General features: G+C 39.2%; 1 protein-coding gene across 1 annotated transcript; it reads left to right on the forward strand.

Moving 5' to 3' along the window:
- The first annotated feature begins 40,301 nt into the window (after positions 1–40,301).
- Positions 40,302–119,194, forward strand: fgf11a (fibroblast growth factor 11a). Its single transcript, XM_017471146.3, has 5 exons — positions 40,302–41,891; positions 87,855–87,965; positions 95,562–95,665; positions 115,241–115,439; positions 116,319–119,194. The coding sequence occupies exons 1-5, from the start codon at positions 41,699–41,701 to the stop codon at positions 116,453–116,455; spliced, it is 744 nt and encodes a 247-aa protein (XP_017326635.1). The 5' UTR covers positions 40,302–41,698; the 3' UTR covers positions 116,456–119,194.
- The last annotated feature ends 2,702 nt before the right edge of the window (positions 119,195–121,896 follow it).

Below are 121,896 nucleotides of genomic sequence, written 5' to 3' on the forward strand. Positions count from 1 at the left end.
AATTTGCCTATCAGCATGTTTTGGGAGGTGGGAGGAAATCAGAGAACCTGAAGGAAACCCTGAACAAAGGGGGGGGTAAATATCAAAAGTAACAGTCAGTATCCCGCAGTGGTGGCTTGGTTACTGATAGGAAGGTCAGGGGTTCAAGCCCCAGCACTGCCAAGCTGTCACTGTTGGGCCCTTGACCAAGGCCCTTAACCCTCTCAATAAAGACTCATTATCATAATTATTATTATCATTATCTGGTGTGGCTTTAAGTACTACAGTGCATCTCATCCTCATGGACTGAACCAGATTTGTCAGTTTTTGCTGTGAGACATTACCTCACTTTTCCCTTTGGTATTTAAATTTTTTTACATACATCTTTTTTTTGTTGTTGAAAGAATAAGGTTGTGAGGACAGCCAGCAGAAATTAAGTTTCCTCCTCAGGGTTGCTGGATCTACACTATGTGATAGACGGTCAAGTTCCTCACCCTGTGAGAGCTTCTGAGTAGAGCTGCTGCTCCTCTGAATCTAGAGGAGCCAATTGAGGTGATTTTGGATGCCCCTTACAAGAATGCCCCTTGGTCAGCTACAGCTACAGCAGTATCAGGTACATTTCCCTGGAGGGAAACCCTGTGGCAAACCCAGGACCTGCTGGAGAGATTATATCTCTTGGGAATGCTGGAAGGAAAATGAATTAAATATCCCTGCATACAGTTATGAATGTCTTTGTTTTCCATTTATCTCTTTTCTGAAAAGCTTATAATGTTACATCGATTCCATTCATCAGTCACCAAAGGGCTCCTCTAATGATTTTCACTTGAGCTGATAAAGGGACGTCCCTAAAGATGGCAGAAATTCCAAGAGTAGCTGAGCTGACAAACAGTGGCTGCATGCCACAGCAGCTTGTAAACTGCATCAAGCAGCTTTTCCCACACATTTCATTTCCTGCCTCAAAGCACAAGAGTCCAGCTGTAGGCTGAATATGTTGAATATGAATGAAGTGTTGGTAGGCTCTGACCCACACCTTGGAATTGAAGTAATGTTGGCACACTAGAGTAAACCGTTTTATTCAGCTCTTTTGTCCACTTTCATTTGTGATTATGTTAAAGCCACTTGACTTTTTTATGTACCTGACTTGCTTGGTACTGAATATATAGAAATGAATGTGTGCAGTACTATTTATTAAAAAATCATTTAAGCTGTCTGATGATTTGTTATATTGGTATTTTAATTTGTGCTGTAAAATGTTTTTTGATACTCTAGCAGCCATTTGCAATTTATTATTATTATTATTATTATTATTATTATTATTATTATTATTTATAAAGACTATTCTAAGACAGCTTACTATTTATTAAACATTTACTTGTCATGGATTCTTAGTAAAAAAAAAAAAAGTTATATGATGCATTCATTAATTCATTCATTTTTCCATGTACCGTAAGTGCTTTATCCTATTAGGGTCAGGGTGGGTGCAAGTTGGGTGGGACTCCTGTCCATCGCTGAGCATTTATGGTTTAGGAGATATAATAATATGATTTAGTGGATTTTCACTAAGTCATAATTAACTGGGGTGATGCCCGCAAGTTTTCTTCACATAAATTCACAAAGCAGGGCTGGAATGTTACATTACTGGCGGCTGTGGCTCAAGTGGTAGAGCGGGTTGTCGACAAATTGTAGGGTTGGTGGTTCAGTTCCCGGCCCACATGACTCCATATGTTCTTGGGCAAGACACTGAACTCCAAGTTGCTCCTGAAGGCCAGCTAACATGTTGCATGGCAGCTACCATTGGTGTATGGGTGAATGAGAATCAGTGTAAAATGCTTTGTAGAACGGCTAAGGTTAAAAAAGCACTATATAAGTGCAGACCATTTACCATTATTCTCATCATTAACTTGCAATTGTTTCCACAATTATCCGTAGCTCTGCTATTGGCCTCACTATGACCTTGTTTATTTATGCCGTATTACAGAGTAGCCATTAGGACAGAGACTGGTATCGATTCCCTTGTTACAGAGGCAGCTTTGCTGTAGGATATACCAAAGGGTGCAGTAATGGGCTTGTTCGAAATATATGTATTGTACAAGAAAATATTACCCATCACTTTGTCCTTCAGCAGACCCTTTCCCCAGAACAAATTATAGTTAAGAGCACATAAGCAGCAAAAATAAATAAATAAATAAATACATACATACATACATACATACATACATACATACATACATACATAAATAAAATAAAACTTGCTTATACACTGCCAGTCAAAATTTTTTTAACTTGAACACCTGGAGTTTCTTATGTTTTATTACAGTTTAATTACTATTATTGCCACAGGCCAAACAACATGATACAGAAAACCAATTAAACCTGAATCTTTGTGGAAGTTATTAACTGGTCTCTCTCAGATGCTAATGGGGCTCTAAATGAAAGCTTTATTAAAGGCAGGCACACATGGAAGGTAAACTTGTTATGTATGTAGATAAAAGTCTCATAGACAGGGATAATTTTATCTAAAAAAAACAAAACAAAACAACTAATTGTGCTCATTGTAATTATAAAGATAATTTTTTGCTTTTTCTGATTAAATCAAATCTATATTATTCCAATATAATGTTATTTCTACCATTGTCCCATTCAATAACATTTTATAATTAACATTTTTAAATTCACTTATACCTATTAGTTGGTTAGATTAAATGTTTGCTCATTAAAATGGCTAAAATAGAAGGTGTTAAAAAACCTTTGACTGGCATTTGATTGTATTATGTATAGAATAATTTCTTTGATTAGACTATGATTTAAATATGTTTATTATGTAATCCATCAGGTCCAATGAGAAATTAAAATAATCAGAGTGATAAGAAATGTTTTAATCCATCAAAGGTCCAGTTAGGGCTGTGACGGTGGCCATGCCAATCTACCACCCCGGTGGTGGAGTGCCACCTGCGGTAGTGTCACATCACACGCCATGTTAATATTTCTACTTGAGTGGGCACTATGATAAGTACAAAGTACAGCATTTTGTATACCAGTGTAATAATAATAACAGTTGCTATATAATTTTTTTTATTTATAGCCTTTATTTATAGCAGGAGATTTTATGTTAATACACAAATTACGTAATCATAATCAAACACCTTATATGGTGTTGTCTGTTAGTTTGGAGCGGGTTTGTTGGAGCACAGCAAAATCCAGTCAGGTGAATTCTGCAGTTTCACTTCAGGTTCTTCGCTGCGATAGATCTTGTTGGTAAACGAAATGTTACATCGGCGATCTGGGAACATTTTGAATTCATGCCTAATGAATGAGCTGAACCAATAAATTCATATGAAGCCACATATCGGCTTTGTGGGGGAAAAAATAAGTGTTAAACAGGCAAACTCTAGCCTACAAATCTCAGGATCCATCTCCAGGCATGACACCCGGCTGTGTTTTTTATTTCATTTAATATTTAGATTTTTAAAATATATAAATAAAATTATTATATTATATAGTGATAACCCCCCCCTGCTCATTAACAACTGAGGTGGTAAAAAAAAAAAAAAAAACTGCCACCGTCACGGCCCTAGGATTAATAATGACTTTGAAACATATTTCAGTCACGAAGGGAGTGACTTTGAGAGTCTTTGTTGAGAGTCTTTGTTTTCGAGGGGTATAAAATAGTGTGTCAATATGGGGTCGGGGAGTCGCTTTGCAAACTGACTTGGCTCTTGTTACTATTGTAATAAAAGTCTCATTTGTCTTTGCCATCAAATACCTCGAGACTCAGAAGTTTTTATTTTTGCTGAAGATTCCACATTTGACAATACACACAGCTATGGCAGAATGCCCATATATTGTATAGATTGTATACTCAATGTTTATGTGTGTGTGTGTGTGTGTGTGTGTGTGTGTGTGTGTGTGTGTGTGTGTGTGTGTGTGTGTGTGTGTGTGTGTGCCACAGTACCTAAGTGAACTTTTCGTCTTCTATGATCCGCCACACCTACTTAGATCAAAAGGTGCAAGCTATTTGTTGGTACCTTGAACACTGAAGGCTACAGCAGGGAGAAGAACTTTCTCTTACAAAGCCCCACAGTTATAGAACAGCCTTGCCACACCGTCTCTGTGTTTAATTCTAGGCTGAAAACCTGTTTGTTTACTCAAGCTTACCATGAATAGACTTTCTCTCACGCAAAATACACAGTCTTATCCATCACGGGATACTAAGCCTACCTAATAATCTCTCCTTCTCTTTACCTCCCTCTCCCCCTCTCCTTCTGTTGAGCCACACATGATATTATGGAGATGCCAGTGATCCTGACCCTTTCTGATCTCTGGACCTGCCTGATCCATCCTGCTCTACCTCTGGATGGAGCTCTCATCAACTGGAGGCTACAGCCTGGAGATTGCTGAGGATGGTCCTGCTTGAAATACCATGGAAATAGTTGTGGACCTCAATTCCACATGGACATTCTCTCTGTGGTTGCTGGGACTACGGTTGCTGCTATGGCCTTGGGACTGCAATTACCACATGCAGTTTTGCACTCAGGTCTCCTTTAGTGAACAGTGGACTAGTTCAACAAATAGACTTCATGTTAAAAGGTTTCATCCTCATATCATCTTAAGGAGTTTTTCTTTGCCACCATTGACAACGGCTTGCTCAATAGGTATAAATTCACATGCTTAAAATCTGTATCCTGTGTTTATATGTTTCTGTAAAGCTGCTTTGAGACAATGTCCGTTGTTAAAAGCACTACACAAATAAAATTGAATTGAATTGTGTGTGTGTGTGTGTGTGTGTGTGTGTGTGTGTGTGTGTGTGTGTGTGTGGGATCTGAATTTGGCTTTATGCTGCTCTGCCAAATGTGCACTCGGTTCCAAAGCAGTCTAAGCAGGCTTTTATCGCAGAACTGCCTGCTAATAATCCATACATTTGGTGAAAAATGTCAGTTGTGCTGATTTTGATGTAAACCATGAGTAATGTAAAATACACAAATCATAGAATATAATCTTTTCATTATTTTCACCGATTGGATGTTTATTTTTCAAACTGAATCAGTTTATTCTTCGGATTATATTCCATCGGAATATGTGTCACTAAGATAGATGGGGCTGGAGCAGGATGGCAAAAGAGCACCACATGAAAACACTAAAAAGGATCTCTTATAGATGATTTTATTTCCCTCATTTTCAGCATGTCTCAGCTTTCTCTACCACAGTATTCCTCTAATAAAAGCAGTAGGCAGCTTCCTACTTAGTTCCTTTTTGGGAAGCATTTGATCTGAATCAAAGACCTTCACTGAGTTTTTTTCAGACTAGTCCTTGTCAGAGCAGCTTTACAGAAATGTAGATTTAGATCACTAATGAGCAAGCCAGAGGTGCCAGTGGCAAGTAAAGAGAACATAAGGAAGAAACTTTGAGAGGAACCAGATTCAAAAGGGAATCCTCTTCTGGATGACACCTAGGTGATAGTTGAATTATAAATCATTTTTTTATCAGTACCTAGCATAATGCACTCTACAGCAGGAGCAGACCTTTTTCCTACAAATCCCCTAGTTCTGGAACAGCCTTACAATTAGTGTTTGGGACTCAGACATGGTGTTTTTTCTGGAGCTTCAGGTTTTATCTGTAATTTGTCCTTTTATTATATATATATATATATATATATATATATATATATATATATATATATATATATATATATATATATATATATATTAGGCGCACGGTGGCTTAGTGATTAGCACATTCACCTCACACCTCCAGGGTCCGATTCCCGCCGGGGCCATGTGTGTGCGGAGTTTGCATGTTCTCCCTATGCTGCGGGGGTTTCCTCTGGGTGCTCCCCCAGTCCAAAGACATGCATGGTAGGCTGAGTGGTGTGTCTAAAGTGTCTGTAGTGTATGAATGGGTGTGTATGTGATTGTGCCCTGCGATGGACTGGCACCCTGTCCAGGGTGTACCCTGCCTTGTGCCCGATGCTTCCTGGGATAGGCTCCAGGTTCCCCCATGACCCTGAAAAGGAGTAAGCGGTTGAAGATGGATATAGATAGATAGATAGATAGATAGATAGATAGATAGATAGATAGATAGATAGATAGATAAAATATGCACATTTTTCATTGTGCATTTCATAAACTTAAAACAACCCAAAGATCCACCAGTTCGCTGTTTTGTTGTGCACAGGCTCTACCAACTCTGTCTCTCTCAGGTTCCCAGCATCTACAGAAAGGAAAACCACAAATGTTTCATTTTGCTGTGGCTTTTCTTCAAAAATTTGCGATGCAATTTGCAAAGTTTTTTTTTTTTGTAGGAAACTACTTGAATTGGCGAAATTGCATTTGCACAAAATTGGTTTGCATGGTGATGTTTGTTGGTAAATGAGACCTTTTAGCTGTACTCGTGTTCGAAGCACGTGACTCGAATTTACTCTGAAAGCACGTGACTCGGCTTAGACTGAATGTGCATTGTGATGATGTCACATGATGCGTCTTGGTCCAAATCTGCAGAAAATCTGTGATAATTTTGAAAAATTTCAAGCTCCTCTGAATATTGTGGAGTGTGCTTGATTTTTCTGCGATTGTAAAATCACAAAATTCTTGAGGGGTAAGAAAACACACATAAGTAGTTTGCTGGTGCAGGTGAGAAAAGTCATGATTTACCTGCAGGTCATGCAGGGAACGCCCCTGCTGCCACACAGGAATTTTGTTAAATTTCTTTTCTCTTAGGTAAAGGTGCAGAGCTGGGGTTTCATAGGCATAGAGGACTAGAGGAAACCATAGAACTCTGAGGAAACCCACATGGACATGAGAGCGAGCCAAACACAGACAATAACCTGAGAGTAAAGGATCCAAATGGGGAGCCTGGAATTTATAAATGAGTTTTGAATAAACAGCCTTTCCTATTTTTTTCACAGTGCACAGAAATATGTTGAAATTATTGTCCTTGGTAATCATATACACTACAGATGCAGGTAGGAAAAAAATATTGGAATAGTCTCTCTCTCTCTCTCTCTCTCTCTCTCTCTCTCTCTCTCTCTCTCTCTCTCTCTCTCTCTCACGATCTTTACATTTGCTCTGGGAGCAGGGGAGAGGATGAATAATTCTACAGTGCCTCTGTATTTATTATTGCACTTAGTTTAATAGGAGTGTGTTTTCGAGCCAGCACAGGCTTACTGTGTGGCTGCATATGCCAGGCAACCTGAGTTCAGAGATGATGGGATACCTCTTACCAGCACCCCCCAACCACCCACCCCAACATCTTTCCTTCAGTCTGCCTTTCTTCCCTTCATTTGCTGGCTCTAAGCAAGCGAGCATGATGCTGCCCCTCCCATTCTGTAGAAGAATTGATTCTAAGAATGGAAAGTCATTGAGAAGAAATGAAAATGCACCATGAACATGCATGCATACACCGACACCCTTACACACACATATACACTATTATATATGGATTTTAGATTCCAAAGCACATGCACACTTCCATGCAGACATTTAAACAAAACCATTGTTGGTGGAAAAACTTAACCTGTAATCGAGTGCCCAATTTCTGTGCAGTGTTAACATACAGTCATTACTGATGACTCTCCTCCACTGACATTGAACCAAAGACAGAGAGAGAGAGAGAGAGAGAGAGAGGGTGAAGAGAGTGGGGAAATGGAATGGAGCGGAGAAAGAGAGGTATGAATCAAGAAATAGTCTACGTGTTTAGCGGTAAACACACGTATGTACTAATCTGCATTCAGAGTAATCCTCTGCCACTGCATTTATTCTCCGAGTCATAAAAATGACAACCATGACTGCAGAGCGAGAAACACATTCACACCCATTTGGCTGGAATAGCTACAGCAGAATTGGAAAAACAATGATCATACAAATGAAAAGAAGAAATATCTGGGATGAGAGAGATGTCATTTTCATTTATAGCAGCAGTATGTACTGTAACATCTAGGGATTTGGACAATTTTCTGATAGAACTACGTTATTGGAAACAACTGTAATGGGCACTTAAATGCAGACACAAGTGTGTGAATTCAGCATGCATTTTATTGAGGTAAATCAATTACTGATTGTCATAATTTCAGGGCTCAAATCACAGGCAGACATCATCAAACAAAGATAATCCATATTTCAAAACATGGGAAAACAGGCGACAGTCAAAACCAGGAAATACTAGACACAGAACTATGAGACAAGGTACTATGAAAACAAGGACTAGAAACACAAGACAACAAAACTATAACAGGACAAGATATAAAGACCTGACAAAGACTTTACACAGAACGACTGGACACCATCAAGAAACATGCCAAAAACAGGACAGGGGCGGAGACAAGACTAGAATCATAACAAAAGCACTTGGTCAGACATGCACAGACAATGTAAATAGAGCAGACTATTTCATAGAACTATAATGCTTTTTGTATACTATATAAGCCAAAGATTTCTGAGCAGCTGATCATCACACCCATATTCCAAAATTGGAAGCACACAATTATATAGAATGTCTTTGTATGCTGTAGAATTACACTTTCCCTTTACTGGAAGAGGCACAAACCTGTTCCACATGACAATGCCCCTGTGCACAAAGTGAGCTCCATGAAGACATGATTCGCCAAGGCTGGAGTGGATGAACACAAGTGTCCTGCACAAAGTCCAGTCCTCAACTCCACTAAATTTAGTTGTAGCTTTTCTTAGTGGTTGGTCTCTTATCACTGCTTTTAGCCTGATTTAACAAGCTCATTTAACAATGTGATATGTTTGGTCTGGTGGTTGACTGTTGTCATGTGGAATAGTTTTTGTTTGCAACTATTTCTGTGTGTTTGTTGAAAGCCAATGTCCTCTCTATTTTTAAGACAGTTGTGTGCTAAGGCTTTGAAATGTATGATTTCCACACAGTAATTTGTTCTTTTTAAAATTTTTTATATTAGCATAAACCACAGTGTAGGACTGGTCCCAAAATTCATCATCTGCTGGTCTCTAATATCTAAGTGTTATGCAGTGAAGAGAGAGAGATAGAGAGAGAGAGCTATATATATATATATATAGAGAGAGAGAGAGAGAGAAAGAGAGAGAGAGCTGGAAAGCAACAAAGGAGAGAGTGCTGCTTTTGTCTTTTGCATACTAGGATGACTCATCTCACTCACCGCTGCACTGTGACTGAAGAGTTGGGGTGGGGGGTGTAGTACTAGGGGCATGAGGAAAGCAGTGTGTGTGTGTGTGTGTGTGTGTGTGTGTGTGTGTGTGGGTACTAGGGGCATGAGGAAAGCAGTGTTTGTGTTTGCGTGTGTGTGTGTGTGTGTGTGTGTGTGTGTGTGTGTGTGTGTGTGTATTACAGTTGCAACAAGATGGCTTTGACTTGCATTCACTAAATTAAACAAACTTGATAATTCATTTAATCAAATTAAGACCAATCAAATCATTTGAAGTATCGACTTGCTATTAAAACTTCCATAGACTTACCATACTGAGACAGGGTGTTCAGTCTTCTTAGCAGAGCATGCTAGTTTTTATGTTTCACTATAGCTAAGTAGACACATTCAAGTGAAAATAAAAAAAATCAATGCACAACTGAACATGAATTAGCACAACAGCACAATTTAGATGTATGAGCAGTGGAATATGAAACATGGTGGGGCATGTGCCTTAGAGAGTTCTGTAAGGTGAATTGAAAACATGCTAAAACAGGCATTAGTAACACAAATTGTTTCTTAAACTGCTTCAGTCTGGTAGCTAGCTTTACTGAGAGGCTCCTCATGAAATAGCTTTTTAGCTGGGATTTGATCTTGATTTTTTTCGTATGTTGACATATTTCCTTCTGAAACAGGAAATCAGAGAGACGTCATTTTGACGTGCTTGACTGATTACACAACAGCCAGTAGCATTTGAGATACACTATCCGTCTTGACAAATCTTAACAAATCTGAGAGTAGCTTATGAAGAACAGAAAAGAGATGAACAAGATCCTTTTACTTTCTCATACTGATGGCTAATGGAGAATCCCTGACTGTGCATAAACAGTCACTCAGGATTTTACAATTGCAGACATTAATCCAAAATCAAGGAAACTCTGCAATATTTGCAGGAACTTGCAATTTTCCAAAATTACCGCAGATTTGGGCCAAGATGCTTCATTTGATATTGTCACAATGCACATTCAGCCAAAGCCCTCTTCGATTCATGTGTGTCACACAGGAGTATAGCTAAAAGGTCTCATTTACCAACAAACATCATTGCAAAAGATTGTGCAATTGCAATTTCGACCAATTCGAGTAGTTTCTGAAAAAAAAGCCGAAAATACTCTGAAAGTTACATCGCACATTTTGAAAAAAGCTGCAGAAAAATCAAGCATATTTTGCTGCAACAATCACACACACACACACACACACACACACACACACACACACACACACACACTCCTGCAAAATCCTGTAGGGAATGTATAACTATGGAATCTCACTCAGACTGAGGAAGTAATTTATTTCATCATTGAAGATTTCCAAGTTGATAAAGACCTCTTCTGAGTATTAGTACCTATCCCATAACTGCAACCACATACAATTTACACGCTCTTCAATAGGAATAAACTCCACCCGTTTTGTCCCAAACAAAGAACAGTGAAAAGTACTCAGGAAGACACAGCCATAAACACACAGAGGAGACATGTTTTCTGCTAATAAGTTGCCACTGTAGAGCCTCCGGGGACGGGGCATATCTAGTTCTACAGAGCATTTAATTGGATGACAAAGTTTTGTCTAGATATGAATCATCAAATATTTTTGCTCTGTATTTTTTTTTTTTTTTCCATATAATAGTACCGTATTGGTGTCCATAACACAAAAGGGCAGGTACAAAAAGCTCTGAAACTACTCATTTGATTTCAGGTGCACTTTCAATTCATTTCAGGTGAATGAAAGCATTCTAGCTTGCTCTCTGGAACAGTAGGAAACCCGAAGTTGTTTAACACAGCCTTTTCATTTTCTTTTTGGATTTATCCACATGTTTTGTCGTTCATCATTCATCACTGAGGCCACAAAACTATTAGGATGCAAAGCAGTCACCTCATAAGACTGTAAGCATTGTTTTATATGAAAGTACTTAAATTAAAATCTCAGTTGGTCATTAGAAAATCTCATTTTATTGTTATTTTTGTTACCTCTGTGCTTCATTTATAATTTAAGCAAGCATTTCATCTGCCACGTTTATTGTTTGGCATGTGGAATTTGTTACTTATATAGCACGGATTAAGAATAGGTTTTTAATTTTACCCTCTTTATTTAGATTTGATGGGCTGATGTCCCACGGAAGAGTCTATTGTGTGATTTGTATTCTATTGCTGTTTTAATGATTGAATTAAATAGTGTGCCTTTCTTATAAAATACAGTACAGTGTATAGAATATTCAAAATATAGAATAATCAATTATTCAGGTTAGGATTCATCAGAATACTTAAAAAAAACAGAATAATTGATTGTTGCAGCTCTAGTGTGTGTGCATGCACATGCATCTGTGTTATACAGCAGAAGAGAGGCTTTGTAAGTTCTGCCTGTCACTCCTTATTCTGCTAAGCATACATCTCCCATTGCACTCAAGGTCTCGGTCTCTCTCTCTCGGTCTCTCTCTCTCTCGGTCTCTCTCTCTCTCTCTCTCTCTCTCTCTGTCTCTCTCTGTCTCTCTCTCTCTCTCTCTCTCGGTCTCTCTCTGGGAATTGGAAACAGTTACATTTTACATTCCAGAGAGCAGATTCAGACCTTCCAAATGTTCTCATAAACCTCAGAGTTGTAACATAAGAGACTTCCACACACTGGGGAACACACCATGCAACCAGTGGTGGATTCTCTCCCAGCTGTACTGGTAATCAATGAACAAACCAGTTCTGGAATCAAATAATCAATAAGATCTTCAAAACACAAGTGACCACAATTGACTTCTGAAGTGGCTGAGCACATGCTGGAAGATTGCTCTTACCTTGTAAACTATAACTGAGAAATCGACAGACACTAAAGAAGCTTGGGGTAAATCCCTCATGGACAGCTGAGGTGTAGATAAAGATCATCAGTACTATGTTGCATGAACATGGGGTTTCATATGCACTCACATAGTATGTTGTAAACCAGGCATTCCCAACTAGAGGTCGCAACCCCCGTGTGGGTGTCAGTTCATTTGGGGTCATGAAAGAAATGCACACTGCAAAAAATTACATCTTAGTAAGTGAAAATACCTTTAGAACAGTCAGATTTATCTAATATTATAAGAATACCATAAACCAAATATAAGATTATTAAATGTATTTCAAGCTTTAAAATGTCATTCTATTGGCTGAATTGTCTTGTTCTATTGGCAGGTAATTTAACTTTTTGCTAGAAAAAAAAATGCTTAAAATGAGCAAAATTTTCTGCCAATAGATCAAGACTATTCCAAGTTTGAAAAATATCTAAAAGTAGTAATCTTATAACAGGAAATGCTAGACACATTAGAACATGTTCAGGATATTTTCATTTTATAAGATGCCATTTTTTCCCCTAGTGCAATCTCGCTTGTTTGATAAATTATTTTACAAATTAATATTACTTTATCGCTTTACCTTTGAAGGCAGATTCATGCTATTTTAATCTTTTTTTTTTTGCTGCTCTGTAATCAGAGTTTTTTTTTTTTTTTTTTTTTTTTTTTTTTAAAACAAACAAACGAAAATATACTGAAACATTTACTGAATATGGATGTATAAGTGTAATGGTAAATAACAAGGAGAAACCAAAATGTTAAGGCTTGGGGTCGCAGGAAATTCAGAATTTGTGTTTGGGGTCATTTCCCATAAAGCTTTGCAACCCCTGTTGTAAATGATTTCATGATTTATACCGCAGCACTGTTGAATACTTTAATTCAGCTTCTTTCCAACAGGCAATGATTTTTCATCTTATTAACTTCGAGAGAGAGAGAGAGAGAGAGAGAGAGAGAGAGAGAGAGAGAGAGAGAGAGAGAGAGAGAGAGAGAGAGAGAGAGAAAAGAGACTGGTGAAGGAATGACTGTTTATAGCTGTTATAATGTAAGTGATTATAGGAATTTATTTGTTTTCCATACATTCCACAATATTACATATAACTACATGGATATAAAGTATGACGTTTCGACATTAAATCGTTTTTTTTTCAATTATTATTAAATGTGGTCAATTTGCTGTGTTGTTAGAGGGGGAAAAAAACACTTTAGGACAAAGTCGATTTTGGTAGAGTAACAGTAACTCCGCTTTGCATCAATATGAATCACACCATCCCTTACCGTATAGTTGTATTTATTCCTATCACTATTGAGATCCAACTTATTAGTAGAAAGATAGGTAAGTATAACTACTGATAGAGCCAACAAAACAGGAGAAATGGAGGGAAGTACTGCACTTTGTGGTTTATCCATGGTAAAGTGGTGATTTAAAAAAATCTTTATTTCTTTGGGATGTCTTGTCTAATTTAGTGCATTAGATTCAGGTTAGTCCAGAGGATCCATTTTTATGACCTTTACGGTGGAAGGTTTGGAGTAATGCCTAAGTTTTGTAGGTTACTTACAAGATACTTAACATGAGTCTGTTCACAAAAATATAAGCTATAAATTTAACATGAGTTGTGTTATCCACTGTCATTTTACACATCTTGTGTAAATTATATGATGGATGGAAAAGAAATGTGAAATAATCAGCTTTAGCAGGATTCTGCAAGTCCTTGACTTGATGTACTGCAAGAGAATCTCTGGAAATGTTCTACATTTAAGTAAGTAACAGTATACAGTATGTCTTAAACTGCTTCTCAAGAACTTGATGCTGATGATTGCAGTTCTCATTAGGCTGTTTAATGATGAATACTGGTGGTATATTGATGATGGTGTTAGACAGAAAGCATCTCTATCAGTCCTTGTACCCACCAATCCAACTTTCCATTATGACTCTGGGTCTCTAGATAGGGACTACTAACTCTGGACCACATTTAATCAGACCCTTGAGGAACACCAGTCTTCAAAATAAAAGCAAACATGCACACCCATGGTGGAGCTGCATCCAATCACCACAGACTAGACAGCATTCAGATCCTCAAGCCTCTTTGGCTGCCAACTCATCCAGGGGGAAACAAACGGGCTGCTTGCCAAACGAGAAGAGACAGCCTCTGTATGCACTGTAAAACAATAATACCTTGCACTAACATATTTTTCTCTCCTCCACTCCAGATTGCCCTATGCAAGTGTTCCCTTCAGCTTGGCACGAAGCCAACAACTGTCCCATTTTATTCTTGATGCATGAGGAGTTCTCTAATCACCAACATAGACACCACTACAGACAAATTTTCACCTTCAGTTTGCACATTCATGTAGATAAAATGCACTTTCTGATGTTCAAATACCTATTAAGGTATGTTTATTTTGTGATCACACTAGGTCCTTGGGCACTTGCAACATCACATACAAAATAATCTGTTGATTCCAGATCCTGACTTTTAATTAAGGTTTTTTTTTTTTGTTTTTTTTTTTTTTAAACGAGCACATAGTGATCAGCAATGATGCAGCTGCTGATCCAGACAAATCTCCTAGTTAATTGATGGTCTTGTGTGTTTGTGTCTGCAAAAAATACTTCCCAAACTCTAAATTGTCCTTCAGTTCACCGGTTCTTTAGTTACAACTATTTACTGTATGAAATACGATGTGTGTATGTTTTGTACAAGTCTCGGGAACTGTACTGGAGGAATGACCACTGGTCTACCAAAAGATACTCTCTCAGTTGGTGTTTTGATGATGGTGATTGAGAGAGCTCTCTAACACATTGCTCCAAAATCTGAGCAAGTTGAGATCTGGTCCTCATTGGACCATTCAGTAAACTCTCGATCCCTGTGGACAGTAGCATAGTCATCCTGGAAGAGACCACCCCATCCAATCAGGATATAAATGTTTCGTTATAGAATAAAGGTGATAATGAGGTAATGATATTGAGACTTTATTGATCACATATACGTTACAGCACAATGAAATTCTTTTCTTCCCAAGCATGTTAGGAAGTTGGGGTCAGAGAGCAGGGTCTGCCATGATACAGCAACCCTGGAGCAGAGAGGATTAAGGGCCTTGCAGAGAGGATTAAGGGCCTTGCCCAACAGTGGTAGATTGGCAGTGCTGGGGCCTGAACCCCCCGACCTTCCGATCAGTAACCCAGAGCCTTAACTGCCAAGCTACCACTGCCCCTGTTGAATGTTGTATTGATTTGCAGTGATCCTTCCCGCCAAAAAGGCAAGATGACCACACCGACATAATGATCGCACAAAGCATGACAGAGCCACTGGCTTTTCCTTTAATTTGTCAACCATCTGAGTAACTTCTCAACAACTAGAGCTTTCAATCACCTCAGCAAACCCACATAGACACATCCAGCATTTATCAACAATAATCACTATCCACCAATCTGTAATGTATTTATAATTATTATGGACGACAATTTAGATTTTTGCACTACCAACATGGTCAACATAGCAATGTTACACTTGTTTATACTTTCCCTTATGGAAAGACCAATTAACCATAACAGGTTTTTTTCTTTACTGTATCTTTTTTCTGTATTACTGATTGACTAAAATCACAATCATTTTGGTAAGACTTTCTCTCCTGTCAGTCTCATCTTACAACATTTACCAATTGTAATTTAAAGTTTGTGTTTAATATTTAAACTTTAAACTCGCAAGGGTTCAGATACTGCACTTAGACTTCCTTTATAAGTAAGTTTTAAGTACATAGCTTCTTTTCTTCCTACAGTTCTTGTGTGTGGTTATTATGCATATGCCACCAGTCCTTGAGATGAAAAACACTGGAGTATTCATTTAACTTAATCTCAGAATCACAGAGATGAGCTTAACAAAGGTTTGCTGCTATGGTGTGTTATCTGGGAAACATTAAAAAGCTATAATAAAAAAAAAAACCCTCACATTTGTTGGCAGATACTTCTACATCCTTGCAATCAAATTGTTATGACTATTCATATGAGTTGTGGCCAAAGGAGCAGCTGCATCAGCAAAGGTGGTTGTGTGTGTGTGTGTGTGTGTGTGTGTGTGCGCGCTTTATAGGTGCACACACAATGTGTATATGTCCGTATGTACACACACATATACACATTATGTGTGTGCACCTATAAAGCACCTACATTTACATTTCTTCCTTTCTCTGAGTAGTATAGAAAGCACTGGAATTTTGTGCATTTTTGTGCACAGGCATGGGTGTGTTTTCTGAAAAGGGAACTGGTATATGTGTAAATCAGGGACATGCTGTGCTAGTCTCCCTAGAGGTGCCTCTTTCTCAGCTGGGTTGCTTCTCTCTTGCAGCTCTGATAAAGACAAATGGGACATAAAAATTCCAATTAAAGTTTTGTGAGAGTGAGGGGCCCAAACACATTGGGAAATTCATTCACTAATTCATACTGCAACTCCTCCTGTCCTGTAGCAACTCTTCTTTCCCACACCCCACACTCTGTGCCCCATAACCCCTTAGTTCTTCAATTTCTCATTAGATATTTTTGTTAATCTCCGAGTACTGAGTGTACGCTCTCATATTCAGTTATCCTTCTGCTCTCTGTGTCTGGGCTTTAGATTCTGGATCAGACGCTTGTTTAATCCTGCTAGGTGCAGCAATGTCACAAAATGGAGTAACACACACACACACACACTCTGAAAGCTCTTGATGTGGCTCTCATCAGACGGTAGTTGATGTGTATTATGTAAGCCATGTGTGTTGTGGGGGTGGGTGTCAGCGAGCTTGCTGTGTCATCCCCATCTTGTTTAAAGCAAAGCCATATGCCAACTTGTCACTTACACACGTGCACACACACACACACGCACAGCATCCACTGCCAGACTGTATCCTCTTAATTCAATGCCAGTGTAGCCAGAGGGGAAAACTCTGCAGGGGTGCATGTTACACACCGGCTCTGCTAATACATATCCATGAAGGTCACACACTCTGAGATATGATGTAAATTCAGTCTCAATATTACTGCCAGTACTACAAGAAGGTAACACGATACATTAAGTGCCTTGGGGGGTAAACTTTTGAACAGGATGAGCGGTGTAAATTGTTATTATTTTGTTTAAATCTTTTTTATTTATTTATTTTTATTATTTTTATTTTTTTAGTACTGCCCTTCAGATGCTAAATAAGATAGTTTCATGTCTCCCAGAAGATAAAATACTAACAATTTACACCAATCATCCTGTTCAAAAGTTTACACCCCCTGGCTCTTAATGTATCGTGTTACCTTCTGGAACATCACTGAATGTTTGTACCTTTTGTAATAGTTGGGTACGAGTCCCTCAGTTGCCCTCAGTGTGAAAAGCTGGATCTCGACCTCATATAGACACTGTTGGAAAGGGGTCAAATATGCGGAAGATGCTGGAAAAGCAAATAATCTACAGGACCTGGAGGATTTTTCTGAAGAACGGTGGGCAGTTTAACTGCTCAGGACAAACGAGGGACTCATGAACAACTATCACAAAACAATAAAAACAGTCGTGGATCATCCAGGTAATGACACACAGTATTAACAATTAAGGATATGTAAACTTTTGAACAGGGTAATTTTATAAATTCGGCTATTATCTTGTCTTGGTGACTATACTTAAACATCTGTTATGTGAAATAGCTTATTCAGGACAGAACGAAATAAAAAACAACATGGGATTTTTATGATCTCTCTTATTTTGGTAACAGTATTAATCAAACCAAACAAAATTGTAGGGAATGAGATAAGAACTTTAAGAAATTTACACTGGTCAGATACCAGTATGCATTTCAAGTTCAGCTTTCAGTGTGGATGGGAAATATTTTGGAATAGAATGCAAACGCTTGTGTGGCCAAAACCTAAACAACTGTGTTTTCGAAATGATCCCTGTTAGTGTGAACTAGGCATTAGATTACAATTAGCTACCGTTATAATTTAAGACTCAAAACACAAACCATGTTGTTTGAAATGAGCATTTATAAAATTGGTGGTAATCATTAGGGTAATAATAGACTCTATTTTGAAATCCATCATTGTGTAGTTTTGAGAAACCTCAGCCTATGACTGATTTGATGCTTCACATGTCATTATTCAAGATTCAATGGACAAATAAATAAATCAACCAATAGGTTATGACAGCGATGGCAACAACCGGTCAGATTGAGCATAAGCACTCTTGACATTTTTCTGCTTATGCAAGATGGGTCAAACACAAATACACACACTAGAGTCATGGAGGACAGATGTTTTAAAATAAAGGCCTGACCCCGCTTCTTCCCCTTGACACTCTTTTCCATCATCTCTCCATCTCTCGCTTGTAGAGTTCAATGTGCTATGATGGGTGTTCAGGTAGCACATGCCCGAGACCTTTTAATGGCAGCAGCTGAAAGCCTCTCCTCGCTTTGATGACTTCTCTGACCTCCGCTGAAATAACTTCCCCAGCCACTTCAATATGGCATATCAGCCTGATAAGGCCATGGAGCAATCATAAATACAGTCTGCACAATTTATTTACACAGAAAGACTGCCGTTTTGACTAACTGTCTTCTCCCTGACCTCCACTCAGAAATCCAGGCAGAATAACATGAAAACCTACATTGCCGTCCGCCATCTTGATTTATTCAAACAACTGGGGGGGTACAGAGATCACAGCTGCATCCCAAAACAACTTTCTTATCTCTTCTTCTCATCTGACTGTAGGGAATGTTTCTTCTGCATATGATTATCCAACAATAAAGGACGTATCTTAAGGAAATTCACTTCCTCTACTCATTCCCATTAAAATTAGCACAGCACTGAGTGGAGCAGATTAGAAAAGATTTAAAAGGTCACAATGAGACTTTTAGCGCTTTTAATGTCATCACATTCTTTAGGATACAAGAGTGAGAAATTGATCCTAGTCCCATGCTGTTTGATACATCAGCCTCTTTGTATGCTTGTGTTTGATTTACTGCAGGGGAGAGGCAACTTAAAAAATACTGCATAGAAGAAACCATGACTCACAAGTAGACATGACTATTATATACATTTTATTACAGAACCCCAGGGCACAGGACCAACATAAAGAACCAGTCAACAGAGATAAAAATATATATATATATATATAAATAAATAAAAAACACCTCTTCAATCTGTTTAATATGTTATACAGTCTGGTCTCACGGCTATAGATTATGCACAAGCAGAGAAAAAAGGTTTTCACTTGTAGGCATAAAGCCATGAACATGGAAGCAAGCTTAACCATTTTAAACCTACATTAAAGGGAAAATCATTCCTGAATTATTAACACGTGATCTTCTGTTCCCTGGTGGACTAGTGGCTAGCATGCAGTGTGCTCACTGCTGCGGCCCGGGTTCAATTCCAGGTCAGGGATCCTACCCCAGCCACTAGAGGGAAGCACGAGCCAATGCACTCTCAGTGCCGGTCCCAAAGCTGGAAAATGGGGAGGGTTGCGTCAGGAAGAACATCCAGTGTAAAATATGTGCCAGAATTAAATATGGATGGGAGCAGCCGAAAGAGGAAACAAAAAAATAAACACACGATCTGTTGATTGTGGTGCTACTAGGATTTAACCCTCACTTCATCTCTATAGCACCCGAAGAAAGCAGTGCTTTAATGTTTTAGTCCTTAAGACAGACTTTTCACCTCATCTGTGCACTCTGCAGATCGGCTCCAAATAATACGTGTAGCTAAGTTGCAATTCAGGTCTGCGAGTCCAACGTTTGCCGTCTCCACTACTGCTACATTGGATTTCTCATTTACATATATATGACATAAAACATTGTGTATATAGTTTACCACTGTGTAACATCACCCTTTCTTTTAATAACACTTATTAAGAGTTTGGGAACTGAAGACACCATTTTGTCAAGTTTAGCAAGCGGAATTTTCCCCCATTCCTCCATTATGCATTTCTTCATGCTGCACAACTGCACAGGACCTTCGTTACCTTATTTTGCGCTTCATAATGCGCCACACATTCTCAATCATAGACAGGACAGGACTATAGGCAGGCCATGCGAGCACCCGCACTCTCTGCTTATGTAACCATGTGCTTGTAATCCTTGTTGTCCTGCTCTGGATGGCAGCATATGTTATTCCAAAATGTGTACATATCTATCTGCATTAATGATGCCCTCACAGATGTGCAAGTTACCCATGCCATGGGCACTGACACACCCTCATACCATGACAGACACTGGCTTTTGGACCTGATGCTGATAACAGCTTGGACGGTCCTTTTCCTCTTTGCTTCGGAGAACACGACGGCTGTTTTGTCCAAAAACTATTTGAAATGTTGACTCGTCGGACCACAAAACACGATTCCACTGTCCATCCCAGATAACACCGAGCCCAGAGAAGTAGGCGGCGCTTCTGGACAGTGTTGATGTATGGCTTCTGCTTTGCATAGTAAAGCCTTAACTTGTATCTGTGGATGCAGCGGCGAATGGTGTTGTCTGAAAGGTTTACCAAAGAATTCCCAAGCCCATGTCAGGATATCCATTACAGAATCATGACGGTTTTTAAGACAGTGACGTCTGAGCGATCGGAGATCATGCGCATTCAGAAGTGGTTTTCGGTCTTGTCCTTTATGCAACGAGATACCAATGGGTAAGACCAAGGAATATACCTGTGATGTTTGGCAAAAGGTTGTTCAAAATGAGAAGTGGCTATAAGAAAATAGCACAAGCATTGAAAATGCCCATTCCCACCATCAGGGCAATAATTAAGAAGTTCCAGTCAACTGGAAATGTTATGAATCAACCTGGAATTGGATGTGTGTCTATATTGTCTCAACGCACTGTGAAGAGGATGGCTCGGGTGGCCAAAAAATCTCCAAGGATCACAGCTGGAGAATTATAGAAGTTAGTCTTGAGGTCAGAAAATCTCCGAACTACAATCCAAAGTAACCAACATAACCATAAGTTGTTTGGAAGGTTTCAAGAAAAAAGCCTCCACTCTCATCCAAAAACAAACTCAAGTGTCTTCAGTTTAACAGACACTACTGGAACTTCAAATGGGATCGGGTTCTATGGTCAGATGAAACCAAAATAGAGCTTTTTGGCAATAAACACCAGGTGGAGGTGGTTTTGGCACACACAGAGAGGTAGCCATATGTAGCCAGAGTCCCTCATGCCCACGGTTAAATATGGTGGTGGATCTTTAATGTTTTGAGGATGTTTTTCTGCCAGAGGACCTGGACATTTTGTTAGGATACATGGCATCATGGACTCTATCAAATATCAAATGATACTAAATGAAAACCTGACTGCCTCTGCCAGAAAGACTAAAATGGGCCGTGGTTGGATCTTCCAGCAGGACAATGATCCAAAACATACATAAAAATCAACACAAAAATGGTTTACTGACCACAAAATCAAGATCCTGCCATGGCCATCCCAGTCCCATGACTTGAAACCCATAGAAAACATGTGGGGTGAACTGAAGAGGAGAGTCCACCAGCATGGACCTCGAAATTTGAAGGATCTGGAGAGATTCTGTATGGAGGAATGGTCTCAGATCCCTTGTCGTGTATTCCCCAACCTCATCAGGCATTATAGGAGAAGGCTCAGAGCTGTTATCTTGGCAAAAGGAGGTAGCACAAAATATTGACTAAAAGGGTGCCAATCATTGTGGCACACATATATATAACATATTTTTAACATATATTTAATATATTTAACAAGTTTTTTTTTTTTTTATAAACCTGTGTTATGTTTGCAATTGTTTGATATCCATTAGAGCATAGTATTTTTGTGAATTTTTTTTTAGAACAAAAGATCAAAAGGTTAAACAATGAAGACAAATTTTCACAGTCTTCTTTGCTCATATTTACCAAGGGTGCCAGTTTGAGTAGAGGGCACTGTATATATAGTCTTATATAAAATAAGACTTCTGAATAATACACTTTGATTTAACCAGAGTCACCAGATTCAAACACCAGACACCACAAAAACAACACACCAGACACCACAGAAGCTTTTTTTTTTTCTAACATAGACGCAGTAATTTGAAGACAGAAGCAGACAACCTACACAAACTGCTATTTTCTTGTTAGCACAACACATCTAGCTTGATAGGAAATTGTAGTATTGTAAGACATTTTGAGCTTTTTTTCACTACATAAAAGCACCATAGCAATAAATGATAGTACCTTCCTAAATTCTATTCAGAAGGATGCTGGTAGACTGATAACTAGTTGCCTTTGTTAGGATATATTTTTCCCCCCTCTTGCTACAGCCTACACTCCCTAAACACTGGAGACAGAACAAGCTGACATTTATTCTTCTTGCACTTGTTAAATACTGTCTGTTGGCTTTAAATATTTGCCCTGTCTGTCTGGCATATTTTCTGATCTACTGCTCCTAGGCCTACATCCTTTCAGAGCATTAAAGATAAACGTCTCAGCTCAGCTAGCTGTAAATTGGCTGAACTTTATCCCCCAGCTACAGACATGAGGCCAGACTACATTCTAACACTTGTTAAACTGGACCCAATGTCTTCTTCCAACCTGAACTGAGTCATTAGATGACCACATTTTTATTGTACTTTAGAACATTCCTTTGATGAATGGACATTGAGAGCAAGCTGGGTTCCTGTTTGTTTGCCCTCAAATTGTTTGATTCAGCTGGAAGAAGAGATGATGAGAGCTGGCTGTATCTATGAACAGCTTTGTTTGGAGTGAGCCTCTCCATCTTCATGTGTGAACCAGTGAAATATTGCACTATTCTAAAATCCCTGGCCTCTTTTGTCTGTTTTGTCTCTGCCTCACTCTTTTGGATCACAGGCAGCTAATCTCAATCTGTTTCACAGCGATAGGACAACAGTGCTATTGTTAATGTTCTGCCATCTGATTGGTTGGGCAGCTCTGTCCCAAAAACTCTCAGCTTCTCAACTTAAATGCTCATGTCAGAGGTTTTGACTCCAGTGATTTTTCCTGCTCTCAATCACTCTGCTCTCCTTTCTCGGATTTGATCCTTCCTGCTCGTGTTTTCTCTTCTCTTCCCATCACTTCCTCAATAGCTGTATTCAAATTTAGGTCTTCTTCTTCCTGCTTATTCAGTGACATCAGAGCACTTCCCATCCAACAGACTCATGTATTTACACCATTCTCTTGCTTATCACCCCTGTGAATTTACTCTCTAGTACTCATTTAAAGTAGTGATGAACTGACATAGCATGGCTCTACATTATACAGTTGGCACCAAGTTACTTCTGAGGATTGTTTCTTCCTGGCATGATCCCAAAGCTAAATAAACTAGATCTTTTTTTTGGCTAGCTGATGTTTAATAACAGATGTATAAAGGTCATCATATTCTCTCTGCTTGTGGCCAGTTATCCATAAACCCGACTCTGTCCACCCACTCTTCCTCTCAGCAGGCAGCCTGTATATTTTTGACATTCATCCGTCGACAACCACTCATCTGCCTGTACACCCTGCTTCTCTTTTTAATCATTGCCTGAAAAGCCTATTCTCACTAAGCTTGTGCCAAAATGAAGCTTTTATATAATGCTTTTAGACTCACTTTAATTAAAAAATAAAGGAATAAATCAAAATTTTACATGCTTCCTACGGAATAGCTAATGGCTGGGGTTCTCAAAAATGGAATATAGGAGATAGGATGAGCAGATGGGTTCAAAGGAGGACAGAAAATGTGTTTCTTCAGTCCATTTTCATTTCCTCTCCTGAATTTGGCTTTTTTAGTTTATTCACGTTGAACTGTTGGTGTATTGGTGAAGGGTGTATTGACCGTTGCAGAAACGTACAGTAGCATACAGCTAGGATTCAATGGCCAATCAGAGATGTATTGTTGCTACCTAGGAGTCAATGAGGATGTAGTTGGGTCATGTTGGAAGAAGAACAGAGGCGCCATCATAAATCTAATATTGGTAATTAGTATATCAGTGTTGAAGGGAAAAACTCACCAGTAATTTAATAAGAAGACTGACTTCAGCTTCTGCATAATTATTTGAAAATCTAACAATGATCCCTTGTTCTACTGACAACCAATTTGTCAAATTTAGTTAATGACATAAGAAACTTAAAGATTCAAATGAATCTTGTTTATCTTTTAAGATAATACTTTATTGGACCCAATGAGAAATTAGAAAAATTAAATATTTGTCTGCTACACTAAATCATTTACCTATGACATTACCCAATCCCTCCAGGATTTTGCTTTCATTAATGCAAAATCAAGGAAACTCTGCAATATTCGCAGGAGCTTGCAATGTTTAAAAATTACCGCAGATTTTCCACAGATTTGGGCCAGGACGTCATTACAATGTGCCATGTGACATTAACCAAAGCCCCCTTTCAATTCAAGTGCATCGATCATGAGTATAGGTAAAATATTTTATTTACCAACAAATATCACTGCAAAAGAAAAGTACAAAAATCTCTGCAAATTGCATCGCAAATTTTGAAAACAGCCACAGCAAAACCAAGCATTTTTGGCTGCAACAATTACAAAAAAACTCTGCAAAATCCTGTATGGAATCATTACTAGTAAATGGGGTCTCCCAAAACTTGCATATTTAAGTTAACTTATCTTGGTGCTCATGTGGACTGTACTTAAATAACTAAGTTCACTAAACTTGGTGTTCATATAGTGTACTTTTTCGTTTAGTTTACTGACCGAGCATTGAACTCTGTTCACACTAGTGAGAGCACTGCATGCTAGCCACTAGTCCACCAGTGAGTCGGTGTGCTTAAATACAGGGTTTCCTGAAAAGTCTCCATACGTAGGGGAAATGAACACATTTTAGCAAAATGTAACTATTTACAAAACGTTCTCTTTATGATTGCCATTTCTTTGTAAACACAAACAAAGTCATCTCTCCTACTCATGATGAACTCTTGAATTTCACTACACCAACACCACTAACAGACAAGACTAAGACCTTTTGCAATTATCTAACAATCAGTGCATTAGTACACTTGTTGCCAGGCAGAACTCCTTGCATGGCCAATCACATCAAAGAAAGACCAGAGTGAGCTATTGTAATAAATCATGATTTTAGGTTCATAACACATGAAAACTTAAGTTTATGTATTTTACAGGTAAAAGTATGGCCAAAAGTATGTGGACAATTGACCATCACACCCATAAGTGCTCATTTCAACACATCAAGTTTGTGTCCACTTTGCTGCAGTAACAGCCTCCACTTGTCTGGTCAGAGTTTCCACTAGATTATGGAATGTGATTATGAGGATCTACCCATTCACCCATAAGAGCATTAGTGAGGCCAGTGACTGATATTGGTTGAGGAGGCCTGGCACACAGTCAACATTCCAATTCATCCCAAACGTGTTTAGTGGGGTTGAGGTCAGGACCCTGTGCAGGCCACTCAAATTCTTTCACATCAATCTTGGCAAACCATATGTTTATGAAAAAAAAATAGCTGTACAGTATATGGCTATTTATCATTATTTATGCTTCCTATTACAGACCAGACTCCAGAAACGAGTTAGGCTTCAGGTGCAGAGGCACTATTATAAAATCTAGGCAAACTGACAAGGAAAGTACATTTGCATCTTAGAAGAAAAGTAGTGACATGAATGTTCACTGGGGTAGAAGATACTCTTTGGATGTGATTTACATTCAACAGGAAAATGACCTTTTCCTCACAGTACAGACAGAGTCCATCCTTCCTCTGTGTTTTTTTTCCTCCAAAATTTAGCATGATGTATGTCTATTTGCTTCACGTTCTGGCTTCAACACCAGGGCGATCAATGGCAAACTGTGCCAGGCTCATAAGGTGTATGATCATCTTTACAACCTAGCTCAGTCTGGATATCATCATTTAGTTCACAATGGAATGTGCAGTTTTCAGGGTAGGCTCATTCCAGCCATGATTTGCAGTGAGGGAAACTGAGCACATAATCAGAGGCAGGTAGTTTTCCATGTTTCAGCAATTGCACTGCTGTCACAGATTCGCATCAGCGCCTCTATGGTGTCAGAGATCTGCTTTAGTTGATGGGCCTCTACAAGATGACCCCATGAAGCTACTGATAATTGGAAATTCCCAGACTTCCTCTGGATCTACAGTAGAAGATGAAGTCTTCTGTAACAGACCAGACTCAGGAGGAGAGGTAAGATCCATGTGCAGAGGTACATAAGTGAAACAGAAATGGTTAGCAAAGGCTTTTCTACATTTCTGGAAATCGTGATCTCGTCTAGTAGGAGGGGTGAGGTCCTGGGTGGTGTTACACTCCCATTAACCTATTATACACATCAATGTTAGGGGAATCAACAGGCGTAGTTTAGGAAAATTGGTAACTAATGTAAACACTTAACAAACAGTCAAGCAACCATCTATAGATGGTCAACAACCTTACCTGACTGTCATCAACCATGCTAACAGTTCATTTTAAACATGTTTATGATTGTTGAATTTTAGTATATATTCTCTACATTGAAAAGATTATAGAGGGGAAATTCAGTGCACCTACTCAGTGAAAAGCAGCATCCAATCCACATCTTCTTTGGACAACATGTGAACACACTTACAATATGGAAACAGCTGTGGTTAATTAAAAAAAAAAAAATGTAAAGGACCCTCAGCTGTCTGTCCTATGCGTCCATTGGAAGGTGAGTATTTGTTCAATTGTGTCTCCCTCCAGTTAAATCCTTGCTCTTTTTTTCTTGTCAATCTCATCCTCTCTTTCATTCTGTTGTTCATAATAGTCCTCTCCTCTGAGTTATTCCTTCTCCTTTCCTTAGCTAGCTGGAATTCTCTACTCATTTTTTCCTTTTTCCCCCTCAGTGTGGCTAAAAACCCAACTGAACTTTGTTTAAATTCGGCATTCTCTGGTCATGTTATTGTTCTAAGTGACAACATGACAGATCTGCATTTTCCCAACATTGATACACTTTAATTGCAACAGCTGGAGTTTACATGAGCACACACACGCTCGCACACACATACACACACACACACACACACACACACACACACACACATACACACACAGCTGGAAGCAGGGATTGGAGGGCATTCTGTGATCCGTGTAGAGCTTCTGTAATCTGCTATAGGGCTGTTAAAAAAATGACCCTCATCTCCTCTCTGCCAAAGACCGGAGCTGAATTCAGCTGCGTTCTGATCGCTGACCTGTAACACTGCTGATGTCCCTCTTGGTAAAACTGGAATATCAGTTCTGCAGTAATATACCAACTTTTATCGTGGCACTCAACGTGCCATTTTCCGCCTGACTTCAGTCAGGACTGCCGTTTTTCTGCCACATCCTTGGTGCCTTATGTGTACTTTTACTTCTCAAGGGTAGATCTGGCTTGTACATTTCACTTTTGAGCTTACAGCGCCATACCACATTACCAGAGGTCCCTATCTCCAAATTACTAATGCATCTCCAGGACATCTGAACTCTCACATATAGCTCATTACTTCCTTATTTACCGACTGCTTGTATACCCCAGTTCTGTAGTAACTCATTGCCACATGGGCACCCGAAATATTGCACTTCCCAAAAACAAATTACACCAAGACTCACCCTTTCTTCAGTGGATATCTCACCTGGACACTGTAGACTTGTACCTAAAAACTGCTGCTTTAATCATTAAGACTGTGAAGCTCATATTGAACATACTTTCAACACACTTAGAACTGTTTGATTTTATAGTATACAATTGAAAAAATAATGCGTTATAATTCCACTGTCTGCTGTCACCAAGAAGAGGATGGATTCCCATTTGTGTTTACTCCTCACATCATCTCAGAGTTTTTCTTTGCCTTGCCTCTGGCGTGCTCACTGGGAATCTAAATCAGTTTCTGCAAAGCTACTTTGTAACCATGTCTATTGTCAAAAGCACTATTGTGACAGGTCTCCTACTCTTCCTGTGACAGCCGGCCAGTGGGTTTGGCTAGGAGGCTCATCAAGAGAAGGATGTCCACCTGTTCACCCCTCTATAAAAGCTTAGGCTGTGTTAGTGTGGATAGAGCTTTGTCCTGGGTTCTTTGTGTTTGAGTTTGGCTTTTGTTTGGTTTGTAGTGTAACTTGCTTTTGTTATTTGTTTTAAGTATTTCGTTTTCTATGTTTGATACGCTAACATCCTTGCACCAGACAGACATTACAGATGAGCGTGTTGTTTCCTCGTTTTATATATTGTTCTATTTATGTTAATAAATGTTCATTGTTACAACCGACTTCACTATGTCCTCCTTTAGTTTGTCATGGTTTTGATTTGAATTGAAGTCTATCCATCTGCTAGAGTGCATTTTTGAGCTGTCTTACCTGTATATGATGTTAGTTTGTTTAGTTCAAACTTCCCATTTTGTAATCTAGTATAGACCTCTTGCTCTTTTTTTTCCACACACTTTTTTGTATTGACTGGTTGCTTGTTTCCTGAACACAGAGTGTGATTTTCCCTGTTTTGATCTTGATTCTACCTTCTTTCAATGTGCCTGCCTTAGCCGGGAGTCTCATCTGTGAATAGAAGTTGATACATTACCAGAAAAGAATCAGGGATACGTTTTAAGATGTTTGATTTATCCCAGCAGAGTGTGTTAGAAAAAAATACAGCTGTGAGCCAGCTTTAAATTGTTCTTCCTACTCTATATAATGTGCCATTTATGAGCCAATCACCAGCAAAATGGGAGAACATGGTGGAAATAAAAATAGTGCAAATCTCTTATATCATAGAGTCAAATGTTTTGCGACCAGGGACCCTTTTGCATGAAAAAATATCAATTGACTCTCTCCTCAGTACAGACTATTCACACATTAGGCCTATTATTTAAATATTAATTATTATTTCATTATTTATTCAGTCCCTCCAGGATTTCATGGTTTTGCAATCACAGAATGTATTGCACAATAAAGCAAGCGCTGCAATATTTGGAGCAGCTTGCAATTTTATTATTTTTTTAAATTACTGCAGATTTTCCGCAGATTTGGGCCAAGATGTGTTATGTGATGTCATCAGAACGTGCATTTAGACCTCTTCGATTTACACGCATCCAACATGAGTACAGCTCAAAAGGTCTCATTTACCGACAAACATTACTGCGAAAGACAAAACTATTTCGTACATTTGCGATTTCCCCAATTCAAATAGTTTTCCGGCAACAAAGCACAAAAACTCTACAAGTTGCATTTAGGCAAAACCCGCAGCAAAATCAAGCATTTTTGGCCTCAATAATCTCAAAAAACACTGCAAAATCCTTTATGGACTGGTTAATTGAGCCATACTGGGGTTTTCTTTCTGAATATTCCAGCAACAGAATACATTTGTTGTCATTACAATGAAGTTGACATTATTTATTAGCCTACTTGTTTTTGCGTTATTGAAGAGGTTTGATTATAGCAAGTTGTGATTTCCACCGCTATAACATTTAAAAATAAATAAATAAATAGTAGAAGCCCTGGATATGCTTCATTCAACCCTAGGTCCACACACCATTACACCATTATTGAATTGTCTCTTATTTCACTACCATCTCAGTACAGCACCGAGGTAAAGGAATGGTTGGTTTAAAGCAATAAGGCTTTCTCATGTCGCTTTTCTGCATTCTGATGTTTTTGCAGCCTGCAGTGTTTGCTTCAAGGAAGAGCTTGAATCTTCCAGGGTGATCTATTTGGTGTATCTTGTGCTCTGTAATAGGATACAGTAAGAGAAGGTAGGAGAAAATAAGCTCCTGAGAGGGTCTGGCACCCCTTACGTACATACACCCACATTTCTATACCCCAAGCCAAAATTTGCTCACTCAGTAGTGCTGTGTTTGTTCAGACAGCCAACTCAATTCTGGAAAGCTGAAAGAAAAATACATTTTCATATGGTCTCTTTGATTCAAATCAGATCTCTGGATATGTGACTCAATTTGACCAGGTCAAAACAGGTTTGATGTGATATATTGATGTTTGGGACATTCACAGCTATTTATCCACAACAAAATCTCCTTGTTAGTGAATAGCTAACTAGCTAACTTTAGCCTATCATGTAACACTCAGCACAGGTTTCAAATATATAAGCAAATATGACTACAGTCCCACAACCATAAATCTTACGCTGGAGAGATGTTTCCACCATTTTCTTTTTAGAACAGCTTTCAGGAGAAACTGATCTATACACTTTCTATCGGTGTCAGTTGAGCCATACTCTCATTATTAATTTTTCAGAAATGGCATATGTAATAAAATGTCTATGATAAATGTTTCGCATGCAGACGTTTATAAATGAACACAGCATTCTCAGAAAACTATAATCATATTGTGGTATATGTGGATAAAAATTGAGATATTATACCACTGTAGTTGTCATTACAGTGGCCATTTTAGGCTGCGGGATTGTGCTCTTTGGTTTACTTTTTTTCTTGTAAGGTACTCATTGATGATGTAAAGGTGTTGGTGTGTGTAGGTGATGCAAAGCAATAGCAACTAAACGACTTCAGATGACACTGAAAATGTCCATAATATCCACTCCTGTGCACATACAATCTGAACACAAATTTGTTAACACTGTAAAAACATTGTTGAAGAAATAAATGAGGTTTGCCCTGCTGTGTGAACAAAGTTAAACTGCTGTTTCATTTAGTTTCTTAGTGATAGTGACATTATGTTCATTGGTGTCTGAACAAACCAATGTGGGGTTTATTACTGCGATTCCTGCATTCCATACATCCAGTATCTTTTATCACCCATTTTGCTTTAATGCAAATTTTCCAAGAAGTGCTTGGCTGCTTCCACAGATCTTAAGTGGCTCTCTCTCTGATTGGCCAAAAACCATAATTCAGCAGACCTCAGTCCTGACACACACCGCATCATCAGCACTGTATTTACCTTGTTGAGGCATCATTAAGACATTTACTATGTTTACCATCTCCCTCCGTGCATGTGTGTGTGCGTGTGTGAGACAGAGAGAGACAGAGACAGAGAGAGAGAGAGAGAGAGAGAGAGAGAGAGAGAGAAAGAGAGAGAGAGAGAGAAAATAATGGAAATAGTGTTGCGCTTCTTCACTGAGTTATACGGTTATTAAACTCTCCATGGAGGCTGTTTCGCAGTATCAATCCTTGTTCTCAAGTGATTCATTCAGACTGGTTGCCAGTTAACAAGCTTGGCCTGACACCCACTCTAATGCACTAGTAACAGATTCAGGCTTGCTGAGTGTGTGGAGGCTGTAATTTACACAGCCCTGAGTGGGACTAGATCAACGTATTTCTCTCAGCTCTCAGAAGTCTAGACACTTGAGCAAATGTGACTTCCTCTAGTTTTCATCAGTGTACAGGTTTCAGCTCCTTTGTAATTGCTCACTTTATTTCAGCATTTGAGTTTCTTGTTTTGACTCTAAAATCCTGTGGTATTATATTGACACTATGTACCTTTTTGTCCCCCCCACTCATTCCTGTCTGTCATTCGCCTTGAGCTCCATCCATCCAGTGCGCTTTCCATCTCTGCTGCTATTCCTCGCTTTCTCAACTTCCAGTGGATCAGCACTTTCTCTCTGCATTGGCAGATACTCTCTAATTCCCATAGATCTGTTAAGATTAAGCATTATGCTAATTACTTCCTCCAAAGCTTCCCTCACACTCCTCTCTGCTCTTTCACTCTTTGTCACTCTCTCTGCTGCCCCCCCCCACCCCCGCTCCCTCTTTCTTCCTGCACAAGATGACTGTGTTCACTATGCCTGCACTGAGATGCTGTAGGCTTCATGTTCTAAAATAAATCTGAGTATTTATGAGAGTATGGTTATGCCGTCCTATTCTTAATCTGTTGTCTTGTGCAAAGGGCACTGTATTTGACAAAGTGTTTAATTAATTATTTGTATTAAACAATGTTCATCAGAATGATGAAGTGAAAAAATACAAAGCTCCCTGTGTAGAAATCCATTGTTTAGAAATCCATGTTCTGCACTAATTAAAAATTACTGTGTATAAATCACATTTTTTCTCTCTTCATCTTGATGAGAGATCAGTGAGTTGCTTTTTTCAGCATAGCCCGTTCTTATATAGCCTTTTATGTTGAACGTGCATTACAATTGAATACTATTTGATCAGGAAGATGAGAAAATGTCTATGCATTAACATTTTTGAATGAACCGGATTTGTAAGGGTAAGGGTGCACCCTCATGTTACACAAACCAAGAAAACTACATTGCGGGGCATGTCATGTGTCTGAGACATTATGTCATGCAAGGAAGCAGCAGATTTTAAAATGCTTTTTCTTTACCACTATGCATGGGCAACTCTCCAAAACTGTGTGTCCAAGCTAAAGCAATGGTTCTCTTTAAATATCAATAACTACGCAAACTTTACTAGAGTTGGGGTACTCGAACCCGGACTCGGACTTGAGTCCAATTATGAATGAACTCAGACTTAACACACACTGGGCTAGATTTGTACTCAGAGTTGACATGGACTTGGACATTTTGAACTCGGAAATTTTTCCAAGTACAGTCGAGTCCGCGTCATGTTTAACATGAAAAGAAAGATTTAAAAAAAATAAACAAGATAAAATTAAGATAACAAGAAATTAATGAATGTTTCCCTGCTTGACCAAACTGAGTGCACACACCTGAACGTGCAAGCACAGAAAGCCGCCTCATTATGACGGCTTTCTGTGAGCCGAATGTACTCATGATCGCTTCCGTGTTTGTGTCAGCCAGCTCAGTTACATCTGATGCCGCACCGGAAGCCATTTTCACTATTGCTCATAACTGTGTGAAGATGGCGCAGGAGATTATGACATATTACACTTGCTGTTAACAGCTGTTACTGCTGTTGAGCTTCCCCAGTTTACCGTGAATTATGTTAATTGTATTATGAGGCAGTCAGCTGTTATACCAACAGTAGGAAGCAGGGCTTCAAATTATATATTTCGAGTTAAATCGGTAACTTTGAGGGTGAGTATTCTCATGCTATATCCAACTAGAGAATCTAGCTAAGGCTGCGTTTCTGACCGTTCTAACCGTCTTTGCATTATTTATATTTATTTATCTAATTAAAATGTACTTTATTCAACAAATTATTTGCACTTGCATCCACCTTGCATCCACCACTCTACTTTTTTGCAGCAAACCAGCAACTCCATTTCCCAGGATGCACCACAAACTACAAACATGGCTGATGAGGACTACACTTCCCGCACACATTCGCCTCTCCGTGGTTCTAAATATACACACCTGTATCCAATCGCCCACACAGTCACAAACACAGTATAAAAGAGACTTCGAGACCATTTAGACTTTGCTAAGTATACGTTCAGCTGCCTAGTCTCTGTTGTTGTCCAAGCTTTATATCGTGTTTGCCTATCTGATATTTGACCTTTATTTACTCTATTGACCTTGATTCTCTGCCCTGCCTAGTTTAGCTGGTTTGCCTGACCTCTGCCTGTCTTTTGATTATTGAGTTCTGCCTTATCCTTGAACTTTACTTGATTAAACTGCCAAACCTGCACTTGCTTCCATCTCAGCCTCCATTTTGTGACAAGAATAGTTAGAGTATTGAAAATGTCAACATGTTTTCAGTAAATATGTTTCCAATGAGGTTATTCATATGAAATTTTCACCAGACATCAGTATTAACTCAAGAAATCCGGAAATATAAAGAATTGAAAACATTAAATTCCATAAATAAAGTTGTGTGTAATAAAGTGGAATGACACAGGAAAAAAGTATTGAACACGCTAAGAAAAAGCAGTTCTCCAAGGCAAGGTAATTATACCCCCTATCTGTGCAAATTAATATCAGCTGGGTTAGTAAACTCTCCCAAGACCTTCACAACATTATTGTTGTGAAACATATCGATGGAATCGGATACAGACGTATTTCAAAATTTCTGAATCCTCCAGTAAGCACCACTGGGAGTCAGTAGGTGCCACTGTCACAGAGAAAACAATAGGCAATGCACTCAACTGCTCACGCTCACCCCTCAAGAATCCATTACTAAAGAAAAGGCATGTCAAAGCTCGTTTAAAGTTTACTAAAACTCATCTGGACAAGAATATGAAATACTGGGAGAGTGTAGTCTGCTCAGATGAGAACAAAGTTGAACATTTTGTCTGTCATATTACACACCATGTTTGGAGAAGAAATGGCACTGCACATCATCCTAAAAACACTACAGCAACAGTGAAGTTTGGAGGTGAAGCATCATCAACATGGTACTGGCAGACTTCATATAATTGAAAGAACGATGAATGGAGCCCTTTACTGGGAGATTCTTGAGAAGAATCTGCTGCCATCCACCAGGATGATGAAGATGAGACGTGGGTGCAGCTTCTAGCAGGACAACGATCCAAAGCAACAGCAAAGGAAACTCTCAGTTGGTTTCAGAGGAAAAAAAAAATCAAGGTGTTTGAACGGCCCAGTCAATCACCTGACTTGAATCCAATTGAACAAGACTTAAAGACAATATGTTTAGAAGAATGGGCCAAAATCACACCTGAATACTGCAGCCGATTAATTTCTTCATACAAGAAGTGTCTTGAAGCTGTCATTACAAACAAGTGGCTTCTCCACTAAGTATTAAATAAATTTCAGTTAGTGTGATCAATACTTTTTTCCTGTGTCATTCCACTTTATTACACATAACTTTATTTATGCACTTTAATGTTTGGATTTCTTTACATGTGTGGATTTCTGGAGTTAATACTGATGTCTGGTGAAAATTTCATGTGAATAACCTCATTGCAAATATATTTGCTGAAAAAAAATGTTGACATGTTCCATACTTATTTCCCCCAATATATAATAATAATAATAATAATAATAATAATAATAATAATAATTATTATTATTATTATTATTATTATTATTATTATTATTATTATTATTATTATACTATAATAGTTTACTCGTTTAAAATGAATCATATGAAATTGTTTTTCCTCTAGTACTTTTCGCTATAGGAACACAATATACGGAATTAAAGTTGCTGCCTGAGATTCTACCAGAAATACATACGCAGCATCCGTGCATAGTCTATTGAGGTTTCTTTAGAGGCTTATTAAGTGAATGTAAACAATTTTGGGGAAAAAATAAATCGAAGGTGTGTCAATACAGTATATTGGATCTGTGCATTAGGTCTTAAAGTGACAGCAGTCTAATAAATCTACTGCTGTCTGTGTCATTAATGTTAATCAAACAACAGAAGACAAAAAGAAAATGGGCAGAAAATGTAGGCAGTGATAGCTTTACCTGTGAACGTGATCGTCTGGTAAATATGCATCTTTACCCTCTTTCTACGCCACTCCCAGTGGATGCAATGATGGACCATCCAATCACAATGGACAGTCAAAGATGGATTTGCCAATCAAAATGGCTAAAGTATGTACTCGCCAAATGAAACTGACTGATGTTCAAGTTTTTGGGGTTTTTTCTTTCATCGGGGGGGGGGGGGGGGGGGGGATAGGGGTATCTCTTAAAAATTCTGGATTTTCCAGGGTTTCCTCTTTTAGAGAGGATTCCAAAGAGAGAAGCTTAAGAACTCTTAACCATCCAAAAAAAAAAAAGGTTAATTTTTGTAAGGCTTTAGCTGCTAATAACACAAATTGACACATGCTGCCTATGGAGTCTGTACAGACACCTCTGAAGACCACTGATATAAGAGAGAGAGAGAGAGAGAGAGAGAGAGAGAGAGAGAGAGAGAGAGAGAGAGAGAGAGAGAGGAGCTCCATGCTGACTGGTAAGTGTGTAAGTATCTTCTCAGCTTTGTTGTTGATTGTGTCTCTCAGCAGGAGTTTGGAGCTGTGCGATATACACTCAGAAGGCCGTCTGATTAGGTTAGGTCAGGCCGTCTAAGCAGGTCCTTTCCCCCTCCTACTCACATTATTCAGCTCCTCACTTGCATTGCTGCAATCCCCCCGCTGGCATGCATGCTTCATTCATTCTGAGATGTCTGACTGGGTTTAACTTCTTACACACACACACACACACACACACACACACACACACACACACACACACACACACAAACACACAAACACACACATTTCCTTTATAAATCACAGCCACTGCATAATATATCTCTAAGACTGATGATGCATTAAAAGACTAAGTCTCTTTTGTGTGGGTGGTCACATCACATTCTCATGTAAATACGTAAAGAAAGGAAGAAATTACGACATGCATCATGCCATTAGTGTATTACAGCACATAATAAAGATATTTGCACTATTACATAATAAGCTAAGGATTATGTGCAAAAGTCTACTTCCACAATGAGCTAAACACAGAACAAGAGAGAGAGAAATGTGGAGAAAGAGGGAGGTTTCACTGGATTGGGACAGGGTTGACAAGAGGAGAAGGAGACGATAGAGGGGAGACTGAATAAAATAAAGTAGATACACACACACACACACACACACACACACACACAGTCTGAAGGTAATCTCTTTAGATGGACAGTATGACCTGGTCACATAATATCTGGAGGTTTTGACAATAAAGAATGCAGCTCATGTAAGCACTTACGTCAATACTGTGTCATACAGAGTGTCCTCTACAATAAAACCAAATAAAACAAAAAAAAAAGTCTGCTTAGTCAGAACATTTCAAGCAGCAAGTTCCTCTGACACAATCTATAGCATATCCATGACAAGTGTGCATTAAAAAACTGTATCGACATAATGTCCAAGAATTAGGCTCAGAGGAAGCTTACAGACCATCTGTCTTATTTGTAAATAATTGGCAACATAAAATATAGTGACATCAATCTTCTTGTGTTTACTCCAATGTTCTCCAATATAAAGACTATTTTCTTGTTTGCATTTTCCTTTTCCTTATTTGGCTTTCTAAAGGAAAGAAAAGATAAGCAAAAAAAAAAACTGTTATTGCAGAAATATATCAAGTTATAAGTTAAAGAAAAACAATGAAAGCATATTTTACACAGCCTTTATGTAGTTCAGTTGTCTCTACGGCTTGTGCACATTGACTGCCAAGCTTTTTTTTTTAAGGTTTGATAAGAAATTTCACGCCAAATTGTATAGAGACTACTGGATAATTTAGGACTTGTAGATTCATTCATCCATTGATTTTCAGTAACCACTTTATCCTGGTCAATGTTGCAGTAGATCTGGAACCTGAATGGGATGCCAGTTCATCATAAGGCACCACACACACACACACACACACCCATAGGGGCAAATTTCTCCCCAATTTGTGAGGTGGGAAGAAACCTTAGAACCAACAGGAAACACACATGAACATGAGACACCTTACACATACAGTAACCTAAGTATCAATGAGCTACTCACTGATACTGTACCACTAATATATAATTGTGTTCCTTTTATGTAAATTTTATTTACTCAAGTAATAAAACCCAGGAAAAGAGGAGAATATGCTTATAGGTTTTTCTTCCATCTGTATACACAGGTAGGAGCTGGAATTTTGAGAGAGAGAGAGAGAAAGTCTCACAGTCTCTCAGAGTTTCTCACAGTAGGATTGATCCTGGAGAAATGTACTATGACCATTTAGATTTATTGCTTTTCCACATCCTAATTTGTCAAAATGTGTTGCTGTCTGCATTATTAAAGCTCCATGTTGCAAAGTTACCTAACAAATCAATGATCGTTGTTTGTTATTGGACTAGGTAGCCTGACCATAAGATATCTTTATATATGTATTTGCACTAACTATGCATTTGTAACACACTGTAATCAAACATACATTGGAAAAAAAAAAAAAAAAGTCCATTGATTAGAAACCAACTCAGTTTTTGGTTGAGTGGTGTCACCTGGCTGCATAGCTTTCTGCTGTGTCAGGTCACAATGTCATATTCTGTCCAGGTTATAATAAAAACTCATCTGCACCTATCCAGATCTCCAGAGGCAGAACTGTGGAAGCAAAGCCTCATCTCTGGGACTAATTCACCAACTCTCCTTCACTGCAGGCTACAGAATGTGCTGCCAGCCATGAGGAGTGTGTAGCACTAGTGTTTCTGTCAGTGCTGGCAGCCTCATGTCTAAATGTCATCATGCTGGCCTGAGGTGCAGGAGGCGACTGCAAGAGAAAGTCTAATGTCATGATTCACGTGGCAGCTGCATTAGGGCCTTTTTCAAAGCCACACTTGGCAAAGCAGCTGGGTGGAGCTTATCACAGTGTTTCTCTCATCTGCTAGAGAGATTGTATGTCTGTGTGTTGTATTTGGAAAGAAAAAAACAAAACAGAAATGTAATATACTGTATAAAGGAAAGAAAAAAAAAGTGTATGGTTAGTGTTTTTCGCAGATATCTGGAGTTGTTTGGAAACTAAAGCTCATGTTTCTCCAGTGGGATGCAAACCTAATAATGCAACACTTACAGAGAAAGATGAAGACATTAGCTTCCTCTGCACCACACAAATATTTACAGTTCCAAAGCAAGTTTGTGTATGTGTGGTTTGTGATTGTGCGTCATGGCATACATTTAATAGTCTATGAAAACACACTGGATGTCACTCTGGCTTAATTCTGCCAAATATACATAATCTTACTTTACCAAAACAGTATGGGAATGTTTTTATTTATGTTTAAGGGGTGTAATGCAATGCCATGATCTGTAAAAATAAATAAATAAATAAATAAATAAATAAATAAATAAATCACAGCAGTATCTACTTTCAAATAGAATCCAGCATGACCTTAACTAGAAGGTTTCTTTTATTTAAATATGAACTGTACTACTATGCCCAACAATAAAAAAATGGAAAGCTCTCTGGGAAAATAACAGAAGCAGAAATGCCAGCACTTTCATCATTGTCTGTAAATTCTGACTCTGACAGTTCCTCAACCTCACCTACATCACTCCAGTTCCTAATTGGTCTCAACTAAGGATGTGTGCGGGACTCTATTTTAATCCTGATTCTTGTAAAAGAAATTTAGTTGGTTATATTTCCCAATGTATAAATAAAGTTGCCATATTTAAACCACAGCCACCCTGACCAGGCAGTTACTAAGGATGAATGACTGAATGCCATAAATACATCATGCAGCGACTCAAGTTCACATTAATGAATGTGGTCTTTGAGGGGCGCACGGTTAGCATGTTCGCCTCACACCTCCAAGGGCCGGGGTTCGATTCCCGCCGTGTGTGTGTGCGCGCGGAGTTTCCATGTTCTCCCCGTGCTGCGGGGGTTTCCTCCGGGTACTGCAGTTTCCTCCCCCAGTCCAAAGACATTCATGGTAGGCTGATTGGCATGTCTAAAGTGTCTGTAGTGTGTGTGTGATTGTGCCCTGCAGTGAACTGGCACCCTGTCCAGGGTGTACCCTGCCTTGTGCCCGATGCTCCCTGGGATAGGCTCCAGGTTCCCCTGCGACCCTGAAAAGGAGTAAGTGGTAGAAGATGGATGGATGGAATGTGGTCTTTGTTCCATAAGCTTTATGGTCATGCCCACATGCATCATATACCTAAGGCTATATTGGACCCAATTTAATGAACATAGTTGTAAAAACAATCTATTACAGATCTGCCAAAAGGTGTCTACAACCTTGCTATTTAATATTTTCTCACATTGTGAATATCAGGATTTGTTACCTGTAGCAAAACAGACATAAGCCTAATCATTCAGTTTGTAATCAGATACTAGCTGTCAAAATACCTGTGATATTCTGGCACCCAGTCAGAATGCAATCTTAAGTTTTTCCATTGAGGCCACGTTTCCCACAGCGTGAAGCTCACGAAGCATCTTGTTCCCTTCTCAGGGAACTGGGTTACATGTGTAACCCAGACATTTTCAGAATTATATATTGTACAGTAATGTCAAAATTTCTCCATGTGTAGGGTACGTCAGGTAAAACTATACTGTATGTCAAATTGTCAACCTCTCAAGCCGCACAAACCTGAACAATATACAATTATCCTAAGGGAGGTGCAAAGTTTGTTGTAGTTTATGATAGCCTGAAGGACACTAAAAACTAGAAATGTTCCACTCTCAGAAGCTCATCTCTGACCAAGCAGGAATATGGTTAACAAGTTATCCTGAGTATACTCATACATTAATAAGTTTGTATATTTTACAATTGTTGTTAAGAACATACATACATACATACATACATACATACATACACACACACACACAATATATATATAATATATATATTATATATATGGAGTGGATGTTTAGCTGTTATATATTCATTGCATGTTGGATCTTTATTAATTGCTTAAGAGGCAGTTTGTCATTATTAACAGTGTGGACGGCACAGGAGCCACTCACAGTCTCATTCTCTGTCCCTTTAAACCAACATCAGGCAGGCTTAATTTTTTAACGCTCCAGTCTACAGCACACCGCAGTCAGAAAGAGAGAGAGAGAAAAAAAAAAAAAAAAAAAAAAAAAAAAGAGTGAGATAATACATGAGGGGAGGGAAGAAGGGGAAGTCAGTAATGAGAGGGGAGAAGGAGTGACCATGAGTGATCGAGGAAAAAAAAAAGGGAGGGATATGAATGACAGAGGGAGGGAAAAACAGGAGGGAGGAGAGAAAATGGGAGGTCTTTGAGAAAGAGGGACGGCGCGAGAGAAGCATGCTTCCAGTGTTGGCTCGCTAATACAGGCAAGAGGGGGAGAGACAGGGAGTAACACGTTCATACACTCTCTCGGTCACACATATGCCTTGTCTCTCTCACACATACAGATACAGAGTCACATACTGTCAGAGTTGCTACAGAATCAGGAAGCGGGGACTGAAGAGAACTGGACCAGAACTGACATAATTGGACCTGCAGGACAAGGTTTCTTTCACAGGACTTGTACGGCAGGACCGGTGCTCGGAGATGACTGACACCTAGAGCCATTCATAAAGTAAGGGGCAGAAATCTGCATCCATCCTCTCCACACCTTCCTCTTCATTCATTCATTCCTCTCTCCCTCGTGTCTCAGCGTGGGTGAAGGACACAGGACTGCCTGCTCCTCTGTGCTAGCTGCACATCATAGTGCACTCCTTCCTCTCTCCCTCTTTCTCCCGCTCATTCACTCTCCGCTCTCTCCCTTGTTCCTGAATGTCACCTCTGCATGGGGGAGCCTGTGGAATTTACAAACCGTTTCCCAAAGGCCAGAAATGGAGCGAACGCTGAGGGGGGCTGAAAGAGGACAGAATCAGTCTTCCGTCCAATTCCTTTCATCCTCGCTTCTCTTTCTGTCATCCCTTAATCTGGATGTAAGCTTCTGGCATTGATTGGACTTGGTTTAGATTTTTATTTTTATTTTTAATGCATCTTTAAAATGATTTCTTTGCTTTTGAAATTGTGCCCATTTTGTAATTTAATTCCACTGCGGATTGCCATGTTTGTAGTTTTTTTTCCTGGAACATTTTTGAACATTGCAATTTGCGTTTTTTAATCTGGCTCTCGCAGTGATCACTGATGTGAGATACTGAGAACATCTGGAGTCGATGTAAAGCTGAAGTATATGCCAGAAGTTTCTCTGTGTGTGTGGAGCTGGGACTTACCAGACAGGTCAAGCTGCGACGGGACAACAGACAAGAGACACAGAACGGACAAAACTAGACAGAAGCATACTCAGTCAGTGCGTAGCTCTTCCAACAGCAACATGACTCTGATAATAACTCACTGTCACACTCGAGGTCCAACACTGGCATATCAGAGTGACTTCTGAAACACAACACCAGCAACCCAACCAACAACTTCAACATCAATAACAGCCCTCAAGTGACTTTTCTTTCATTTGTATCTTTCCGGCTGTGCTCCGTTGCACGTCTCCGTCCATCATCCTGGGTATTTGGGTGGCTTGGCGGCTCAGTTACACCCTCCGTGCCCCTCGGGTGAGCTGGGCACAGCAAGATGGCTGCCCTTGCCAGCTCGCTGATTCGGCAGCGCAGGGAAGTGAAGGACCAGCAGGCCAACCGGCAGATCTCCAACAAGCGCAAACCCTGCCCCAAGAGCAACAAGTCTCTGTGTCAAAAACAGATCCTCATCCTCATCTCCAAAGTGCGACTATGCGGCAGTCGAGGGAGAAAACTGGAGAAAAGGCCAGGTGAGCCCAAAAAAAGGCTTCAGTTTCTCCACTGGTTGTCATCTCCTGACTTAGACACTTTACATTTTTGGGTTATGTGGTTATAAAGACACAAACATTGTGTGAGGGTTGGAAATGAAAGTCATAGCTTATAATTCAGGTAAATCATCCTGAAGCACGCACGCACACACACACACACACACACACACACACACACACACACACACACACACACACACACACACACACACACACACAGAGCAGTGAAACTGACACTGACGAGCATTTATAGCTGTGAGGTTGAAGAACATTAATCTGGACCTGCCAACTGGTTCTGGAAATTTGTATGGTGAGGGAACACACTAACAAAATTATCATAACTATCATAATGTGTGTATACATGGTGCACTGTGATGGAATAGCATCCCATCCAGGGTATTTCAGGGACAAGCTCTGGATCCACCATGACCCTGACGACAGATTACTGGAGATGAATGATTGAACTAGAGCTTTCCAAGTCTAATTTAAAGTTTTCCATAAAAAGACATTTGTATGCTCTGTGTCATCCTTCTATCTATCGGCAGGAAGAGATCATTGTTTGCTCTGATCTGATTGTCTGATTAGTTGGTTGTGTGACACAGTGCCTTTGAGTTCTGCTGTTTTACATCATTCACACACGTTAAAATATCACAGCTGCATTTACGACTCTTCCAGTCTCGACCTGCTATGCCTCCTCACTTGTTAGACAGAAATAGTGTGCGTGTGTCTTTTGTGCTGGATGCTTGAGTGTCATCTGTTTGTGCAATAAAGCACATCAAGACCTTTACTCCATTACAATAAATCAATCACAGCACTGATAAGTTCATGGTCAGAAGCACAGTAAAGAACAGAAGAGGAAGGCCCTCCTGAGACAGCATGATGCATTGTTTACTGTCACCAAGCCAGAGTGACCTTACACAGCTCTTGGAAAAATATCTGCATTAGGTTTGTTTTAGACCAAGTATTTGATTTTCTGTAAAACGTCTATTTTTATGTGACTCTGTGCATGCCCATGACCAACTTTTACATGTTTTATATTTTGCATGCATATTTTACATTAAGAATACGTTACATTAAGAAATATCAAAAATAAAAATCTGTTATCTGATAAACAGCAGCAACAGGACTAAATCTAGAACAGACTAGAGACTATAGTATGTGAAAAGGCATTGCCCTTGATTCAAATGCATTTCATTAGTAACTGCCTGTGCCAGTAGAGGGTGCCACTGAGATGAATGCTAACTACTGTAAGTCTCAGAAATGCGTCTAATGCTTAAATAATGTGAGCTGGATCTGACAATACCAGACTTTATGCTCTTGGAGCAAATCCTTCATGTCGAGAATATGAGCATGCCATTTTTTATTTATACATTTTTGTATCTTGGCAAAAACTGCTATTATCAAAGATAGATCAACACCTTCTGACTAATCAGAATCAAGCATTTTCTAGTGCCTTGGTATAAGTAACTAACAATAATTGACTTTAGTATTAAAATTTATGGATCATTAACATAAGTCGTAGTGTATATTGGAGTATATGTTGGGGTGTATGTCGTAGTGTATAGTGAAGTGTATGTTGGGGTATATGGTTGAGTGTACAGTATATTGGAGGTATGGTGGAGTGTATGTTGGGGTGTAAACCAATCAGCCATAAGATTAAACCCACTGACAGGTGACATGAATAACATTGATTATCTCTTTACATTGGCACCTGTCAAGGGGAGGGATATATTAGGCAGCAAGGGAACAATCCGTTCTCAAAGTTGATGTGTTCGAAGCAGGAAAAATGGGCAAGTGTATGGATCTGAGCGACTTTGACAAGGGCCAAACTGTGATGGCTAGAAGACTGGGTCAGAAGTGGATCAAAACGGCAGGTCTTGTGGGGTGTTCCCAGTATTCAGTGTTAGTACCTACCAAACGTGATCCAAGGAAGGACAACTGGTGAAACAGGGACAGGGTCATTTGCACCCAAGGCTCATTGATGTGCACGGGGAGCAAAGACTAGCCCATCTGGTCTGATCCCAAAGAAGATCTACTGAAGCACAAATTGTATAAAAGGTTAATGCTGATTATGATTGAAAGGTATCAGAACACATTGCAGCTCACTGTGTATGGGGCTGTGTAGCTGCAGACCAGTCAGAGTGTCCATTACTGACCTTTGTTCACCTCCAAAACTGCCTGCAATAGGCACATGAGTATCAAATCTGGACCATGGAGCAATGGAAGAAGGTGGCCTGGTCTGATGAACATATGTGCGTTGCTTACCTGGGAAAGAGATGGCACCAGGATGCACCATAGGAAGAAGGCAAGCTGGCGGAGGAAGTGTGATGCTCTTGGCAAATTTCTGCAGGGAAACCTTGGGTCCTGGAATTCATGTGGATGTTACTTTGAAAAGTACCACCTACCTAAACATTGTTGCAGACCAAGAACACCCCATCATGGCACTGGTATCCACATTTTGAGGTGTATTTTGGGGTGTATGTTTTAGTGTATGGTGGAGTGTATGTTGTAGTAAAAGGGTGGGAGTATGTTGTAGTGTATGTTGGGGTGTATGGTGTAATTATAGGGTTGGGTGTATGTTGGGCTGTATATGGAAGTGTATGGTGTAGTGCATGTTTGGGTGTACGTTGTAGTTGTAGGGTGAGATATGTTTGGGTGTACGTTGTTGGGTGAGGTATATGTTGGGGTGTATGTTATAGTTATAGGGTGGGGTGTATGTTGTAGTTGTAGAGTGGGGTGTATGTCAGGGTGTATGTTGTAGTTATAGGGTGGGGTGTATGTCTGGGTGTATGTCGTAGTTATAGGGTGGGGTGTATGTTTTGGTGCATGTTTTACTTCTGAAAGATTTACTTCTCTTTCACTTATTATATACACACACACACACACACACACACACACACACACACACACACACACACACACACACCCCGATGCACTGAGAGCTGCATCAGTTCAGAGAGACAGGCTCTGTGTATCCTCTGTCTCTCTGTTGGTATATTAATGACAGTCATGTGGCAAGTTCATCATGGTAATTATGAGTAATTTTAATGGTAATCCTCCCGCAGCACAGCATCTGCCGCTGCAGAGTGCTGAGTGCAGAGCAGTAATTCCCAGCTAAAATACAGCAACATTCGCCTGCACGGCACCTGGACACAGACTTCCTTCTCCTTCAGGCAGCGTGTGGATCGGCATAAATTCTTCCAAAGTGTTGCAGTTATTTAGTTATTGTTTAAGTTTGTGGATGATAGAAGGGGATCTGAGAGAGAGAGAGAGAGCCCTTTGTGTAATTTTGCAATAAACTCTTCATAAATAAACCCAGAGAATGCCGAACTTCTTCTCCCTCTCTCCCTCTTTTTGCCTTTACTTTTCTGTCACTAGGTGAGCAAGAAAAATGGGATCACAAAAAGGTAATCCCTCATTCTCACTCCCTTTCTGTCCAGTAGAAGAACTTAAAGTTTACTCCAGCTTGTTAAACCTGGACTGCAAAGAAATGATGTTTGATTTTGTGTGTGTCCATTCCAGATCTAGCTCAGTGAGGGCACAATCTCTCTTTCGCTCCCCCCCCCCATGGGGAGTGGGTAGGTCACTGTGACTGCTCAGTGAATTTATTGATTGAGCTTCTGATCTTTTCCTGCACACAGATTTATCTTCACCTGCAGGATGCAAGTCCGGGTGCTGCTGCTCAGCATGGAACAAGTGCTGTCATGAATGAGCAGAGTGTCATTGTGTGTGTGTGTGTGACAGACAGACAGACAGACAGACAGACAGAGAGAGAGAGCGAGCTCTGTCTTTTTTGGCTGGTCTGAATTGGCATCTGATGAAGAGCATATACACCAAGCCAAAACACACACACACACACACACACACACACACTCACTCTACCCTTAACTTCAATAACCACAAGGACCCCTTTTGAAAAGCATAAGATAAAGTAGAAGAATAAAGGGAAAATTGTGACTTTTATGGGGACTTTTGGGACACAGCATTCCCACAATACTTAATCTCTTGTGTCAAAGAGAAATAAACATGTAACACACACACACACACACACACACACACACACACACACACACACATGAAAGGTGATGACATTTCAGTGACATTTAAGCATTTGCAGGATTAGAATACAATGGAACACTGGAGTCACTAGTGTCCAATGCATCCAGAGGGCAACTTGCATCCTATTCATGTCACATAACCTAACTGGTTTTATCTGCCTGCACTCTCCTAAATAAAGAAATAAACCATACCTTTCCTTGTTGCTGGGGGTCGTACTTTCAAGGATATATCTTTTACACCAGTAATCACCAACCCTGTTCCTGGAGATCTACCTTCCTGAAGACTTTAGTCCCAACCATAATCGTGCCCACCTGACCATCTAATCACTGCCTTAAGAAGCTCTTGATCAGCCAAAACAGATGTGTTAGATTTCATTTGGAGCTGAAACCTACAGGAAATAAAAACTCAAGAAGGAGGGATGGTGACCACTGCTTTATAACTTTAGTGTGTTTATTTTATTTGGAAAGGTAAAATACCTTTTAAAGCTTTATTGTATGTACTAATTGAGACACCAGAGTGATCCCAAAGATCTAATTATGTATGCATATCATTTTAAAGGCACACTATATTTGCATTTCCTGAAAAAAAATACATAAGAAAGATGAGTCTACTATCCCAGCAACACTGACGCACTAACTATCACTGCTAATCACTGCTAGAGTGCAAAGGCTGTGTTTAACATCTTGGCTATAATGAGGGAATTTTTTATTTAATAGCAGCTTCAGTCTGAATGATCAGTGATAAACTATCTGAGAACTGTTTGATATTTACTCAGGCTGAAATAGTTTTCATTAACTCTACTGAAATGCCCTTAAATCACATACACACACCTGTTTTGCCTGGATGCCTATGAAAGTCACTAACTGCACCATCACTCACACCTGCTGCAGTGATGTCATTGTGTTTCAGATAAGTATTAATGTTTTTACACAGGCTCAACTTCAAACATATATAGATTTCTTTCACACACTCTGCCAAAAGTCTACCCCAGTTGGAGTGGTAATCTGAGTCTCCAAGGCAGGTGGAGGTCAGCAAAGTATCAAACTGATTAAACCAAGTATTCAAAAAATACTGAAATAGAATCACTAAATGTCTGGGTTGGAATGGCTGTAGTTCAGTGACTATATATATATATATATATATATATATATATATATATATATATATATATATATATATATATATATATATATATATATATATATATATATAATTTTATTTAAAAAATTATTTTTTTTACCAGAGGCCAAATAATGGAATTTTTAACCTGTTTTGGGGTCACAGTGTTCAGCATAGAATTTATTTGTGATAACTCCACAGTACTGGTCAATAGCTTAAATGAAAGTAGACACTCTGGTCTTTACAGTTTTTCATAGGTTTTCTATTTTGTTTACATTGCCTACTAGGTTTAAATTTTATAATGTTATTGAGGCAGTTGTATACAGTGTTGTACTATCAAAAAAGCTTTAGAGCTGTCCGTTTTATCGCTGTACCAGTGTTTTTGTGGAGAGGTGTGAATTGTTTGCCCAGCATGGTGCTCACACCCTCCCCTTTCCCGTCTCCCTGCTCACCAGCTGCTAAACACACGATACTCTACACACAGAAACCCAACAGTGTCCTCATTAATCCTATAACACAGCTGAACAACACTGTACTACTATAAAGGGTTAAACATGAACCAGTTTGGCTTCTGTGGTTCGTTGCAGACAAATACATGCATTTATGTATGCATTTATTATTATAGACATTCATAGATTATTTTTTTTTAGATTCCATTTACCCTGTCTGATCTGATTGTCAATTCACTAATGTGCCTTATTTACAAAAACAAAAATATCCTACGCAGAAGAAGATGATGAGTAAGAAGTTTTATTTATATTGCGCCTTTCCAAAGCTCAAGGTCACTTTCCATAGTATATATAAGATACATAAGATACAGTTGCAATCAAAATTATTTAACCCCCATTGCAAATCAGGTTTATTGTCAAAATGTACATACTGAAATTCAATTGAATTGAATTAAACTGAAAATGCAACTTATAATGATTTCAAAATGATTCAACCCCCTGAATAGAATCCCTCACAACAGCACAAATATGGCAACATTTGTTGTCTCAAGCACACATGATGTGACTAATCAGGGCTTCATTAGTTTTAGCAGTTGTGTTTGAGCTGGAACACATGAAATACCTGAACTGGCTAGGGGAAGAAAATAATGACATACCTGGACGGGGCAGAAAAATTTTGAAATACCTGGACGGGGCAGAAAAAGGAAGCTATCAACGGCTGCAACCAGATTTCTGAGAAGGCAGGCTGTGAAAAACTGTCGAGTGACTGCAAAAGACCTGCAGCAAGACATGGTGGTAAAAGGCACTGAGGTTTCAGTGAGCGTAGTATGGTGCATACTAAATGCAGAAGGTTTCCATGCCAGAACTCCAAGACGTACACGGCTACTGACCCAAAAGCACAAGAAAAATCGGCTCAAAATCATATAAATAAGCCGCAGAAGTTTTGGGATTCAGTTCTGTGGAGTGATGAAACAAAACTGTAACTTTTCATCATGGTGGTTCAGTGGTACGTCTGGAGGAAGAAGAATGAAGAAAGAACACTCTGTCCACAGTTAAGCATGGTGATGGCTTGGTGATGCTCTGGGGCTGCTTTGCATCCTCTGGCACTGGAAACCTGCAGCGTGTGGAAGGCAAGATGGATTCATTGAAGTATCAGGAAATCCTAGAAAAAAATGTTATGATGTCTGTGAGGAAGCTGAAGATGGGCATCATTGCACCTTCAAAGAGGACAATGATCCCAATCATACCTCAAATTCCACCAAGGCTTGGTTGCATCAGATATACTGGAAGATTCTACATTACCATCACAGTCACCTGACTTGAACCCCATAGAAAATCTCTATTGGTATTTGAAGAAGGTGGTTGCAGCACGCAAACCCAAGAATATCACTGAACTGGAGTCCATTGCTCATGAGGAATGGGATAAGATTCCTCAGGAATGCTGCCAGAAGCTGATGTCTGGCTATGCATCTCATTTGCAGCAGGTCATAACTGCAAAAGGTTGCTCTACTAAGCACTAAAGATGCTTGCCATGAAGGGACTGAATAATTTTGAAACTGGAGAAGTCATTATAAGTTGCATTTTCAGTTGAATTTGGGGAAACCACTTGAAGCATTCATTGTGTTGAACTATCTCAATTGTTTTTGTTTGATTTGTTCATTGCAAACAGCTGAAAGTCTGTAAATTTTGACAAAAAACCTGATTTGCAATGGGGGATGAATAATTTTGATTGCAACTGTACTTACAAATAACTAGAACGCATACTTAATAATAAAAAATAATAATAATAATTGAAAATACAATTCAAACAGATACAGTGAGGGAAAAAAGTATTTGATCCCCTGCTGATTTTGTATGTTTGCCCACTGACAAAGAAATGATCAGTCTATAATTTTAATGGTAGTTGTATTTGAACAGTGAGAGACAGAATAACAACAAAAAAATCCAGAAAAACGCATGTCAAAAATGTTATAAATTGATTTGCATTTTAATGAGGGAAAAAAAGTATTTGACCCCCTCTCAATCAGAAAGATTTCTGGCTCCCAGGTGTCTTTTATACAGGTAACGAGCTGAGATTAGGAGCACACTCTTAAAGGGAGTGCTCCTAATCTCAGTTTGTTACCTGTATAAAAGACACCTGTCCACAGAAGCAATCAATCAATCAGATTCCAAACTCTCCACCATGGCCAAGACCAAAGAGCTCTCCAAGGATGTCAGGGACAAGACTGTAGACCTACACAAGTCTGGAATGGGCTACAAGACCATTGCCAAGCAGCTTGGTGAGAAGGGGACAACAGTTGGTGCGATTATTCGCAAATGGAAGAAGCACAAAAGAATTGTCAATCTCCCTCGGCCTGGGGCTCCATGCAAGATCTCACCTCGTGGAGTTGCATTGATCATGAGAACAGTGAGGAATCAGCCCAGAACTACACGGGAGGATCTTGTCAATGATCTCAAGGCAGCTGGGACCATAGTCACCAAGAAAACAATTGGTAACACACTACGTCGTGAAGGACTGAAATCCTGCAGTGCGCGCAATGTCCGCTGCTCAAGAAAGCACATATACATGCCTGTCTGAAGTTTGCCAATGAACATCTGAATGATTCAGAGGACAACTGGGTGAAAGTGTTGAGGTCAGATGAGACCAAAATGGAGCTCTTTGGCATCAACTCAACTCGCCGTGTTTGGAGGAGGAGGAATGCTGCCTATGACCCCTGGAACACCATCCTCACCGTCAAACATGGAGGTGGAAACATTATGTTTTGGGGTTTTTTTTCTGCTAAGGGGACAGGACAACTTCACCGCATCAAAGGGACGATGGACGGGGCCATGTACTGTCAAATCTTGGGTGAAAACCTCCTTCCCTCAGACAGGGCATTGAAAATGGGTCGTGGACGGGTATTCCAGCATGACAATGACCCAAAACACACAGCCAAGGCAACAAAGGAGTGGCTCAAGAAGAAGCACATTAAGGTCCTGGAGTGACCTAGGCAGTCTCCAGACCTAAATCCCATAGAAAATCTGTGGAGAGAGCTGAAGGTTCGAGTTGCCAAACGTCAGCCTCGAAACCTTAATGATTTGGAGAAGATCTGCAAAGAGGAGTGGGACAAAATCCCTCCTGAGATGTGTGCAAACCTGGTGGCCAACTACAAGAAACGTCTGACCTCTGTGATTGCCAACAAGGGTTTTTAAACCAAGTACTAAGTCATGTTTTGCAGAGGGGTCAAATACTTATTTCCCTCATTAAAATGCAAATCAATTTATAACATTTTTGACATGCGTTTTTCTGGATTTTTTTGTTATTATTCTGTCTCTCACTGTTCAAATACAACTACCATTAAAATTATAGAATGATCATTTCTTTGTCAGTGGGCAAACGTACAAAATCAGCAGGGGATCAAATACTTTTTTCCGTCACTGTATGTCTTTAGCTGGGTCTTGAAACTAGGCAGAGAGGTGATGTTAGAGTAAGTAAGTAAGTAAGAGGTAGTGAGTTCCACAGTTTTGGAGTAGCAACAAAATGACCTTCCACCTGCAGTGGACAGCCGGACTCTAGGAATGGGCAAAAGTCCAAGTTCTGAAGATCTAAGGGACCAGTAGGGCAATATGGATGAAGTAAGTCAGACAAGTCGGGAGGGGCAAGACCATTTAGTGCTTTAAATGTTAGAAGCAGTGTGATGGCACAGGTAGCCAGTGGAGATCATGCAGAAGAGGAGTGATATGAACAGCGTGCCTGGTGGAGGTGAGAACCCTTGCAGCTGAATTTTGAACATACTGTAATCTTGAAATGTATTTTTTGGGCAAGCCAATAAATAAGGCATTACAATAATCCAGACGTGAAGTGATTAGGGCATGATCTAAGATTTCAGCATCAGTCAGAGAGAGAGGATTGACGATGCACAATATTACGAAAGTGGTAAAAAGAGTTTTTAACTTTAGAGTTGATATGGGAATCAAAAGAGAGAGTTGTGTCAAATAAAACACTAAGATTATGGGCAGAGGAAGAAGATTTAACAAGAACCCCATCAATATCAAATGATATATCCATCCTTTTGACTGAAGTAGCTGAAACAATAAACAATATTTCAGTATTATCATCATTCAATTTTAAAAAGTTCAGGGACATCCAGTGTTTGATGTCTCTATTACATGTAGTGAGTAAATCAGAAAAAGATGGCTTATCAGAGCTGGTGGTAAGGTAAATTTGGATGTCATCAGCATAACAATGAAATTGAAGTCCATGCATACGTATGATGTCACCAAGTGGATACATATAAATGATAAACAGTAGTGGCCCAAGAACGGTGCCTTGAGGAACACCCTGTGCCAGAGGACCAGTGGCGGATTTGAACCCTTCAATAGTGATATAAAACTTTCTGTCATTGAGATAGGAGGTGAGCCAGGAGAGAGCTGGACCAGTGATACCGATTTCAGAAAGACGACAGATACGTATATCATGAGAGACAGTGTCAAATGCAGAGCTTAGATCAAGGAGAATTAAAATGTTTATTAACCCAGACTGAATGGACAGGAGAAGGTCATTAACCACATAATGAAGTGCAGTTTCAGTGCTGTGAGATGGAGAAAATCCAGACTGGAAAGGTTCAAAGATACCGTTTGCATCTAAATAAGACCTTAATTGCATGGCGACTACTTTTTCCAAAATTTTACTTAAAAATGTTAAGTTTGAGATTGGTCTGTAATTTTCATATTTTGATGCTCAAGGCCAGATTTCTTAAGAAAGGGGGTCACAGCAGCAGTTTTTATTTCTGCTGAAACAATACCAGATGCTAGGCTACAGTTTATCAGATGAGTTATGGAAAGTGAGACTTCGGTAGTAGGTGTGGGGTCAAGCTGACAGGATGTAGAATTGGACTTCATAGTCAGATCACTTATAGCAGAAGGTGTAGAGGAAGTGAAAACAGAGAACGAGTATTCTTAGTGAACTGTAATAAATTCAACATGTGGGGCACCTGTATGAGGAGTATCTTTCGCAATAGATTCAGTGATTGACTTCAGTTTGTCCAAATTTTTTTTAGAAAAACTATTCACAAGCATCTCAGAGCCAGAGATAGCATGCTGTGGAGGGTTAGTGAGCTTCTTTACCATAGCAAAAAGTGATTTGGATCTGCATGTAGAGTTTCTACTAATGTAGGAAAGATAGGAAGAATGAGTGGCAGTGAGGGCTGTATGGTAGTTATGCAAATGTTCTATAAACTCCAGAGAGTGCACAGTAAGTCCAGTTTTCCTGCATAGTCTTTCCAAGCGACGACCTTTAGCTTCAGGAGTGAGCCAGGTTGGCTGGATGTTATCAGTCTAGTTTAAATAGGAGCATGCTTCTCAAGTACTTGTGAGATAGCATTATTTTAGAGACAGCAAATTTCTGATGGACAGTGGGATAGTAAGGAGTCTGACAGAGTAGATGCCCTTATTGACACAAAGAAAGCTTATGGGTTTACAGAACTGATTTTACAGTAGGTGAGCATTTTTTAGTAGGCAGTATAGATATAGGAAAACTACAGCTATATTTTCAAAGTTTATGATCAGACAAAGCAAAATCAGAATCAGTAACCGAGACATTATAAGCCAGATGTACAGAGATCCAGTATATGACCCCTGGAGTGAGTGGCAAAGGTAACATGTTGGATTAGATTGAAACAATCCAACACAGACATTAATTTTTTGCACTGCACAGTGTGTTCATGTATATTAAAATCACCAAATACAATTAGAGATGAATATCTAGCACAGACAAGAGGGAGTAGTTCACTAATCTCAGAGGAAAAAATCAGAGTGAAATTTTGCAGGTCGATAGATTATGATCACAGTCATTGGTGTTCGACCAACCATTTTCAGTGCTAGGTATTCAAAAGCTGCAACATCATGAAACTCAATTGCTGATATTTTAATATTCCCACGGCAAACTACAGCCAACCCTCCCCCTCTACGATGGGGGCGTGGTTTAGAAAAATAGATATACCTGGGTGGTGTAAGGAGGTTTAAATTCAGGAAGTCATTTGGCACCTGCCAAGTCTCAGTCAGAAGTAACATGCCCAGGTTTGCATTGATGATTGTCATTTAGCACGGATGCTTTATCAGTCGAAGTGCGAGTGTTCAGCAGAGCACACCGCTGATCAGGAGACACAGTTTACGGTTACCAAAGTCGGGATTGATGTGTAATGACCTCAGATTTTCACAGCTGATCACACATTTTTCCTTCTGCGATTTACCAGGAGCACGGGTGTTAGTGCAAATCACAGGAATGCTGTTTGGAGATGTGGAGTGAAGAGACCAAGGTATCTTCCACGGCCAGTGTATGTAGTGGGGGTGGCGAAAACACCAAGTTGTTTACACCATTGATATGTGTCCGGGGCCAAATGAAAAACTCCTTTTAAAGATATAAGCTGAGCAGCAGAGTACTGTAGAGCCATGTTGGGAGAAGAGATTTGATTAAAGTCAGTCAAAAACAGTCCAAAAAGACAGAAGAACAGAAGTTGAGAGCAGTTACGCAGTGACATGACCGATGATCCATAAGGATCCACACAAAAACTGATCGATATACCTGCGCTAGCCAGAACCGTATCGAAACCACATCCGCAATCCAACAAAAGGAAGGCTACCCAACCATGCCAAGGAATGCCAGCACAAACGATAAAGACAGTGGAGACTCACTGTACCAGATGTTGGATAGGAAATGGAGACGAATGGAGAGAGCTTGTAGCCGATCAGTGTGACAGGAACCACCAAAATCACAAAATCCAGGTCAGTCATCCAGATTGTTTGAGTAGTTGAGGTCTATCAACTCTTGGCAAGACCATCGGCAGGACTATCAAAAAAAACAACAACAACGTATCAGCCAACAAACAAAAACAAAACAAACAAACAGGTACCAGCATGAAGCAGCAGCACAAGTGTGCCTAGCATTCTCACACATTGGTTGGAAAATCAACGCAGAACTCAAACCTATCAGGACAGGGAAGGATGCATTTATTCTTTGATGTCTCATCTGTTCAGAGTCCATGACATTAGTCAAAGGTGGTAATGTAAAGCACCAATGTGAAACAAAACTTCACTCCTAATTATCTTATTCATAGCCATGAAGTAATAATTCATTGTTAAAAGTTAACCAAGGTCACCATTCTTTCATCTTAGTCACTTATTGGATGTTTGTAAGCAAGGAAGTTTATGTAGCTACAAATTTTTGTTGACAAATTGGCAGCATTCAAATGAAATAAATTGACAATGCATGGAAAATGCAAATGTTAAAACAGGATTGCAAGGGTACTTCATTTTTGGTAGAGCTGGAGCATGAACATGAAATGTAACAGCAAATGAAGGGTTTGTTTTTCATTTTTAAAATGTGCCAAACTGACTTTGCTTTTACGTTATGAATTTGGTAGACATTGTATGTTGTTGTATGCAGAAGCGTGTCTGCGTCTAAATATAAATTATGCATTTTCTTTTACGACTCACACAGGAAGTGCAATAATGAATGCATGTTTGAATTAGAATTTTCTTAGGAATTGAAAAAAGTCCAGAAAATTCACCCTTAGTCTGAGAAAGAAATAAACATTTCACTGGGAATTTGCTAAGAACAAAATTGTTGGAGCTGCATTGCAAATTACAATGCTAGCAAGACTCAATTTGAGCATCTATGTACTCACTTAATTATCTAAATAATAATAATAATAATAATAATAATAATAATAATAATAATAATAATAATAATAATAATGGAATAACAGGTATTACTTTTGTGTAATTATTATCTATGATGATGTTTTTGTGCTATGGATAAATGCTTTAGATGAAAAAGCCAGAGGTACAACTTGTAAAATCCTCCACGGTTGTCATTAATGTTACCCCATGAATTAGCAAAATTCCCACATTTGAGTACATAATGGGTCGGATTTTAAGCCATGGAAATGCATGCTGGTTCTTAAAAAGGTTTTCTAGTTCCCAGAACAGTGCTAGCTCTGTGTCAATGAAAAAAAGTAGTAAAAATGGTCAGCTCTCTCCTCTAAGGTCTTTCCCTTTTAGCTATGTCCTCTCTTCAGAGTGAAACATCCTCATTTGGATCCTCCTCCCAAAGAATTTGCCAGGTAGATATTTTTGGTGCTGTGTTGTACTGCAGCAGTGGCGGAGTCACAAGTTGCATTAACAAAAATTAAAATATATTCTAGGGACACTTTTATGTTTGGCTGTGGTTGTTTTGCCATCTTATAAATTTGACTCGAGCCTTTGCATTAAAAATAATTTCATTTTCTACGAATGACCAAGCCATGTCTGGGCCAGAAGTTGTGGAAAAGCAAAATAAGTGAAAAAATATGTCTGATTAAAATCATCAACTAATGCAGGATTGTTGTTCCATATTTCAGACGGATTAAATAACAGAACTAAATGCTCGGTATTACATACTGTACACACAAACATTTCCAAATAATCATGTGCTGCTGTCTAATGAAAAAATCGAATGAATTGGCGGCTTGTGATGGACACATATGAAAGCTTTGAAAGCTTAGATAAACCTGATATTTATCATGATTTTCTCTTCCAAGAAAAAAAAAACCTATGACAGCCCTAATCACAGTGTTATTGTAGCTTTTTCCTTTCCATTCCTGTATGTTTGTAAAATAAAATAAAATATAGAAATATAATTAAATGTCTATAGGTACACTACACTAAAATACACTAAAAAATAGTTTGCATCATATCCATGTTAATAAAATAGAATGCAAATAGAATTATTATAGAATTATTGCCCAAAGTAAGTAAACTAAAAGATTCTCACATGTTTTATTCATGTGGAAATGTTAGGCATTTGAATCAAGTAAATTCAAGACATCTCTTTTTTTTCAGCGTGCTCTTTTAACACCCCTGATTTTAATTATACTGTACTTTAGAGTTTCATTACATATGAAAGCTGATGGGAAAGACAGCAGTCAGCCTTTTCATTTACCGTAGGGACACTGTGACTCATTTCCCCGCTCCGCTCGTGTATGTTTCGCGGTAGCAATGTCAGCTTTTGAATACAGAGGTCTCAGGCGTAGCCCGTAGCCCTGCTGACAGGGTTATGAGCTGTGTAAGGACTGAAGCACTTTGAAAGTGTATTGTAGCTCTGACTGACATTACACTAGTGCGATTTTCTTTTAGCCTAGGGCATTTTACTGGAACATGTTAAAGTACTGTATAGATGCTGTGCATGAGACACGCAGAGACAAGGCTGTGGAGCAATGGTAAGAATTAATGGAGTTGTAATTACCAGAGAAGAATGTCATTCTTTTTTACACAAAAGAAAAAAAGGGGCTGTGAAAATTACTGCATTAATAAGATGTTAAAAGTAAACAAAGTACTTCATACTGTAAACAAATAGAATATCATTTTAGCTCATTCTAAAAAATAAAATAACAATTATTTTTTACTATATAATAATAAACCAGTAAAAAATAATAAGTATATACAGTCTTTGGCACATGAAAAGGAATACTGTAAACCAAAGATGCCTTCAAAAATAATACAATTAAATGTTTCTACATTTGCAAATATTATAAAGAGCAGTAAACTGTGATTAACTAAACAAAGACAATATTTTCTGTGATGACCCTTTGCTTTTTAAAGTATCATTTTAAAATATAAGCTTTATAGTTATATTTTGTGCAGTTTTAGGAAATTGGCTTGTAATTTTTTCTGCACATCTTGGAGAATCTGCCAGAGTTTTTCTGGACACTGTCCCCCCCCCCTCCTTTTTTTTTCCTTTTTTTTTTTTTTAACATGAAAACCTGACAGCCTTCATTATGTTTTTTGCTGAAAAGTGGCATATTATTAGGGGTCAAGTACCAAAGGTGCACTGGCAGCTATTGTATCTGTTATGTTTCCTATTTCTCTACTTATTTTTCTTCTTCTTCTTCTCCTCCTCCTCCTCCTTCTTCTTCTGCTTCTTCTTCTTCTTCTTCTTCTTCTTCTTCTTCTTCTTCTTCTTCTTCTACTTCTTCTTCTTCTTATTCTTCTTCTTCTTCTTCTTCTGCTCTTGAGTCCTATGACAGTCCATAGAACCGCTTGCGGGAAAGTTATGAAATTTGGCACACAGATAGAGGACAGGCTGAACTGTTACTAGAGCAAATTTGGAGTATCTAACATCCTCTAGCGCCACCAACTGTCCAAAATTGCCCTCATTTTTATGTTTATAACTTTTTAACAATAAGGGCTAGAAACAAAATTCTTTTTTCCTCTGATTCCTTGGCTCACCCTATGACATCATTTTCTGTCATGAAATTTTTTTAATTTTCTGAAAAACCTACGTTTTCGAACTCCTCCTAGGTGGTTTGTCTGATTTTCACAAAAATTGAATCTGGTCATCTTCAGACAGAGATTCAAAAATCTATGAAAAGCTTTTTGATAGACCCAACTGTTCTCGTATAGCGCATCAATGAATTAAATGAAGAGCATGCCAAAATGGACGTGAGACTATATCTCTGCAAAGGTTTGGCATATTAAGATGAAACCTGGTACCCATCATCACAAGCATGCCCTGAGGGTATCTGCACAGTCTTGGCACAGCGCCACCTATTGGTCATGAGATATGAAAAATGGGTATTTTTGTTTATAATTTCTGAACAGGTTGACCAAAAATCACCAGACTTGCCTCATTAGATTCAGTACAGCATACTGTATTGAACAGTACCCGATTTTTTCCATGTCGTCCATTTTGAGTTTTGAAGTAAAATGCTATACTTTATAAACACATTGACATATTGTTATGAAAGTTGGTATGAGCCATCGGCACCATGCCCTGAAAGTAGTCAAGAAGTTTTGAGACAGTGCCACCTTGTGGTCAGAAAGTATAATGTCATTTCAAAAAATGATTTGGAATAATTTTGTCTATTGTAATGAAAGTGGTCTTGATAGATTCTGTGAGTCATGCCAAGAACAATGATACCAATTATGTTATAGTCGATCAAATTACTGTTCGCCATCAAAGCATCAATAGCTTTTTAACAGACCAAGCAATTCTCATTTCACACATCAACAAAACTTATGGCATGATGCCAAACTGAATCTGAGGCTGTATCTCTGCAAAACATTCACACCAAACTTTGTGTGTGGCCTTGACACCCCACCCTGACCACACCACATCAATTTGGTGACAGTGCAACCTTTTGGTCAAACATGATAAATACAACAATTTTTACATGATTTAATTGATTATGACTTTTCAAAAATCTTACCTAAGATCATATACAAATGTCTCTTCGTGCTTGGCCCCTTATTTGCTGCTTCCAGCTATATTGTAATATGTTGCTGCTTTCTTTACTGACATTTTCTGTAACATTAAATTTTCTGTTGGAAATGTAATGTTTGAAAATCTCAAATGTTTTGTACTGACTCAGTATTGCAGAAGTCATAAAAGAAATATCCGTAACAAAAAATAGAGTTAAAACAATGAGAGTGCCTAAGAATTTTGCACAGTATTGCACATAAGTTTAGCATCTCCAATTTAATTCCATTAATACATTTTCCAAATGTGATCTATTAAATGCTAGGAAAACTGTGACCATTTCCAAAATAAACAATACCGGATATAGGTGATAATTAGCTTACGTATGCACAACATTATATTAATGAACACTGGAAACTATAGTATGCTCACCTTCTTTGGCTGTAATAAAAAAAAATTAAGCACAGAGCAAATGGCACATTTACCACACTTCCCACTGCCAAGATCAGAGCCCAAGGCTAAGGCCAAAGGCTAAAGATAAAAGCTAAGGTTAAGGGACATGATTTCAGCTGAATACACACAGTGTCCAAATCTCTTATAGTGTCTCTACAGAACAGTGTGTTTGACAATGCTCATAAGGATTCAATTTGATTGTGATTCAATGTGATTATACTGATGTTTTACTGACTGGCAGTCACTGACTTTAACAGTTTTTGCATTAAATGAAAAGGCTGTTATATTAATGCTGTGTTATTAGGACTCTAGTGATAGTCATGCTATAAATAATGGCATACATAAGCATTTTTATTATTATTACACTATTACACATCATGCTCTTGGAGTGATCTTTGTTGGTTGACCACTACTGGGGAACATAACAATGGTCTTGAATTTCCTATATTTGTACACAATCTGTCTGACTGTGGATTGGTGGAGTGCAAACTCGTTAGAGATGTTTTTGTAACATTTTCCAGCCTGATGAGCATCAACAACTCTTGCTGAGGTCCTCAGAAACCTCCTTTGTCATGCCATGATATGCTTCCACAAACATGTGTTAAATAAACATGGCGCTCTATTAAACACATGTTAAATAAATAAAACAGAGCGCTCACTCACACCTGATTGTCATTTCACTGATTGAAAACACCTGACTCTATTTTCATCTTCAAATTTTAAACATTAAAGTCCATAAATAAAGTTATGTGTAATAAAGTGGAATGACACAGAAAAAAAGTATTGCACACGTTAAGAAAAAGCAGTTCTACAAGGCACCGTAAGGCAAGGAACCAGCTGAAATCCGTAAAGAATTATACCCCCTATCTGTGCAAATTATTATCAGCTGTGTTAGTAAATTGGTGGTCTATAAAAAGACTTTTCATTACCAAGGTATCACACAAGAAACATCTCATGATGGGTAAAAGCAAAGAGTTCTTCCAAGACCTTCACAACCTTATTGTTGTGAAACATATTGATGGAATCGGATACAGAAGTATTTAAAAAAATTTGAATCCTCCAGTAAGCACCATTGGGGCCATTATCCGTAAGTGGAAGCAATATCACTTCATCATCAACCTGGCTTGCACAGAAGCTCTTTGCAAGATTTCTGACCACAGACTCAGAAGAATAGTCAGAATTGTAGCCCAAAAGCCAAGGACCACTCAGAAAGCACTCCAGAAACACTTGGAGGCAGCAGGTACCATCGTCTCAGAGAAAACAATAGGCAATGCACTCAACTGCTCACGCTCACCCCACAAGACTCCATTACTAAAGAAAAGGCATGCCGAAGCTCGTTTAAAGTTTGCTACAACTCATTTGGTCAAGCCTAGAAAATACTGGGAGAGTGTAGTCTGCTCAGACGAGAGCAAAATTGAACTTTTTGGCTGTCATATTACACACCATGTTTGGAGAAGAAATGGCACTGCACACTATACCAACAGTGAAGTTTGGAGGTGAAGCATCATGTTGTGGGGCTGTTTTTCATCACATGGTACTGGGAGACTTCATATAATTGAAGGAACGATGAATGGAGCCCTTTACCGGGAGATTCTTGAGGAGAATCTGCTGCCATCCACCAGGATGATGAAGATGAGACGTGGGTGGACCTTCCAGCAGGACAACGATCCAAAGCATTCAACAAAGGAAACTCTCAATTGGTTTCAGAGAAAAAAAATCAAGGCATTAGAATGGCCCAGTCAGTGACCTGACTTGAATCCAATTCAACAAGATTTAAAGACAATATTTTTAGAAGAATAGGCCAAAATCACACCCAAATACTGCGGCTGATTAATTTCTTCATACAGGAAGAAATTCTTGAAGCTGTCATTACAAATAAAGGCTTCTCCACGAACTATTAAATACATTTCCGTTAGCATGTTCAATACTTTTTCCTGTGTCATTCCACTTTATTACACATAGCTTTGTGGACTTTAAATGGACTTTAATCTTTGGATTTCTTGAGTTAATATTGATGTTTGGTGAAAATTTCATGTGAATAGCCTCATTGGAAATATATTTACCGAAAATATCTTGATGTGTTTAATACTTATTTCCCCCACTATATATATACAGTATAGTTAGTTTCTTTAGTTTGACAGGAAATAAACTACATCTCTTCCATTCAAATAAATGACTGAGTGATATTTTAAGAAAACAAGGATTTCGTTCCATGTAGCTCTTATTAAATAAAAGTGTATTACATTATATAACTGCATATAATTCCTAAAGTAGGTCACATGACTCATTTATGTTCTTGTGTGTATACAGTATGTATATGAGTTCTCACTTTCTTTCTGTGGGTAAATGAAGTCATGTGTGTTTTTGGTCTGTTATAAAAGAGTATGAGTGTGTATGTGTGTGGGCGAGCCGTCTGGCATTGTTAACACTCTGGCATGTTTCCAGCTTATTTGATTGATGGCACTGTAAAGTGAAGGACGTGTCCCACACCTGTGCTGCTCTTTATCCTCAAGAAAACACAACACACAAATACACACACAGAGGCTGCAACCAGCAAAGCAATTCAGAAACACTGCGTACACTTACAGTAAACAAGCATTACAACCCCCACACTCAGTAAATCTTCTGTACTTTTGTTTAAACACACACACATAGTCCAGTGCACAGTATGTTGTGTGTGGGGTAGGGTGGGGGCGGGGGCGAGGGGGGGATTCGGGCGACGACAATGGAATTTTCTTTTCGCTGCCCTCTCCTTTCGTACAGTCTTATTATTATTAGTGATAATCGTAATTGTATAACCACTTCAGCAATAATTCAATTTTATTCTCTTTCTCACTCCTTTATCCAGGTGATATGATGTATGTTACATAAACAGTTTATGCAGAATGGAGGGAAATCACAATGTCTTTGTCCAATTAAAATGAGAAATTTACTGTTCATATGTGTTAGAGTGATTTGTTATGCATTACTATACACAGACATATATATATATATATAGTCATACTTAGAACAAGACTAATAGTGCGTTATATCAAGATTACACTAACTATTGTTCATCTCAATAGACTTGCAAATCAGTCTTTTCTAAAGTAATAAACATTTTTTTAAAAAATAATACATTGATCTCCATAATAGCTAGCAGTTCATTCAACCTTATCTTACTGTCTGTCTTCCACTGGTTTTTACATAGAAAGTTGAAGTCTACAAGTTAAACTCCACTGTAATAAGGTCATTATTACAATGACATAATTAGGAGAAATTGTAGGAGATGTTTAATTGATTTTGGTTTGCTGGATAACATTTTTTGGAAATATTTGAAGTCCTTTATGGTAAATGTATTGCACTTACACCATTGACATGACATTCAAATACATATGTATGCTCTTGTGTTGGTCTGCTATACTGTCAATGTTTCAGTAATATCAGCAACATATTCTGATGCTGGAAAGGATGTCCTCAGTAGTGTTTATTGGACCAACCAAAAACAATGTGCTTTCATTTTGAGGACATACAAATGGCATCATTTACTTATCTTGGGAGTTGTTAAATCCTGAGGATTATATTCCCCACTACTTGTAATTTTGGAAGCTATTATTTTTGGGTGTGTTTGTGCATTACTTTAATTTTAGAAAATTAAATCTTAGGAAACGTTTAATTTGTCATTTTGAGTTTGCCAAATATATGAATGATTTTCACAAGACATAAACTTATAGTCATTACTATAAATACCAATATACATACATTTACTAACACAGCGACAGCATTTACAAAAAAGTGAAGTTACAGTATATGTGCTTATATCATGCCGATGTTGAATATTTAATTCTGATTGGTCAGCAGGTGTTGATTTATTTTATTTGTATAACAACCTGGCTCTGACAGTAGTTCATCTAATATGTTATTGTATCTATAGTTACAATGTACACAGAAACTTGTATGGAGGACACTCTTATAAACAGTTTTAACGCTTTGTGACAGTAACTTTAAGTTCCCTTTCAAAGGGAACTCAACGTTGCAGGAGCTTCACACTGTGGCACATGCGTGTGTATGGTATCTGAAGTTTGTGTGAAATCACAAACTTCACAAAGTCAGGTGATGTGGCATTTCACACTTTACCAGAGATGAGTGCTGCTCTACCTCTTGCTCTGTCCTCCAGATCCACCTCTCTATTTCCGGGTTTCAGAGCTCATCTTGCGACTCCTCCTTCCAGTATGGAGAGTCAACCCACCCTCTCAGACTCTGAGGAGCCAGAGGGGGGTGCCAGTGCACCAAAAACCGAGAGTAGCTCTCAGTCAGATAAAGAGCTGCTTGAAGTGATCACTAGGGCTGTATAAAAGCTGAATTTAGACTGGCCCAGGGATGAGGAAGTGATTCGTAGCAGGCTGGATGAACACTTTCTACCCAGTGAAAATAAATCTCCCTCACACATCAGAAAACTCCCCTTTCTTAATGTCACTAAAAGACCATCTGGAGGCATGGTAACTACTGCCAAATGTGCCCCCATGGGGTCTGTCCACCATAGAAAAAGGTTACCGGGTCCAGACGATAGATCTAAAAGATGCATATTTCCACATAGAAATATTGCCCAGTGACAGGAAGTTCCTGAGGTTCACATTTAGAGGCAACATTTATCAATATCGCGTTCTTCACTTCAGTCTAGCTTTGTCCCCTCACACCTACACGAAGTGCATGGATGCTGCTCTGGCTCCCTTGCAACTCCAGGCCATCTGTATACTAAACTACCTGAATGACTGATTAATTCTACCATGATCCATGGAGTGGCTGACTCAACATCGAGAACACATGAGGAGCTTGGGGCTCAGGTTGAACCCCAAGAAAAGTATGCTTTCAACAGTGCAGATATCTATCCAGGGCATATCTATCCCCAACAAGCGTACGTTCAATCCTATCAACATTGAGGAAGATAAGGCTGAGTCTGGGCATCCCCTCCAGTCTCTATGAGAGACTGTTGGGGCTTATGATGGCAGCAGCAGCCAACGTCATACCACACTGAGAGTGAGCAGCACACCACCCATGCACACAGAATCGGTAGTCCAATGTCACACTAAACAAGTAAATCACATGGTAAGTAGACAACGCTAGCATCAAACAGCTAAGCAACAAAGCTAAAAACACATACCTCTGTAGTCCATAGCAATGAAAGGAAGGGGAGGGTTTTCAACCATGACGCATTCCATGAGGCCTAAACAACAGCTTATATACTATGGTATGAAGAGAGTTCATTGGCCACGTAGTTAATAAGGGTGACGTTTTAATCATGGCACACCTCACTACACTGAATAAATGTACCATTTTAAGAAAAAAAAACTTGGGACAGGGCAACAAAAGGCAGGAAAAGTAAGTGTTACTAAAAAGAAAAAGCTGGATGGTGCTCTAGCATTTAACATGGTCTCTACAACCTCAGTTGTGAGACCAGAATCTATGAGCTGGTGCCCCTCAGGGGCCACACCCATAGTTTCCATAGTTCTGGCCGAGGGTGATAAATCAGCACTCCGGCTTGAGACAGTAGATCCACTCTAAGGGCTCAAATAGGGCACCTGGCAGACCTTCCAGGACCACAGAAAAGTCCCAGGAAAGTATGCAAGGCCTGCAGTTGGCCTCAGCTGCCTGACACCAGGCATAGACCTTGAAGTTAGAGGATGTTGCCCCACAGAGGCTCCATCAACACTGGTGTGGCTGGCCGAAATGGTGGCCACGTAAACCCTGATTGTAGAAGGAGCCCACCGCACTGAGAAATGTTCTTGTAAGAACTCCAGGACTGTAGCTATTGCGCAATTCACTGGGTCTACAGTGGATCCCTGCGGATGGGAAATATTATCTCTGAAAACCATATACGAGCTGGCCAATAAGGAGCTACTAGCAGCAGACATAGACTGTCTTGGCGAACTCTCACTAGAACTTGTGGGAGCAGAGCGATGGCGGAAAAGTGTACAGGCGTGACCTCGGCCACATGTGCACCATGGCGTCCAGCCCTAATTGTGTGGGAGGAGTGAGGGCGAACCACAGCGGTTCACATGACCGCACATGATGGCAGCAGCAGCCAACATCATACCATTGGGCTTATTTCACACGTGACCATTTCAGTGGTGGCTGAAAGTCAGGGGTTTCATGTAAGGACAAAACCCCTGAGAATAATCAGTGCCACGCGGCGATGCCTACATGCTCTGAGAATTTGGAGGTGTCACCGGTTTCTAGTCTCGGGTCACACTCTAGGGGCATCTCCTTATCGTAAGACGGTAATGACAGATGCCTCCCGCATGGGCTGGAGCGTGGTCTTAGACTGACATCCAACTTATGGTCTCTGGAGTGGCCCTCAGACTGGCATATAAATCGCCTAGAAATGCAGGTCATATTCCTAGCACTGAAATTCTTTCTTCCTCAGTTGAGAGGTCACCATGTGTTAGTTGTGACAGACAGTACAGTGGCGGTCTCATATATCAACCACCAGGGAGGGTTATGTTCACGCCCCCTGCTCAGGCAGGGTCAACTACTTCTTCTCTGGGCAGAAGGAAAGTTTTTGTCAGTGAGTGCAGTGTACATTTAATCTGATTTTAGTGTACATTAATCTGATCAGTGTACATTTAATCAGACATCCTGTTGAGGCAGGGGCTGAGGCCCGGGGATTGGAGGCTCCATTCACAAGTGGTGGAGCCCATATGGTGGAGGTTCGGCCAAGCAAAAGTGGATGTGTTCACCTCCGAGGAGACAACACCAGTGTAGTTCGCCCTCACTCCTCCCGCACCATCCTCGGACCTTTCTGTGGTCCTGGAAGGTCTGTCAGATGCCCCGTTTGAGCCCTTAGAGTCAGCCTTAAAAAGAGTCTGACTCTAAGTATAGATCTTCTGCTGGCCCTGAAATCTCTAAAGCAAGTAGGAGATCTACAAGCTCTCTCTGTTGCCTCGTCCTACCTTGACTTTGCCCCTGGATTAGCCAGGGCCTTCCTACATCCTAGGCTGGATTATATTCCTAAAGTGCATACGTCTGCTGCGTAACCGGTAGTGTTACAGGCTTTCTTCCCTCCTCCGTTCCTCATACCGGAACACGAGAAATTGTGTCCAGTAAGGGCTCTCTGTACTTATGTCCACCGCTCCGGCCAGTGGCGTGAGTCAGAGCAGTTACTAGTCTGCTTTGGTGGCAACAGTAAAGGTGATGCTGTATCATGCAACGCATCTCTAATTGGATAGTGGAGGTAATCTCTATATTTTATGAAGCTCAGTCCACTAGGGGGGACCCCCTAGTGAAAAAGAAATTGGTTAGAAAAAGCCTTCTGAAGGCTTTTACATACAGACACAACTATAGATGTGAAGTGTAATTTTAATTTATTGTGAAAATTCACAATTGCTGTAGGAAGGATCAATTATCCCAGGAGTTTCTCTTCCATTTCCCTCATTTCTCATTCTGTCTATCATGCATTCATTTCATCCCTTTCTCTGCATGTACACCTTGGGACTGAAATAGATGTCCGTGCATTTGTGTATGCATATATGTCTTCATGTTAGTGTGTGTGTGTGTGTGTGTGTGTGTGTGTGTGTGTGTGTGTGTGTGTGTGTGTGTGTGTGTACGTGCACGTGCATATGTGTGTGCATGTGTGTCCTTCCTAGTGGTCATCTGTGTCCTGTAATTGCTGACATTCAAGACAGCTGAGACTTGAAGGTGCTTTTATAGAATGATTACTCCAGGCTGAGTCTTCTTTTCCCTGTCCCTCTCAATATGCCTCTCTCTGTCTTTCTGTTTAATTGCACTCGGGGCCTCCCTGTGATATCCATGCTGAAGGGAAGCACCACTAGGCACTTTCAGGGACTCCCGAGTCAGCAAACAGCGTGATGCAGAGAGAGAGAAAGAGAGAGAGAGAGAGAGAAGTGTTGTGATGAAATGAAGGTGGAAGACAGAACTCAGCAGTGAATATGGCTGCAGTGCCTCATTAGAATTGGATAAGAAGACTTAATTAAAAACGTCTTAATGGACCTATTAATGAATGTAACATCAGTGACAGTGTGAAATGTGTGTGTGAGACAGAGACGGGGGGGGGGGTGCAAGAACACCTACTCATAGCTTTTCATAGCATAACTGGCATTTATGGAAGGAAAAAAGGCTACAATTTTAATGAACCCCTCCTTCTAAGTGTCCCAGAGTAACTGACCTTCTCAAATGGAGAGAGAAACGTTATAGAAAAAAAGGATGTTGTGCTTTAGTACACTATAACCCTGCAGGAAGAGATGCTACTTTCAGCTATTATATTAGCTATATTAGCTGTAACGCTTGATTATGTCCACAAGGGAATTTTATGAACAAATATTGCTTACTTGTGGGTTTCCAAAGTCTGTAATAGAACTCCTGTAGGTAATCATTGTACTTTCAGAAAATATGAAAGAGAAAATAGGCTTTTTTTTCCTAATCCACTCGTGGGGGCGGGGGTGGGGTTATGAGGAAAGGAGGATGAAAACTGAACTGCCTGTAGGCAAACAACCTCTTATTTTAGAGTTAGATGGTCAGTGTGTGTGTGTGTGTGTGTGTGTGTTCTAATATAATAAGAAATTTAGTTATAGCCCCACAACTGACTGAGAGTAAGGCATTCTCTCTCTCTCTCTCTCTCTCTCTCTCTCTCTCTCTCTCTCTCACTCAAACACACACACACACACACACACACACACACACACACACACACACACACACACACACACACACACACTCATAAACCCATCTCTGATGCACAATCACTATTGTGAGCACTTCAGCGTTCAGCTCTATTTAATGTGAGCACTCACACACACAACTCTAATCTTTATGGATAATTAGTAAAATCACAGACATATTTACACCCACTGCCTCTGTAGGACAGAATCTCACTTGGCATTTCAGAGATAAAAATCAAACTACTTAAAGCATGCTGAGTGTCAGTGAGCCCCCCTCCTCTCTATTCCCCTTCATGACTGGTCCAAGGTCATCCCTTTAAAAACACAAACGCTGTAATCTAAAAGCAGGTCAACATGTCCTTGTTCTAATGGGCTTTTAAGGTGTTTTTTAGCCACATACATGTTCAGTGGCAGCCAGGAAGGGTTAAGATACCATTAGCATACCATTTACTATACAACCCAAATTCCAAAAAAGTTGGGATGCTCTGTAAAATGTAAATTAATGCAAATAAAAAAGTGATTTGCAAATCTCATAAACCCATATGTTATTCACAATAGAACAAATAAAAAATATAAAATGTTTAAACTGATGTAGCAATGTGGCTCGTTTTGCAATGACTACGCCACCCCAAGAAAATGGGGAAAATAACCCAAATAAAGACACACAAATACGTTCCACTCAGAACAGGCAAGAGGCATGGGTTTCCATACAAAAATACATTTTATTTTGAAGTTAAAAAGACTGGCCAAGAATTATTTTTAAAAAAAGCAGAAACCAACACTGTCAGGCATTGGTCAAATAAAACAGTCACAAGGGGAAATTAACAATAATCATAGGAGGACTGAGGCTTCCTGTATGAAGGGCAGGCTAGTATGACAGCACCAGCTATACAAAAGGGAAAAGAACCCCACTCATCAGAATCATACCCACAAAATTCACTGCAAATAAACACAGCAATAATAACGACCCTTAATTAAGTAAAGCCTACGGTGCAGCAAAGAACTCCCCCCAGCCTCAGGAAACACTCAGCTCCTACAAGGAGAAAACAAAAACACAAAGTCAATTATAACATGCTCAAAGCAGACAAACAAAAGAATAAAACAAAACAAAGACAAACTCACTGTCACAAAAACACAGATAACCCCGAGCTCAAACTGATTACAGGTAGCAAGTGTAAAGACTGACCAAAACCACTACTACCACATAGCGGTATCAGCATAATTGATAAAGACTGTTACAACACAGCTGAATTAAAGAAAGCTGATCTTAGTGACAATAACCAACACAAAACAAAATAACAAAACAAAACAGAACAAAATAAAACCAAATCAAAGCACAAACAAGCAACCCAAAGCAGCAAAACCAAACAGAATCAAACAGAATCAAGCATCAATGTGGCTCTGCGAGTGAGGGGGAGATGCTATATCGAAATTACTACATCTCACTCAGCCTGCCTTAACGCATGCAAAATCGAGGACCCTAAGAACAAACAGGTGTTACAACCTCAATTTGGAAAGCATGCAAGATAGTTTAGCTCGAGTAATAGAACTAAACGATTTACCTACTGTGATCCGATGACATGATACTCACGATGGCACATACGAAAATCATGATAGCTTCTTTAATAGTTGTGATGGCAACAGCCGGCGCTCCGACCGGAGCTACGTTAAACTACCATGATACACAGATGGGAGCCTTGAAGGCACACCGCACTGAGCACACCACCCATGCACACAGAATCGGTAGTCCAACGTCACACTAAACAAGTAAATCACATGGTAAGTAGACAACAGTAGCATCAAACAGCTAAGCAACAAAGCTAAAAACACATACCTCTGTAGTCCATAGCAACGAAAGGAAGGGGCGGGTTTTCAACCATGACACACTCCGTGAGGCCTAAACAACAGCTTATATACTATGGTAGGAAGAGAGCTCATTGGCCACGTAGTTAATAAGGGTGACGTTTTAATCATGGCCCACCTCACTACACTGAGTAAATGTACCATTTTAAGAAAAAAATAAGGTCATTTTGAACTTGATGGCCACAAAATGCCTAAAAAAAAAACTTGGGACGGGGCAACAAAAGACTGGAAAAGCAAGTGTTACTAAAAAGAAACAGCTGGATGGTGCTCTAGCATTTAACATGGTCTCTACAACCTCAGTTGTGAGACCAGAATCTATGAGCTGGTGCCCCTCAGGGGCCAGACCCACAGTTTATATAGTTCTGGCCGAGGGTGATAATTCAGCCCTCTGGCATGAGACAGTAGATCCACTCTAAGGGCTCAAATGGGGCACCACGCATAGACCTCGAAGTTAGAGGATGTTGCCCCACAGAGTCTCCATCAACAGGGGCATGGCTAGCCGAAATGATGGCCACGTAAACCCTGATTGTAGAAGGAGCTCACCCCACTGAGAAATGTTCTTGAAAGAACTCCAGGACTGTAGTTATTGCGCAGTTCACTGGGTCTACAGTGGGTCCCTGCGGATGGGAAATATTATCTCTGAGTACCATATTCGAGCTGGCCAATAAGGTGCTACTAGCAGCAGACATAGACTGTCTTGGCGAACTCTCGCTGAGCGGAGCAGAGCGATGGGGGGAAAAGTGTACAGGTGTGACCTCGGCCACATGTGCACCATGGCGTCCAGCCCTAATTGTGTGGGAGGAGTGAGGGCGAACCACAGCGGGCCGTGTGTTGTCTCCTTGGAGGCGAACACATGCAGTCCCGCTTGACCAAACCTCGCCATATGGACTCCACCATTTGTGGATGGAGCCACCAATTCCTGGGCCTCAGCCCCTGCCTCAACAGGATGTCTGCCCCCATATTCCCAGAATGTACATTGCACTTACTGACAAACTTTCCTTCTGCCCAGAGAAGAATTAGTTGCGCCTGCCTGAACAGGCAGCAAGATCCAGCTTTATCTTGCTCAGTGTTGATAGGATTGACCCTACGCATGTTGGGGATAGAAATGCCCTCATCATAGTAGAATCCTTATAACCCCTAGAAAAGTTGTCCACTGCACTGGTGAAGGCATACTTTTCTGAGGTTCAACTTGAGCCCCAAGCTCTTCATGTGGGCGAGAACATCTCGATGTTGAACCGCCAGTTCCCTGGATCATGCTAGAATTAACCAGTCATCCAGGTAGTTTAGTATACAGATGCCCTGGAGTCACAATGGAGCCAGAGTGACATCCATGCACTTTGTGAAGGTGCAAGGGGATAAAGCTAGCGATATATCCACGTGGAAATATGCACCTTTTAGATCTATCGTCACAAACCAGTCCTCAAACTGAATCTGTGGAACGATAAGTTTGGGCGTCAGCATCTTGAACCTGTATGTCCGAAGAGTACAGTTCTGCTCTAACATTGACTGCATACTCCTATTTTTTGTGGACCAGGAAATAACGGCTGTAAAACCTCCCTCCCTCAGGGAACGGGGTACATGTTCTATGGCCCCTTTGTCCAAGAGGGATCTTACTTCCTGCACTAACGTCAGGCTCTGGTCTGTGCTGACTACTTTGGTGAGCACACCTCTGAACCAGGGGGGTCGAGCTATAAACTTGACCCGGTAACCCTTTTCTATGGTAGACAGAACCCATGGAGACACATTTGGCAGTAGTTTCCAGGCTCCAGAGTCTTTTAGTGACGTTAACTATTCCATTCTATTGGAGGGAAAGCATCAGATTTTCGTTGCAGTGTGACAGCTCGCTGACCAGAGAACACTGAAAACTTGGGACTGTCTTGGCTAGGGGAGGCAATACAGTAGCACTGGGGGCTATCTGCCCTAACAACCTCATGTCCCCTGATACATCCCTCCACGGCCCCTCAGGGTCGCTCCTCTTTGCCTGCTTGGCCTTTATGACCATTCTGAGATCAGGCCTAATAGCAGGCCGCGACTGAGACCGCCCTGTTCCCCTGGCTGTCTGCGGGGGTCGGCAGGCTGCCATATCCGCCTTCTGGGTCTCCCTCGCACTAGTGCTGGCCCGGGCTCCACTCATGGATGCACGGGTGAACTCAAGACAACAGGGAAGGAACTGACTGAATGCCACCATATGTCGAGCTTACTCAGCAGGTCTGCTTGGTAGGCCTGCAACACTGTCATTGTGTGCAGTGACCCACAAGCGAGACTACTACCGCATAGGCCTTGCTCACCAATGTCATGGTGGCCTTACACGGTGGCTTGTATGGCAAAGCCAGCCCCCCTACCTGCCATCGATGGAGAGAGGTAGCTCGCAAGCACCTCCTCCACCTTCAGCATAGCTAAATAGCCATGCTGTTCATTCCCCACAATGGCCGAATAATCCAACATCGTGGGGTAATAAATACGGCTTATGCATGGTTTTCCCCCAGAAGCCTGAGATTTTGTCATGCACTTCTGGAAGAAAGGGGAGTTTCTGCAGTGTGAGGGATTTACTTTCACTGGGGAGAAAAAGACTCATCCAGCCTTAGTAATCACTTCAAGCAGCTCTCTATATGCTGCTCTCAGTTTTTAGCACATCATTCTGGCTCCTCAGAGTCAGAGAGGAATTATTACTATTGTTTTTTCCACCCTTTTGGCTTTCCATAACGGATGGAGGAGTCACGACGCGAGCTCCAAAATCCAGCGGAGAGCCGAACCAGGAAGACAGAGCAAGAGATAGAGCAGCGCTCGTCTACAGTTCCTCTTCCGGATCCATAAGAGATCCCCCAAACCTGAGACGGCTAGCTGCCTCGGTAGCGGCCGGCCCAGATTCACGAGGCTCTGAAACCCAACTCATTTCGGCTTCCGAGAAGAGCATGAGTCGCGAGCCAAGTTGATTAATATAGGCATTACCATGCGCAGCCTCTCGAGGCTGCCATCGCATGCTAAAAGTTCTGAGATTTTGAGAAAAGATAGTAAGGAAATGAAGCGTCTTTTTGTTTCTTTACACAAACAACTGGCATGCAGTCTTTCACTGAAGATAATAAAGGCTGATGGTGTGGTTCACAGGTGCCATATTTATATCACGTGACATGCTTAATTGCCACATCACCTGATCATGGCAGGCCTATAAATAGGCATGATTTTACACAAGCTTCAGATGCCGGTAGCGCGCGAGAGGCGCTCCCCATCGTGTTATGCTAAACGCAGCATCAAAATTCCCTTTGAAAGGGAACTGTGCCTACAATTTGTGGAACAAATTCAGATTAATGTTCCTCAGCATAAAATTGCGAAAACTATGAATATCTCATCGTCTACAGTACATAATACTGTCAGGGAAATAAGTATTGAACATTTCAACATGTCAACATGTCAACATTTTTTTCAGTAAATATATTTACAATGAGGTTAGTCACATGAAATTTTCACCAGACATCAGTATTAACTCAAGCAATCCACAAATATTCACAACATTAAAGTCCATAAATAATGTTATGTGTAATAAAATGGAATGATACAGGAAAAAAGTATTGAACATGCTAAGAAAAAGCAGTTCTCAAAGGCAAGATAAGGCAAAGAACCAACTGAAATCCGTAAGTATTTAGAAAGTAATTACCTCCTATCTGAGATCTCCTATCTCAAATTAATATCAGCTGGGTTAGTAAATTGATGGTCTATTAAAAGCGATTTTCGTTACCAAGGTGTAATACATGCATGCCCCAGTATGACAAAGCTACACAACATCTCGTTCCCTTCTCAGGGAACAGGGTTACATGGGTAACCCAGATGTTCGCTTTTAAAGGAAATAATATGTTACATGATCTTCACGCTGTGGGAATGAGTATACACACTTCGTTATACAGAGGGTATGGCCTGTCAAAGAGGCTTCTCAATAGGGGCGTGGCTGGCGTAGAGTTAGCCAACCTTACTAAGAAACATTCCTGTAAGAACTTCAGGATTGTAGCCATTGCACAGTTTACTGGGACCAAAGAGGAAGCAGTTTTTTAAACATGAATCAACTAAGAGGATAAAGTCATTCAAATCTATTATATTTTATACAAATCTAAATAAGGTTTGTTACTTAGTTATGTTTATTTATTTATTTATTTGCTTGTTTTTTCTATTATGCATTATGTATTATACAGGTGCATCTCAAAAAACTGTAATATCATGGAAAAGTACTTTTTTGCTGTAATTTAATTCAAAATTTTTGAAAACATTACACATAAACTGGAAAATGTCAGTCCTTGTTTTGTTTTAATCTTGATGATTACGGTTTACAGCTCATGGAAATCAAAAATCCAGTATCTCAACATATTAGAATAATGAATTTTTAATACAGAAATGTTGACCTTCTGAAAGGTCTTTGTAATAGTTGTGTATGAGTCCCTCAGTTGTCCTCAGTGTGAAAAGATGGATCTCAACATCATATAGCCAACTTAAAAGTTTCTAGTTCACAAGGCATATGTAAATGTATTACCTCAACTGTATATTTATGCTATTCATCTCCAATTCAAAATATAAAATTACTTCCTTTTCTTCTTCTTCCTTACCGTAATCTTGATTTTTCCACACTGTTTGGCTTTAGTGAACAGTCAAAAAAATTATTCGGGCTTCCTTGTCTCAGTTCCTACTGAGTATTTTGTCCAGAGTATTTTCTTCATTGTTTTCAATAATTCAGTGTCAGGGAACCTACTTTATCTAATCCCTTATTGTGTCTGTGCCAATTAGGCTGCTGTTCTGTTTCTCTCCTCCGCTTAATGATGACAGAGACTCCTTAGGCTTGACCGGCTGTGTTTCCTGTCTCTTTATGCCTCTGTGTCGGCTGTTACAGTGCAGTAAACGAGCGAAGAGGGGGACGATGAGCTGCCATGAGAACAACAGTGAAAGCGAGGGAACAGAGCAATTGAGAGTGCGCAAAAGAGACAGAACAAAGAACAAATCAGATTAATTAAAGAGTATCGATGCATGAGATTAGACTGCAGGCTTATGGTGTAAAGGATATGATTACACAGAGAAAGAGAGAGAGCTAACAGAACAGGGAAAGAAATGGAGAGATGAGTGGAAGGGAGAAACAGACTATAATGTGCAGATGTTAACAATGAGGTGAGAGGAAGAAAAGAAAAGAGGGATGGTGGCGGTTTTAGAGGTCCATCATTTTTTTTTCTGGTATGCAGGAACGTTTTCCATTTTGTTGCAATGTTGGTGCAGTGTGATGATGATGTGGTGTTCTGACATCACCAATAGCATTTCTGATTTTGCATAGCAAACGTACACTCATGTGCACACACACACACACACACACACACACACACACACACACACACACACACACACACACACATTTTGATTAATTTCTGGTGTAATTAAAAACTGAATTTCATTTTATATGTGAGCAATCAGTCACTCAATCTCTGAGGCCTTTTATCCAGCATTCAGGTCTACTCCCACACATTCCGCTCAGGCTGCGTCGCTGAGTCAGGCTGAATGCACATTGTTGCATCACAAAACAACATTTTAAAGGGGCAGTTAATAATTTGGGTGGAACACTGGCACAGAAGGTAGTGGTGGTGCCTCATAGCTCCAGGGTCTGTGGTATAATCCTGATTTCATTCTCTGTCTGTAGCTGTGTGGGTTTTCTCCAGTTTCTTTCCACAAAGCTAAACATGTTTTGAGGTGGATTGGCTAATCTAAATAGTTGTGTGTGTGTGATAAAGGGTGTATAAATTCAAGGTGTATTCACCACAACCCTGACCAGGACAAGCGGTTACTGAAGATAAATGAATGTATGAGTTTGTCATTTTTAGAGCTCTCTGCTGTCTCCAAGGTGGATTGCAATTGCAGTGAAAACAGAGACAAGCCCCCAAAAGACACTGAAGAGTATGTTTTTTGTGTTACCTTTTAACTAAAGAAAAAAGCAGGGTTGAGCAGCTCTGTTGCAACTATGGGCGGGGTTAACATCACATGAAGGAACTAGCGATGTCTAGTGTATTGTCTGGCAATATTACACAAGTGGAAATTAAGAGTAAAATAACTACATTATTGTGCTTAAATCAATTTTTAAATGTCTGGACTTTTCAATCACTTATTGTTTGTCTTTTATATACTACATTTTAAAAGAAAATATTTGAAACATGAAAAAAAACAAAACTTTCAGAACAAATGGTTACCACTTAATGTACTGCAGTAATAATGTTAATTACGAGTCTTAACAAATCCAAGTTGTAACGCTTGTGACAAATAGAACAGAGAAGTGATTGATCACTTTATGTTTTTACTAAGGTTGTATTCAAAATTACATACTCTGACAGTACCTACTAGATTCGATTCAGTACCTTCTGCTTGGCTGTTGATACAGTACGTACTGATCAGTATATGTGTGTAGTACATTTACATTTACATTTATTCATTTAGCAGATGCTTTTATCCAAAGCGACTTACAAATAAATACCATGGTACATACTACATCCACCATGTTGGCATTGTACTGTGACCTACAGCTTTAAAAGTGCCAACACACTGCCTTTGGACATTTTTGATTCTGACAGCTTTTCCGCACTAGTCCCATTGCCTTATGGCGGTGGTCACCAACCATGCTCCTTGAGATCTACCTTCCTGTGGGTTTCATCTCCAACCAAAATCTAACACACCTGTTTTAGCTGATCAAGAGCTTCTTAAGGCAGTGATTAGATGGTCAGGTGGGCACGATTATGGTTGGAGCTAAAGTCTTCAGGAAGGTAGATCTCCAGGAACAGGGTTGGCGACCACTACCTTATGGGATAGCACAGCGTCCATTGCTTCCATGCTGCAGAATCTCGGCGGAAGCAGCAGGACATCCGGGTATTTCTCGCCTACTGATTTATGAATACTGAGAATTCTGGCATACTACTCCTTTGGCATACTGCTTTTCGCTTACTGTATAATAGAGTACTAGGGATATTCAGAAGTAGCCTTAGACATTTTTACATTTGCCAGCAACAAAACACAAATTCTTTTTTGGAGGGGAAAAATCAAACAAAAATGAGCTCTTGATATTAACAGCTATATCATGATATCATGACAGATAACTATTAGCACGCAAGCTATTTTGTATTGTCAAAGTTATTATCATGCTATCTAGTGTTTAAGAGATTATGGAAACAGCTGTTAGTCAGCTTCAGTTCAAATTTGTCAATGCGAAAAACATTTCTTTTACTACAGCCGGTATCCGTTTTTTTTATATTGAGTATTTATGCTTTTACTTGAGTAAGGCATCTCCTGACTCCTGCAATATTGTGAATTTGTTTAATGAGATTTTTGAAATGATTATTACAGGTCTATAAACACTTCTTCCAAATTACAAACAGCACCTTCAAAATGTTTATATAGTCAGGCCCGACTGTAAAATTGAGCTGTGTGAGAGTAATTAAAGTAATAGACATGGATGCTGGAAGTCATAAATGTGTCAGTTTGTTTGTGGTTCTCTCTGCAGAAGCACTGCAGGAGCAATATTAGCCGTGTTTATGATGTATTTCTTCTCTTGAGTGAGATAGGGAGAGAACTAATGAGAAGGGGAGAAACGAAGATATCACACCACTGTTGTTTCGCCTTTATGGCTCCTGACATCAGAGGGAGAGAGAAAGCGAGTGGGAGGAGGCCTGATTAACATTGTGTCCATGTCCCACTGCCGTGACTTTGCTGAGAGAAAATGAAAGGATGTCTGTGTGTGTGTGTGTGTGTGTGTGTGTGTGTGTGTGTGTGTGTGTGAGAGAGAGAGAGAGAGAGAGAGAGAGAGAGAGAGAGAGAGAGAGATATACCTAGTCAGCACATTTCCAGGGGCACAGTGATTGGGAGGAAGGAAGGGACAAGAGGAACAAGTGGTGAAGAGAAAGAAAGCAGACAAATGGCACATTCATCCACTTTGTCTCTCTTCCTCTGTTCTGACTCTCCGGTGTATTTTGAAAACAGGTACTCGCTGTCTGGTTGATTTTCATCCTTCTTGTTTCTCCCTCTGTCTCGCTGCTGTCTCACTTCACACTCCAGTGTTAACATCAGAGAAATGTCAGACAGCTTACAGCGCTGGGAGGACAGTCTTTGTAGATGGATATTTTCTTCTGTCTTTCTTCTTAACAAGAACACACACACAGTGCTTTTACCCGTGTTCTGGGATGACTTTCCTTTCAAGCAGATCCTCTGTGAATTCACAGTACATTTCTCAAAGTATTTTTCTTTTGCAGGTAGATCTCACAAGTGCTGCACGCACACACACAGTAACTCAGTCAGTGGTGTGTGAGCAGCAGGAGCAGGCGCACATTAAATAATGTGCCGTGGGTGTGACTGTGACTGTGTGCTAATGTGAGTGTGACTTCTAAGCTGTGGTGCTGAAGGAGGACGAGGGGTCAGCCCATGCGCACACCCTCATACTCCATTTATCTCTGTCACACACACACACACATGCACGCAAGCACACACACACACACACACACACACACACACACACACACACACACACACACACACACACACACACACACACACACGCCTCAGGGTTCCACCATGTGTTAACATTGTCTTTGTCATTTTTATTTGTACAGTGATTTTAACATTTCCCCCGAGCAGTCCCGTCTCCATGAGGTCTTGCCCTCATGTTTTCAAAAGTACTGAGAACAAAAATTATGAGAAAAAAAAACCCCCTACATGATGAACGCAGACCAATTCACAGTGAAATCATTTCTAAAGCGCTGTTAGTCATATCAAGTGTGTCTCATGCTGGCATTTTAACCAGCATTTATAAATCCAAACAAGTTTATTACATATTTCCAGCAATCACAGAATGATGGATGATTTGAAAGTTGGAAAAATGTAGTTGCTACAGCTTACATCACCTACATTCTCCAGTAGGAGCTCATTAGAAGCGAAAAGAAAGCGAGCCAAAGAACTGCAGGCAATGGACCATTACACTGACAGCCACAGGCAGCATAAAGCATCATTCTTTACATCGCTAGAGTTTTATCATCAAGATTATGTTTTAGTAGAGACACCAAACTCACACTGCAAATAGGGTTTAAGTAATAGGCTCCGTGATTGGATCAGTTTCAGGTGTAGAAAGTTTTTACAGAGTATATTGTTATAAAATGGTAAGGACAAAAACACATATATAAATTAAAGTGTTGCAAGTTATACCTACGCTTGTCTTGAAGCTAGACAAAACACATATATAATAATTTGGATAGTACAAGAGTACATTTTGGTTCATGGTTTAATATAACAGTGCAATATAACTTAGGCTTCTCTAACATTGATGCAGTAAATGCTGAAATATAACCATGACAAATATAACAATTTACACCGATCATCCTGTATAAATGTTTACACCCCCCTGGCTCTTAATGTATCGTGTTGCCTTCTTGAGCATCAGTGAATGTTTGATCCTTTTGTAATAGTTGTGTACGAGTCCCTCAGTGTGAAAATATGGATCTCAACATCATATAGACACTGTTGGAAAGGCGTCAAATATGCAGAAGATGCTGGAAAAGCAAAGAATGTGCAGGACCTGGAGGATTTTTCTGAGGAACAGTGGACAGTTTAACTGCTCAGGACAAACAAGGGACAACTATCACAAAACATAAAAACAGTCGTTGATCATCCAGGTAACAATAAACAGTATTAAGAATCAAGCGATCCCTCTTTTTCAAAAAAAAAAAAAATTATTAACATTTTGCAGATTCTGCAAGGTGTTCTGATTATCACGTTCTGTGCCTAAACAATGTGTGCATCTGTGTGTTCATGTGTGTGAGAGAGAGACAGAGAAGGATGTCTTGGTGTAATCATATAGGGTTAAAACAGGGCATCTATAGGTGTCTGCTAGATAAATATGCCGTTGCTTCCTCAGCGGAACTTCCATAAAAGTGTGTGTCAGTGTGAGGGTGAAGTAAGACTTGGCTCATCATTAACTTTAACCGTTTTCTTTGTCTCGTGTTGATGCATTGCACAAAACTGAATCAGACTCAATGAGAACTTCCCCTCTATTACTCTCTCTCTCATACACACACACACACACACACACACACACACACACACATACACACACACACACACACACACACACGCACACGCACATGGTCTATCTGTCAGGTTGTAGGGAATAGTCAAACTGGAGTCTTTGTTGAAGGAATCGTTAAAGTAATTAACAGCTGTAAAGTGGGCATATTAGAAACCTCTGCTGTGGTACTTCACAGAGGAACAGTCTCTCACTCTTATTCTCTGTCTTTGTTTCTTTTTTCTTTTTTTCTCTATCTCTCTATGTCGACTAACTTGAATCATTCTGTTCTTCATTTAACCACAGTCATTAAAGATGACAGAAAAATGTCATACAAACTACACTTTAGTGCCACATTGCCATCTGTGTATGCACATAGACGTACTGTATATAGCTAAAGTGAGTTTATACAGTGGTGCTTGAAAGTTTGTGAACCTTTAGAAATGTCTATATTTCTGCATAAATATGACCTAAAACATAATAAAATTATAAGAGAAGCCAATAAAACAGATCATTTATTTATTGAGGAAAATTATCCAATATGACATATCTGTGAGTGGCAAAAGTATGTGAACCGTTTGCTTTCAGTATCTGGTGTGACCCCCTTGTGCAGCAATAACTGCAACTAAACATTTGTTGATCAGTCCTGCACATCAGCTTGGAGGAATTTTAGCCCATTCTTCAGTACAGAACAGCTTCAACTGTGGGATTTTGGTGGGTTTCCTCACATGAACTGCTTGCTTCAGGTCCTTCCACAACATTTCTACTGGATTAAGGTCAGGACTTTGACATGGCCATTACAAAACCGTAACTTTATTCTTCTTTAATCATACTTTGGTAGAGTGACTTGTGTACTTAAGCCTCTGGTATACTTCTTCTTTTTTTCTTTCTTTCTTTTTTTTTTTTTTTTTTGCATGTAGTCATACGCATACCCTTTGAAAGTATACTCCATTTGACATTTACGCATACACAGGGGGTCGACACATGCACATTATGAATGCTTGCACTACCCCTCTTGGCCTACAAGAGTCAGTACAGAGCAGTAAAGCAGGTCTGGTGTGAAGGACGACAACGAAGAAGAATCACAACAGCACGAAGAACAATGGAAGAGAAGGACATGCTGCTCCACTTGTTGTTGCTAGAGGAAGAAAAAATTAAAAAAGAGAGAAAGAGAAGATGGTCTATGCAACCACTCAACCAGAAAAGAGCTTGCACTCGTTTCTATCTCTTCTGTTTTTTTCTGTTTTTTTCTTTGACTACCTTGAGAATCAATGGCCCTGGGTCACTGTTGCCAACTTGTGGAACAACTAAATAGTGCAAAAGAATTAAATGTGCATGTGTGACCTTCACATGCAAAGTAAAAAGTGAAGTATACTTTGGGCTTTAGGGTCATTGTCTTGCTGAATGACCTCCTTTCTCTTGAGATTCAGATCATGCACAGATCATCAATGATGGCAAGTCATCCCAGCTCAGATTCACTCAAAACAGGTCCAAACCATGATGGGATAAGGTTCTTATGCTGGAATGAAGTGTTTTTCTTCTCCAAACATAACCTTTCTCATTTAAACAAAAAATTATATGTTGGTCTCATCCACCCACAAAATATTGTTCCACTAGCCTTCTGGCTTGTCCATGTGATCTTTAGCAAAGTGCAGATGGGCACCAATGTTCTTATTGGAGAGCAGTGACTTTATCCTTGCAACCCTGCCATGCACATCATTGTTGTTCAGTGTTCTCCTGATGGTGGATTCATGAACATTAACATTAGCCAATGTGAGAGCGGCCTTTAGTTGCTTAGAAGTTACCCTGGGTTCCTTTGTGACCTCGCAGACTATTACACGTCTTTCTCTTGGAGTGATCTTTGTTGGTCGAACACTCTTGGAGAGGGTAACAATGGTCTTAAATTTCCTCCATTTGTACACAATCTGTCTGACTGTGAATTTGTGGAGTCCAAACTCTTTAGAGATGGTTTTGTAACCTTTTCCAGCCTCATGAGCTTCAACAACTCTTTTTCGGAGGTCCTCAGAAATCTCCTTTGTTCAAGCCATGATACACTTCCACAATCATGTGTTGTGAAGATCAGACTTTGATAGATCCCTGTTCTTTAAATAAAACAGGGGGGTCACTCACACATGATAATAATAAAATAATTTCACCTTCAAAATAACTGCTAATCCTAGAGGTTCATATACTTTTGCCACTAACAGATAGGTAATATTGTAACATTTTCCTCAATAAATAAATTACCAAGTATGACATATTTGTCTAATTAGGGTATATTTGTTTAATTAGGGTTCTCTTTGTCTACTTTTAGGACTTGTGTGAAAATCTGAATGATGTTTTAGGTCATATTTATGCAGAGATATGAAAAATTCTAAACACAAACTTTCAAGCACCACTGTATATCAATGTGTATGCGTGTGCATTAACCCTGTGTGTACATCCCTTCTCTCCATTGTTTCTGTTAGATTAAACTTCCCACAACACACCTACACTTCCACGCTCACAGTCATCAGAATTTTAATGACACACACCTGTTTTCATCAACACATTCATCACTGTGCACCTTTATAGCTTATGCACCTTTATAGTTTTGATCGTTGCCCTTTCCTCACATTTTGGATTATTGTTTTGCCTTTAACACCCTGTTTCCTGTTCTCTTGAACCTGGACTATTTTTGACCATGAGTTTGTTTTACGATTCGGATTTGTCTGCTTACTTAATAAACTACACACTCACCTGCACTTGTATCTAGCTTCGAGTTGGTGGCCAAACAGATTACTTTGCCTACACCATGGATGAAGCAGGTGAGCAAAGGGAACAGCATGCAAAGATAACCATGCCAGTACTTAAGTCCATCCTTTTTTCTCAGTGGACTTTCCTGATTCCCCCTGAACCATATGTTGGATTTTCTGCTTCTCCCGAAAGTTATCTCCTACAGTGCCAATTCTAGTTTGAAAACTTGGTGGACCCCAAGCCTGAAGAGAAGCAGTGGCTCGGGTTCATATTATCCCGGCTCACCAGCCCAGCCCACCGGTGGGCGGAGCTCCTGATTACCAGTTGATCCAAACCGTAGCCCAGTTTGTTGGACTCTTAATAAATGTGTTCAGGAGTCCTGAATAGACCCCTGACCTTTTGGGGGAGGGCCAGCCTGTCTTGCCATTCACCACCTACTATGAGAAGGCACACAGGGTGGCTTCCACCCTGAAAATATTGCCCTTTGGCTGCTGTTTCTTCTACCTCCACAGTTTCACAATGATAAGATCACCATAGACTTAACTGCCTGCATTTTCTGTTTGAGTAAATCAAGAAAAAGTCCATCACTAATAACTTAAAGTAAGAAACTAAGCCAACTGATTTAGTGTCTCTGCATTATTGTCTTCTTATCCACTCTCTAAAGTCTCATAAAGTTCAGCTCCAACACTGACAGCTAAATATTGCATAGTTTGCACTTTTATTGTTTGTTGATATTGTTATTTGCCTCTCAACTTATCACAGTTTGCTTATTAAGCAATAATAAATATGTTATAAATGCGGTATGTGGCAGCACCTATAAAATACATCACTATTGATTTTCCCAAAGGCCCCCGCCTTAGGTGTGCATTGCAGAAGCGAGTTTGTTTTAAGGGTGTCGTGCGTCGTGTCAGAATGGGAATTGAGGGGGGTTTTCTCTGAGAACATGATTGATTGTCCAACAAAATATTGATGTTCCAGCACGGGCTCTCCCTCTCTCTCTATCCATTAGTCACAGTCAGATTAGGGCACAGGGAGCGCCCACTGTAATTTTATGCAGTTTAGCTGCTGACTGCTCATGAATATTAAACAGCACCTGCATGCTGATTCTCCTACAAACCACACACAAACACATTCCAGCACATGCTGTGGGTGTGTGTGTGTTTGTGTGTGTGTGTGTGTGTGTGTGTGTGTGTGTGTTTGATTTAGATTGTAACCAGTGCTGAGGACTGCAATATCGTCATTGCTATGATGCATTTAGAAGAGAATATCAGTGTATTATTGTCATGATAACTTGCTTCAATTTTCAGAAATGCTTTGCTGTTTGGATTTAAAGAGATTTGTGAGCTAAAACGTCTCATAAAATATATACAAAAAAGCTAACATAAACCAATTTGTCCAAACAAAAACTTTGGTCAATTCCACATCCTTGGACAGGCCCTAAATTTGGGCTTAATTTTAACTGAAAAAAGAAACTACTTTGGCATCATGCATGTGATAACTTTGAACTGTACACATGGCATTAATTCACTTACTATTGCTCACTATTTTCTTGGTTTACACATACACAATGAACAGCAATGAACACAGCTTACACAATATACAATATGTAATACTTATTCACAATACAATAATTTAAACAATAGACAGTAATTGACAGTAAATATACAATAATTTACAGTGAACATTAGTTGTTACATACCCAGTTAGCAAGTTATCCCCATAAGCTTGAAGCATTCCATCAGATATTTTAACCAAGGCAAAACCTTTGGGAATCTACAAATAGAAAGATAAACACAGGTAGGACTGTTAGCTAGCTAATAGTCTAGTGATGCGCCTACATTTGCAAACATACTCCTCCTTTGTAGCAACATGTCCATGATGTTTTTCAAAACTTGCATCATTTTACATTTATGGCATTTGGCAGATGCCCTTATCCAGAGCGACTTACATTTATCTCATTTATACAACTGAGCACTTGAGGGTTAAGGGCCGTGCTCAAGGCTCCAACAGTGGCAGCTTGGCAGTGCTGGGATTTGAACTCACAAGATTCCGATTAGTCCAAGAGTTTAACCACCGAGCTAATACAGACCATCAAATTCTGGTCTAGTGAAGAGAATTTTGTTATTGTCCACATTAAAGAAGGTTATGTGAACTGCATCCTTCTAATCCTGAGGTAACATAATAATGTACCTCAGTGACCATCTACTTTCTGAATAGAAAATTATTTGTGCTTTGGTTTGACGTCAGATGCATCAACTTGCAAACTGCCAAAAAAAAAAACACCATACAAATAATGAAACAATCTCCATAATTAATATTTAATCAAAATTAGTTAGAGGTGCTTTAATTTACTTTATACTTGCCTAGGCTAGCTTCCTGCAAGATCACAAAGAGCCTGTTAGAGCAACATAAGGATTTGGTGTAGTTTGAATATTTTACGATTTGTAATTTCATGTAAATTTATATTATTTATTGATTAGTTGGTATTCTGTGTTTGATTTGATAGGAGAATGTTATTAAAAAAGGTATGCCAGGTTATTATATAAAGACCACACCCTTTATATGACCCTACATGTCTAATTTGAATAACCATCAGTTTGAATATAGAACAGGTTGAGGAAGAAGGGTGGCATAGTCATTGTGTTTATTGGAATTATGTTTTATTTTGAAAACTTGCTGTACATACTGTAGTTCTTATGTTGGAATTTATGTATACAAGTTCACAGTGTCATGCGTTCACTGCGAGTAACTACCCTAAGGAAATGGAAATGGCAACAGGTTAGACCGCCGTTCCAGAGCCAGTTTCACAAATCTAGTATTAAAAACAGTTAGGCTGTTTACACATATATAAAATCATACTACCTAAGTGTGAATTCCTCACACAGTAAATGTCACACATTGATCACGTTGTTCGATAGTTACAGTATGGGTCTTAGCAAAATGGACACCAAATTATCTTTCTACCTGCCTTTTAACTGGAACGATACAGGTTAAGAGGCAAGATGATGTAGTGTGCTGGTATAAACCGTCCATGCCACACTTCCCCATTTACAAACTCACACATAATTAAAAGCTGTGATTCTACAGTTATTCTATAGATTTATAACACGATGCAGCTCTGCATGTGTGTAAACATCATGGCCCCTAAAGGCATGTCATCAAGCGCTGACGAGGGTGATTCCAGAGGTGATTTATTTACCGTTATTCTGTAAGGACCCAATTCTTTCACTCACCCCCTCTCTCATTTCATCTTTCTCTCTCTCTTTTCCTATCGCCAGTCTTTCAGAGAGTGAGATATGGCCGACTTCCTCAGTGGAAGGGCAGGTTTTTCTTAAGCACCGTTGCGCTTGAGCACTTTATCGACAGCTATTGTAAAAGTATGGCGTGCATCCTCTTTTATTTAGAGTGTGAATCTCATCTAATGGAAAAGGTGTCATCTCTTATCTCCTCTCTCTTTCTTTTTCTCTCTCTCTCCTTCTCTCAGTGTCTTTCAGCAGAGAAGTAATGACTGTGTATCCCCTGCTGATTGGTTGATGTATGGGATTATTCTAAGAGATGCCTAACTCACATAACTCTCCCTACAGTGGTTTGGATGAAGCAAAAGAGAGAGAGAAAAGAGGAAAAAGACAGAGGACAGGAGAGAAATAAAAAGAAAAATGGTGATATTCCCATGGGTTAAAGAGTCTGTATTGCTTTTGGGGGAAGGCCCCGGCCTTGGCAGACTAATATTACGACACATTCACACAAACCCAAAAACATGGTTTATCAGAATATCACACTAATGTCTGGAGTTGCTATTAGATTTAAGGGCTAAAATATAATATCTATCGAAAGGATGACAAAAAAATTATTATGGTTAAATTATGCAGTATACCACTACATCTCATGATCATGAGGTCTCGATGGCATAATAAGAATGATGTACAGTTTATTTCGCACAAATACACACATACTTAATGACAGATGCAGCTGCATTTGTTCAAATTTGTAATGAACTACTGGCTTTGTGCCATGTTGCGACTGACTACCAAACATAGTAAACAGAAAAATGTAACCATTTCAGTCAAACCATCCATCTATCCATTTTCCATGCCGCTTATCCTACACAGGGTTGCAGGGAAGCCTGGAGCTTATTCAAGGGAACTCGGGAGAAGGGCTGCCAACCCATTGCAGGGCACAATCGCACAAACACTCACACACTGATTCACACACTACAGACAATTTGGAAATGCCAGTCAGCCTACAACACATGTTTTTGAACTGGGGAAAGAAGAGTACCTGGAGGAAACTGATAGGCTGAGTCACTGATAGGCTGCAGTAATCTACAGTATGAGATCGAAAGGAATCAGCCCCAATCTTACTTCTTCAATCAATTCTTTGTGGGATTTTTTATTTTTATTTTAATTTTTTTTATAGCTATTGATATGATTAACACTAAAGATCTTCCTGACCATATTAAGAAAATGTGCTTACTGAAGGTTTTTTCACAAAGCCCCAACATTCACTGACCACCACGTTATGGAGTTGTGTTGCATAATTTCTTTTCTGAATAAAATTCAATTTCCTTAGAAGCTTTTGAGGTTTAATAGAGCACTAACCTGCTTCCTATCTCCCTGTATATAGCTACTGTAGAGGACTTTTTACTCCTTAGTGTAGTTTCTCTTTCCTTTGTTGGCTACATGAGGAAAGCTTGGCATTAGTGGACACCTGAACACAGCCCCAGAACTCATGCATATTTGATTCCTCCTATTATGCTCCAATGTAGCTTAGTTCCTGGTGGGTTTTGGATCCATTGCTTTCATTCACTTCCTCTCTATCTCACTCTCTGTCTGTTTCGCTGATGTCCTTGAGCTAAAAGTTAACTGCCAGGTAATGGCCAATTGTATGGTTGTGAGCTGCCAATGATAAACACTGCCAAAAGCAGAGCAGGACAAGCTTCTAACATTCTCCCTAAACAGCTTTCCTTCCTGATGCTGTGTTTCATAAATGTGGCATACTCGGTTATTTGTTAGGTCTGAAGTTGGACTGATTTTAAAGGCAAGGAATGAAGTGTTAAAGTTGCAGAAAAAAAAACAGTGCCCTTTATTCTCATGATGTCCAGCATGAACGCTGCATCCATCCATCTTTCCTGATACATTGCTACTGCTTTCCTTTCACACACACATACACATGCACATTTGTCCTGGCCAGAGGAGGACAAAAAGCCCATTTTAAAGCGGTACTGTAGGCTAATCAGTCCACAAAATGCCTATGAGACCATGACCAGTGTTGGTTAATAGATCTCTCTCTCTCTCTCTCTCTCTCTCTCTCTCTCTCTCTCTCTCTCTCTCTCTCTCTCTGTAGAGCCTCAGCTGAAAGGCATCGTAACACGTCTGTACTGCCGGCATGGATTCTACCTCCAGATGTTACCAGATGGCACCATGGACGGCACAAAGGACGAAAACAGCTCCTTTTGTAAGTTTTTGTGAACTCAATTATCATGGAAACACAGCTCTTATCTTCCTATGAACTAATTCTTGGTCATCATGCAGCATCATATCAGATACAGTAAATGGATAAATGGAAATAGCACTCACTGTGTTCACCCATAGGGCTCAGTAGTATGCTTTATATAAGCATTCCCATTAAAGCAGATATGAATTATTATTATTATTATTATTATTATTATTATTATTATTATTATTATTATTATTATTGTTGTTGTTGTTGTTGTTGTTGTTGTTGTTGTTGTTGTTATTATTATTGTATTGTTTTTGTATTTATGGGTTCTATTTTCATGATCATAGCCCACATGCAAAAATGTGGTTTTTTTAGGAATTTTCATGATCATCAGTACAGGTACATGGCAAAGAGTGGCACAGAGTGGCACAAATGCAAAAATGGTTGAGTTTGAGTGAATGTATAATGAAGAGGTGTTGTTAAGTGAAGTTTTTTGTTGTTGTTGCTTGTTTTGGGTTTTTTTTTTGTTTGTTTGTTTGTTTTTAAAGGGTTTTACTGATATTAGGGTATTTTGTATGATGGGGACATGTGGGCCATTTCAGTTTGCATATTCATGCATATTCATAGACCCAGACATGTTTAAAGATGGTAAAGGTTTAGAAATGTCCCAATGTAATTCCTAGTAACCTCTTGTTCATGTACAAACTAAACACATTAAATAATTCTATATTCATATATTGATTGTTTTCAAAAGTTTAAACTGTACTGTTTAGGGGCACATTCTGCAGACATTTTGTGTAACTCAGTCAAAGTAAGTCAGACACGGTGTTGACTTGAGCACACACTCGTGTGACAGTTAATTGACAGTTCCATCACACTGAAAATGAAAACTTCTGCGTCTGACACAGAGTGTGTGTGCACTCCAAGTAATATGTTAAAAGGGAGGGGGGCATTTTGGTATGTTTGCTACATTTACATTTACATTTATTCATTTAGCAGACGCTTTTACCCAAAGCGACATACAAATGAGGAAATACAAGCAAAATTATATATCAAGCAGAGAACAATACAAACAGTGCTACCAGACAAGATTTATAAATGAGTTCTATCAAAGCAAAGTGCATAGAGTAGAGGTGTAAGAGCCAGTGTAAGTTTTTGTTTGTTTGTTTGTTTTTTGCTATATCTATTAATTTAATGACTTGACATTATAAAAGATCAGCAATTTTCTGAATCAATATGAATATAATTTGCAGGTGATTTTTCTTATTCATTTATTTATTTATTTATTTATTTATTTATTTAACTGTGGTATTGTGAACACATAAAAGACCTAGATATTTCTTGAGTAATATCTAAATAAATATAAATCCCTCAACTATTTAAAAATTGTGCATAGTGAATAATGTTGTAGTTTAATCATTTAAGCCAAGTAGCAGTTTTCAGCAGGCTGGAAATCCAAGTGCTTTGTTTGTTGCTACGCAGACACAGAAGGAAAGAAGAAACGACTCATCACTGATCATGACTTCTGACACGTAGTCTGCAAAGGACAGGGTTTTTTTTTACTTCCACTCTTGTCAACCTGAAGTAATTAATTGTCAACAAATAATCACAATTTAGTTTACACAATTACATAAGAACTTGTGCCTTTTTATAATGATCTGCACCTTGATTGTTAGCTAGTGTTGTAGCTTATATGAGGCTATTTAAACAAAACAACAAAAAAATGTTTCAGAGGGACAGATGACTTTTTCTAAATAGTACTTTTAAAATAGAACTCGGGTTAGATTGTATGGGACTCTCTAGGGGTGTAATGCAATGCCACTATCTGTATCTGTTTAATGATCGAAATATCCCTATCTGTAGCTGGAGTTCTGTACCACTCTGCCCCAAGAATGCTGGAAACACTGTTAAACAAATTTTGTTGGTTATATTTCCCAAAATACTTTACAGCCTTACTTAAACCGCATTAACCCTGACCCTGACCATTAACCTGACCCTGTACAGTATCCTTACAATGATTTACAGTAAGGATACTGTAAATCATTCAGCACAACATGTTCATGTTAATAAATGTGTTTTTTCTTAGTCCTGCGAGGGACTGTTCACTTGTTTACACCCGCATGAAAGTTAGAAAGCTCCCAAGTTTTTGTTGTGTCTGACAGGATCCCAGTTACAGTACAAACCTCTACTCTCAACTAGATGCTCTGTGAACCTTTCTGGCAAACTTCCATGAAAGAAATTAACAGTGAAAAAAAAATTGTAACCGTATTTGTATCTGCTTAGAACACTTTATCAGCTCATTCTGAATAATGCACAGTATTTGTATTCGGTTACATCCCTAATGCTCTCAAAAGGTATTGTTAAAGCTGATTAATGAGGGCTCAGAGGCTGCTAGCTTAACTGTGCTGGCGGACCCAGTGAAGCTAGCTCACCCATGCATACTGCATATAATGTGCTACGTCTTATACCAGCGTTTTAAACATAATAAATGTAAAGGTGTCCTTGCATTTTTATTTGAAACTGCCTTAGTGAGCTAGCAGAGTAGCTATGAATTACACGGGTTTGAAGGGAACACTGTTAGCTTTGTGATAGAGAAAATGTTTCTTGTCCCAGATCGTCTGCCAGGCTTGAATGCCAAAATGAAATGTCTCCAGAGGTGTGTGCCCTCTCTTCAACAGTATCAGACTCCTCATTATGCGCTGCACTGCGGACTATGTTAATGAGCTGGAAAAAATGCTGAATCAGCAGTTAGAATGGCTAAATAATTAACACGCACAGGCTGACTTGAAACTGGAAACAGCATTTCAAATATCCTACGGTTTTATTGTTCCTTTTGTCAGTGCTGTAATGGTCCGTGGTTGCACAGTTCCAGGGCTGTAATGGAGACAATGCTCCGGTTTCAAGCTCAGTAGAAATACTGTGTTGTTTTTAAAAGCCCCATCACACTCTCTCTCTCTCTCTCTCTCTCTCTCTCTCTCTCTCTCTCTCTCTCTCTCGCTGTCTCTCCTCTCTCATTTATGCTCCAGAAATACACACATAGTAGATGTCTACCAACAAAGCCAGCTTTCCAAGCCACCTGTCAGAAACAATATGTCATCTCTATGATTTTCCCACCTCCTCTGTCCCCACATGGCCCAGCTGCCCATTCAATCTAAATAAAGAATCAAGCCATGGAGTTCTGCCAAGCTCAAGGCCATATCCAACAACACATAAACACGCACGCATTAGTTGCATAAACTCTTTTAAAAAGTACAGTTGACCGTTCAAGTCTTAAGGACACTAGAGATGAGTGCACTTTCTCTTTTTTTTTGTCCCTGCCACAATTTAGATGAAAGGCCGTAGCTGGCTGGCTGCAGCTTAGTGGCTGTTGGCCTCTGTCCAGAGTGATTACACACTGTGGTTTGCTCATCTCAGCCAGTTAAGGACTTGCTTTAATACAGCTGCTCTGTTTTATTGATCCCCACGGCTACTGGTCTCACCTGTATTTGTGACTTTCCCAACCTTCCCATCATGTAGGTCATCAAGAAGCTAACCATAAGCTTATCTTGAGCAAAAGCTCTCTTACCATAAACTACCTACCTACTAAGGTTCTCAAGTAGGGATGTTAAACATACTGCCTGTGGTCTGGACAGGGCCAATAAAAGTCTTATCCAGCCAACCAAATTAATTTACTAGCTGTGTTCTAAATTAAAATTGTCTTATGAATGATAACTGAATTGAAACATTTGAAAATATAGCTAGTCTCTGTTATTTCAGTAGGGAGGCAATAACCTCAGGGCCATAAAGTGGTGGCTTGCGATGGACTAGCACCAGGGTGTATCCCGCCTTGTGCCCGATGCTCCCTGGAATAGGCTCTAGGTTCCCAGTGACTCTGAAAAGGAGTAAGCAGTAGAAGATGGATGGATGGATGGACAGAAACAGCAATGAATAATTATGGAATTACAGCAATTATGTATTTATGCAAGTTTATATATTTTTTTAGTATAATGAGCAATTTTGTAAAGAATCATGACACATAATCCCAATGAAATCCATTTCAATTCCAGGTTGGGGGTGAATAATTATGCATTTGCAGTCTGTTCATCTGCTTTGATATATATTCAGTCTGTTTGTGCACGCAGAAAAATGAGGAGGTGTTGCTGTGTTGTTGGTCCGGCTTGATTTTTTTGCTCCATCCTGAGTTTGACACCCCTATTCTTGAGGTTATTTTGAGTATCCATGTTTTGGCTGTGGCAAGGGCTCTGTACTGATGAACAATTGCTGCAATCACAAATGTTGTTAAACATCATAGATTAAAAAGGACACTGATTAGGATTAGGGTGACATTTGGGATTGATAGCAAAGGGCTGCTGGAACACTGAAATGGGAGCTAAACTTCCATCCATCGCTCCATCCATCCATTTTCTGTACCTCTTATTCTACACAGGGTCACGGGGAGTGTGGAGCCTATCCCAGGGCACTCAGGGAACTAGGCGGGGGACACCCTGGACAGGGGGCAAGCCTATCGCAGGGCACAATCACACACACTGAAACACTATGGACAATTTACTATGGAGGAGGAAACCAGAGTACCCAGAGGAAACCCCCAAAGCATGTGGAGAACATGCAAACTCCACGCACACCTGGCAGCCAACGGTTGCGGGAATCGAACCCCTAACCGTTGAGGCAAATGTGCTAACTACTAAGCTACCATGCACCCCAGAGCTACATTTCTTTATTTTCAAAATGTAAAATGAGCTGTTGAATTGGATATCAAATTATGATATTGCTACTATTGAAAGCCTGTGTTCTAAGTCTATCTACTGTACACATACTGAATCAGACAGGTGTGTGTGTGTGTGTGTGTGTCCACGCCAGAGGAACAGCTGGTGTCTCACTGATGGGTGTTCAATCACAGTGTGCCCTGTCTGTCTGGTGCCTGGCACACGGCATCCCAGTCTCCACACCGCTGCTTATGTAACAGCCCTAATGAGGGAAGTGGGAGGACAAAAGAGCTAGGAGTGTGTTTGTGTGTGTGTGTGTGTGTGTGTGTGTGTGTGTGTGTGTGTGTGTCCTGGGCGTGCATACTTGAAGGTTTCGTACATGACAGTGAGAAACTTCTCAGCTTCTCTTATCTTCCAAAACTTGACAATAAATCCAAAGAGTTATAGAAATCTAATCAAACTTTATTATGAGTGAGCAAAAGTGGAAAATACATAGTGACTATAAAGACAAAAACGAGACAAGAAAACATTTGGATCACGGACAATTAAGATAATCTAAACTTAAACATACAATTACTTTGTTCTAGAAATGTCAAGAGAGAAAGCCGGGCTAGTTTAACTACAAAATGAGCAAACATTAGATTGGTCTTTAAAGTATATCCTCCACAAATGTAGGCCTATTAGAAGCTAATAACACATTTCAATAATCTTCTGAAGACACAGTGGCTCACTTCACTATTTAATCCCAGCATGATTACTTCAGAAAGGCAGAAAGATGCTAAAACTGAAAGACAGTGAGCTTAGGATTTCACCCTACCACTGCAGAAGAGATGTGACATGGGTTTCAGTGGGTGGGGAAGAAAAAAAGATAGATTCAGTGAAAGGAAATGTGATCGTCTATGAATACAGAAATATAGTGTAAAGGTAGCGAAAGGGAAATGGCAGACTGGCTGAGACGTTACCCGACATGAACCCGCTCTCTTTTCCCAACATGATGAGGTCAGCTGGATGCCCCTGGAGGATCCTGAAGGCTGTCACTCTGCATTGTGCTTCTGTAATTGTTAACAAGCAAAGACAGAGTAGGACAACACTTGTATCTGGGGCATATTTGTACACACACAATCCTATGACCCTAACTGGGTGCGTCACTACAGTTTCCAGAGCAGTTCAGGACATCGGTCTGCATAATGCTGGTTAGCTAAACGACTTCCTGAGTGATGGCTGTAACCACACTGCAGCTCTGCTCTGACAGTTTAAGTTGTGAGAGATGACTCACTGGCTGCTGTTCCCCCTGCAGTGATCTAGGAAGGAGTCATCTTTCCTTTTTTCATTTTTTACATAGTTTTTATGCAGATTCTAACATTTCCCATTTTCAACGGGCGCAATAATATATATTATCTCCGCTTTTGTATCGACAGCTCACACACATTCACCCAACATTTCTCTTTGTTAACTGTTTAGATTTTTTTTGCCAAGTACCCGTCCCACCATACACACACCCACTAACACTTCATCTTTCAAAAGACTTTAATTAATCTAAAAGCTGCTGTGTGTGGAATGTAACATCTTGAGAATGAGGAGCATGGGGAGAGACAGAGAGAGAGAGAGGCTGAGAAAGACTCATGCAGAAGGGGGGAGGGGGCTGACTTACTTATCATGAAAACAGAAGACAATGAGGACAGTACAGACCACCCAGGACATTTATGATGTGATGATGGAGTTGAAACAAGCTTTCGACCACATTTTTCTTTTTCACAGTTCTCAGTTTATGGCCAGACCTTGTGCGCCTGAGGAGACTTCCAGATAACGAGTCAGGTCATGGAGCTGTCAGTTATATTTCACTCCACATAGCTCCTGACGTCCCAAACCACATATTACTACACTAAAGCGTTTGCCTAAAAAGGAATAATTAAACCCATCATGATTATGAAATTTTGGCATATCATCAATTGTACATATCATTTCCGGCTGCTCGAAGTGTACTGGCTATGCCATAATTGCCCCTGTGTGTGTGTGGTGCCCTGTGATGTCTCACACCCTGTGTTCCCAGGCTCCCATTTCTATCTTTATCTTGACCCTGTCCAAGATAAAGGCATTAATGAAGATGAATGAATGAAATTTTATATTATTATGTTTTCTGTTCTGTGTATGCCTCTTTAAAATATAAAAAGTAGGGTAATAATGCCACATACACAGCCAGGTAACAACACTGAAAATAATAAATTACATTTTAAAGCAGAAGTAATGGCCCCCATCAGGAGAAGCAGAAGGACAATTAATGACTGGATGATTGGGTGAATATAAAACCACAAATGGTTACTGAACATTACACTGCTCTATGTAAATAAATGTAAAGTGATTTATATTTCCGTACTCATATATGAAATCTTATCGCATTTTATTGAGCGTAGAAATGAACTCCAATACTACTGAACATAGCAAAACAAGTATTTACAAATAACTCATGCTGTGTATCAGAGCCTAATGATTGAATATAACCTTGTAGCGATTTGATTATTTAACTAAACTTTAACTGAGAAATTTGATTGCTTTCTAACAATTAATATCACCACATGAGCACAAATAATAGCCATCAGCCTATTATGTAATATTTGTGACAGTCCTAGTAATAAAAGTAAAAGCTTTATCTCTAGGACTCATCATTTGGACACTAGCATATTGTAGTATATTATATGTAACACTATATGTAGTGTTTTTTGTTGTTGTTGAAGAATTTTTTTTTTTTTATTTTTTTTTTGTAAGTGCACTGTATTGTCTCCACTGTGCTTTCATATGTGACTGCAAAATGTCAAACAAACAAGCAAAAAAAAAATCCCAAAGGAGTGGTCTAGGATTGCAGTACATTTATATAAGATCTATCTTTTTTTTCTCTTTCTCTCTCCATCAGTGCTGTTCAACTTGATTCCTGTGGGTCTGAGAATAGTCGCTATCCAGAGCACAAAGACGGGCCTCTACGTTGCCATGAACAGTGAGGGCTACCTCTACACTTCTGTAAGTTATAAACATATTTAAAAACAGCCGTTAGGAGTTTTCAGCAATGCGTAATTCTGATGCTGCTATACAGAGTTATAACACTAACACTGCTGTGTTTCAGACTAGTTTTAGTTCATGTTAAATCAGTCCGTACAGGATTTTTGCAGACTTTTTTGTGATTGTTGTGGCCAGAAATGCTTGATTTTGGTGCAGTGTGTGCTGCAGTGTGTGTGCCTTGCCTCCGTCGATACACTCGCTTCATCCCCCTCTTCGGCCATTATCTTCTAGAACTGAGCCGCTAAAAAAGTGAGCAGTTTTTGCGTCTGGATTCAGACCACTGCAGTGTATCGTGAGACTCACGACCTCATTATATATCATATAAACTAATGATTCAAACTACATATATTCATCATTAAATATTCAATATTTAACTATAACGGAGGAGCTGGAGCTGTGATTAAAAATAACTTGAGTAAGAGTACACTGTAAAACCGGATAAGTTAATTTAACTCAAAAAATTTGAGGAAACTAATTACCTCAAAAATTTTAAGTTGATAAATCAATTTCTTTAAGCCAAATACACTTAAATATAAAAAAAAAAATTAACTCAAACTTTGTAATTTAAACTTATTTTTTGTTATATTTAAGTGTATTTGGCTTAAAGAAATTGATTTATCAACTTAAAAAGTTTAAGGTAATTACTTTCCTCAAATTTTTTTGAGTTAAATGAACTTATCCGGTTTTACATTGTATAAGTATGGCCAGTTAAACCTACTCTTAAAAATACTGTTTTGTTTTCAAGAAGTTACTCACGTAAATGTAACAAAGTAAATATAGTGCATTAGTACCCACCTCTGGTCATTATTTATTCATTTCAGAAAAGTTTGTGTTAGTAGACTGTTCATTCATTCTTGCTGTGAATCATGAATTTAAACAGCAACTCATGACTTTAGTGCAAAACTAATATACTTGGTTTGAACTCAACAGTAGTTAAATCAAGCCTAGTATGAAGAATTGCATTCACTCACTTTTTATCTTGGAGACTTTTGCTCTTTCTATTTTACTCATTAGGAATTTGTCATTAATGTAACTGAAACTGCAGATACATTGTTCTACATAATAGTAGTATTATATATTTAAAAGGGTATTCCATGTGCAAGTATAAAAAGATTTGGCAGAAACTGTAATTGGCTATGAATTTAAATAAATAATTATTGAAGCAATATGATATTTTTATTAATAAAATTTAGCAGCCCAAAGCCTACAAAACACTAATAAACAGTGACAACACAAGGATGTGTTAAGCAGATGTTATTGAGGAGGACAATTCACACAGTCTTACAAATCTATGACTATACCTTCAGGGAAAACTTTGTTGTTGTATTTTTTTATCAGTAACATCATATATTGTTATACTGTGTTTCCCACAGGTGTGCACCATACACTTTCAGGCTCTAGTATATTTTAAATATCTCAACAGGTACCTTAGGTACAATGGATATTACAAATACATTGATTCACAGTGATTCTCAGTCTCTCATTACCTGCATAAGCATGACTGTTATGGGTTGTGCTACCTACCCCCTCCCCCACCGCCCCACCCCCTCCCCCACCGCCCCACCCCCTTGACCCCAACCTCAAACTGCATTCATGTCATTGCCACAATGGAAACAAGTCGTGTTGTTGTGTCTGAGCTGTTAATAAATAAAGAGTGATTTTTAAGGATTGGAATATACTTGGTATCAGAGAGAATGTCAAAATGTATCTAGAGACAGATGAGAAGTTTTGGTCTAATAACCTAGAAAACTACTGCATGTGAATTCATTTTGAGAGGAGAGTTCAAGTGAGAATGGAAGATAATGGCAGCCAAGAAAGATCTGAGTGCTCAAAGACAACTTGAAACATATTCCCTTATGTGCTCTTTCTCGGTCACTGAAGACAGAAGTGGGTTAAATCCATACTCACTTCAAAGGAGTAATAAACGCCTCTATGAACTACATTTAGAGCTGCTGTGCAGAGATGATACATACAAACTATTGATATCCTGCACAGACATAAACTTACACAGACTCAGTTAAATTCAGCTAAGTGAGAATGTTACAATAACCATAAGAGGATGTTACCTTGATCTGTCATGCATCATATGCAGGACATACAGAAAGGCTACAAAGGCTCAAAGTGTGTAAAAGGTTCTGAATAGCATCCACAGTTTCCACTTCAAAAGGTTCAAAGAAGATCCTTTTTACCGAGAATGAACTAGCACAAAGTTAAACATATAACAGCCAAAGAACCCTTGATGAATTTTTATTTATCTTCTTGAATACTTTCAGCCAGATGTGTTTTTTTGTTGTTGTTGATTAAATAGTTGATAAGTAGGAGGGTACGGTGGCTTAGTGGTTGCACGTTTGCCTTGCACTTCCAGGGTTGTGGGTTTGATTCCCGCCTCTGCCCCATGTGTGCAAAGTTTGCATGTTCTCCCTGTGCCTTTGGGAGTTTCCTCCATGCACTCATTTCCTTCCCCATTTCATCCAAAGACCTGTGTTGTAGTCTGATTGGCATCCCCAATTGTCCTTAGTGTCTTTCGTATGTGTGTGTGAATGTGCCCTGCAATGGATTGGCACCCCATCCAGGGTGTCCCCTGGCTTGCGACCCTATGTAGGATAAGCGGTACAGAAAATGGATGGATGGATATTCGAAATGTTTATTTAAATCTACTCTCATTGGAAAAAGCCAAACTCTTTATAACTCTAATTAGTCCCTTGTAACTCAGCTTATATTTATGTTGTAGAGGTAATACTATCACTGAGTATTTTAACTACAGGCCTAACTGCTTTACTCCTCAAGTGTATCTGCCTTTAATAAAGCTTTCATTTAGAGTACTATTAGCATCTAAGAGCTCCCATTTAATAACTTCCACAAACATTCATGTTTAATTGCTATTAGATTTGTTGTAATAAACTGTAATAAAACCTAAGAAATTCCAGGTGTTACAATTTTTTTTGATTGCCTTCTCACAGGCTTTGAAGCACACAAAGGCATCAGGCACACAACTGACTATACTAGGTGTGAAACTCAAGCCCATGTTCATAACTACACTCTTAATAATATAGGTTCTTCAATGGTTCTTTACAGCACACAAGCATCTTCTTGTCAAGAATCATTTTTCATTGTATAGGGTTGAGCTAGGGTTGTATAGGGTTCTTGAGTTGAGCTATATGGTTCTTAGGAGATTAAAGAAGTTCTTTAAGGTTCATTATAGGTTCTTTGGAGTAGTGTATTGGTTCTTCATGGTATCATGCCTTGACAGGTTAAAGTGGACCCTATAAGGTTATTTGTGGGACTGGAAAAGGTTCTCTTGGCATCACTCTTAAGAACCTTACTTTGGTTCCTTAAAGCACTAACTAAGGGTTTTTAGAGAACGTATGATAACTGCAGTGAAGAACCATTTCTGGGTTCTTTAAAGCACCAGTAAATTGATGGTTCTCTAAAGAGCTTGAGCGTAAAATGTTCTTTGTGCAACTTCAAAAGGTTCTCCTATGGCATCAGGCTGAAAAACCCTTTTTGTTTCTAATTGGAACCTTTATTTTTAAGAGTGCAATCTAAAGTTATTGAGAGAAATTATTTATTTATTTATTTATTTATTTATTTATTTTGTATTAATGATAGCAAGGTGGCCATTGTATTTCAGTGTGTGGGAGCTGTGTGGGGGGAAGTGTGAGGAAATTTTGTGGAAAGTTTTTTTTTTTTTTTTACTTTTTTTTTTGCAGTGCTCTGTACTCTTCCGGAGCAGCAGCTCTTTTCTTTTGATTGTTTATTTGTATGTGGTAATCACTATTTCAGATTTAGTGCACAGTCATTTACCATCATGGCAGGGGAAAGAGTAGAAAATAAGGGGGGTGGGGGGCATGAAGGATGAAAGTGTGAATTGGAGTGCAGGTAAAATAAGGTGAACTCTTTTGCTCACAGATGGAGAAAGGAGGACAGTTCCTTTCTTTGTGGGGGTTTTCTCCATTTTTTTCCCCCTAGCTGCTGTGGTCCTTTCCCATAGTGAAAAATGGGTCGTCGTCTTCTACAGAGAAGAAAGTAGCTTGTTTATAGCTCCTCATCCTCATCTTTCCTTCTGGGTATATTGTAATTAATTACATGATCTGGCGCAATGTCAGGACATGCTCTATGTGTGTGTGAGCAGACACCAACTTTTACTTGAATGTATTTAACTTAATCCTCATCAATAATTCATGGTTTTTGTGGTAGACATGCTGTAACTGCAGACTCCACAGAGACCACACACAAACAACCTCACTCTCTCCCACTCTCTGTACACATACAGTAAAGGTGGATGACAAGTAAAAAAAATCAACATGAAGCGTCTCAATAAGGTTTTGGGCTGCCATAAGTCACCAGAACAGCTTTAAAACGTCTTGGCAACAATTTGACATAGCTCCGGAGCTGTACTGGACGGATGTCCACCATTCTGAATAAAGCTATTTCCTCAGCTGGTGTTTTAATGATGCCGATGGTCATTTTGTCTCCCTGCCAAAGAAACATGTCACTTTTTCACTCTTTTCCTTCTGCATACTCTGCAACTTTCTCTCTCTCTTCGTTTCCGTAGTTCGCTTTGTACAGCATTAAAGTGAAGACAATGACGTGAGATATGCCTAATGCTATTAAGTGCCCAAATTATAATTAAGTTATAAATAAATTATAATTATAATTACGGGGTTAAAGCATGTGGGCACTTTCTTTGAAGAAGAGCTAGGGTGAGACAAAATTACATACACAAAGGAAAAAGGAATAAAGGAAAAAACAACATAGTAAGGTGTTGGTTCACAACATGCATCGGAAACTTCCATGCACCTTGGGATCCATTCTACACATCTTTGGAAATGTTCTGGAGGGAATAAAAACTTCTTCCAAAATATTTTCTCTCAGTTGGTGTTTGAGTGTTATCTAGTGTTATCTATTGCACCAAAATCTCCCTTCGGTGTTCAATTCTGGTGATTGTATAGGCCATAGCATGTGATTTACATTAGTTTTATACTTGTTAAACCATTCAGTGTGCCATTGTTCCCTGTGGATCAGGCAGGGTCATCCTGGAAAAGACCACACCCATCAGGATAGAAATGATTCATGATTGGAAAAAAGTGATCAGTCAAAATAATCTCATATTGATTTGCAGTGACGTTTAACTCTTGGACACAAACCATGCCAGCAAAATCACTCCAACAGCATAACAGGGCATAATTTCACCAATCTCACTGGTCTATATACTGTACATGCTGTATATGTTCAGTACTGTATGTATGTAGATATGAATAATGATGTGAAGCTCGGTGTCAGTGGTGTGTGCTTGCAGGCTGGTGTTACCTGTAAGAGGCTGTTGGAAATTGCTTTTGATAAAAATAGTCCCAGTCCCTGTAACCTGACCCATTTTATTAACTTTGCTCTGAGTAGAACTCCTCATAGACCATGAACTCAGAGAAAAAGAGAAGGGAAGGTGAGATGGAAGCTCTGGACCTGGGGTGTCCAAATTTTTTCAAAGGGGGCCAAATTTGACCATATCAAAATGCATATATTGGGGTCAAATATTGTTTAAGGATTATGCAAAGTATTAATATTTACAACATGAAAATGGGGGCACGGTGGAATAGTGGTTAGCACATTTACCTCTCTCCTCCAGGGATGGATGTTTGATTCCCAACTCCGCACACTGTTTTGCATGTTCTCCCTGTGCTTCCGGGGTTTCCTCCAGGTACTCCGGTTTCCTCCCCAGTCCAAGGACATGTGGTGTAGGTTGATTGACATTACCAAATTGCGTGTGAATGGGTGTGAATGGATTCAAAAGAGACCAAAAACAACTGGTGATACATTAGGCAAGCATACAAAAATTCTATAAAAATGTAATCACCATGGTAGCCTACTACCAAACAATTTGACTTTCCCATAATTGAAAAAGTAATAGCAAATGATTTGTGCAAATGAGCCTGTAATTTGTCATTATTGTAACTGGCCACTATTTCATCCCAGAATGCAAATGACTTTCAGATTAATTACTGGTTTGGCAAGGTTCATGGAGGATGTTGTGGGAAAAAAAATGCAACTCAGAGTATGTAAAAACAGCATGTATAATCAATATCATTACTAACATGTAAAGCAGATGTGCTTGTGCTCTGCCCACAGCATCTGGTCTAATGATTGCCTTACTCCAAAATGACTGCAAAATTCTGATTATGATTTACTTTATAACATTGTAAAACTTCAATGTGACTGAGAACTGTGGGCAATAATTTGCAGTCACTGTGTGTGTGTGTGTGTGTGTGTGTGTGTGTGTGTGTGTATGTGTGTGTGTGTGTGTGTGTGTGTGTGTGTGTGTGTGTGTGTGTGTGTGTGTGTGTGTATAACAGTGCCTGTTAATTATTGCCCACAGTTCTCAGTCACATACAGTCTCACACACACACATGTATTTAGGTACTATTAGATAGTTCACAGGGGGGCACAGTGGCTTAGTAGTTAGCATGCTTGCCTTGTACCTCCATGTTTGGGGGTTCGAACCCTGCCTCTGCCCTGTGTGTTACTTGTTCTCCTTGTGCTTTGGGGGGTTCCTCCCCAAGTCCAAAGACATGTGCTGTAGGCTGATTGGCATTTCCACATGTCTGTGGTGTGTGAATGTGTGTATGATTATGCCCTGGGATGGGCTGACCCCACCCCCCTTCCCCCGTCCAGGGTGTCCCCCACTTCATGAGTCCCGTGTTCCCTGAGATAGGCTCCCCCGCAACCCTGAGTAGGATAAGCGGTACAGAAAATGGATGGATGGATAGGTCACAGGTTAAATGCATTTCTGCATTTTGCTTTGAATAGTTTCTGTGTATGTGATGAACAAGACCAGAATGCCGGATAAGGACATCCACTTCATAAAGCCAAAATCCAGATCTCAAAACTGGGACCCATGAAGCAAAGGGCGAATGCACAGATTTAGTAAGGCTTCTCCATGATCGAGTTGACAACATGAGCAATTACACAGCAACGAAGTAACACAGCTAATTATACTGTTCATACCAAAGTGGTAACTTTTCATCCTCGGAAAGTCTGACTTTTCCAGGTTAGAATTTCATTCCAATATTTCAACAGTAAAAAATACAGTATATTATACTGTATATAAACTGATCTACTGTGTACAATGAGATTCGGATAAAACAAATATGATTATTCAGACTAGACATATTGATTAATTTAGAGATTCAAATTATTATGTATTAGAAAATAATAGTGCTTATTTCAAGCATATATTTCTAGAAAGAAGCCAACTTATCTGGCATCAAAATAAGACTATTTGAAGCTTGCAGTACAAATAGGCTTAATAATCGTATATTTGTTTATCATGATTTTAATATTCACTTAATTCAATTATATTGAAGATATTTTCACTTCCAACAAAACAAGAAATTGTAGTGTGTATGCTCAGACTTTTAAACAGATTTTCTATTTTTTTCTAATATGCTTTATGATCACGAAATACATGAGGACAGTTGAATGAGTGAATGGTTACTTGTTTATTTGTGATTAATTGGTTTAACGAATTGTATCAGATTTTTTTTATTCAAGGTTTTTTTTGTCAGTGCTGTCAGTAGTGAAATACTTCAGATTATCATACATTTGGTTAAAAATACAAACACATTTTTTTTTTAACTACTTGACAGTTATTTTTTTTATTTCATATCCAGATTACTGATTGTGTCTATTTTTTCTGACCTTAAACAGCTGAGGGTGACTGACTGTTCTGAGTTGAGAAAAAGGAAGGTCTTATTGAAAAAAAAAAAAAAATGAGTTCATTTAGAGGTCATGAATTTGCAGTAACTTTAATGCCAGAAAGGATAAAAGCATTTGCTCAGTATGTACTCAGTATTTGGGTAATGGCAGGAAGGGTAGAGTTCGGACTGTTAGCAAACTGCTGTTTTCTACAACTTTAGCCATTATGTTTCGAGATGACCACAGTTTGCTTGTCTGCAGAATTCAAGTACCACAACATTTGAATACATCCAGTGAATAAATCTAAAACTAAAAGGTTTAGTGTATCAATGATCTCCCTCTGTGCCCCCAGATGGTAGCCTAGATAACACCTTTTTATTACACAAATATTTATGGTAAGCAAGATGATAGATAGGGTGGCGTGATGGTACAGCAGGTAATGTGGAGTTTCTCATATTTCGTGGGCGTTTCCTCTGGATTCTAGGGTTTCCTCCAACTTCCCATAAAAGATCCCTGTAATTAGACTGGCTCTGCTAAATTACTCCTAGGTGTGAATAAATGTGTGAATGTCTGTGTGTGTTTGTGCGTGTGTATGTGTTTGTGTGTGTCCTCCTCCCACCCAGTGTTCCTGGAATAATCTCCAGATCCACTGCGACCCTGAGCAGGATAACGCAGTTATGGAAGATGAATGAATGCAGCCCACAGATAACACTGAAATCTTTGTGGAGTCCTCAGGGACAGTCTAGTGGAAAACATGGCTTGTGAATCGTGCAGTGAGAATATGGTTTACCATGAATTTGAACCTCGCTGAACGTCTGTGGTTACATCATTCTCTAGCAGGAAAATGTGCGACTTGCATTTTTTAACCAAAATGGGAGAAACTTGTTAATCAGCAGTTTTTTAGTACAATACTTCTGGGTGAAACTATCAGCCAAAATACAGTAATTGGGTGCATTTTATATCTTTCCCTCTTACTTGTTTGCTCGCTCTCTCTCTCACCTGCTTTTTCTCCATCTCTTACTATCTTAGTCTCTCTCATTTAGATGCAGGAGGTGCAGGTTGCAAGATAGGGATCACCTTAGGTCACATGACCAGCCAGATTAGTTATGAGGAAGAAAGAGAGAGAGAGAGAGAGAGAGAGAGAGAGAGAGAGAGAGAGAGAGAGAGAGAGAGAGAGAGACAGACAGACAGACAGGCAGACAGACAGAGAGAGAGAGAGAGAGAGAGAGTGAGAGAGAGACAGACAGACAGACAGACAGACAGACAGGCAGACAGACAGACAGAGAGAGAGAGAGGAGATTGCTAAGTATGCTGCATTGGCATTGCAAAAGTGCTGCAACTTGGGTACAGCATCAGTCACATCACAGTTCATGCACACACACACACACACACACACACACACACACACACACACACACACACAGCTCCTCATGAATCCGTTCCTGCACATTTCTTTCAGATGATGCAGTATTTACAGTGTGAGTAATGTATTGTGCTGGAGTTTAGTCCCAGTGCAGTTAGCAGTTTAAGAGATGTAGTGTGCATCCAAACACCACTGTGTGTACTGGCTCGATGCAGCCATGACACTGACAGTCAAGCTGGAGACTTATCAGCTAGCCGAACAGCACATCAATAATCACAGACTATGTGTAAAGTGTGTGTGTGTGTGTGTGTGTGTGTGTGTGTGTGTGTGTGTGTGTGTGTGTGTGTGTGTGTGTGTGTACTGATGCAGCTTTGGAAAAGGACACATACCTGACTTTGACAGCATTAGGCAAGTGTCTCCTCTGTTGTGTGTCATTTGTGTGCACGTGGTAGGGAGAGTTGTCAGGCTCGTACACACAAACACACACACACAAACACACATTTGTGTGTGTTGCTGCTGATATTCAACAATTGCAAATGACCTCGTACACCAATATATATATAAGAAAACCCCGGAATACACATACACACACACACACACACACACACACACACACGCACGCACGCACGCACTGTTGTGACCTTCTCTTTTCAAAATCATACATTCGTCTTTCTGTTTGCTAGGTCAGCACTCCTCTTTATCTACCCACACACACACCCTTGTTTTTTTCTTCCTTCCTCTAAACCTTTGCAGAAATGAGAGCAGAAAAATGAAAAGTCTTCTGTAGGGGTAAACAGAAGAAAAACTTAAAGTACAGAGTACAGGAACGACAAAGAGGGTGAGACAGAGGGAGAAAGTGAACAAGAAAAGGAGGGAGGGGGAAGCTGCACGCTTGCTCTCTTTGGAAAATCCCCAAACTCCCTGTAGGTTCCGCTAGTCAAGGTGAAAGGCAGAGGACACACATGCGCACACACTCCTCTCCTGCTGTTTCTGGGTCAGAGATGCAGAAACATGCAGGTGTTCATTCAGGCCTGCTGCATTCTCCATCCTGACCTGAGGTCATGAGTCATAACGTTCTCAATCATAAACACAGCTGAGCTTAAAGCCATCATCCATCAACGAGAGAAGAAAATATTATTTCTTCTTCTTTTTTAAAATAATAGTGTACAATAAATAATGTACAATTATCTAGTATATAGCTAGCATATATGGTCGTCAGGGAAAATCATTTGCATTGAGAAATTTCGACCTTTTAATCTAAATTAGATTCTGAAAACAAAAGGTTCTCCTGCTTGTATATTTGCTCTCTCTTTTTTTTTAATATACACTGCCAGTTAAAGGTTTTTGAACAGTTGGAGTTTATTATGCTTTATTACAGTTTAATCGCTATTATTGCTACAGACCAAACAACATGCTACAGAAGAGCAACTAAATAACAAAAGCTAAATCTTTATAGAACTTATTAACTGTTCACTCTCAGATCCTAATGGGTCTCTAAATGAATGTTATATTAAAGGTAAGAACACTTGATGATTGAAGCTGTTACGCTTATAGCTAAAATACTCATAGACACATAGCATTAACTGTAAAATATACTGCAAATATGAGGTATGTCTAATTCGAGTGATCAATATTTTGGTGTTGTCTATTTAAAATGAAGGGTATTAAAAATAATTTTAAAATATGGGGATTCCAACACCTGACTGGCAGTGTATCTCAGTTGCAGCCTATGGTGTTGCAGTCTGTTTACACTCTGAAATGAAAAATGAAGAACATACTTGGAAATACTTGTTAGCATTTGCATTCATATTTTATAATATACACATATACCCATCAGCCATAACATTACAACCAATGGTAGGTGAAGAGAATAACATTGATGCTCTCATTACAATGCACATATCAAGGGGTGGGATATATTAGGCAGCAAGTGAACAGTCAGTTCTCAAAGTTGATGAGTTGGAAGCATGTAAAATGGGCAAGCGTAAGGATGTGACTGGCAGAGGCAGTGTGATGCTCTGGGCAATGCTCTCCTGGGAAAGCTTGAGTGCTAGCATTCATGTGAATGTTACTTTGACACGTACCACCTACCTAAACACTGTTGCAGACCAAGTACACGCCTTCATGGTAACAGTATTCCCTAATGGCAGTGGTCTCGTTCAGCAACCCTGCCACACTGAAAAAATTGTTCAGGAATGGTCTGAGGAACCTGACAAAGAGCTCAAGGTGTTGACTTGACCTCCAAATAGCTGTTTTGGCTGCACAATTCAGCTACGCCATATTAGACAGGTGGTTTTAATGTCATGGCTGATTGGTGTATATGTAACGTGGCCAAAATGTGTGAAACATGTTACTGACAAGTTGACAGTGAGACCAATGGGAATAAAAACAAAGATAAAAATATTTATTTATTGGTTTTGACAATTTTTTTAAAAACCTGCTGCTCATCATGCAACATCACAGAGATGAGCTGTATGCACTTGGAGGAAAGTGTTAACTGTCCTCTTCTGTACACATGAGCTGAAACATGTCCATGATTGGCTTGTGCTGCTTTAACTGACAAGGGAGAGATACCAAAAGTGAATCATGTAAACCTTACTGTAACTCCAAATTAATTGGTACGCATGCAATGACATTATTTTTGGCATCCACACCAGATTATTTGCTGGTAATAAACGGCTTAAGGTGAATTATGTTTGACTTTTGTTGAACCAAGTGCAACAGCACTAATGGTCATAAGATAAATACACAGAATGAAGAAGCGAGGATGGGGCTGATTTCTTTCTAGCCCAGACTGTAGCTTTATGTAGACTCTCAATGACTATGTTTACATGGACAGCAGTAATCTAATTATTGACCTTATTCTGAGTAAGACTATATTGTGATTAAGGTTTTTACATGAGCTGCTTTTAGAATATTCCTTTCATGTTCAGGTTTTACATGGTATAGATCATAGACTGATTAACGGCACACGTCATTACGTCCCCACGCCACGCCGTCCGACGTTCCCTCCAGAATTTCACGTATCAATATACAGTTCATCGTTGTTATGGTACCGTATACAGTTTTAGGTGTTTCTATTTTTAATTTTATGAAAGCTTCAAGTGCAGTTAATTATTCGTCATGCTATACGTGCAAAGAGACGACTACTTGAAGCTGTGGGTTGCGTCCAAAACCGCGTACTTACCTGCTATGTAGCTGTTCAGATACGTGTATTTCACTTCCTACTATATACATGTATTTTGCCTACTATATAGTAGGTAAGTACGCGGTTTCGGACACAGCCGTGCTCTCTTGTTTGCCGTCAAACACTTAACCACGGCCGAGTGTGTACGTGTCCTGTCGCAAAATGCGGTGAAAACTCCCACACGACGTAATAATGTGATTAAGGTGTATACATGTCTGTAATGCACGTCGATAATGCGACTATAAAAGGAATACTCCACATGTCTTCGATTTGTGTTTACTTTGAGTATAACTTAAAGTCGGATTAAGGTCATCAATAATCGCTGTTTACATGATAGTTTCTTAATCAGAGTATTGTCTTAATCGGGTTAATATCGGATTATTGTTGTTCATGTAAACGTACTGACCAAGACACCTTCTTGCTTTTTTCCTTTGTGTGTGTGTTTCCTTTTTTCAACCCACATTGGTATTTGAGAAACGATTCTCCTTTGCTTTCCTTTGCTTTCCCTTTTTTTTGCTTTCTCTTCCTGACTATTCCATTAGGCCCGTAGTCCTGTCTATCAAAGAGTTTGACAGCAATCTCATCCTCATGTCAGAGCCTTGTAGCCCTGCTTTAACTGGCACATGAAAATTGGTGCAACCCCCCATCTGCACTTTATTGCATCAGTTAATATACAGTTCCTACACCAAGCGACCAGAATCCAATTAGTGGAAACCTCAGCTGTGAGTGGAAAGTGAAGCAGAAAATGATTGACAGTGTAAAGGTGTGTTTGTGTGTGTGTTAGAGAGAGAGCTTGAGAGAGAGAGCTTGAGAGAGAGAGAGAGAGAGAGAGAGAGAGAGAGAGAGAGAGAGAGAGAGAGAGAGAGAGAGAGAGAATAAAGGCTCTGGTTTAGTTCTGTAATACTGGCTTATGGCTCATCAGTAGTCTGATGACTCAGTGAACAGTGTGTTAGAGAGTGCCACCTACTGCCCATAGATGCTAATGCAATTACGTTTGGCAGGAATGAAACAAATTTAGAAAGAAAAAGTATTACATCTAGGAAAACACAGTACTGTGCAAGTTTTAGGCACCCTATCCTTTTTAGTACAAACTTTGTTATAGATTTTTATTTTATGACCTCTACATTATCGAGTCAGTACAAAAACATTTTAGAATTCCAAACATTAGTTTTCCAGAACAAAATTAAATGTTACAGAAAAATGTTTGTATGTTAGTAAAGAAAGCAGCATATTACGTAAGAGACACTTTTCAGATTTAAAAAAAAAAAAAAAAACATAATGAAGGCTGCTGGGTTTTGCTGCAAAAATAAGAAGCGAGTACGACAGTGAAAGTCTCCAGAAGAACCGTGACTGGGTCTGCAAGATGCTCAATAAAACTTACAGCTCATTTCCTTATAAAACTACACTCATTCTACCTGAGACTACTATTTTTTATGTAATTTTTTTGCCACACCAAATATTGACTTTGTTTCATTTATTACTGTTTACTGCTCTTAAATGTAGAAACATTTACTTTCACTATTTTGAAGGCACCTTTGGTCTACAGCATTTCTTTGCATGTGCCTAAAACTTTTCCACAGTACTGTTAGATAGATAAGCATGAGCACATGGTAGTTTTTCACTTTTGGTTTATGTGAACTGTGAGCAGAACTTAGCTCAAGTACGATCATTTGAAAGAAACATAAATCAATTCTAACACAATCTTTGCCAAATCCATTGAACTATTTAATGTGATAAACCACACTAGACAGCTATTCACAAGCTACAATAAATTATTTAATCACTACATCAAAATGTATTAATTTTCCAGTATTTATTGTATCTGGTATCTTGGCATCAGAAGATACTTTGATATCATTTTAATGGCAAAACTGACCGTGAATACTGAAACCTAAGCCCTTAGAACAGAAACAAGTATAAACATGTCACTGATATCAACTTTGAGAACCCCATATCATCCCAATTACACCTATTAGCTTAGAGTCTTATTATTTTATAACGTATTATATTATAAAGCGCTACTGATGTCGCACAGCCTCCCCTGTGGATGTAGATGTAGAAAGCGAGACAGTGATAGAGAGAAACGATAACAGCGGGACACCAGGGGCAGAAACAGGATGACGAATGAACCAAATCAAAGCGTGGGATGGGGTCCAAAAGGAACAAATAAATGAAATAAGTAGAAGGATGCAGATTTTGCTGTCATGCTGCATTGTATTGAAGCATTCCTCCTTTTTACTCCTACTGAGCTTGGTGTGTTTGCTTGGTACCCCTCTGAGAACTGATGAAGATCTCTCTCTCTCTCTCTCTCTCTCTCTCTCTCTCTCTCTCTCTCTGTCTCTCTCTCTCCTTTTCTTGTTTTCTTGTTTATATAATCTTCCTGTTCCATCATACTTGCATACACATTGTGGAGAGGATCTTTGTTACTGATGGTCTCTGAGGGGAGCTTGGGCTTTAACAGGCCATGCTGGACCCTTTAGTGTTTAATGAGAAAGGAAGAGGGAGATCAGGAACTCTGGCACTTATTCAGAGGCTCCTAATTACTGCCTAATAGAGAAGACCATCTTGTGTGATGTTAAAGTACTGTACATTCCAGTGACATTGTGTCAGGTTCGTGGCTGGGGAGGCATTGACTCTTTCAAAGTCAGATTTACAAAAATTTGAGTTCAACAGAGTCGCATAAATTCACCATTCAACTGGCTGCTTGCACATTGACTACTGGTTATGTTTCATATCCCATATCAGCATTCTTTACACACACATAGGTAAGGTACATATTTGGCCAAAGAAAAACGTTAAATTTATAGCGGCTCACAGACAGCGCATTTGCTCTGCACCCTCCATGTGTTCTTAATTTACCATTACAATTCCACAAGTCATACTCATTCAATACAAATGAAAGTATATACAGTCCACAACAAAAAGACAAATGTAGTTTTATTCTTTAAAATAACTTACTTTTTTCTTACCTTGTTTTATGTATATTTTTATTTATTATTAAAAAAGGGCTGGTCTTTTATTTTTGTTGTGGACTGCACAGCAGTGTATGCATGGTCTTACCTTTACTCGTCTGTCTTACTCATATCATCAAATCCCAAAAACGCCTCCCTCACTTCACAGGCCACCTCACTTTTAGCCACATAACGCAAAATGACAGATCTGGGCTTTGTTTGTGACATCTGTTGTCTCGTCTACTTCTACAGCAGCAAATTGGGCTGCATTAATCTCCTTTTTTATATTATTTCTAATCACATCACTTATTGCTTCAATTAAATCGTTCTGAATTCTGTTTGATAAGCCAGAAAACACAGTGAATGTCTCTAAATGTCTAGCTAACCTATCATCTTTCTCAGCAAAAGCATGTAATAGTTCTACATAGCTGCCACGATTAGAAGAGGTCGTACTCTCATCGTTAGCACGAAATGCTAATTGCTGTTTGGCTAGGAAGCAAGTTGATTTAATGAGGTCTTTTAAAAGAGGTTTTCCTTTAATGAGGTCTTTTAATGAGGTTTTCCTTTACTTTAGCATTGTGGATGCTAATATTTAGTCTCCGCTGTTCGTAATGTGAGTAGTTGAACTTTCATGTCTGCGGAGACTTCTTGGTATATTTTTCAAGTAACAAAATCCCGTTGTAGTCCAGACGTTGTCAATCATTGAGAACAAAAGGCAGGGAAAGCAGAAAAAGCAGTTTCTCGGTGCACAACCACACAGCCAGTCTTTCCGGGTGTACCACTCCGTTTGAAAAGAGCGTGTTATCTTCTGTCCCGTTGTTTAAAGCAAATCTTTTAGCTCCGGCATCGTCTTCCATTATTTATCACTTCCAGTTTTCATTGAAAGTCCAGTTTTGAGAAATGTTTTAGCTTATATATAATCTTCCATTTTTGAGTCAGGGCAAAACATTAAAATAAACGGACTGATGCGGTGCACTTGTCTTTCTCTACTTGGCTTTTTTAGCTAGCATATTATTCACAATGCCATTTGTTTGTAATACGTGAAGAAGAACAATAGCAGAACAAGCCCGTATGCTCACACATGCCCCATGCAGTGAGGCAGGGGTACTGCCTGCCTCCCCTCCTGCTTTATGTCAGCAACGTTATGTCAGATCTGCAAGACTAATACATGACCTAGATTATGGAATGTGAGGACATATAACAAAAGTGTGTACAAACATTACATTGGTGACATACAGAGAGATCAATTGCACGTGCTCAAGTTGAGCAAAAAAAAAAAATGAGCAGCTCGATCCGAGGGATTGCGCAATCCGAGAAGAGGCTCAGCTCATCACTGCCTCCCTTCGTGTCTTTCCTCCGTATTTGAACAGGAAAATACACAAATTCAGCGATATTGACTATAAAAATCATTGGAATGATTGGAATCATACAATGATTACATTTCTATCACAGATCAGTGGACAAATATTTATTTATTTATTTTTATCAGTTTTTTGTTTTTACATTTCATGATGACACATGATGCCTCCCCTGACCGCACGTCAATGGTACATTCTACACACACACAACACACTCACACATTTATTCATTCTCTTTCTCTCTCTCTCTCTCTCTCTCTCTCTCTCACACACACAAACACACACACACACACACACACACACACACACACACACACACACACACACACACACACTGTGTGTTAATGAAGAAGGTATTCAATTTTAATTTCTATTTCTATTTATTTTTAGTATTATTTTTGTTCCTTCCTCCCTTTTCTAATGTTTGTGGTTTTGGTTTTCCTTATGGTCGTTTATCTATTGTCAAAATATATGATGTAAATGTTTCAGTCTATTGGGGCATGGTGGCTTAGTGGATAGCATGTTTGCCTCGCACCTTTGTGGTTAGGTGCTCAAATCCCACCTCTGCCCTGTGTGTGCAGAGTTTGCATGTTCTCCCTGTGCTTTGGGGGTTTCCTCTGGGTACTCAAAGGAATGTGTTGTAGGCTGACTGGCATTTCCATATTGTCTGTAGTGTGTGCATGTGTGTGTGATTATGTCCTGTGATGGTTTGGCACCCTGTCTAGGGCGTCCCCCTGCATTGTGCCACAAGTTCCCTGCGATAGGCTCCAGGCTCTCTGTGACTCTGTGTAGGATAAGTGGTATGGATGGGTTTCAGTCTGGTTTTCAAAAAGAGGGTTTTAAAAATCTATCTATCTATCTATCTATCTATCCAACTATCTATCTATCTCTACTTTTTATCACACTCTCTCTCCTTTCTTTCCCTCTCTCTCTCTCTCTCTCTCTCTCTCTCACACACACATACACACACTCTCTCTCGCTCTCTCGCTCGCTCTCTCTCTCTGTCTGTCTCTCTCTTGCCCATTCTTTGCCTGTCCTCTGTGGGCCATCAGTTTACTTCAGTTATTGTAATTCTTTAATTACTAAATTAAAGCTGGGAGAAGGCTTGGACGCAAGCCCTTAATGTTTGCTTCCAGAAGTGTTGTACACCAAGGACAAGATTTAATTGATGGACAGATAAGTGTCTGAAATGTGCACTTTGACCAAAGTGGATTCATGTAGAGAATATATAAATCTGTTAAGTACACAGATATGTATATCTAATTTACTTATAATGTAAGCAAATTATGAAGAGTGTGTGTGTGTGGGGGGGGGGGGGGGGGGGTGTAATTCTAGTAAATGAAGCATCATTTGCATCTTTTGCTTTGAAGAACAGTTCTCACCAATATTTTAAATGAAAAGAAATGATGATTGTGTGATTTAATAAGTCAAACGTGCTCATATCAATTGAATAACATATTACTCCCCCAGCTGACAGTGCACATGTTCCAAACAATTGAAACAGAAAGCGAGAAGAAGAAGAAGAAGAAGAAGAAGAAGAAGAAGAAGAAGAAGAAGAGAACTCCTTATTCAGCTTCTCAGCTCACCAGTCACACCAAGGATCACAATCAATCTTGGAAATTGGTTTGTTCCCTGACAAGGTTACAAAATGACAGCAGGGGGTTGGAGGATGGAGGGAGTGCATGCAAGAGAGGGAGAAAAAAGTGAAGGATGGATGAAGAGAATAAGAAGGAAAGAGAGAGAGGCGAGCATGCTAAGAGGGAGGAAGAAGGATGAGGAGAGTGAGATGTTAGTCTTTGCTTACTGACAGGCTCCGATCTCCCACAGGGATTTACAGATTGAAGGTGTTCAGTGTACTTTGTGGCCATAGAGGGACAATTAGTCCTGTGCAGTGCTGCTGGACCAAAACCATCTGAGTGACTGTGCTGGAATGCAATACTTCATGTAGAAAGAGTAGTGGAGAGAGAGAGAGCATGAGAGTGAGTCTCACACATGTCTATATGCTTCTGTGTTTATGTATAGAAAATGCTGTGATGCAAGACGAGGCAAAACTGACAATAATGATCACATCACATCTTATTGTACACACTTGTACATGCCATGGAAGGACTGGAGGAGTCAAGTTCACATTTCCGGTGTGTTAAACTTCACAATATGTGTTCAAAATCACAATAAACATTTTTCTCAGAAACCCGAGTCTTACAAAAGTACAGTATGCCCTATAAACACAAAAATGGCACCACAAAACCACAAAAACATTCTTTGCTTGCGTAATTATCCAAATCACTCCACAACACAATCGTGTAAGTGTAAGTTACAGTCTCCTCCCACTATTGCAATTCTCTCCGCTCATACCGAATTTTATGAGCAACAGGTCGACAAGTTTCAGGCCTACCTTGCTTTCTCAGCATCTTGTTCCATTCCATCATTTCTGTTTACTTCTTTAAAAAAAGGACAACAAAGTCAGCTGCCTTTTTTCTTTCCCCATATACATGATGTGTGAGCATATGTGACTACATCAGTGCTCTTGCATTCAAGTGCTGTCACATTTCCAGCGGCATTTACATTCAGCACAGTGAGACAGCAGCTTGTCCTTCAGGATTCTCTAACTGTTATTCCTATATTTAGTATAGTAGGTATTTATATCAGTTATATATTAAATAGATATTTCTCACCCTTGTATTTGTTTATGTATGACAAGACATTCACAGCTTACTAGAAGGGGATTTCAATTATTTTTACAGATCTGATGAAAATCATTGACATTCATGTTCAGGTGCTCTTGCAGTCAGCAAATGTAAAATACTGCCATTACGAGTGCGTTGAAATAACCAGAAATGCAGAAGCAATATTAAGAAGAATGCAGAAGTGATTCTGCAAAGAGCCAATTGGTAATCAATTGGTTTGTGTGTGTGTGTGTGTGTGTGTGTGTGTGTGTGTGTGTGTGTGTGTGTGCGTGTGGGTGGGTGGGTATTTTTTGTCTTACAGGAACACTTCACGCCAGAGTGTAAGTTCAAAGAGTGCGTGTTTGAAAACTACTACGTGACATACTCGTCCATCCTATACAGGCAGACGCAGTCTGGGCGAGCCTGGTACATTGGCATCAACCGTGATGGGCAGGTCATGAAGGGCAATCGTGTCAAAAAGACAAAAGGAGCCGCCCACTTCCTGCCAAAACTCATTGAAGGTGTGCTAAAATGTTTACTAGTATTAAACTGTATAGCCTTTATTTAAAAAAAAAAAAAAAAAAAAGTCTCTATGTTTTGCTATGATTTTATTAAGGATTATACAGTATGCTTGTACATATTTGCATGTACAAGCATGTTGTACATACAAATACATACAATGTATGTATTTGGATGTTTTCAATTTCATGCAAACCTTCTAGATCTTTGATGCAAAACTTACATTGGTCTTGGCCCCACATGCACTGATATCTTTTGTTCACTTTTCTGCCTACTAGCTTCAGAATCTGGAAGGTTGCAATCTGATTGGCTCTCTGCTCTTCCATGAACATATAGTTCTGTACACTGGTTTCCAAAAAACTAGAACCGTTTGATTATTGTGACATAGTGAGCTTTTTGGAGAAATATACTGTATTATCAATGAACTGAAGATTTTCTTTAAAAATTCTCTGAGAGTTTTGTTTGAAACAGTAAAAGTGGATGGCAGTTTGCCGTGTCATTCAATAAACTTCTTCCTGTAAAAGTATTTGGAAGTGTTTAATGAAATAAGTAGTGAAATGTTCTGAACTATGTCTACAATTACCATTTCCATGAGTTTTACTCTACTACTTCATGGTAACTGTGATAAACGCTAAACTAATGATTTTACTATTGTGCTTTATGAAAATTATGCTCATTACATTTGAACTATGATATAATAGTAACTACTCTTAACCATGACATGAAATGGCTTTGCTGCCATTTATTTTTATCAATAGAAATATTATCACAGGCAACCCATGGAACACGCCTATTCCTATTGGTAAATATATTAAAAAGAAATTGGGCTTATGAGAGAGTATACTGTATGTTCTAACCTCTCTGTCTCTCTGTGTCTGTAGTGGCAATGTACAGGGAGCCTTCGTTGCATGACATCGGTGAGCAGAGTCCACCATGGAAAACAGCCAAAACTTCAGACTCTCCTGTTAACAACGATGACAAGAATGACCCTTTGCCTCCTAAAACTAGCGCCTCCTAGCGACCGGAGGATATAAGACTGGAGCATATGCCAATATACAAAGGGAAATGGCATGGGAATGATAAAAACAGTCAATGCAGTCATATTATTGATGCCATTACCCATGATTCAGGAGCTCAATGAACCCTGCCTGATGGACTCCTCTTCTTCTGTTACCGCCTTCCTGTTTGAACCTGGGAATTTTTTGAGCAATAAGAACCCTGAGTCATTCGGGGTGTATGTTTTAAGAGAGAAATGAGCTGTGATACCATTCAGCACATTTTTTTTTTTTTTGCCTTTTGTCTGACCAATGTCAGTTTCAAACACTGTCATATGACACTGGAAGATCCTGACATTTGGCTGTATTGTTTTGGAACCATCTGTTTGTGTTGTTGTGCGCATCCTGTGCAGTCTTTCTCCTGTATCTCTAAGCCGAGTGTAATCTCCTCCTTGCCTTCTAGGCTGTTTGATTAGTTTGTGACATAGAGTCAATTTTCCACTCCACAGCACAGGAAAAACCCACCATGTACTCCAGGGTACCATTAAAACACTTGCATGCCTGTGTGAGGCTCACACACAAACACACCCACACACACATATATATATAAAGAATAAAATTTGATTTAAAAAGAAAAAAGAAAAAGAACACACACACACACACACACACACACAGGAGTAATACATTCTCCCCTTTCTGTATGATAATGCTGTAAAGATTTCCACCCCAAGGAGCTAAAAAGCTTTCTCTGCCCATATACAATAGCCCCAAAACTGATGAAAGTGTGTGTATGTGTGAGAGGTGACTCGTAACTGTGGAAACTGAAGTACATTATCACTTTCTTTTGCTTTGATTGGTTTTTGTCAGGATGCCCTGGGAGTAATATTCCTGCTGCTCTCCTTATTCCTCTTCCATTTCATCTTGTCTTTTCTTTTCTTTTCTTTTCTTTTCTCAAAAGCTGTTTAAGGCTGTTTAATTTGCTAAGCAATCAGTTTGGTGCTTTCTTCAAGTCCATGGTCTTGTAATCAATGTTTGACCACATTTGACCAAAGGCAATTATTGGAAAACCAAGCATAAATTGTCTTTCGTCTTCCAGTATTATATAACATTCTCAGCAGTATCATGTTCATTTGATTCAGATTTTTTCCAAGTAACAGTGTCATATTTCAGCTCTAATAATAATGTCTCTAATAATTTTGTGTATGCTACCTTACAGGGCTTTTAAACCATAAAAATTATCCACTCCCCCTGCCCATGAAAGTCAGTCCCTAATCAGAAAGGTCTTTCCTAATTAGAGAGAACTTCTGATTGAACTTGGTGATAGAGTTCTGGAGCAACTGAAATAACAATAAGTCAGGATCCAGCACCCTGAAATAGTGTGCAACATGGAAGGCAAATAGAGCACACTGAGGTTACGTGCTGATTGTAGAGATGAAGAGAGAATAGCAATGTTGCTGTTTAGATCAATGCAATAATCTTCTCTAACTGCATTAGGGAGGTATAGTGATGGAAAGATAACAGATAACAGTTAACAGACTGCTTCATCAGTCTTAGGAATCACTGGCGTTTATTTATCGCACTGAAAAACTGGTTAACTCTAAAATTGAATAACACTGAAACAACAAATACAAACTTGCTTTAGAATTTGTAACCATGAATTTATTTTTAGCTCTAAATGCCTTACAATACAACATTATAGTACGGGGGGGACCCTCTGTACACTCTGAAGGGCTAATTTCATCCATAAAGTTAAGCTATTCTCCAAATAGCTGTGGTTTGTCACATATTCTCTTCATAATCCAAACAATAGGCCAAAACAATTTCCTAATAATGAATAAAAGATGAGTAGGGACAGAAAAAAGTACGTGGATGTTTTCATAACTGAAGGAAAAAAGGAAGACGCCTTGGAGGTTAAACCTGATTAAGACCTAGTGGCCTGGTCTAATTAATGACTTCAATTACGCTGCTAAATTGTTCTTTTAGTCTCTTATACTCCCTCATGCCACATTGTCTCATGTGCCGAAGGCAGAGCTTGAGATTTGCATACGCTTTCACAAATCAGACCATTTAAAGACCAAGGCTGGTTTCTACCATAGCCAGTTACAGAGGAGATTTACAGATGTTTTTAGGCTATGTAACTAGCTGAGATTCATCTATACTAATTATGCTACAAATATTAACGCTGTGGGAGAATTTCAGAATGGTTTAGATTACTTAATATTAAACAAGGAGCTGTATTTCTTAGCATGTTTTACTCTGGAGAAAGTATCAGATAAACTAGCTAGCTGCTAAATGATTGCTATTGAAAGCCACTTTTATTCATGAGATCATTTTAACTGTATGTCTGCATGTTTTACATGATTTTCTCAGCTTTCTTCTAGCAAGATAAGCCTGAGGACAAAACATCTGAAGTGGTGGTTAAAAGAGAGGGGAGAACTTGTTGTATATTGTGAAGTTCTTCATTTTGTTCCTATGCCTGGCTACTGTTGAAGTAACTTGTATAGACAAACATTAAAAAGGTTTTGTGTTAGAATATGCATACAGCAAAAGCCTACACCAATTATCACTTTATTTGATACACTGAGTGCTTTCATTTGATACACTAACTGCCAAATTCAAGTCATAGCTAAATAGTTATGTGGAATTGAATTCAGAGTTGAATTGGTGCTGATGGCGGTATATTTTGTATAATTGTTGTTAATTTATATTTATATCAGTTTAATTGTGTCACAAACTGAGTGGGAAGGGGATGCGGTTGTGAGTAAAATTTTACAAATTTACAGTCACATTTATGGTCAGAAATTAGAAGCTAGAAATCATTACCCAAAACAAGACTACAGGGCAAACTGGAACAAAGTTTTTTTTAAAAAATATGTGGGAAAAAAAAAATTAAAAAAAGGAAACCTCGCAAAAGAAAATCAGTAAACAAAATGGTATATTCAGAGATAGTGAACATAAATGAAAGACAGGTGTGATTAGTAAATAGGTGAGTGAGAGCCATGTAATGTGTGGACTGGAGTCTGTTGTGACAGTCTGTTGTAATCGATCTACTTAAAGTGAAGTTGGCATACCCAATTTAAAGTTAAAATCAAAGTACACAGGTCAGTACAGAACAACACACTAGAAGGAAGCAAATGTAAATTGAACAAATCTGAGAGATCATTCTTGGTACTGTAGATGGAGACAAAGTTCATTAATAAGATCTTTTTTACTGGTAAACTGTAAATACTGTGAAAGCCAGGCAAAATAACAAACACAGTGAATGTAATGTTAACATATTTCAAAGGGCAGTAGAAGCAAAGATTCCCAACTGGTGACTAAAAGGCTGTGTGGTCAAACCCAAGAACTGTCAAAGAGCCACCTTTGGACCATTAAACAAAACTCTTAACTTTCAGATCCTCAGCTCTGTGATTGACTTGGTTTTCAGTTTACAAGTTTGTCAAAAGTATAAATTAAAATGCAAGAATTAAGTATTCATTGTTAACAAAAGTGAGAAAATATTACAGCTTTCATTTTCATTTCATTAAATTTAACATTAACAATTAAATATAAGTTATTGTTTGTATACAATGTGATGCTTTGTGAAGTAATAACTTAAAACAACAGACTTTTTTGGAAATAAATTCTAAAACAAACAAAAAAAACTAACAAACAAAAAAAAAAAGAATAACTACACAACTCGCAATTTCTTTCAGCCAATTTATGACTTCAGCGTCATCAACAAAAGTGTGATGACTTGAATCTAAACCTATATATTGATCTAAAACTTTCAAATAACACCCAATACTCCAATTTTAATCTCTTCCTTCAAATTCTCCTGGGGACAAAAAAAAGATCAATATGGCTTTCAGATCATTTAACAGATCAGATTATGATAAAATGATGCTGTGCCATCTGTACTACTCCACTACCTGCTGAACAAATCTTAGGACTAATATACTTATTGCTATTTGCACTGTTTCAGGTTCAGGCTTACATTGATCACATTGAGACAGCTGTGTATATGAAATCTACCTAAAATGTAGAGTGAGATAATTTAGGCAATATATGCAGCAATGTAGTGCTACCCAGCTTCTTCTTATTTGTAGATTTTACATTTTAAAATATTTTTTATTCAGTATTTTGCTTCAAAGATGTGTATTATCATTTATCGTGAGTTAGTGTTAGTTCCTGAAAGTTACTTTGCAGTGATGCTTATCCAAAAAACATATCCATGTGGAAGGAAATGTTTTCTTGCTTATTTATTTATGAGGTTGTGATGTGTGGTGATTGAATTCTTTGCAATATCTAAACTCTTCTCTGCTTTATGAGAATTCTGTGTATTTCTGATTTATTGGAATTCCTTCATAACTCAGACATTGCATCAAAGAATTATTAATGTGTGTGTGTGTGTGTGTGTGTGTGTGTGTGTGCGTGTGTGTGCGTGTGCGTTCACGCGCATGTGTTCCATGTCTTCCCTCTACTGTTTTCCTTCTGTTTCTATGTCAGTAAGAAATGAGTGTATTAATAGGGTGTGTATAACACAGTTGATTCCTGGTATGTTTTATATGTGTGTGTCCATATGAGTGTGTGTGTGAAAGAGAGGAAAGTTAAAGAGAGAGATAAATGAGGCATGTAGAGTTTCAAAAGACAAATCTATACACTGTATCCTGGATAGACAGGCTCTGCCAAGCAGATTAAATGAAGTGTATTCAGAGGAAACATGCCCAATCTGAGTGATGCTTGGTGGAGGAGTGTTGCTTATTGTGAAGGGGTATGTGTGTGTGTGTGTGTGTGTCGGTTTGAGGTGTAGCCCAAGCCCTGCATCTGCAATGCAGCAGAAAAGACAAAAAAAAAAAAAAAAGAAAGAAAATCCCGCCTTCCTCACACGGTCCAACTAAACGGTGATTCCCTCTGAGCAGTGGCTCTCCTCTCAGGCGCTAAAGTAATTATTATACTCTCCTGTTTTCCCCTTCCAGAAACTTTACTCTTTCCCACTCCTTGATGTTCGGTTGCGGTTATGTGGATGTGGAGGAGTACACACAAGTGTCTCCATTGTTCCCAGATTTTAAAGTGATTTTTTTACGTGAAAATCTGTCACAATGTATCATCATTCTAGAATGGTGATGAATTTAAAGCCACTCTAAACATTATACAAGGTGGATTTTATGATTAAACCCTCTCAGAGTAATTCATTTGAGTGAGCAGACTGGTCAAAGTGTGAAATTAGTTTTTCCGAGTTAGTGTTAAAGACGTGTGAAAGACGAGTGTTGTGTCATAAAATATATGAGCCAATCAGGTTCCGATATGCAAATACTGGACATGAAACACTGTTTTATCAGGAGTAGAAGAAGTGGGTGAAGTGCATGTAGGGTTGGGGACATTAAGAATCGAGATTTCTTGATGTGGGTAAAAGTCTATGTGCTTTTGTGCCTTTTATGTTGTTTAATAAATTTGTTTGTAATCACCACATTAAGTAATGTAT

This window comes from Ictalurus punctatus, chromosome 7 (assembly GCF_001660625.3).
Source record: "Ictalurus punctatus breed USDA103 chromosome 7, Coco_2.0, whole genome shotgun sequence".
NCBI classification, from domain to species: Eukaryota; Metazoa; Chordata; class Actinopteri; order Siluriformes; family Ictaluridae; genus Ictalurus; species Ictalurus punctatus.

Excerpts from the sequence above, each read along its gene's own strand:
- fgf11a (XM_017471146.3), top strand. The coding sequence starts at position 41,699 with ATGGCTGCCCTTGCCAGCTCGCTGATTCGGCAGCGCAGGGAAGTGAAG. Across the intron at positions 41,892-87,854 it reads AAAACTGGAGAAAAGGCCAG|AGCCTCAGCTGAAAGGCATC; the intron begins GTGAGCCCAAAA and ends CTCTCTCTGTAG. Across the intron at positions 87,966-95,561 it reads GGACGAAAACAGCTCCTTTT|TGCTGTTCAACTTGATTCCT; the intron begins GTAAGTTTTTGT and ends TCTCTCCATCAG.